Raw genomic sequence first — 144,179 nt, 5'->3', positions numbered from 1 at the left:
TCGGGAAAACTGTAATAATATTACCATTTTCAGACGGGTAATGCCTTACACTACTAATTACTGAAAAAAGTAATATTATTACAGTAACTAGTTACTTTGTAACTAGTTACACCCAACACTGTGCATAATACAATGGCTGATAAACAAAGCAGAAGTATCACAGCAACCAAAGCGCTCAGCTGAAGAAAGCTTGCAGTCGGCTGAATTAAAGCTGTCTGCTGGGCCTTTTTTAGGCACATAAAAAAGCTTTGGTGTGCACGCCCATTTACTCATGCCCTATACGACAAAAAAATATAATATATTTTTTATTGTATTTTAAAATATACTAAAAATGGCCGAAAAAATATGTACAAAAATATATATTTTTTCACAAATTAATTTTTTGGCATTTTTTGTATATTTTGAAATATATTTTAAAGCATTTCTATTCATGTCACATTGGAAGAAAAACTTGTGTGTAAACCTGTAAACATACAGTAACAGGTTTGAAAATATTAAAATTAAATACATTTTCAAAAATATACTTATCATTTTTTATATTTTATACATACAAACTTTTATTATGGCCAGGAAAATATGGGGGGGCACCTCGTTCATTTTATTATTTTATTATTATTAGTAGTATATTATTATTATTATTATTATTATTATTACTACTACTACTACTACATGGCACTCTAAAATGCTTGGTACTGATTGGCCAGTCACAACATTCAACGGTATTTTATTCCTTGAACAACCGCCTGAAACACAGCCTCACCCAGGTGCTGCGTGCGAGTCACGTTAACAGGGAGTTTAACACCTTCAAATTATACAGAATAAATATTCATAATTAATAACGTATATGAGATTGTATTTACATTGATTAAACCGAATGTTTGTCTTTTGACTTTTAACGCGTCTGGCTTTCACCCATTATGAAACGTACGTGTTCCCAGAAGGTTTGTATTTCTTAAAAATAGGTTAATAAAAGACATAAAATCTAAATGTTATGTCTACATATTTACTCGTATAGCAACTAGCCGTGAAATAAGCGGGATTATTACAGCCGGCCAATTTGTTTTCGCAAATAAATCCCTCACTATAGTAAAACCATAACTTATCATGACGCTAAAGTGCAAGACTGAAAAACTCACGCAAATCATAAAGACCAGTACATAACCAAATAACAGCAAAAGAAAACAATGTCACTGACATATCTAACACCAGAATGAACTATGCATGTTACCTTTAGAAGAGCTGCAGACGACGAGAGGACTTTTAAAAACTTTTTAAGAGGGTCCTTTTAAAATTTCTTCGTCTTGCTCAAATGCCGAGACTTAGCCTACAAGTGTACATTATTTAGATGGAGAATGAGTTCTCACGCATGGCGATTGAGACCCCGAACGTGACGTTAACTTTCAGTGTAGACAAAACACTGGGGATAGCTTTAAGAATTTGTGTTGTTCAAATGTAGTGGCTGCGTGTATGTAACTGGCTGACTATGTTAGCATTGCATTGTGGGTTAGTATTTTAATTATTATTTTTTTATTATACTCCTAATTTTAATCAGTATCCACCCAGCAAGCAAAAACCAAGACGTTGAAATGACGGCTAACTATAGACCCAATATAGACCGGCTATGAGTAATTCACTTCTACCCTAAATAGCCTTGAATTTGGTTACATGCCATTTTTGCCAAAATAACTTGAAGATGAATGATATTCCAACATGTAGGCAAATTCAACTGGTATTCAAGGTGTTTGCTTTCATTTGTTTTAAACTTATACGTATCGTCTATTCTTGGGCTATGGTAGTCGTCTATTAGATTTTCACTGACAGCCCAAATTTTGCCTGGTTTTAGCCCAAATGGCTTGCTGGGGCATTGTATAACCAAATTTATTTGCAGCACATTTTTTAAATTATTAAGTTCATTATTATTTTGAGAAGTAAGGGGGCACAGTGACTCAAGTGGCCGGGACATGCCCCCTAGGGCCCGCTCAAAAGTAAAGATAACATCCGCGAGTTCTTAGGCATTTGTTATAATACATAATGCTGATTTTTATTATATAGGCTTCATATTTATGTTTTGTTTAATAAAACTATGTGTTTACTTGGTTTTTGATGCTTTATTTGTACCAGTTACTATGCGCAACGGATCCAGACAGGAGCTCCTGACTTCGGAGCCGACCCGGTTTACGGATCTTCCCCAAAGCCTATTGCTATCAGTTGCATCATCATTATTGTGTAATTTGAAAGCTTGTTGCTCACTTTATTACCAAAAAATATTAAATTACTTCATTATCAATAAAAATGTTTTTGTTAGGGACAGTATTAGTTCAAAGGTCAATTTTAAATTTCGTTTTCGTGAACCCCAATAATCGTTTTCGTGAACCCCAATCTCGTGTCTCGTGGAGTAAGTGTCTCATCAAACCCCTATAGTGCATTGTAAGTTGATGTTCCTCGAGCGCTGCTTGAACAAAGCTATCTACAGGGTTCCGACTGGTCCTTGAAATCCTTGAAAGTTTGTGAATCTGTGGGAAAAAATTCAAGGTCCTGGAAAGTTTATGAAAATATACACGGATAGGTACAGGTCATTGAAAGTGCTTGAATCTATTTTATGCAAGAAGTTTTCTGGAAAAAAAATATGTATTATTCCCTGTGTAGTGTAGGATGATATCATAAAAATTCTAGACTTAACTTAAGTAACTTAAGTGCTAAACTGTTCACTTTAAATGCTTATATCTTCTGTATGCCAATGTTGATTCATACCACAATTTTTTTGCATAGTTGTGTTTGACACATGAAGACATCTCGGGTTACGTATGTAGCTCTTGTTCCCTGAGAAGGGAACGAGACGCTGCATCTCCCTTGCCATACTTCCTGCGTCCTTGGCAACATTTCAGATAGCGATATACTTCCTGACTCCCACATCACACTGTCTTTGTTGTTAAGCCTCACCATTGGTTGAATTTGATATACACATTCAGAAGCACTTACCCTTGGGGGCGTCCCCAAAGTGTCACCCCAGCGACGCAGCGCTAGTTCCCTCGAAAGGGAACTGTAACAATGTATCTTAAAAGGTAACACAATGTAACCTTGCTCTCACTTGAAATGTGTCCCCACGTTTAGGCTATGTCCACACGAAGCTGGTGCATTCCCTATCCAATAATTTTTTCCCTTGCTCTAAAAAAATAATCCGTAAACACGAAACCACTGAAACCGACTGAAAGCGGTGTAGTATATATGCCGGACCAGTATGGGGCGCTGTAATTCTGCCACAGATATACACTATACACGGAGAAGAAGACTTTGAGCATGCGCATAACCAACGTATGGTGTTGTCCATTATCGCTTGTTGGTCACCACAATTGCATAGAAGCAATATATTTTGCTGTAATAAAGCTAGTAGGCTTTAGTAGCTTCTGTAGCACGAACACAATCACGTAGTCCGCCGTTATTGTTGTTGCTGTTACATGTGATGCTTCCGACACGTGATGTGATGACGTTTTCGGTTCACAAAATATACGGATTGGCTGTACAGACGAAACCACAAGGATGTCGGTTTCAGATTTATCCACTTTAGGACCCGGTTTCAAAAAATAGCGGATTCAGTCTCCCAAAACGCCGGATCCGTGTGGATGAAACGCCAATACGATAACAAATTTATACGTATACAGTGATTCGCGTCTCCGTGTGGACAGCCCCTTAGTCCATGAATTTAAGGGGAATTAGACCTTGAAAAAGTCCTTGAATTTGAAATTAACTAAGGTGTGGGAACCCTGTATCTACCCTGCAACACATTTGAATATAACACTGAGAACATGAGTAAGTTTTTTCATTATAAAACATTAAAGCTGTACTTTTAATGAATGTGCTATGGCTTGCTCACATCGGGTATATGACTTTTTTTGCGTTTAATTGAAGTTATCAGATTAATTCACAAATGCTTTGCAATTGATTAAGTGTTGTTTCTTTTTTATCACTCGTAAAGCAAACCATCAAGATATGCAAATATTGTCATGCGGTGATTGTTGTGTATAGCGACAGAACGCTTGAGGCAAAATCTTACTGCGTGTTATCAGCGAAAAGCTGCGATAGCAGCACACAAACGTCAACCGCTTGCCAGAGAAAACAGAAGATTTAATACAAAGTGTTAAACTGCTGCATCCAATTAATGTGACAGAGATCCAATCCTTTACAGATACTTTACAGTTTATTTTATTAGGATGCTATGCATATCAGATGCTCACAATTGTTAAGAACAACATTCTGGTTTTTATGGTTTAAATTGATTGAAAATTTAGTTATAATATAAATTAACCAAATTCAGAGTTACTTACATGTAAATGTTAACCTAACAAAAGCTTAAATTATCTTTTCGATCACGACAGAGTAACTCAGCCCGACACGAATCTGCAGAACAGATGGGAGAACATCGAGGAGATGTGAAACCAGCGTCTGATAACAGCCGTCTCACGGCGGCCGTTCTGCGTCTTACCTAACCTTGATCTATTATCCAGACCAGCACAAAACTGTGTTCACATCAGAAAGGTGAGTGTTAGTTTCACCCTCAATCGATTTCTTTTGTCTTTAATGGATGGCTTTATTTAGCCGCGAGAAAGAGCGCTACTCTCTCATACACGACCAGCGAGCTGTTTAATAAACCCAAATCTATATTTCATTAAAATGATGACATTCAGCACCCCCCGCTTGCTCTTAACTCCTGTCCAATCGATCGCCGGCAGTTTAACTCTTGTTGTTCTGTGATAAATGAGCTGCTCGTAGGTGGCGCTCTCATCCGAACCCCCCACTCTTTATTATGTTAGAAACACTGTTTGTGTCAAATGGGGGACAACTTTGGAGGTTCGAAGGTGGTCGGTTCCCATTCTTGGGCTTGGTTAGCATAGAGATTGAGTAATATATTTTATTGCTTTGCTCCTATCGTATATGTGAATAGTATTTTGACATTCGTTTTCTCGTTTTTGTGAGAGTTTATAAAGATTATGGTGGGTGAGTGATTTATCATATTTATCACCCACCCCTAGTTGCACAAAACCTGCCATAGATGGTATGGGCCCATGTCATAATTCACCCGAAGATTTATAGATAACCATCAGGAAAACTTTCTTTGACAAACATATAAAACATGATCACATGCTCTTTATTGCTCTTCACATGGCTTACAACTAAGTCTTAAACAAGCTTATATTTTTTATTTTTTTGTGTATGCGCTGGTTAGCTGAACAAAAATTATTTCGCCGTGCCATTTTACATAAATTCATTTTGATGAAGCTTCAGTTAGGTTATAAGCCAGACATCATTTAATATGTTGAGGAAAGCTGTGGTGCTTATGATAAACTGGCAGATATCTGACGGTCTGTTGAGGGTAAACACATTTGACATTTTACTGTTGACCTTATATCTGATCTTCTGCTACTGGTGTCTGACAGATTCCTCTCTCCTCATCCTATAGAATCAGACTGGTTAACAATCTCAGGTCCTGCACTGTCAGAAAAAAAGGTATAAAGCTGTTCCTTTTCTGTTGCTGGGGTGGTACCCTAAGGGTCCGTTTTGTACCTTTACAGGTGTACTAATCATCAGTGGCGGTCGGTGACTTCTCTTCCGAGGGGCGCAAATTAAAAAAATGTGTTTGGAGTGTTGTGTGTAGCTCGTCACGTCAAAATATGTGTTCCTTGCGTCATGTAAACCATGTGCATCATGTGTCATTTCAAAATATGTGTATGCTGCACACGCATCGAAAAGGTTTATAATAAAAAAGTTCACGTTTACGAAATACTCGTGATACCATTTACGTGTTGATGTGATTAAGGAACTCCTCGACAGTGTGTGTAAAAAAGACATGATTTACGTTAACAGCCTCATACAGAGTCGAAACAACAGGTGTAGCACGAGAGATCACCCTGCATAAATACATGTTAATTATGAGCAAATATTGCCCTCCTCTGGCACCTCTCTCTATCTCTATCTCTATCTCTATCTGTATCTCTATCTCTATCTCTATCTCTCTCTATCTCTCTCTATCGCTCTCTATCTCTCTCTATCTCTCTCTCTCTCTCTCGCTCTCGCTCTCGCTCTCTCTCTCTCTCTCTCTCTCTCTCTCTCTCGCTCTCTCGCTCGCTCTCTCGCGCTCTCGCTCTCTCGCTCTCTCTCTCGCTCTCTATCGCTCTCGCTCTCGCTCTCGCTCTCTCTACAAGACTACAAGACCCTTTCAGAACCTGCCCCAGCTGTTTCCATCTCGTGGAAAAGCAGTAAAGTTACCCATGTTAAATGGATAGTTCGGCCAAAAATGATATTTAACCCATGATTTACTCACCCCCAAGCTGTCCGAGTTGCATATGTCCATCGTTTTTCAGACATGCACATTTTCGGATATTTTAGAAAATGTTTTAGATCTTTCAGTTGATTAAATGTAATGTTACGGGGTCCACCCATAGTCCACGACCTTCAAGTCCAAAAAAAGTGCGTCCATCCTTCACAAATTAAATCCAAACGGCTCCAGGATGATAAACAAAGGTCTTCTGAGGGTAATCCGTGCAGTGTTATTGTAGAAATATCCATATTTAAAACTTTATTAATGTAAATAAATACCTTCCGGTAGCGCCGCCATCTTAGACTCCTCTGTATTCAAGAGAGAGTATTAGCGTAGTGTACGCACTTTTCTTAGTGACTTATGACAAATTTGGAGGGCGGGGGCACAGAGCAGCAGCAGAGTAGCCTCCGTACGCTGCATAAGCTCTCATCCTGAATGCGGACGCGACTAAGATGGCGGCGCTACCGGAAGTTAGTTATTTACGTTAATAAAGTTTTAAATATGGATATTTCTACAACAACACCGCGCGGATTACCCTCAGAAGACCTTTGTTTATCATCCTGGAGCCGTTTGGATTTAATTTGTGAAGGATGGACGCACTTTTTTTGGACTTGAAGGTCGTGGACCCCGTAACATTACATTTAATCAACTGAAAGATCTAAAACATTTTCTAAAATATTCGAAAATGTGTTTGTCTGAAAAACGATGGACATATGCAACTCGGACAGCTTGGGGGTGAGTTAATCATGGGTTTAATATCATTTTTGGCCGAACTATCCCTTTACATCAAGTTTTTGCTCTTTGCTGATCCAGCAGTTTTTGTCGTTTTGTGGCTCCTGTGCAGGTTGTCAATTCAGTAGGAACGTTTTTTTGCCTGTTTACTGAGCGCACATGAACACGATGATAATGTATGATGTCTGCGTGAACAGGGTGCGCAGTGGCATGCAAAATTCAATTCAAGAGTTCAATGATTCGCTGAACATTTTTTGGTCCTACGCCTTTCACAGATGACATATATATAAATACAAATACATTTAAACAACTTAATATAGTGATTGCTTTCAGGATGTGAGGAGACGTGTTTCTGGATCAAATGAGATACCCTGCCTTTAAGGCAACCAGGTTACTTACTCTTTACAGTGTAGGCAAAAACAATGAAATGCTGGTGTCCCACTAACACATTTTCAATTTGGTCACATTTTGTGAAACCCAATAATGGGTCAAAGCTGGACAAACCCAACTATGGGTTATTTTAAGCCAATGCCATGGGTTTTTGTTGGGTAATTTGTGGACAATTAAAATGCACAATATGGTATTAGTATGGTATTAATTACTAGACCACAAGCATGCTAAATGAAAACTGTATCATTAGACTAATATGGCATGTACGTCATAAAACATTGTGACGCTTTTGTGGTCATGCCTTACTTTATGCTGTGTTTTTATTTCAAAGACATTCCTCGTAAAGTGATTCTTATTTGTCTGGCACTCATACTGTATGCTGGTAATTAGGCACAAAGCTGCAGACAAAAGACAGACAAGGTGAAGAAGTAATTTCATACCAATCACAGCTCATTATCTAACCAACACTGATGACACTCAGTGCATGAGAGGACACACAAACCAGCCCTGATGACTTGTAATCACATCCTTATTTACCTCTTTTGAGATAATAACAAGGTTTTGGAACACAATTAAGCAGCAGCCGGGTTAAAGACAGGGTAATTTCAGTATTATTTCCTACCCATGAATAATTAACTTATGCATAATTGGTATTTATTTGCCTGCCGATGCTGGGCGTCAGAAAGGTTGCTTTAATTGTGTTTCCTGTGACTCGACTCTCAACAACTCTTTTGGTTTTAATAAATAGCTAATTAATTTTCCACTGCTCTGTTCTGGCGGGGTTAATTTACATATTGTCAGTATGAATGATGTCATGGTATTGATTAAAACTAGAAATATTGAGGAAATGCTAACTTTAAATTTTTTAATTTTAATTAATTTTACTTCTGTTCTCACAAATTGACTAAAAGGGCCACTTTTTTTTAATATTCTCATTTTCCATCTCCAGAGTAAAATATTTGATTTTGCCGTTTTGGAATCCATCCAGCTGATCTCCGGGTCTGGCGCTAGCACTTTTAGCATAGCTTAGCACAATCCATTGAATCTGATTAGTCCATTAGCATTTCGCTTAAAACTAACCAAAGAGTTTCGATATTTTTCCTATTTAAAACTTGACTCTTCTGTAGTTACATCGTGTATTAAGACTGACAGAAAATTAAAAGTTGCGATTTTTTTTGTCAATATGTCTAGGCATACTCTCATTCTGGCGTAATAATCAAGGACTTTGCTACCGTAAAATGGCTGCAGGAGGCGCAATGATATTACGCATTCCCCGCAAATAGTCTCCTTTGGTAACTTTCAATAGCAAATGACAATTTTCGGGCATAATATCATTGCGAATTGGAACCAACAACTCAGTCCACAGCTCACCCCTGTCTTTTGATATGCATAGTGAAGCTACGGTAGGCGACACAAGACAAATGTCATCATCTGACACAACGTAGTAACAAAACTTGCAGTTTGTCCGTTTAGGGCTACTGTAGAAACATGACGGCAACTTCCATGTAAGGGGACCCGCAGTGTACGTAAATAAAAACTGCTCATTCTAAGGTAATAAAGACAATACAGTTCATTTTGTAAGGTTTTTATACAGCACTAATAATATGGTTATGTATATAATATTGCCTTTCTGGCAAGAGATCCTTCTAAAAGTTACACAATGCACCTTTAAATGGAACAAAGCATAAGCTAAGTGTATCTTTGCCTAATGCATGTATATGTCTCATCTCGTTGCAGAATGCATAGTGAGAAGTTTTTATTTATTTTGAAATCAGGCTAGCCGAGTAAACAATAGCCATTTAATGATTGGTATTTTTTGACCAAAGGCAGAATACAGCCACCCTTGTGACCACACAAGCAATTACACTACAAATATCCTTAATATTGAACAAAGCTTTGAATGCAATCGATCTACGTTTTGTCAGAAAATAAAACATGTATTAATTTATATTATGTGCTATCCATTGAATGGCTCTATTGAAACATGCCCACAGGCTGTTGATTGTTTGTTTTGTAAAGCCTCATATAATGCTGATCTTTTCCTGTTTGGGTTCCCTATGAATATTCCTCATGCTGTTTTTTACAGTCTCTTCATGTCCTGTGGATCATTTAATGCTGGGGTCAAATTTTCATTCTGTTTTTCAAGCTATAATAAAATCATATTTCTGACAAAGATATAAAAAGCAAAAGATTTTACCTCGAGAAAAGCCTTTAATCATTTTTCTTTTCTATAGAGATTTTTCTGGATGCCACAGAAAGTCGTGTTGCATTGTACTGTGAGATTCACTCACAATTATGTATCAAGGTAGAAGTTCACATGACAGTATTACCCACAATGCATTCCGTCCCAGTATCCCTTTTATCTACTGATATCCATTCTTTATTGACAAAGTTGTCATTGTAGCTTTAAAGTGAAATGTTGCATACCTGACTTTTGTTTTAACAAGCACATTTTCTTTGTACATCCTGAAGGGTAAGGCAGATTTATCTTCAACTTACTACCCTTTAACACAGCCTGTTGATCCCAGAAAATTGGTGCGGCTCAGTGGGTAGCTCTGTTGCCTCGGTGGCCTTTCTGTGCGGAGTTTGCGTGTTTTCCCTGTATCAGGATAAGTTTACTCCGTGTACTCCAGTTTCCTCCCACAGGCTAAAAACGTGCAAGTTAGGTGAACTGGAGATACCATATTGCCTCTATCCCAACCTGTGTATGGATTAACTTGTGTGGATCAACTTGTAACCAGTTCTCGCAATGAATGTGGGTGATTCTCACGAAATCCAGATTTAGGTGTCCAGCATTAGAATTTTTAAAAATCCCTTGAAGCCAATTATTTTTTTTTTGCACATATAAGGTCTGAACTTACTATAAGCATTATTTTTAGAGGATTTAAAAAATATATTTCCTATAGAATTATTTACATTTTTTTAGATTATCATTATTACAAATTATCTTTACCACAACATGGTGTTACATTAAATATATGCATTTACAAACTCATGTTTCGGTAATGAGAACTAAAAAGTTGTCTAGGTACTATGACAAACAACATTTCAACTTTTATCTGGAGAGAAAAAATAAGAACTGCTTACCTGGTAGCCATCTTGAGTGTCACAGTCAATTATGTCCCTTACAACAATTTTATTTTATTTTTTTGTAATGTTAGTTCCTTGAGGGCTTAAACAATGATTGAAAATTGTTGCGGAGGATGAGAAAATTGGTCTTGGACACATTTATATTCCTTATTATTGTCTCTACATTTACCAATGATCACCAAATACCACATGTTTCTTTACTGTAAATGTTTATAGTATTACATGCACTGAAGCTTTTTATTTTTTAGATTTTTTAATTATAAATATTTCCATGTCAAAGAACCCAAATCCAGTCATGGACACGTTGCGGTAATGAAAATGTTCCCCTTAAATGTGGAAAAAACAACAAAATTTGCTTGTATGATGTCATTTGAAATCATGTGCAAAATAGTACATGAAGAGATGTTTGTAACTGTATGCTTTTATTTTGATACTCTTACTTTGCATTTACTTTTTTAATCAAAATGTTTTATGACACCTCATAAGTCTAATTTCGCGAGAATCACCCAAACAGAAAGGTTCTTCAGATGATAAAGGTTCACTTATGGATCTATTTACCCAAAAAATTGTTAATTGTTAATCATCTTTATTTTTAAGATTGTTGTATCTCCTGGCTGTTTTTCAAGAGGTAATTTGCGAGCCATAAAAAGCCACCCAGAAGTCCCAGTGATATTGTGGTGCATAGCTGTGGTGTGGGTCTCTCTGTCAGCATTTAATTGCTAGTTCTATCATCCGCCGGGTGAAAATTGTAAGTTCAATCACGTGTAATAACCACATGATTAAAGGGTATCATTTATGTCCATTGCACACACGTTGATGAATAGGTTTCTATTCTCTTCCGACTTGATTTTTAAAATTCATTTAAAATAGCTTCATAAATCCATCCAGTCTGCTATATTCTGAAGAGGACAACGGAAAGAAATGAAACCTTATGCTGGCATATTAGTCTTGGTGTCAGGATCATTCAAGAAGAGAGAAAAGCGAATGACATGTGTCGTGTAGGCGTGTACCGTGCGCTCGTATATAAGCTACATCTGTTTTCTCCCCGTTTCAAAAAACAAACATATGCTTGAGAAATCTTCTCCATATGTTTTAGGTTGTGTTCCCTCGCAAACACTAATTAAACCCACCGTCACCGTCAAAACTGCTGTTCACGGCAAACATCAAACAGGTGTTAGATGCTAGGGAAGCTTTCCATCAGGTCCTTTCTCTCTCCGTCTCCGTAAATCCTAAAGGGCACAGTGTGAATTGTTTTTTATCATGTTTTTCTTTGAATTATGATCTTTAACTTGAAGAGGTCTTCTATCGTTTTAGCTGCCATCACAATAGGTATGCTCTTAAAGTGATAGTTCACCCAAAATTGAAAATTACCCCATGGTTTACTTACCCTCAAGTTGTACGGCAAGCGAAAGAGAAAAGCCGCTTGTAGAGGCAACGCCAGCTTCATTTAAGAAAACGTGGACAAAACTGTAAAATGTGCAGTGCCGTATGCTCAAGGCAATACATCCAATATGACGAATCGCTTGCGCCGTCATCAACAGGGTGGTGTTGTTGATAGCACACGATCGCAGGTGAGACTGAAACAGCACACATGCCTTATGTGTTTAAATGTTAACAAACTGATCTTTTTGTAAAAAATTGAAGATGGCACAGTATATAAAAAGGAACCCAGTGTTCTAAGCTATTTTATGTTCATTTTGAAGTGCACTGTATGTTTGGTAACTTACATGTAGTAAGTGCTCTTAAGTGAAAATGTTGATTTTGGCAGAGGTTAAAAAGAAGCCTGTTGTTACCAAAGTGTTTGTAACCCAATAAATAATTTAATTTTCTTTGAATTTGACAATAGCGTTTTTGTCCCCCTAAACATACACACACGACACACCGAAACAAACCAAAACCTTGACCCTAGAACCGCGATATGCACCGAACCGTGAGTAATTTGAACCGTTACACCCCTAGTTTGGAGTGTCGTGTGTGGCTCGTCATGTCAAAATATGTGTTCGGTGCGTCATGTGAACATACACTGAAAATAATCTCTGGTTGCACATGATTGAATCAAGTGTTCCTAAACTGAAATTAATTTGAATTAATGTTAATTTCATTTTAAGAAAACCTAATTTAATTATGTGCAACCAATGTGCAGAAGTTTTTTTCAGTGTATATGCAAAAATACGTTCCTGTGGCGCATGCGTCGAAAAGACTTATCTCGTCAATTAAGAGTAAACATTTGCATGAAAAAATATGTTCCTGATGAGTTTTTAAGGATATCTGTAATACGTGATTATTATGGAGCGAATTTTGTGCCAAAATTTAACAAACAAATCCAGCATTTTGCAAACAAACTCAATCTGCTTTGCAAAGGGAAAACTTGACTCGCAAACAAACAGAAAACGCTTTGCAAATAATAAAGGCAATTTGAGAGAAAATGCAGAGATGTTACAAATATGTACTGTGTTTTGTAAATGTGACCATGATTTTCTCACAAATGTGACCATGATTTTCTCACAAATGTGACCATGATTTTTTCACAAATGTGACCATGATTTTCTCACAAATGTGACCATGATTTTCTCACAAATGTGACTATGATTTTCTCACAAATGTGACCATGATTTTTTCACAAATGTGACCATGCAATCCAAAACAGCAGATGGCGCTGTTTCAACGTTTTTAGGCATTGGAAAAAAGCCCAGGGGAAAAGCCCTGAATTTTAACGTACAAATCACCCCTGACAGTGGCAGCAACTGAATAAAGACATTTCATTTGTCGGGCTTCATTCTGTTAATCTCACTGAATTTATTGTAAGTGTTAATAATAATAAATGTTTGTTAATAGTTAACAAATTCTGTGTGTCAAGACATTGAATTCAACTTACAATGCTTATCAAAAGATGCAGGATAATAAGATGCGTTTTCTGTTTGTTTGCGAGTCAAGTTTTCCCTTTGCAAAGCAGATTGAGTTTGTTTGCAAAATGCTGGATTTGTTTGTTAAATTTTGGCACAAAATTCGCTCCATAGATTATCCACTAGATCAGAAGTGTATTACGCGAGCTGCCACCAGGGGGTGCGCGAGAGGCAAAATGTAATGGCGGGCTGTTTCTTTAAGTGGGATTTCCATACAATAAATGAATAAAAAAACATGAACAGTAAACATTTCCTTTGTAATCGCTTTTATTTTAAATAAAAAACTATCATTTATTAGTTTTTGATAGAAACGTAGAAGACAGCTACTGAGCTGAGCGTGGCTGCGTCTGGTCGTAGTTTCACAATGTCGGAAGTAGCTAAGCCAGATGTAGGAATTAAACCTAACTTTTTTACATCCCTGGTTATTTGCGCATGATTAAGAGTCTTTATGGCAAGAAAACAAAGCTTTGTGGGGTTTTTTTTAATTGGGGATTGGGGGTGCGCCAAGTTGGAACATAGAAGGGGTGCGCAGGAAAAAGTTTGGGAACCGCTGCACTAGATGGCGCACTTTCCCAATTTATAAAAAAACTGAAGCAAAAATTTTTTTATTAATTTTATACTCAGTGTATGTTTTGATAATCGTTCTTAATCTGATCTCTAACAAAATTCTTTCACAAAAATGCAAATTTTTTAAGAAAATGCCAATATTTAAGAGTTTTTAAGCAGAGAAAAAAATATAGATAGGATGAAAGTTTTTTTGCCATTTTGATTTGTTTATTGTTTGTTTGAAAGCAGGTGGTCTGTTCTTTAATTTGATATATTTGTATGTTTAGATATTTTTTTTATAATTTTTTCCTGGAAAGCATTTTCTGAAACTTTTGTGAAAATCACCAAAAATGTAACTTTTCAAAAAAAAGGCTGACGGGAAAGAGATTTTGTGTTCACAAAATACTCGCAAGACACTCACTTAACACTAAACTCTAACACTTAAAGATCAAGCGAGTATCTGGGAATGCAAGCCAATAGGAAAAATGCTGGTGCTCATTAACGATTTGGTTTCAAACATTGCTCAAAATATCTTCCTTTGTGTTCAGAAGAACAAAGAAATGTATACAGATTTGTAACAACTTGTGGATGAGTAATGATGAATTTTCATTTTCAACTATCCCTTTAAGAAATTAGCAAGAATTATGCATGAGCGTCATTCGCATTGCATTAAAAAAATAATTGCAATAACAGTGCATTACTGACATAAATATCTATATTTGCTAGCTATAAATAAATTCTGATTCTTTAACGTTCAGGGATCTTAAAATTTCACCATTTTACCCCGAGGTTGATGCTGCAGGCAGTTCCTCTATAGTTTTTCTTTAATAATCTACTGCACACTGCAGATACGGCTAAATGAACTCTCTTACTGCCAGAATTAATCATTGCTTTAAACATGTTGATTCGCTTTTGTCTTTCTGTTCTCTTTATTCCAAACATCTGTTCTGCTTAATCTCACTTTAATCAAACCTTTTGTTTGTCCCGCAGGAATCGGCACCTGTCTGGGACTTTGCCACTTTCAATTATGACATTTTGACATAATGTCCGCATCAAAGTCGCTGTGTGGAATAAACACATCAGGATTGTTATTTGTGAGTCTTAATGGGACATTAAAGATCCATCCCCAGCAAATTCAAAGTGAAGATGAATCTCTGGACACAGCAGAGTCTTTTAAGTCATGTCCGTGTTGCGCAACGAAAGTACGTCTTTGTTTTATTCATAGTCACCTGAGTTTCCCCGTCAATGAATGTCATAGCATCTCTAGCGTCCACTCATCGAGCATTCCTCTGTAATCAAACAGGACCGTCGTCTGCTTTCCTCCTATGCTGTTTTGCATTATCCCAAACAAGCTGAAACCTTTTCATGCGATAACTCTTTTCATTTTGATCTTCATCAGTTCTCATCGTGGGAATTCTGGGATGAAGTAAACGGAACGTCAGTGCTTTGCTGCTTCTTCTCCGTCTTTTTTTTCTTAGCCTTGATAGGTTTCAGCATATTGGTGGTGAATAATGTGCTAAATCTTTCATAGATGTGATGGAGGAAAGACGAAGCCGCTCTGTAGGTGGTGTTTTCCTTCATGAAGTAAGATGTGACAGCTGCAGTTGATGTACAAGATGCCGATCCAAAAACCCTGCTGCTTTTTCGACACCTATCATCATGCAGGTTTTTTCCCTTTATCTTTTATTTAGTTCATTGTTCCTCAGACTTCCTGTCTTCCATACGCTAGTGCATTGTGGGAGGCCTTCCAGCACAACAAGCATTCTTGCACCCTCTGTCTTTGAATTTTTTGTTGTTTTTATAGTTCATTGTCTTGGAAAGCAAGGATAAAGTACAGCTAGACTTCCATGTTTTCTGAAAAAAATGTATGTGATGCATGTACAGTACGTGCAAAACTCACCTACAGAACTTATTGCTACAGGTGCTGAGGCTGAGTGTTGCTACGCTATATGGTTGCTAGGGGGTTCTGGGTACAGTAGATTGGTACTTGTTGCTAGGCAGTTGCTGGGGTGTTGTAAGTGGGTGCTGGGGTGTTGTAAGTGGGTGCTAGGGTGTTGTTTGTAGACACAGGTCAAAAGTGGTTTTGGCTAGATGGGATACAGCTATGGCCTAAATCTCAAGATATGTTGGGTTTAGGGTTAGGTTTGGGGGTAGGATTCTGATGAAAACTGCAGTTCTGGCTAGATGGGATACAGCTACGGCTTAAATATTGAGATATGTTGGGTTTTGGGTCAGGTTTGGGGGTTTGATTTGGATGAAAACAACAGTTGTGGTTAGATGGGATACAGCTACGTCCTAAACCATGTTGTGTTTGGGGTCAGGTTTGGGGGTAGGTTTTTTGATGAAAACTGCGGTTCTGGCTAGATGGGATACAGCTACGGCTTAAATATCGAGATATGTTGGGTTTTGGGTCAGGTTTGGGGGTATGATTTGGATGAAATCTGCGGTTCTGGCTAGATGGGATACAGCTACGGCCTAAATCTTGTGATAGTTGGGTTTAGGGTCAGGTTTGGCGATAGGCTTTGGATGAAAACCGCAGTTCTGGCTAGATGGGATACAGCTATGGCCTAAATCTCAAGATATGTTGGGTTAAGAGTCAGGTTTGGCGATAGGCTTTGGATAAAAACTGTGGTTCTGGTTAGATGGGATACAGCTATGGCTTAAATCTCAAGATATGTTGGGTTTAGGGTCAGGTTTGGCGATAGGATTCAGATGAAAACTGCGGTTCTGGCTAGATGGTATACAACTACAGCCTTAATCTCGATATGTTGTGTTTAGGGGCAGGTACGGGGGTAGGCTTTGGATGAAAACTGCGGTTCTGGCTAGATGAGATATAGACACGGCCTTAATCTTGAGATATGTTGGGTTTAGGGTCAGGTTTGGGGATAGGATTTGGATGAAAGCTGTAGCTACGGCCTAAATCTTATGATATGTTGGTTTTAGAGTTAGGTTTTGGGAATAGGATTTGGATGAAAACTGCGGTTCTGACTAGATGGGATACAGCTACAGCCTAAATCTTGAGATATGTTGGGTTTAGGGTCAGGTTTGGGGATAGGATTTGGATGAAAGCTGTGGTTTTAGCTAGATGGGATACAGCTACGGCCTAAATCTTATGATATGTTGGGTTTAGAGTTAGGTTTTGGTAATAGGTTTTGGATGAAAACTGTGGTTCTGGCTGGATGGTATACAGCTACGGCCTAAATCTCGAGATATGTTGGGTTTAGGGTAAGGTTGAGTATTTGAATAAAAAAAGCACTCATCTGGAGAGATTAAACACGATTTGGCCGTTGCTGTATCCCTTCCAGCCACAATCGTCATAAGAGCCTATCATCACGTCTCTAGAAATGGCTTTCTTTAATTTTATCTTATGGGATTTCTTTGCTCATTTTATCATCCACAATAGGTGATGATTGTTATTCCCATCACTTTAAAAAGCAATAGTATACCCCTCTTCAACATGCCATATTTGAGCGATCATCAAAGTCCCTTTAGGGAAGTAGTGTCACTAGGCATGCAACGCCTCTGGGCAGTTATTTCAGTCATGCAAGACTAACGTCCTATCGAATTGATGATAAGTTCTTTTAACAGGAAGGTGGGATTTCCATTGCCAGTGAGACCATTTTAAGCATTGCATTGTCCCCTAGTAGCTGTGCTCAATCTTGTGAAATCCAAAATCTTTGGCGATCATTCATGTCTGTAGCACAGATAATGTAAACGATTACTAAATTTTAATACCATGGGTTAAATGGGTTTGTTAGATCTTTAAATATGGTAATAGTAACGTTTGGTTTTTATAAGCATCCCATTAGGTGCCATGGGCCCAAGAAAGCCCTTTCAACCCAAGATTCACATTTGACTGCACTGAAAGTCGAAATCAACCATAAATTATCTTTGTAATAATAGTTATAATTATACGACTCCATCAATTTAAAGACGCCAAAAGGAGGTCATGAACGGATGACTGTCTAATTCAGCTCTAACTCTAAAGTTAGTGACACATGCAAATCACTTATTTTATGGATTTTTTCACAGTCAATTGAAAGTTAAATCTGTCCCTTTGCAGAATGAATAACCAGTTTCTTATAAATCACTATATTTAATTCACTGAAATTCGTTTAATTAACAGGGTCGGTCAGGGAGTTTCACATATATACCGAATAATGCCGCCCTCTTTGTCGTTCATTAACAAGCGAATTGGATGAGAACAGTACTGTATGGAATACAAGGTTTTTAAAAAAATCTTTAAACCTGTTAATTAACTTTGAAGTGTGTACAGTGAAAATTTATGAGAAGATACAGAACACTAACACTATATAAGAGACCCAGTTACTGTATGTAGTTCGCTCTATAAAAATCCTGCATTGGGTCAAATATGGACAGTTTCAAAGTGGTTGGGTTTGTCCATAATTTACCCAACCATGGGTTGAAACAACTCAGCATTTTTTTAAAAGTGAAGCAAAAGCATGCAGCCACATTCAGCACATTGGGGCTTATAGAAAGGTACAAAAGCTGTCACTGGGGCAGCATTTTTACCTCATGCATAATAATACCTCACAGGCACATACAATATGTGTACCTAAATGTGACCCTGGACCACAAACAAGTCATAAGTTGCACAGGTATATTTGTAGCAATAGCCAACAATACATTGTACAGGTCAAAATTATGCTAAAAATCATTAGGATATTAAGATCATGTTGCATGAAGATATTTATTACATTAGTACATAAATATATAACAAATGCATCTAGTATTAAATGTAAATTAAATAATAAAAATAAAAAAAATCTGCCAATGGGGTACACTGAAAGAAATGAATTTCAAGAAAAAAAATCTTAGTATTTTTGTCTTTTCTTCAGTAAAAAATATCTAAAAAAAAATTCTTAAATTAAGATGCTTTTTTCTTGATGAGCAAAACGACCCAAGCAAATAAGTCTAGTTTATAGACCAAAAATATCAAATTTAAGTGATTTTGTGCATAAAACAAGCAAAAATATCTGCCAATAGGGTAATCTTCAAAATTTTTCTTAAACACTTAAAAATTCAAGAAAAATTTTTTTGTCTATAAACTAGGCTTATTTTCTTGAGTCGTTTTGCTCATCAAGAAAAAGCATCTTAATTTAAGAATTTTAAGAAATTATTTTTGAAAATAAGACAAAAATAATTAGACATTTTTTAATTTTCTTCAATTTATTGTTTAAGAAATTTTTTAAAGATTTTTTTTTGTTTTTTGCTTACCCCATTGCCAGATTTTTTTGCTTGTTTTGTGCACATAATCACTTAAATTTTATATTTTTGGTCTAAAAACTAGACTTATTTTCTTCACTGCAAAAAATGACTACAAGTGAATTTGTGCTTAATACAATCAAAAATAACTGCCAATGGGGTGAGAAATATTTTCTTGAATTAAGCGTTTAAGAAAAACATTTTTTTACCCCATTGGCAGATATTTTGGTTTTAAGCACAAGTTCACTTAAATTTTATATTTTGTGTCTAAAAACTAAACTTATTTTCTTAGGTCATTTTGCTCATCAAGAAAATACATCTTAATTTAAGAATATTTAGATATTTTTTATATATTTTTAGGTACTGAAAACAAGAAATAAATACTAAGTAAGAAAGTCAGTTTTTGCAGTGAAAGCAGTCATACACTGCAAAAAATGACTTTCTTACTTAGTATTTTTGTCTTGTTTTCATAGAAATATGTAAAAATTCTTAAATCAAGATGTATTTTCTTGATGAGCAAAATGACCTAAGAAAATAAGTCTAGTTTTTAGACACAAAATATACAATTTAAGTGAATTTGTGCTCAAAACAAGCAAAAATATCTGCCAATGGAGTGAGAAAATTTTACTTGAATTAAGTGTTTAAGAAAAAGAAATCTTATTTCACAATTTTTTTCTCACCCCATTGGCAGATAATTTTGCTTGTTTTAAGGACAATTTCACTTAAATTGTATATTATTTGTCTTAAAACTAGACTTATTTACTTAGGTCATTTTGCTCATCAAGAATTTTTAGATATTTCTACTGAAAACAAGACAAAAATACTAAGTAAGAAAGTTATTTTTTGCAGTGTAATGGTGATTTTTTATTTATTTATTGAGACACACATTATCTGTATAAATACATCAAGCTGTATAAACCATCTTTCCATTAATATGGTTTGTTAGGATAGGACAATATTTGATCGAGAATCTGCGGGTGCAAAAAATCTAAATATTGAGAATTGCCTTTAAAGTTGTCCAAATGAGGTCCTTTTTGTGGTCCAGATTGCATTAGGACCCTTTTAAAGGGCACCTTCCCAGTGACAACTTTTATACAATTTTTTTTTAAGAAATTAAAATTTTTAGATTGTCTTAAACAAATGGTAGTCATACTTGCCTATTTTGTTGTCTACAAAATCCATCTGATTAAAAAGCATTGATTTAAAGAACCCAAGAACAATTAAAAGCTAAAGTTTAATACGTGTGGGCTATATGGTTGCACGTGAATAAATTAAGTTTTCTTAAAATGATTTTTCTTAAAAAAGAAATTGTTGGATCTATGTAATTTTATTAAGTATGTACACCAGTTCCACATTATTGAATCAAGTTTTCTCAAAATGAAATTAATTTTAATTAATGTTAATTTCATTTTACGAAAATATAATTGAATCATGTGCAACCGATGTACAGAAGTTTTTTTTTCAGTGTACTCTCGACCTAAAATATGAGCCCAGCAGTATTGATGCTTTCTTTCTATTTCTAATAAAATGCAACACATTAAAAGATGAAAACAAATCACTGCCAAAACTACAGACATTTTACAGTTGTCCATCACGGTCAAGCACATCCTTAGTTAGGCCTTACAGCGGACACTGACAGAGGCCTTGGGGACGCCTCGGGGGCTCGGGGGCGGTAGATGGCTCAAATTCAGGTACAGATGTATCAGCAAGACATGCTTCAGCTGGTTTATACCTCAGTCAGCATATCAGGATTCATATGACTTCAGACAAGACAGGGAAACACCTGTGAAGGACAATGCTGAGCGACGAGTGCTGCAGTTATGGGGCGACCTGTCACTCCTGGTAAGATTAGAAGAGTGTGAAAGTGAATCATGGAGGACTGGAAAAGTATCCGGGGGAGTTCAAACAGACGAGCTTACAAAACATCGTCCCCAAGTTTAACTCAGGATACCAGTGACAGACGTTTCTGGCTTTGCCGCTGGTCGAAAGAACTCAAAATATGACAGATGAGAAACACAAATCCACCATATGCACCGGTCACTGGGCAGATAATCTCAAATGATACTGGATCAAGGTTAATCTGTAATAAAACACAATCCTATGAAGAAGAAAAAAGTATTTCTCAACATACTTGGTGTGCTAGTACAGATGCACGTTGGCCGTTAAAGTAAAGATTTAACCCTGCATGTGTTTTCGGTATAGTTGCTAATGCAGCACTAAGAGAAGAGATAGTGTTAAGTCTAAGATGTATGTGGTACATTTGCCTAATGTATGTTTTATGTTACGGTGTAGACCGTGGTAAGGATTAGACATCATTATACTGGATTAAATCATCTTCCTTTGCTCTGATCTCTGGATTATCTGAGATTATGGGATTTCATATTTAAAATCACTGCTGAACTTTGAGATTCCTAAGAATTAAAGACACCAACAGACGTTTATGACTTGCTAAGCGACTTGAATTTTATACATTATGAAATCGTGTGCATCACCTTTAACGATCACAACATGTTGGTATGTGACACATGCGAATGACAGGACCAAGTTAAAGCATTATCATGACATACATATTCATGCACTGTAAAAAATGACTTTCTAACTTAGTATTTTTGTCTTGTTTTCAGTAAAAAAAATTAAAAATTCCTAAATTAAGATGATTTTTCTTGATGAGCAAAATGACCCAAGAAAATAAGTCTGCACTGCAAAAAAATGACATTCTTACTCAGTATTTTTTGTGTTGTTTTCAGTATAAATATCTAAAAGTTCTTAAATTAAAGGTTTAGCGGAAGATTTTCCCGCATTATTTAAAAGAACCGCCCCTCCCGAGAGGGAACGCCTGTTAAACGCGTGCACGAGACAGAGAGAGAGCATGCAGGAGCTCAGTTCTTCTCTTCGCTCTGTTTGCAAGTTTCTGTCGGCATGTTTACCGTGTCTGTGCGGTTCGTGACTCATGCCAGGGCTAGCATCGCAAATCATAGCTTACATCAACTTTTACTAGCAGTGATTTTAAATGGATTTCTCCAAATAGCATGACAAAATGTACCTTTCCAGTAGAAACTTTGCGTGGGAAGCCCAACCTGTCCTTTTAACTCACGCCAGCGTGTGAAATAGTCTCCCATAAACATCCTGGTCTTGTTTCTTTCTTTATAGTCCTTTCTCTTCTTGTCATACAATTCGTAGACACTTTTTCTCTTGCGACCCTCAGACATTTTGAAAAAAAAAAACACAGCGAGAACGCGAGCTTCAATGAATGGTTGAAACCGTAGCACAACACACATACACGTGAAAGTGCGCATGTGCAGCAAGGCGAGCACGTACGACGGTTATACGTCAACATATAATCAGAATGATTGACATCTGGGATGACCAATAGTCTTGATGATCCACCCGGAAAACGGAAATCTTCCGCTATACCTTTAAGATGTATTTTCTTGATGAGCAAAATGACCTAGGAAAATAAGTCTAGTTTTTAGATAAAAAATATTCAATTTAAGTGAATTTGCTTTAAACAAGCAAAAATATCTGCCAATAAGGGGTGAGACATTTTTGCTTGAGTTAGGTGTTTAAGAAAAAAGAAAACTTATTTTAAGATTTTTTTCTCACCCCAAGAGAAAGCACAAATTCACTTAAATTGTATATTTTTAGTCTAAAAACTAGACTTATTTTCTTAGGTAATTTTGCCCATTAAGAAAAAGCATCTTAATTTAAGAATGTTTAAATATTTCTACTGAAAACAAGACAAAAATACTAAGTAAGAAAGTATTTTAGTATTTTTGTCTTGTTTTCAGTAAAAATATCAAAAAATTCTTAAATTAGGATGCTTTTTCTTGATGAGCAAAACGACCCAAGAAAATACCGAACCCGAACTCGAACCCGAACTCGAAAGGTGAACAAATCATTTCTCTTTCCGGTACTGGTAGTGTAGCCTCTATGGGACTGACAGGAAGAACAAAAGACTCGAACCTGTCCCGAACTCGAGACTCAAGAGAACGATGAACTTATCATTTCTGTTTCAGATTCAGAGCCCATATGTTGCGCAATGCGCATGCGCGGTCAACACAAAATGAACGAATCACTCTCTGAGACAACTCGGTAGTCCCGAGTCATATTAAAGATTCGTTCAAAATGAACGAATCGTTCATGAACGACACACCACTAGTGTGCAGTAATATTGACAGAAGTTTGAGCAAGAGGGGTCAGGAGTGATGATGTTACTATACTGTTAGTTAATTATTTAACAAATGTTTCATGCAATATCAAGTATATTTTATTTGATTTTAGTAGGCAAGTTGTACATTAATAAAAAGGCAGAAAATTTCACTTAAAAAAAATGTGTGCAAATTGTTATGAGGATTTTTTTTCAGTGTACAATTTTTGTATTAAATGGGTTTAGGGTAGGGTGGTAACATTGATAAAATGGTTAAAGGAAAATTATACAGCAATATTTATAATATAAAAGATTTGTAAATGTTTTTGTTTTGTTGCTGTAAAAATGTAATAATACTATGATTAAATGTTGCAAATATGTCTGCATTGTACATTTCAGCATCTATTTAAACATACAAAAAGTAAGTTTTTTTATTATTATTATTATTACTACATATTAACAATGATACCTGACCAATGACCCCTTTAAAAAGTTAATGTAAATTAGAGGATAGAGTTACATTCCCCGTTTCATTTCCATACACAGCCCACATACACCCAAACCTTTACAGGACGTCACTAATAAAATCACAGTTACGTTCGAAAATCTTTATTTGGATCAAGATTTAAGAGCAACCGTCTTTCACACTCCATTTCATCTTTCTGTTTTACTTTCCCCTTCATTCCTCCCTGACCGCATGTGGACGGGTTAACCTCTACAGTATTGCCCCCCTCAGTGGAATATTATGGGTCATCTGCAACGTGTTTAGTGTTGATTGATAGGTGTTAAAGCATCAGTGGCAGTGAGCTGGTCTCTTCTGTAAGCTGCCTGCTGGACGGCCGATTCACCTTGATAAAATGACTAAGGTGAGCAGACCTGGCCGTGAAAGAGGATTTTCATAATCAGCACCTGCAGCCCCGAAGGGTGTAGTTTTGAGCGGGCGATTATCCTGGACACTACAGTACATTGACATACTGGAAAACCATAGGAAACACATCTGTTGGCATACACCTCATGGTTTTGAACACACTTGCAATGCAAAAATTTTTATTGTAGGTTTTATTTTTATTATTATTATTACTGTATATATATATTAATGTTATATATATATACAAAGTATAATCACCAGACTTATAAACACTTTCATTTCCAACATTTTTATACCCACAGTATTTATAGAAAAGAAAAGGCATGCTGGGTTCTGTGAGCCGGTTATAACTAGCAAACCTTTTTAATATACGTGAAAAATATTACCATGGTTACCAAAGTTTCCCCCGTCTGAGTATTTCTACATTGCGAGGAAGGGATTGGTCAGAGGAACATCCTTCGCCTTTCTACAAAAGAGTCAGCTACGGTAAATTGTTAAATGTCTAAAGATCGATATTGCTTGTCCGCTTGCCTTCTCGCTGATGGGTAGAAATGCTCTCAGCTTTCATTAGGAATGTCAGCGAATCACAAATCTGACCTATACAGCTGCCAGAGGGCAAAACGGCACCCGTTCATACTGCACAATCAGGACTATGATGAGCTATGAGAGAAATTAAATGTAATAAGAAATAAGAGACTTTGACTATATGGCACATGTAATCTTTCAGAGTTATGATGGTGACTTAAAACTTTCATAGAGTTTATTTTTTCATCTCTTCATTGTGATCTGTGTGTGTGTGTGTGTGTGTGTGTGTGTGTGTGTGTGTGTGTGTGTGTGTGTGTGTGTGTGTGTGTGTGTGTCCATCTATATTTTCTAGATTGCCAGTGCCCTTTGTCTGGACTACAGCCTGCACTTATTCACATATAGATCAATGGAGCGCCATCTTATGGCATCTTGTTACATCGCTAAAAAATGAACAGAGGTTGAGTATTTCTTTTATGGCAACACTGTGAAGAACTTTATTTCATCTACCTGTATCTCATTTGGTACGTCATTGCATTATTTAGTGCAAAGGTTGTGAGTTTGAATCCCACACTGCAAAAAAAAGATTTTCAAGAAAAAATGTTCTTAGTATTTTTGTCTTGTTTTCAGTAAAAATATCAAAAAATTCTTGAATTAAGATGTATTTTCTTGATGAGCAAAATGACCCAAAAAATAAGTCTAGTTTTTAGACCAAAAAAATTTAAGTGATTTTGTGCATAAAACAAGCAAAAAAATGTGCCAATGGGTAAGCAAATTTTTCTTGATGATTTTTCTTGAAGATTTTTTTGCTTACCCCATTGGCAGATTATTATTATTATTATTATTATTTTGCTTGTTTCATGCACAGAATCACTTACATTTGATATTTTTAGTTTTTTTACTTATTTTTTTGGTTCGTTTTGCATCAAGAAAAAGCATCTTAATTTAAGAATTTTTAGATATTTTTACTGAAAAAAGACAAAAATACTAAGAATTTTTTCTTAAAATTTTTTTTTTTTGCAGTGCAGAAAGCATAAATGCAAAAACAAATGCGTAAGTGTTCAAAAAGCTCTGCTAAACCTTTTTTTGGGAGTATCTTGCAACACAAACTGAGGCTGTAAAGGAACTTGACAGTATAAGACCCATACTGGTATTACTGGTTCAGTCTATAATCCAGCAATCAGACACCATCATGGCCATAAAAATATATTTTAAAGGGATAGTTCACCCAAAAATGAAAATTGTGACATAATTTTCTCACTCTCATGTTCTTATAATGTATACATTTCTGTATAAATAACCAAACCGATCAAAGCCCCATTGACTTCCATTATTTTTATTTCTATGGAAGTCAATGGTGCTTCTGATCAGTTTGGTTACAAACATTCCTCAAAATCAGAACAAAAAATGTATACAGGTTTGTAACAACATGAGGGTGGGTAAATGATGACAGAATTTTCATTTTTGTGTGAACTATCCCTTTAAGTGGCTCATATCATGAAAATCTAACTTTTTTCATGTTTAAGTGCTATAATTGGGTCCCCAGTGCTTCTATCAACCTAGAAAATGTAAAAAAGATCAACCCAGTAACTAAGTTTTGGTAAACCATTCTATGCAAACATGTGAAAAAAATAGGTAATTGAAATTTGTCTCCCCTTGTGATGTCAGAAGGGGATAATACTGCCCCTTAATCTGCACTATCCAACCACGGCACTGACATTTAGTGCAGACATCAGCTCATTTGCATTTAAAGGACACACCAAAAAACAGCTAATTTTAACATGCTATAATAAATGATCTATATGATATTTTGAGCTAAAACTTTACATCTGTACTCTGGAGACACCAAAGATTTATCTTAAAAAAGTCCCCTTTAAAGTAAAATCACAAGAATGAGTATATCAACTTGTTTACATTTATTAAATAAGCAAAATGAAAAAATATAAAAATAAAGTACATTTTTTAGATATTTATACTGGAAAACAAGACAAATATACTAAGTTTGCAGTGAATACGTATGGAAAAATCTTGTGTTTAAATCGACTGTGACATGTAAATTGATAACTTTATCCATAGATTGCTGCTGTTCCTTTACGTAAGTATTTGTGTCTGAGATAACATGAATCCGGCACACAGTGATCGATAACAGCTAAACTCTGATCCTGTAAAAGGTGGACCTGTGGTTTGTTTCAGGATGGCTGAAATGGAAGCTCCGGCGTGTCTGTGTCCTCCCGCGGGATCTGCCTTTCAGTCTGGGATGCACTTTTACATCCATCATACATGATGAGTCCAGACGGTCAAATGTGTGTCGAAGTGCGCCTTACAGATGCTGCTCATGAGACTGCAGGGAGGTAGACTAATGTGACGTGTACTAAATATCTAAGATGTCATTAAACCTTTACAACCCTGTGGAAATAGACCTTAGAGGAAAAATGAAGTGGAAAACAAAAGTGAGTTTAGATATAATATAGCCTATTGTAAAATATACAGTTAAGTCAATGTCTGTGCAGATCTCCGGCACAATTTGTAGAGTTTTGCGCTACAGTGTCGCAAAAGGTCACATAAAATTGTTTATCTTGTAAGTCACTTTGGATAAAAGCATCTGCCAAATGCATAAATGTATGTCTGTTCAAATTCCAGGGCAAAACTTTGCACAGTCTTGGAGATTTCCAATGTAAATGCATTTTTGTAAATATGTTGTTTTTATCACTGATGAATGAGTCATTTTACACGATGACAATAGTGCTTAACTTGTAATGAACTCTGAAGAGTATAAATAACGTGAGTTGTGATATGATTTCACTGGAAGGCAGACCGCAGATCTCCAGTAACGTCTGCAGGGGAGCAGCTCTCACGCTTCATTGCAGTACGTTTAATGCCTTTCACCAGGTAATGAGGCAGATGACTCAACTTCCTGTTAACACAATGAATAATTATCTGTCTGAGACAAAGACAAACAGACAGAGAGAGAGAGAGATGGTGAGTGAGTTAGTGATGGAGAACAAGCAATAGAGACATGGTCTTAGGGGTCAGCTGCCAATAGCTTGTAATCCCATACGAAATAAGAAACAGTGATGAGATCTCTTTATTATCTCAATTTTTTCACATAGTTTTTGTCACAAATGGTCTTAATTTCTTCTAAGTAATTTTTGTTATTACTTAAATGGAACATGAGAACTCAAATCTCCTAAGCTATGCCAAAACAACATTTTCTGAGCGAGCAACAAGATTTTCCTCTGAGTTGCTTTGTAATTTAATGTGTTTTCACAGTGTATTATACATGTACATCTGGAAAGCACAGTTGGCCACATTTATAATTGAGAAGTGCACATCTTCGCTTGACTGTTGACTGGCACAAAGCAATGCAACTTTGATGCGTATGCATGCTATGATGGACACTTTACTGGCTTTAGTTTCTTGTCAAACCAACCTTATAGTCTTAGATTGTTGTACTTTAGGTATTTAAAGGGTCACGCACATATTGAACGGTAGCTTTTGTTTTGTGTAATAGAGCAGATGGTGTTTACACTGCAAAAAATGACTTTCTTACTTAGTATTTTTGTCTTGTTTTCAGTAGAAATATCTAAAAATTCTTAAATCAAGATGTAAGCAAATGACCTAAGAAAATAATACTAGTTTTAAGACAAAAAATATACAATTTAAGTGAATTTGTGCTTAAAACAAGCAAAAATATCTGCCAATGGGGTGAGAAAATTTTACTTGAATCTTTCATGAATTAAGTGTTTAAGAAAAACGTTCAAGATTTCTTACCCCATTGGCAGATTTTTTTTGCTTGTTTTATGCAGAAAACCACTTAAATGTGATATTTTTGGTCTAAAAAATAGGCTTCATTATTTTTTGCAGTTTAACACTCCAACTATGACCTCTGGTGCCAGTTTTAAGTATGCAACTGTGTTGCTGACTGCATGTTTTTTTGCTTGTTTTATGCACAAAATCACTAAAATTTGATATTTTTGATCTAAAAACTAGACTTATTTTCTTGGGTCGTTTGTCTCATCAAGAAAAAACATCTTAATTTAAGAATTTTTAGATATTTTTACTGAAAACAAGACAAAATACTAAGATTTTTTTTCTTGAAAACATTCTTACTTTGTATTTTTGTATTGTTTTCAGTAAAAATATCAAAAAATTCTTAAATGAAGATGTATTTTCTTCATGAGCAAAATGACCTAGTAATATAAGTCTAGTTTTTAGACAAAAAATATACAATTAAAGTAAATTAGTGCTTAAAACAAGCAACAAAAAATCTGCCAATGGAATAAGAAAAATTTTCTTGAATTTGTTTACTTTTTTCATAAACACTTAAAGAAAAATATTCTTATTCAATTGGCAGATTTTTTTAGGGCCTGAGCACCGAAAAGTGTGAAGCCCTATTGTTTTTGCTCAAATTAATATTTTTATTTATTTATTCAACACTTTTGGGCATTTTGGGTGCCTTAAAATGCTCAAAAACTCTTGAAATTTGGCACAGATGTCAGAGTCGTCCATCATTGGGACCGGGCAAAGGGTGGAATACGGGTTTTGCCGCTCAGTGGAATAAGACATTTTCTCTTGAATATACTTAATACAAGAAAAATTCAGCAAAAAATGTCTTATTCCATTGACAGATTTGTTTCTTGTTTTAAGCACAAATTTGCTTAAATTTGATATGTTTTGTCTAAAAACTAGACTTATTTTCTTAGGTCATTTGCTCATCAAGAAAATACATCTTGAGATAAGAATATTTAAATATATCTACTTAAAACAAGATAAAAATACTTAGTTAAAAAGTCATTTTTGCAGTGCATATCATGAAAATTCTATAATTGGGTCCCCAGTGCTTCGATCATCCTACAAAATGTGTAAAAGATCAACCCAGTAACTTAGTTTTGGTAAACCATTCTTTTCAAGCATGTGAAAAAACCGGTCATTGACATTTGGCTCCCCTTGTGATGTCAGAAGGAGATAATATGATACCGCCCCTTAATCTGCACTATCCAACCACGGCATTGCCATTTAGTACAGAGATCAGCTCATTTGCATTTATATTTTTATATTTTTTGATTGTCTCTTTTTCATTAAACTGCCCACTGATCTTTATAAAAATCCTTCAGGTCCGGCACATTCTGTGCTTTCCAGCATCTTCTGCATGTTTGACACTGAGAGACAAATCAAGACACAAACATTCACAGATGCTCAAAAAGGCGACACAATACATTAATCGCCGGGGTATGTAAACTTTTGAAAAAGATTTTGTGATTCTTTTTATTTCTCTGTACTATTACCTTAATCTGTTTTAATAACATTTGGACAATGTATATTTCTTCTTCTATAGGAAGTGACTGGCCGTATTTGTCTAAATAAACTCACAATGCTACAGGCTACGACTTCACTTGCACAAACACAAATGGTAAGAATGATATTTACTGCAAAAACCTTTGTCTTTTTTAATCAGCTATCTCTTTTCCATCGGTGTCATGTGTTTTAATGAGGTCTTATGAGGCCTCTGCTGTCCACACAGTGCAATTTATAGGCAGCTAATTATTCCTGCCGGAGTTCGTGTTTATTGACAAAAGCTTCTGCGAAAAACATCACCGAGGGACTAATAATGACCAGCTGGTTCCCACACTGCACCGTAAATGAACCAATACTCTTTCAATAAGGGCGTGTGATGGATTTAATGACAAAATTCATTTCCACCCACAAGGGGGAACGGGAAACTGAACAGCCTAAACCGAACCGAACGACTCTCAGTAATCCTGTGATATACGCCTGTGATAAATAGGGTTTGCTCTCTTTGTTTCATCTAATTTTTGGTTGATAAGTGATGAAGCGAAAGCTTTATTGTATCAGAGCATCTCTCAGTAGCCTCCATCTGTCTAAGGCCCTGTGCGTCTGTAGTCGTGGGAAGAAGAAGCGGCTTTATTGATTTGATTCTAAGCCGAATTTCCCGCAAGTCTTCTTGCAGACGGCGTAAATCTCTGGGTTAAATAACAAACAAGCAAACTAAAATGAAAAATGACTCGTCAAATTGTTTGCCGGAACGTGAATGTGTTTCTGAGGATGTCTCTTGTAGCCAGGGGAGTCGTGTTGTGGTAGCGTTTAATTGGTTTGATGGCTTGAGGATTTTTACATGAGAGGTTTTTCTTTACATGCAAGACCTTTAAAGGATTGGTCAATTTTCTTAAAAAAAAAAATCCAGATAATTTACTCACCACCATGTCATCCAAAATATTGATGTCTTTCTTTGTTCAGTCGAGAAGAAATTATGTTTTTTGAGGAAAACATTCCAGGATTTTTCTCATTTTAATGGACTTCAATGGACCCCAACACTTAACAGTTTTAATGCAGTTTAAAATTGCAGTTTCAAAGGACTCTAAACGATCTCAAAGGAGGCATAAGGGTCTTATCTAGCGAAACGAATGTCATTTTTGGCAAGAAAAATAAAACATTTGCACTTCTCTTCTTCCTCCGGTTTTCTGATGTGCCAGCGTGACCTCAAGTAATACGTCATATGCGAAAATACGCCCTAGTGTTTATAAGTGTGGAGAAAGAGGACCTCTTCAACATTGTTGTATGTCGAATGATACTAATTAATGTCTTTGTGTCAGTTTATTGTTTAAAATGCTGCACAAATGTGCGTTTCATATATGTAACACGTGACCTTTCCACGTCACTACAAAATTACGTGAGGTCGCGCTGGCGCATCACAGGACCACAGATAGACAAGAAGTTGTGGTTTAAAAGTGCATATTTTTTATTTTTCTTGCCAAACATGACAATCGTTTCGCTAGATAAGACCCTTAAGCCTCTTTTGGGATTGTTAAGAGTCCTTTAAAACTGCAATTTTAAACTGCATTAAAACTGTTAAGTGTTGGGGTCCATTAAAGTCCATTAAAATGAGAAAAATCCTGGAATGTTTTCCTCAAAAAACATAATTTCTTCTCGACTGAACAAAGAAAGACATCAACATTTTGGATGACATGGGGGTGAGTAAATTATCTAGATTTTTTAAAGAAAATTGACTAATCCTTTAAGAGGATTATTCTGGAATTATTATAATGGAAATTAATGTTACATTGTTTCAGATGTCCTTTGAACTGTAATCCCTCATCTCTCCCAGTTTGAGTCATTACTTTAATCTTTAAGTGTTGTAGGCCTGGTTTCACAGACAAGGATTAGCTAAAGCCACAACTAGGCTAGATGTTAAAGCATCTTTTATAAATGTGCCTTAGAAAAGATGTTATTTGTGTGTATTTTAAGACAAATCATTCATATATTTTAAGACAATTCAAGTTATTTTTAGGACACCTCAAACGTGTGTTTTAATCTAGGACTAACCCGAAAAATGAAAATAATGTCATTAATGAATCGCCCTCATGTCGTTCCAAACTTGAAAGACCTCAGTTCATCTTCGAAACACAGTTTCAGATGTTTTATATTTTGTCCGAGAGCTTCATTGAAAATCTACATACTGTACTGTCATTGAAAATACATTTTGGTCTAAATATTACAAAAATTACAACTTTATTCAGCATTGATCGCAAACCACACATCAATGGAAAGCTTATTTCTCAGATGAAATAGTGGTCACATATGAGGTTATGATAGAATTTAAAAATAAACAAATAAACATACACACAAGGTCCACTCTTAAAAGAAGAAGAATATTTATTGTAATACTTCATTTATTTAATCATAATATATTATTTCTTAATGTACACAGAATATATACTTATTTAGGTATTTGGGCGTAAGCTACTACACGAAACATGTAATTAAAGCAAAACATACAAAAACATCAGTATATCATTGGCACAGATGTGAACATACTTTACTGATGAAAAAAACATGTTTCATAAACAATAAAAAACAGTGAACAGATTTTCAACATTGATCTGAATGAAAACACACATGATGTATGCTGGAAACAAAGTGCTCGAAATTAGGAAACAGTTACCCCCCCCCCCCCAAAAAAAAAAAACAATAAAACCTTTTCAACATTTACAAAGACGAGCTGCCACTTGATAGACATACAAACAAACAAACTCACGCACACTTACAGCTGTTAAACATGACTGTTCCCTTTCAGTCGGTCACTACGACGTCACGTCGTGACCGACGAATTGGGAACCGCTCCGCGGGTGACCTATCTACTTCGAGAAACTATAAAAACGCCAATGAACTTGGCATGCAGGTATTTGCATAATGCCGGCGCCGCCCCGCCAGGTGCGTATATAAGCCGCAGGTGCACAATACCAAATTAGCTTTATTGCTTCGAAGCCGGCAGACATCTGCTCTCGAGAAGCTGTTTAAACTGATCTTCGTAGATCCTGTCTCTAAAGAGGGAAAAGAAAAATCTCAGCTTGCTGAAGCTGGTTGGGCAAAGACACCTCAGCGGAGGCTCGCAGTGTTTTCTCCACCCTTCTCTCTCTCTCTGTCTCTTTAATTTAGGACTTGAGTTCGAGTGAGTGCGTTTGCCTCTCCCTGTGTGTTTCACCAGCTCGCACAAAAGAGTGATTTCCCTAAAAGAGCAGCACGTTTGAGCTTTGTGTCTTTTTAAAGACAGCCACTCATTCGTGTCACGGTTGGGTGCGTCTTTTTAAAGATGGCATTCCGCCCGTGCTCCGTTTCTGGATGCGGTGTGTTCATCGCTCCCCGGGATGGCCACGAGCGCTGTGTTTCGTGTCTGGGGCTCCAGCACGCTGAGGCAGCGTTGCGTGATAGTTCATGCTCCATCTGCGAGGGCATGACTATGGCGGATTTGCGGAGACGGGTGTCGTTTCTCCGGGAACGGCCCCCGCCTTCCAAGCCTGGTACTGCTAAGAGCGCAGTTGCTAGGCTTGCGAAGGATGATCTCCGTATAACGGTGCTGGGTCGGTCTGCTGGTTCGTCCAGTGGCTCCCAGCGCCCTGATCCGTTGCCAGCGGAGGTCCCGATGGAGACGAGTGGCCCGTGTTCTACGGTGTCCTCGCGCTCTGTCGAGCCTCCACCGGAGACTTTGTCCACCGTAGCATCGGAGGGGGGGCTGTCAATCTCGGACGCCGATCCAGACCCACTCCCTCCTTCGGGAAGGGTTGCGGGCCCTGCGTTCGACCCCGAGATGGCAGCCATGCTCGCTCGGGCGGCGGCGGCGGTCGGCTTGGAGTGGACTGAACCTCCCCCACCCGAACCGTCCCGCCTCGACGATTGGTACTTCGGGGGTGCCAGGGCTTCCCAGCCCTCGCCCCCGGTGCCTTTCTTCCCCGAGGTCCATGAAGAGCTGACGCGGTCGTGGAAAACCCCGTTTTCCTCCCGGAACCGGCCGTTTCAGCCTTCACCTCTCACCTCCCTCGAGGGTGGAGATGCCAGGGGGTACACTGGTATCCCGTCAGTGGAGCGGCCGGTCGCGATGCAGTTGTGTCCGGCCGGTGTCGCTTCCTCCTGGCGGGACCAGCCTACTCTCCCCTCACGGGCCTGTAAGCATTCGTCCGCTCTAACCGGCGCTGCTTACAAAGCCTGTGGGGAGGCAGCTTCAGCCCTGCATGCCATGGCATTGCTGCAGGTTCACCAGGCTAAGGCTCTGAGGGACCTGCACGCGGGGGGTCACGATTCGGCGGAGTTCTCCGAGCTCCGTGCGGCTACTGACCTGGCGCTTCGTGCGACCAAGGTCACCGCACGTGCCGTCGGTCGTGCGATGTCCACCCTGGTGGTCCAGGAACGCCATCTCTGGCTGTGCCTGGCGGACATGAAGGATGCTGACAAAACCCGGCTCCTGAATGCTCCGGTTTCCCAGGCCGGCCTGTTCGGCGAGACGGTCGAGGAGTTTGCCCAGCAATTCTCCGCGGCCAAGAAGCAGACTGAGGCCATCGCTCAGATCATGCCACGTCGGAAGCGTCCTGCGCCTGCCCCGTCCACGTCGGCACCTCAGCCTGCTCCTCGCCGAGGGCGTCCTGCGGCGGCCGCCTCCGTTCCTCCCCGGGGCTCTTCTAAGAAGCGAGGAACCGGTCGTCAGCAGCCCGCTCAGCCCGCTTCAAAGGGTGGAAAAAGAAATTCGAAGCGGCCCTGAGACGGGCGACCTAGAGATGGAGGGGATCGCTCTTCGGGAGATGGTGAAGGCACCACTCCCCCCACCGGAGGAGGGCCGGTTGGGGAATCTTTTGTTTCATTTTTCTGTTCCGCCGACTTTTCAGTCGGCACCCACAATTCCACAAAAAGAGCGAATTCCACTTCCATCTCTAGGTCTTCAGATGAGCGCCGGAGACACGAGCGGGCTCATAACCCCCCCTCGTTCTCCGACTCATCAGAGGAGTACGAGAGCAACGCACGGGCTCATAACCCCTCCGCGCTCTCTGTCTTCTCAGGGGAGAGAAGACAATCATGGGCTCATAACCCATCATCTTCCTCCCCCTTCGCCAGAGGGTGCATCGAGTGGCGTGAGGTGTCTTCAGCAGAGCCTCCCTTACTCACCCACCCAGCAGCGGACTCAGGTGAGTGTTATCATGCACAACACTGCTGTCGGTGCGGCCAATACGCACACACCGGCGATCACCTCCGTTGCGCCCGCCGCGGGTACACCGATCGTGCCTTTAGTCCCTCTCGCACGGTGTCTGGGGGCGTGGGAACAGCTTCCCAGCCCGTCGCGTTGGCTTTTACGCACGATTCGTCTCGGCTATGCGATCCAATTTGCCCGGCGTCCCCCCAAATTCTCCGGCGTTCGTTTCACTACGGTGAGAGCTGCCGATGCGCACGTCCTCCGTGCGGAGATCGCTGTCTTATTGGCGAAAGACGCGATCGAGCCGGTCCCTCCAGCCGAGATGAGGTCGGGGTTTTACAGCCCTTACTTTATTGTACCCAAGAAAAGCGGCGGCTTGCGACCGATCCTGGACCTGCGTTCGCTGAACCGTGCACTTCACAGAATGCCGTTCAAGATGCTGACGCCCAAGCGCATATTTCCATGCATTCGTCCAAACGATTGGTTCGCATCCATCGACCTGAAGGACGCGTACTTCCACGTATCGATTCTCCCCCGGCACAGGCCGTTTCTCCGCTTTGCGTTCGAGGGGCGAGCATACCAGTACAAAGTCCTCCCATTCGGGCTCTCTCTGTCTCCCCGTGTATTCACCAAAGTAGTGGAGGGGGCTTTAAAACCCCTGAGAGAGAAAGGTGTGCGCATTCTCGCGTATTTAGACGATTGGCTCATAATAGCTCAAACACGTCAGACGCTGTGCGATCACAGAGATTTAACTCTAAAACACCTCGCTCGTTTGGGTCTTCGGGTCAACTGGGAAAAGAGCAAGCTTTGCCCCGTGCAGAGAATCTCTTTTCTCGGGATGGAACTGGACTCGATCGATTTGACAGCTCGTCTAACAGAAGCGCGTGTACAGTCGATTCTGACTTGCCTGAATACATTCAAGAGCAAGAGCGCGGTCCCGCTGAAACAATTTCAGAAGCTCCTGGGGCATATGGCAGCAGCCGCAGCTGTAACTCCGCTCGGACTGCTTCATATGCGACCGCTTCAGCATTGGCTTCACGATCGAGTCCCGAGGAGAGCGTGGCTGCGCGGCATTCACCGTGTTATCATTACACCTGCGTGTCGTCGCACTTTCACTCCGTGGTCAGACCGTGCGTTTCTCCGAGCCGGTGTGCCTCTGAGACAGGTCTCCAGGCATGCAATAGTATGCACAGATGCTTCGGACACGGGGTGGGGGGCCACGTACGATGGGCTTACGGCTTCGGGGGTCTGGACGGCACCCCAGCTGCATTGGCACATAAATTGCCGAGAAATGTGGGCTGTATATCTTGCGCTCGTCCGTTTCAGCAACGAGTTACAGGGCAAAGATGTATTAGTTCGCACAGACAACACTGCGACCGTGGCGTACATCAATCGTCAAGGCGGTTTACGCTCGCGTCACCTGTCGCATCTCGCCCGTCATCTCCTCACTTGGAGTCAGAAGAATTTGAGGTCTCTTCGTGCCATTTACATCCCGGGCGCGCTCAATGTAGAGGCGGATGCGCTCTCTCGGGCTGCGCGTCCCGGCGAATGGCGACTCCACCCCATTGCGGTTCAGCAGATTTGGAGACGTTTCGGCAAAGCGCAGATAGATCTGTTTGCTTCCCCAGAGACGACCCATTGTCGCCTGTTCTATTAACTAGCCGACGACTCGCTCGGCGTGGATGCATTGGCACACAGCTGGCCGCGAAACATGCGCAAATATGCGTTCCCTCCGGTGAGCCTCATTGCGCAAACCCTATGCAAAATCCGGGAGGACGAGGAGAGCGTGCTGTTGGTGGCACCGTATTGGACAACCAGGAGTTGGTTTCCAGAACTCTCTCTCCTCGCGACAGCCCCTCCGTGGAAGATTCCCCTGAGGAAGGACCTTCTTTCTCAACAAGAGGGCACATTATGGCACCCGCGCCCCGACCTGTGGAACCTCCATGTGTGGTCTCTGGACGGGGCACGGAGGATTTGAGTGATTTACCGCAAGAGGTATCTAACACTATTGCTGCAGCGCGAGCGCCGTCTACGAGACAGGCTTACGCGCTTAAATGGAACCTGTTTGTCGACTGGTGTTCTTCCCAAAGTGAAAACCCCCGAGAATGCCCGATTAGTGTTGTGCTTTTATATCTCCAGCGTCGTTTGGAGAATAGGCTGTCACCATCCACTATTAAGGTCGATATCGCTGCGATATCAGCTCACCATTCACCCGTAAACGGTAGAACAGTGGGTCAGCACGACCTGGTCATTAGATTTCTCAGAGGCGCTCGAAGACTGAATCCTTCGCGTCCTCCCTCTATTCCTCCGTGGGACCTGTCCTTGGTGCTGAAATCACTCCAGGAAGCCCCATTTGAGCCTCTGCATAGTGTGAGTGTTAAATTTCTTACAATGAAAACATTAACTCTCCTTGCTTTGGCTTCTGTTAAGAGGATAGGGGATATTCATGCATTTTCGGTCGACGAATCGTGCCTTCAGTTCGGGCCGGCTGCATCCAGCGTAACACTGAGACCCCGGCCCGGCTTTGTGCCCAAAGTTCCCACCACTCCTTTCAGAGATCAAGTGGTGAACCTCCAAGCGCTGCCTTTGGAGGAGGCAGACCCAGCCACGGCTTTGTTATGCCCTGTTCGTGCACTACGTGTGTATATAGACAGGACGCAAAGCTTTAGGACCTCAGATCAGCTCTTTGTTTGTTACGGTGGTCAGCAGAAAGGAAAAGCTGTCACCAAGCAGAGGATGTCCCATTGGATTGTGGATACTATAGCCCTTGCATATCAAAAGCAGAATGTGCCTTGTCCGTTTAATTTACGTGCCCACTCTACACGCAGTGTGGCATCATCTTGGGCACTGGCTCGCGGTTCCTCGCTAACAGATATTTGTAGAGCTGCAGGCTGGGCGACACCTAATACGTTCACAAGATTCTATAGTGTTCGTGTCGAACCGGTTTCCACTCGGGTTCTTTCTACTAACTAGTTAAGAATGCCGAGGGTCGGCTCGTGTGTCGGCTTGGAGCCTCTATTTTGGTGCTGCACATCTGCACCAATATGGAAGGCCAATGGGGCAAAAACGTCAAAAAAACTGTTTTTGCCTCTCCTCCACCGCCCTGATAGCTGGTGTTGCGGAGCATCCGCTGTCAATCTATCACTGATGTATTCTCTGTAAACCTGTGTAGGCTAGGCGTCCACATTTGTCCCCTACGTGGGGTTCATTTGTGTGTATACTCCGTGGGGTACTAATCCTCCACGTTTTCCTTAGCAGAGCCTGCTCTGCATCTCTCTGCATACTATGTTTTGTTCAGAGACTTTTTATGAGCAACCTATCGGTTGTTTCATATTTTTATGTCATCCATTCAACCTTCTTAGGGGATGGCTTCCGCAGTGTTCTAGCTCCGCTCAGTTTAGACGCTTCCCCAGTTCGCTGCTTCACTATCGTGGGTTAAGGAACAGGTAGTGACCGGCCTTCTGCATTTCGCCTTAGGTTCCGCCCCCTATGTGGAGGGCGGAGGGCTTTTACAGACACTGGAAGGGTTCAGCTGCAGTGGCGTTTTGGTAGGGATTCCCAATTCGTCGGTCACGACGTGACGTCGTAGTGACCGACTGAAAGGGAACGTCTCGGTTACGTATGTAACCCTCGTTCCCTGAAGGAAGGGAACGGAGACGTCACGTCCCGTCGCCACAGTTTGCTGTTCCATTGCTGTTTTTCAGGCCGGGCACTGTTGCTCGGCTTCTCAGCAATAATATAGCTAATTTGGTATTGTGCACCTGCGGCTTATATACGCACCTGGCGGGGCGGCGCCGGCATTATGCAAATACCTGCATGCCAAGTTCATTGGCGTTTTTATAGTTTCTCGAAGTAGATAGGTCACCCGCGGAGCGGTTCCCAATTCGTCGGTCACGACGTGACGTCTCCGTTCCCTTCCTTCAGGGAACGAGGGTTACATACGTAACCGAGACGTTGTCTTGAATGAAAGAGATATGTTAGTTTTATTATAGAGTGAGAAAGGCTTCATTTTATCCATTGAGAATTAATTGGATGTTGATTTCTATGTGACATGAGTGGAGGCAAGTTTATACAGATCAGAGAGACAAACATTATTTGGCTGGCATGTGTTGATTGTTTACAATACAGTACAACCTTTATATAAGTCACTTTTGATATCATTTTGATTTCGAAGTTTTGTTCATGAAAATTCGTTATTTTTGAGGTCATCTATATGCTGTACTCCTTAAAGGTAACACAGTAACTGTGCGTTCACACCAGAAGCAGAAGAGCCGGAAAGAACGCGCTATTTGCGCTTAGTTGGACGCATGAAAATGTTTAGTTTATTTGCTTCATTCGCGCGTAAAATTCTAGTCATTCCAGACATTCACGCGTAAATTTGCATCATGGGATGCAAGCTCCCTGATTGGTTCACACGGCGCAAAAAAACGGAAAAGTTCAGATTTTTCACCTCAAAAGTAATTTGCACGGAACCCTCCATCTATGCCGTGCCATCCACGCCGCGCCATCCACGCTGCGCCATCCACGCTGCGCCATCCACGCTGCAGGATGCCTATTCGCGTCTTTGCATTGACTTAATATGTAAATCACTTGCGCTTCCGTGTCTGGTGTGAACGCACCATAAGGGCCCAAGCACAGACTCGCACAGTCCAACGCACAGCCTAGTATTCTTAATTTGACTTGTACGCAACGCATGTGGATTGCGTCAAATCGCAATACCTCTCCTGACCTACATACTACTTCTGTACGAGCATGCAGTATTGTTTGCATACAATACGCAAGTACTGTTTTGATGACGACATTTGCGTCATGCGCGCTGTACGCTGACCCCCCCTATGCATAAAAGTGAAGTGCACCAAAGTCTTAAAGGTATAGTTCACCCAAAAATGAAAATAATGTCATTAATGACTCACCCTTATGTCGGTCCAAACCCGTAATGCTGAGTTTACACCAACCGCGATTCGGACGTCAAAATCGCGTCTACCGTGCGTGGTTTGCCGCTTGATTTGGATGCATTCGCGCGTGTAGAGCGGAGTAGAAGCGCTGAAAAAGCAAGCATTTGACATGCGTCAGAGGCAAACTCCGCTTCTTGTGGAAGGGGCAAGTGCTATGCGGTTGTCTGTTTGCAAAATGACTGATGTTGATTGTGCATTTATCGAGAGAATTACCAGTTTGTATTTGGTAACCTTACTATAGAGGGAAAATAAAGGACGCGGGTCGATAAACGTCACGTGACTCAAAAGTGAAGTGTTACAATTACCAGGTTGCCCAATGTCCTCACTGACACTCTTCCAAGCGAGGTCCTTTTTATTCCTGTCTCTATAGAAATAAGAACTTGTGTCGTATAGCTCCGGGTGACTGCTTATGGACAATATCAAGCGTTGGTTGAGTGAGTGACTCCGGGTGGGCCTGCCACCACAGCAGCAAGCAGGGTCCTGATTGGTTAACACGGCGCGAAATTCCGCCAAAGTTCAAATTTTTCAACTCGGGCGTCAGCCGCAAAATCGCGTGAACCGCAAAAAGCACCATTCGCGCGTACCGCGCACAACGCCCAATGAGCGCGAAAGAGGCAGAAACGAGTCTTCTGTGCCGTGCCGAACGCCTCTTCCGCGCCGCGGGACCTCTTGACGCGCGTCAACGCGTCTTCAAATTGACTTAACATTGAAATCACTCGCGCTTCACGCCTCTACCGCGATTGGTGTAAACGCAGTATAAGACCTCCGTTCATCTTCGGTTTTGATGTTTATAGTTTCTGACCCTCCATTGAAAATCTATGTACGGTATACTGTCCATGTCCAGAAAGGTAATAAAAACATCATCAAAGTAGTCCATGTGACATCAGTGGGTCAGTTAGAATTTGTTGAAGCATGGAAGATACAATTTGGTCCAAAAATTATGACTTTATTCAGCATTATCTTCGCTTTCAGGTCTGTATACCGTACATAGATTTTCAATGGAGGGTCAGAAAGCTCTCGTACTAAATATAAAACATCTTAAACTGTGTTCTGAAGATGAACGGAGGATATACGGGTTTGGAACGACATGAGTGTGAGTCATTAATGACATTATTTTTATTTTTGCGTGAACTATTCCTTTAAGCCAGGACAATGGCCAAAAGTATTAAAGAATCATCTTTGAACCTACCCATTGGGTTATAATTGAACCTACGTGCGGGTCTCGAAAAATGGACCTGTGCAGGACTCTGGGTTAAAGGGCCTCAAAGTATTTTTTTTTATTAAATGTTTAACTGCATGTATGTACTATAAAGATGGGACCTTCTGTTTTTATATTTCTAGCCAAATTTTTAACACCAAACTTTCTTATTCGTTACACACACTTGCAGAATTAATATGCTTGACTTGTGTGTGCAAACACAGCCATCGGCCAGCATTAGCAAGCAAGCAAACAAACAAACACACATTGGGCCCCATGCACATGCAGCAGAGCATGATGGGTAATGGAGCGTTATGTGACACAGTCATATGACCTGTGAATTAGAGAGGTGGGGTTAAATTAGCATCAATCATAATGACATCTTGTTTATCGACCAATCAAGCGTCAGTTAGTGTGTACATAAGACTCAATGGGGACAGAAGGGGCATCTTTGAACTGCTGACATAAACCCAATCACACGATGCTGACAGCAGCTGAAACTCAAGAGGTAAAGATGCTGAAGGAAGTGAAACGCTGAGGTGCAGGAGTTTAAAAGTGTTACCCTTGAGAAGCAGACAGTCCAATAAAAACCACTGAGCAAAAACGCCCGTGACACATGATGGAAAGAAGATTTTTTCTTGCTCTGGTGAAGAAAAGTGTTTCATGTACTTTGTTGACAAACTAACATTCTCACTGCAAATTCTTACTACAGTCCTACCAGAACATTTATAAGCCATAAGTTATCCTGTTCAGAAATCATCAACTTTATGAGTTCATAACTTGACCGTTTTACATCTTACAGAACAGTAGTGTGGCACGGTGAGGTCAGCCAATCGTAACCTAATCGAACAAATTTGCATATTGAAGGTACAACAGAGAAAATGCACGGCAAAAAAATATAAAAAAAAAAAAACTTAGTATTTTCTTGATTTCAGTAAAAAAAATCTTGAGAAAAATGACCCAAGACAATAAGTCTAAGTTTTTAGACCAAAAAATATGAAATTTAAGTGATTAGTGCATAAAACAAGCAAAAAAATCTGCCAATGGGGTAAGCTAAATTTTCTTGAATTTTTCTTGAATTTAAGAAAAATGTTCAAGATTTTTTGCTTGTTTTATGCACAAAATCACTTAAATTTTATGTTTTTGGTCTAAAAACTAGACTTATTTTCTTGGGTCGTTTTGCTCATCAAGTTAAATCATCTTAATTTAAGTATTTTTACATATTTTTACTGAAAACAAAGACAAAAATACTAAGATTTTTTTTTCTTGAAAATATTTTTTGCAGTGTACTTAGTATATTTGTCTTCTTAAAATTCTTACATTAAGCAAAATGACTTAGAAAAAATATAAAATTTTATTGATTTTGTGCATAAAACAAGCAAAAAAATCTGCCAATGGGGTAAGCAAAAAAATCTTGAAAATTTTTCTTTAACACTAAATTCAAGAAAAATTTGCTTACCCCATTGGCAGATTTTTTTGCTTGTTTTATGCACAAAATCACTTAAATTTGATATTTTTGGTCTAAACACTAGACTTATTTTCTTGGGTCATTTTTCTCATCAAGAAAAAGTATCTTAATTTAAGAATTTTTATATATTTTTACTGAAAACAAGACACAAATACTAAGAACATTTTTTCTTGAAAATATTTTTTTTGCAGTGTACTTAGTATTTTTGTCTTCTTAAACTTCTTAAATAAATCAAAATTGCTTAAAAAAAATATCAAATGTAAGTAAATTTGTGCTTAAAACAAGCAAAAAATCTGCCAATGGAATAAGAAAAATTTTCTTGAAATTTCTGTTTCATAAATTTTTAATTCAAAGAACTTTTTTCTTATTTCATTGGCAGATTTTTGTTGCTTGTTTTAAGCACAAACTCGCTTAATTTTTTTTTATTTTTTTTTTGTCTAAAAACTACACTTATTTTCCTAAGTAATTTTGATTATCAAGAAAAAGCATCTTAATTTAAGAATTTTAAGATATTTTACTGAAATCAAGACAACAATACTAAGTAAGAAAGTCGTTTTTTGCAGTGTTGAGGTAACAAACCCTGACTTTTATAAGTGGAGTTCATGAATAAAGAGTTATGCTCAGTTATGTCTACCACAAAATTGTTGAAATGTAAACCAGTGCTAACCCGACAACATGAAAATAAAGCATTTTAACCAAAACAGTGTACATAACAAGCAAAACAACACTCGAAATAAAACAAAATATATTGAAGCTGTAACCAGACATGTACATAACCAAACTAAAATAAAGATTTGACCAATATGGTTTCATGATAAAAATTATAAATGTGGACATTTTTTGACTGGTGTTGGTTTTTATGCCATTGCTATGGTGTTTTGGGTCATTGCCATGTGGCTGCTTACTGACCCATGTCAAAAAGCCGGCCATCAGTCTAAAGATCATCCATTAATGTTGTATATCTGATCACCTATAACAGCAACAACACAACTCTCCTCAACAAACTACACTCAGAGATATCGTCATGTGTGTAGCAGAAAATAATGTGGGATGAGTTACACACTGGAGTTTAAAACTAGTGGTTGACTGGGGTTTTTTTCATGGCCAATACCGATATTAAAAAAGCTGTATGGGCGATATGAGGCCAATATTACACAAATGTAATTACAGTAAATGAGAGACAAACAGAAAATTGGTTAAAATAAATAAATAAATATTTGTTATTCATAATATTTATAAATATACCCCTTTAAAGATTTTAAAACATATTTACAAGACAAAATTAATGTGGACATCTCACGGTAGTGATGAATAAGACTTTGATGCACACCACAACATAATGTTGTGTTAAAAATGAATAATGATTTTCTGTCTGTCAGACTTTGGCTTAACATCTGAGTGTCTTTTCATTACAAACAACAAATTTAAGTAACACAAAAATTTGCAGAAGCAGATAAAAAAAATCCAAATATCAACCACTGCAATATATCGGTCTATCACTATTTAAAACCTATAGGTTGGGGTTTTGTTCAACAATAGTTATAGTAACACCTGCCTTAGCAAACCACAAATAATTTTTTGTTATTGCTCAACATTTTTTAAGAAAAAGCAAAAAAAAAAAACATGAGATAAAAACTTTTTCTAGAGATGATAGTGGCATAACCACACCCTTTTACTATTCATTTTGCCCCAACCAATTGTGAATGTGATTATCACTTTAAAAACAATGTTTTGTTGTGTTGTTTAACTCTTTCCCTGCCAGCATTTATTTTTTAAGTTGAATGCCTTCTTTAAATTTTTAAAGGTTAAATGTTCTTCTTTAAATATGTAAGCATACAACATATAAAATAAAAAGAACAGACCCTCTGCTTTCAAACAACTAAATGAAAAAATCATCCTATCTTCATTTGTTCTTTTCATAACCTCTCAAATATGGGTAGGTTTTTTCAAAAATACCAAAAAGCTAAGATAATTCTATTTTTGTAAAGGACTTTTGTTAAAGATCAGATTCAGAATGATGATCAAAACATACAGAGAGTTTTTATTGGTTTTAGATCAGTGGATGCTTTAGTGTTTTATAAGTCGGGTAAGAGCGCCAACTAGTGGATAATAGCGCAAATATTGATTGCAGTAAAAACTCGTCATTAGCAGGGAAGCGTTTTCTCTTAATTGAGGGGATAACTTGTCAATGGCAGGGAAAGAGTTAATACAAGAATTGGATATGAAAATTGGCATGACATTATTGAAATGATCCAACTGAATGTGTCTGAATGTGTCTTATTTTTGAAGACACAACTGAATGTGTGTTATATTGAACTACACTTTGAGAATTAAGGCTGCATATGGTAAACATTCATATCATTCATGTGCACCTAATGAACACTGTCACGAGGAAAGCGTACAGAATATATTTTACATCACTACATTAAACACTATGGATTTGGCTTGTTTCACAGTAACATTCTCACTTTGCAACATGACGCTGTGGAAATACACAGAAAAAAAAAAAAAAAGATTTTGTAGAAAAAAATACTTGTCAAAACATTTTTTTGTGGGGGGGGTTCTCGTAATGGCAAACTTGTACAGTATTGTGCAAAAATTGTAGGTCACTGCAAGCTTTGTAGTTTAAGCAAAGTTTTAATGAATATCAGGTCTCTTTATTTAAATACAAACACACAATACAGGAAATATGAAATTGTTTGCCCTGATGTTTTTATTAAAAACAATCCAAATAAGCAGGCAATGAAACGTAGTCGAAGAGCAGGCAGATCAATCCAGTAATGCTGAGTTTACACCAAACGCGGTTTGGGCGTCAAAATCGCGTCTACCGCGCGTGGTTTGCCGCTTGAACAATTTGGATGCATTCGCGCGTGTAGAGCGGAGTAGACGCGCGGAAAAAGCAAGCATTTGACGCGCGTCCGAAGCAAAATCCGCTTCTTGTGGGAGGGGCAATTGCTGTGCCAGTGTCTGTTTGCAAGATGACTGATTTTACTTGTGCATTTATCAAGAGAGTTACCAGTTTTGTATTGGGTAACCTTACTATGGGGAAAGGCAGGCTCCTGATTGGTTAACGCGGTGCGAAATTCCGCCAAAGTTCAAATTTTTCAACTCGGGCGTCAGCCGTAAATTCGCGTGATCCGAAAATGCACAAAAGCACCATTCGCGCGTACCGCGCACAACGCTAAATTTGCGCGAGCTTCACGCGCGAATGAGGCGGAAACGCATCTTCCGCTCTGCGCCGAACGCCTCTTCCGCGCCGCGGGACCTCCTGACGCGCGTTAACGCGTCTTCACATTGACTGAACATTGAAATCACTCGCGCTTCACGCCCTTACCGCGGTTGGTGTAAATGCAGCATAAGACTGTCCAACTTGGCAACAAGGGTAATCCAAAACACTAATCCAATACAACAGGCACAATAGTTATTACAAGGGACATGGACAATAAACAGTGAACAATGCTACGCCTTTAAAATGACAATACTTCGCAATGTGATTTTGAAAAGGCATGGCTTAAATACGCAACAAACAGGATGTAAGTGTCCATACTCCAGCCTTGGAGTGGGTCCCACCTGGTGGCAGGCTGAATGAGCATGCACCCATTCAAACAAACAAAATGTTTTCTTCAGGTAAAACAAGTTAATATTTAGTCTGACCTCTTTTGGCACTAAACACATCTTGAACTCTTTTGAGGAGACTGAAGTCATTTAATTTAGGTTTAAGAGAGCCTGCATGTTCCTGCTTTTGTTTAAATGTAATGCTGCGTTCACACCAGCCGTTGAGGCGTCAAGTGTGAGTGATTTTAATGTTGAGTCAATGGAAAGACGCGTTAACGTGCTTCTGGAGGTCACGCGCGCAAATGAGGCGTTAAGCACGGCGCGGTAGACGCTAATCCGCCTCATTCGCGTCTAGTTCGCAGGAATTACGTGAGTTGTGCGTTGTCGCAAGAAATGCGCAAGTTGAAAAATCTGAACTTTGGCGGAAAAACACGCTGCTTTAACCAATCAGGAGCTTGCTCTAGTAGTCACCGAGCAGAGTCGCAGAAGCCCCTCCCATGACGCGAATATCCGCGTGAATGTCCCGAATGACTATAATTTCATGCGCGTCTTTCACACGTTAATGAAGCGAGAAAACTCAAAATGTTCAAGTGTCCAACTACGCGCAAATAACGTGTTTTTGTCACTCCTAATGCGTCTGGTGGGAATGCACGGTAAGAGGAGATCACAATAATTACAATTTAGCTTATAATTGTATTTTGTTTCTGAAAAATCCAGTATTTTCTGGTTGTATTCTAATAAGGAGACTGGGAAATAATTAAATATGATCACCATACCATTGCAAAAACCACAAATCGAATGGTTGCATGGTGGCCTAAGACTTTTGCACAATACTGTATGTCTAGAGAACAGTTGGATTTTTTCTTTTCAAGTATTACAGTCCAGTGATATCTACCTCTTCAAGTAATGAATGCAACAGCAAATACACCGCATATAGTGTAGGATTACTGATAATGACTCAAAGCTCTTCTTACAATATCTGCTACACACTTACATTCAAATGACATTTACATTCATCTGACGATTTACCCTTCAGATATAATATTTAACATTGAGTTACTACATCATTTTATGCGTCTATAGGCCTCCTGCTGTTCATTATCACTCTTTACTATGTATTCGATGTTTATTTCTGTACAGATTTTACAGATATACGTTCAGATTCGTGATCTGAATCTTTAATTTCTATTTCTTGCGTTCACAGATTGAACTTATTGAAAAATTCCAGAGCCGAGGATAGCGTATCTCTGAAATGAACTCTTATTCTGCCTGTGAAGTGTAATCTGATTGGCTAGAACTCAAGACATGACGTTACCTCTAAATTATGTCTTGATTGGTTATTTAAAGTAGTTGAGTCCCGTGACCAGAAGAAACTTCTCCAGAAAAAGTTCAGAATCTAGCACTGCGATGTGAGCCGCGCGTCCGATCAGTGTGTTAGCCGTGTTGGGTAAGGCGTGAAACACGTTTTGTCTGATCAGACGACAGTTTGGAGCGTTCAGCAATGGCTGGAGTAAGTTATCGATCATCTCTCGGTATACTGGACCTGGAAGAAAAAAGAAATATCCATTTATTTTCTTGTTAATTGCTTTTTTTAGACTCTTAATGGATTCTGTATAAAAACAGATACTTCTGTATGGCCTGAGGGCGGGATTAAGCGAATTTAACGCCAAAGTATTTGATAAGCGTACGGCTTTTGCATCTGAACTTTTCATATGAACATTCACAAACATGCATTTATGTTATACAAAAGGTTTATTGTAGGTTTTTCAGACTATAAAATGATAAGAAAAACATGGTTGTTTAAGACAGTGGTTCTCAAACTGGGCGCCACGAGATGGTGCCAGGGTGGCCCCAGTTTTATGTCATTTTATAAAATACATTAATTTATCATGAATTCTGTGTAATTAAACAAAAAAAATAAGGCTACTAACCAACACTACTTTGTATAACTTAATATGTTTTTTTTTATTAAAATGTAAAATTTTAGAACAGTTTTTTGTCATAAATTTTCTTTGGGGGGCCGCGAAGGAACGTACTGTACACAAGGGGGGCCACACGTGGAAAAAGTTTGAGAACCACTGGTTTAAGAAACATTATTACTTTAGAGAAACAAAAATGGTTATTTTGCATCACTGCAAAGAACCCTAGTACCTTTAATTTTAAGTACGTAAATATGCAGTGCATAATTTTTATATCCACGCAGAATCTGTAAGACAGTCATAAGGGTCATTTTTATTGAGAATAGAGGTCTTCACGGCTTCACTTAGATTTGAAAACCCGAGGTCCGACCCAAGACTCGATCAGGTTCAGGTCTAAAAGTTTCAGGTGTGCCTCGGACACGGGTCGAGTACAATAATAGCGGCTTCGGGTCTAGGGTAATTTAAAATAAATGTTTGCCAAACAGACCCTAGAAGACCCAAACTATCTTGCGTGTATGCATCAATGTCATTTTCAAACTTCTCTGTTTGCCAAGAGCACTTGCGACATTGTGTGGCTGGCGCTAGGTTAATTTTCGTTGAGACAGCTACAGTATGTCAGTCATTTTAAAATGTACATTTTAAAATTGGTGTCGTCATCAGATAACAAATAAAAACAAATGCAGCAGCTTGCAAAAATTGGTTGCGAGGCCAGTGGGGTTCTTTCTGTTTTCTAGTGCGTGCAAGGCTGCTGACTGTACACATTTACATTGGGTCCAGCCGGGTAAAAAAAAAAAAATTGCCACTGATTTGGGTCTGACTCGGGTCAAATTTTTTCGGGCTTGTCTCGGGTCAGGTCTTTCTTTTAAAAAATATAATTCATGCATGATTGGGGTCCGGTAAAAAGTGATTCAGGTCATTTTGGGTCGGGTACATTTCTTTGGACCCGCGAAGACCTCTAGTCCAGAGTCACAGCGGACTGTCACCGTCAAACGCCGCCAGTGTGGGAACATGCATAGAAAATAATGTGTTTGATTTTTAGATACATGGCCCATGCGATGTGCAACCCCCTTTAAAGATGCATATTGAAAAAAGTTGTCTAAAATAAAGTCCTTAGCAACTGCATCCACTCACAAAAAAAGTTTTGATATATTTATGGTAAGAAATTTATGTAAAGATCAGTGTTACATAAGGATATTTTGTAATGTCCAAATGATCTTTGGCATAAAAGAAAAATCTATCATTTTGACCTCAAATTATTGCCTCAAATATACCCCTGCTACTTAAGACCTTGATTTTTGATCAGTGTTGTGTCCACGTAGTAAACATTTTAAGGGCCTTAACCAGGGCATGAAATTAACACCCGACCACGCGCCAAATGCGGTTGGATTTTGCAATTGGCGTGTAACACTGTCAATCTACCAGCCATTTTGGCGGGTAGCCAATGCGAATCAGTGATTCGCGGGTCATTGTGTAAACAACCCACTCCCGACCGACATTTTCAACTAACCCGCCCGAAATTGTTCAAAGTAGTTTTTAAACTCGACCGACTGCCTGAATTTCGTTAAAATATTTTTGGATGACTCGTAACCGGCACCCGCTCATTTCTTATCAACCTGCGCATATCACTGATGCAAATTGAGTGATTCATTGAGAGGATGCGACTGCTGTTTCGCAACGTTCATGCGATTGGAAAGAAGATGAGGCACTTCTCTGACCACGTTTGGATGTGTGAGTGAGTTAAGTATTAAACTGTTGGTGAGATGGGATGAGAATGCAATGCTGACATAGACTACAGTATAATCACAGTTGCACAGATGTGTAGTGCTGCTGTGACGGATCAGAACTCTTGATGTGTAAACTTTAGAGAGAGTTGCGCTACTATGCCTTATACTGTAGTACATTAACATACATTTTGCGAAAATATAGTAATGAAAAACAACGTATGTGCGGCGTTTATGTGCGCAGTTTGTGCCCCCTCTGTCTCTGTGTGCGTGCGCGGGTTTAAGGGGAGTCAATAGGGCACATCGGAGAGACGCGTTCCTAAAAGCATGCGTACATAAAATCTTTCTGCTCTTGACAGGGCACATATAAACAAAATGATCTCAACAGTATTCATTTTCTAATAAAACATTTCTTTATGTCTTAAGTGTATGTATAGAGAGTCAAAAACCAGTCTGTGCTGGTCTTAAAGAGACAGTAACCTCAATTAACCTACTTAAGTCTGTGTCATTAATGTTAATCAAACAACCTAAGACAAAGAGAATTTCACTTTTGTAGCTCTGAAATTTTTTTATATTTAATTCATACAATAAAGACAGTGTTATAATTCACTATTCGGGCAAAAAAAAAACTGGCTGGTAAAAAGTCTCTGTGGCAGGTGGATTTCTAAATCCACCTGCCACAGTGGCTGGTGGTCAAAAAAGTTAACTTCAGGCCCTGGCCTTAACAATAGATTGTTAATTAAAGTAGTAAATTAACACAAATAAACAAAAGTTAAGAAAGTTTCATATTACAGGTGTTTTTATTGAAGGGATAGTTCACCCAAAAATTTTAATTCTGTCCTCATTTTCTCATCCTTATGTAAGTTCTTATAATGTACAAAAAAGCAGATATTTTAATAAATGATGGTAATCACACAGCTTATAGTAATCATTGACTTCCATAGTAGGAAAAACAAATAAAATGAGATTCAATGAATGACGTCAACCGTGTGTTTGCCATCATTAATCAAATATCTTCTTCATCATTTATCACAATATTTTCATAATATTTGTTTTCTTACTATGGACGTCAAAGGCTATGGCAGCTGTGTGCTTTTCATTATTTATCAAAATATAACAATTTTGTGTTCATTAAAATAAAAAGAAACTTGCATCAGGATGAGAAAATGATGACAGAAATTTCATTTTGAGTGAACTATCCCTTTCATAGTAGAATAAAAATAGAGTGAAAGTGAGGAGGTGCCATTAACTGTATCGTTCTATCATTTATCAAAATATCTTCTTTTGTATTAAACAGAAGAAACTTGTACAGGTTTAGAACCACATGAGGAATGATGGCAATTTTGATTCATTTTTGCCTGAAAGATCTAAGTAAAAAAAAAAAATACAACTTTATTTGCCTGCATGCTGATAGAAACCTGTACATCTCACTTGTGGAAACTGAATAAAGACATCAGATTGTAGCTTGGCATTTTAAGAAATCTCTTGCCATTTCATTGCAGTGGCATCAGTGGGTGGTCGGTACGAGACTTGTTAAGATCTAGAAACATATTCTAACAACCTCTCTATTTCTAGACAGCAGTCATTGTTTTATGTGATCATTTGTTGTGTGTGTGTGAAGATGTGTATGTGTGTGTGTGTGTGTAGTGTGCAACTTTATCTGTGTCTGTCAAACTGACACCATCACAGAAACTAAATTCTCTCATCTGTCTCTCAAACTACCTGTCAAAGAGTCACACAGCATTTTAAAAAACTCTGAAGTCTCTCTATTTTTTTGTGCTTTCTATCACGGTTACATTTTTATTTCGTTGTATTCACATTTAGCATTCATTTGTAATGAGGTATACATGCAGAAAAACTTTTGTTTTATTTGTGTTTTAAAGGTAAAATGATCAGTGTAGCAACAAAGACATAGAGAACAGTTTCTGATGTAAAATGGGTGTTTACCTGTTACTAGGGTGTTGCTATGCAGTCGCAAAGGTGTTCTTTACACATTGTGTGGTTTCTTGGGTGTATGGGAGGGTTGCTAGGACAATGCTACAGTATGTGGTCACCCGTCTGTTCTAGTTGGTTACTAGGTGCTTTGTGGTTGCTAGGGTGTACGTGTTGATTGCTAGGACATTGATGTTTGGTCTTCGGGTGTTCTGGGTGGTTGCTTGGGGGTCTGCTGTGTGATTGCAAAGGTGTTCTTATTGGTTGCTAGGGCATTACTATGGGGTTACTAGAGTGTTGTGGTTGGTTGTCAGGGTTTTGCTATAGAGTTACTATGGTGTTCTGATTTGCTGCAAGGGCTTTACTATGTGGTTACTAGAGTGTTGTGGTTGGTTGGTTGGTTGGTTGGTTGGTTGGCTGCTAGGGTTGATTGCTAGGGCATTGCTACAGTGTGTGGTCACCTGTCTGTTCTAGTTGGTTGCTAGGGCATTGCTGTGTGGTTACTATGGTGTTCTAGTTGGTTGCTAGGGCTCCTCTTTGTAATTACAAATGTGTTATGGTCACTGATCTATATAAATGACTGGATTGCGCATGACGTCACACTTGTGAAGCCACCGCGCCGCCATGTTGGTATACCCAAACGTTCTATTAAATCAATGGACGTTATCAGATTTTAATGATAAAACATCCCTTTACTCGTCTTCGTTTTTATATGTGAACTTACCCTGTACATTATTACAACACAAACGTCCAAAGCATGTAAATAGTTATTTACTGAAAGTTGTACATTTTGCGTTTTAATCAGTTATTATACATTCATCTTTATTACAGTATCAGATCAGCAGACAGACCGCAGCATATTTAGTATTAATGACAATAAACGTGCTCATTCTGAAATCTATATAAATAATCATGCTTTGTACCGTATGTGCATGCAATAATTTGCTAGTTTTGTAATTATGTTGTAAACTTACAAGTTACCTAAAACTTATTTAGAGAAATAACGCTGACCGTCACAGTGTAGCTGAATGTCAAAAAAAACTTTATTTATACCCGTGTCATTAACAAATGCAGCAGACACACTCACCTTAACGTAAAATCCATTATCCTGCCCGATTAAAACATAAACACTGCAAATAACACCAGAATTAACAAATAATTAACGTACACATCCTAAAAATTAACCTTGTGTAACTGATACGCTGTAAAGGGGGTACATTTTGATCATGATTTTGAATGGAAGTCAATGACGCTTTCTGCCGGTTGGGTATACCAAGATGGCGGCTCAAACTCTGCGCTGGCTTCACCTCACGCAGTTACGTCAAGCGTTCTATGTGCAATCCAGTCATTTATATAGATCAGTGGTTATGGTTGGTTGCTAGTGCATTATGGGTTTACTAGAGTGTTGTGGTTGGTTTTCAGGGTTTTGCTATAGAGTTACTATGGTGGTCTGGTTTGTTGCTAGGGCTTTACTATGTGGTTATTAGGGTGTTTTGGTTGGTTGGCTGCTAGGGTCGATTGCTAGGGCATTGCTACAATATGTGGTCACCCTGTCTGTTCTAGTTGGTCGCCAGGACATTGCTGTGTGGTTACTAGGGTGTTCTGGTTGGTTGCTAGAGCATTTCTTTGTGGTTACTATGTTGTTTTGGTTGGTTCCTAGGGATTGTCTGTGTGGTTACTAGGGTGTTCTGGTTGGTTGCTAGAGCATTTCTTTGTGGTTACTATGTTGTTTTGGTTGGTTGCTAGGGATTGTCTGTGTGGTTACTATGGTGTTCTAGTTGGTTTCTAGGGCATTACTGTGTGGTTACTAGGGTGTTCTGGTTGGTTGCTAGAGCATTTCTTTGTGGTTACTACAGTGTTTTGGTTGGTTGCTAGGGCATTATTACGAGGTTAATCCAGTGTTGTGTTTGGTTGCTAGGGGGTTACTGTGGTGGTCTGATTTGTTGCTAGGGCTTTACCATGTGGTTATTAGAGTGTTGTGGTTGGTTGGCTGCTACGGCTTAGCTATAGGGTTACTAAGGTGTTATGCTTGATTGCTAGGGCATTGCTACATTATGTTGACATCTGTCTGTTCTAGTTGGTTACTAAGACATTGGTGTGTGGTTACTAGGGTGTTCTGGATGGTTTCTATATCATTCTTAGTGGTTACTAGAGTGTTCTGGTTGGTTGCTAGGGCGTTGCTATGGGGTTACTAGATGGTTGTGGTTGTTTGCTAGGGTGTTGCTGTAGGGTCACAATGGTGGTCTGATTTGTTGCTAGGGCTTTACCATGTGGTAATTAGAGTGTTGTGGTTGGTTGGCTGCTACGGCTTAGCTATAGGGTTACTAAGGTGTTATGCTTGATTTCTAGGGCATTGCTACATTATGTTGACATCTGTCTGTTCTAGTTGGTTACTAAGACATTGGTGTGTGGTTACTAGGGTGTTCTGGATGGTTTCTATATCATTCTTAGTGGTTACTAGAGTGTTCTGGTTGGTTGCTAGGGCGTTGCTATGGGGTTACTAGATGGTTGTGGTTGTTTGCTAGGGTGTTGCTGTAGGGTCACAATGGTGGTCTGATTTATTGCTAGGGCTTTACTATGTGGTTACTAGAGTGTTGTAGTTGGTTGGTTGCTAGGTTTTTGCTGTAGGGTTACTAGGGTGTTAGGGTTGGTTGCTAGAGCATTGCTACAGTATATGTTGATTGCTAGGACATTGCTGTGTGGTTACTAGGGTGTTCTGGTTGGTTGCTAGAGCATTTCTTTGTGGTTACTATGTTGTTTTGGTTGGTTGCTAGGGATCCTCTGTGTGATTACAAAGGTGTTCTGGTTGGTTGCTAGGGCATTACTGTGTGGTTACTAGATTGCTGTAGTTGTAGTAGCTATTGTACTAGGGTGTTCTGGTTTGTTGCTAAGATTCTGTTGCAAGGGGATTACTATGTGTTTAGAAAAGAAAGCTTTTGAGCTGACAGACCTGTGGTTCTGTCTTTAAGGGCGGTCCGACACATTTCAATGCGGGCCGAGTGGAAAGGAACATATCGGTCTTGTGGGGAAGCCACCAACACCACGTTCTTAAAGTACTGGAGACCTGCACATTTAAAAAGAGAAAGAAAATGGGCATTTGTGCGCACTTGTACATACTGATTGGCTGTTTAAAGCAAATCTGTACCTGGTTTCTTGCTGAGCGTGTAGAGGAAGGTCTGCCTTGGGTCGATGTGATCTCTGAACGTGAGCTGCAGGAGAGAGCCGGACTTCTTCAACTTCTGCATCAGCCACAAACCTTAAGAATAGCGTTACAGACAGCATTAAAAAAACTTGCATGCTTTATTCTCAGTCCTCGGAAGCCATACTATATGATGAGAAATAATATTTAAGTCCATGCACATATGCAATGTTAACAGTTTTGTTTGGATGAGCCGCGCTCAAAGCCGTTGTGAATTGATGATAATGCACACCTGTGATCATAGATTTTATATTCATATGCAAAACTGATACTTTGCTTGGCAACTGCAAACAGTCTGTAGTTAGGAATTTAGTTGGCATAAGAATGGTTTTTCAATACAATAATTTTTATTAATAACAGTAACTGGGTATTAAAGGATTAAATGAAGAGTTTGGTTCTAAAACGTGATAAACATCATTAAAAAAAAATAAAAAATGAGTGCCCACAAAAATCAGTATTGTATCAGGTCAGTATTTAATTTTATGCAAAATATAATATCCGCCGTGTTATTCTGTCATCTTTTCTCCCTTTTTTTCCCAAAAATGCTATCTACTTTGTACTTCATGATCAACAAACAAACAAAATAAAATAATACTTTTGTTGGCATTGATAAACCTGTGGTGGTTTTCTGTGACGGGGAAGAAACATTTATTTTTTAATCTGTGTATATCGCTAGTCAACTAAATGAATATAACATGACAAAGATGAATGCACATTTATATTGATTTGATTCAATAGATTTTTTGCATTTTGTGGGGAAATGATTGTGTCTTCAAATATTGATCAAATTGCTTTAGGAAGAAAAACACCCCTTACCGTGGTAAAAATCACTCACATCCGATTATGGCTTATTGTATAATCGACTGTAGATGCTAAATGATGACTTTTTTTTTAAATGTGTGTCTTTTACCGTTCTCATAATTTTGCTTTTACAATGCACATTGTGAAAAAGCACTATAGAAATGTAAAAGGTAAATGATGTATGCGAATTCATGTGTACCTGTGCTGACCAGCGTGCTGTTGTTGTACAGTGTACCCAGATGAGGTCCAGACAATGAGAGGAAGGTGTGAAGTTTACACAGGTAACAGCGAAATCTGGGTTTGGTCAGCACAGATCGAATGATGACGTTCCCCAGAGAATGTCCAATAAAACTACAGCAAAGAAAAAATAATTAAACATCACACTTGTTTAAAATGAAGTTCCACAGAGTTTTGATGAGTTTCGGGGTTTCTTTATCCACTTTAAAGTTCTTCTCTCTCTGAGATTTTTCATCTGACTGAAGAACTTTAATTAAATCTCATCCAGAAACCTCTCAGCATTAGTTTTTAAAAAGAACACGACTGAATAATTCACACAGAAAATATTTGATAGACGAACCAGCCGGCATGAACATGTGAGAAAGAATAAAGTTATAATTAAAAGTTCACTAAGAAAATGTTTTTCATTTACCGGTGTATTGTGTGGATGTCTCACATGATATCATTTATTCTAAACCTGTCTTATAGGGAATAGTTTGCCTTTACACTACTGCCATCTTGTGGTAGGAAAAAGTACAAAGTCATTCCTGATGGTGATGCAGTCACCCTATACTGTATGATCAGACATTACTGTTTCCTACAAAGAACATTATGTGAAAAATAACATTGATATCTTAAACATTTATTTCTATTTTATAGTAAGATCATGTCAAAGATTAAATTCAATGATTAAAATCAAACTTTGATGCTCCTAAAATTAGATTACAAGAATTAAGCCTGTTTTTTACAGACACACATCTGTTATGTGATCTAATAATGTGTTTTGTGCAAAGCTGTTATTTTCTATAAAGGTTTTAATATTAATATTCTGTATATAATATAAATATTAAATATTTATTAACTTATTATTACTATTTATATGTAACACTGCAGTCTGTGTGTAAATCTAGAAACGGGGTTGACAGACGTATCTATTGCATTGTAAAATATTTGGGAACGTTTTACCCATCAATGAAAATCAGTATGTTATTATTTTATATTATAAATTAATTTGTAAGATACGTCATATATTTAAAGGATTACTCCATTTTCCAGATGATTTACTCACCACCATGTCATCCAAAATGTTGACGTCCTTCTTTGTTCAGTCAAAAAGAAATTATGTTTTTTAAGAAAACATTCCAGTTTTTTTTTTTCATTTTAATGGATTTTAATGGACCCCAACATTTAACAGTTTTAATGCAGTATAAAATTGCAGTTTCAACGGAGTTTCAAAGGTCTATAAACGATCCCAAAAGAGGCATAAGGGTCTTATCTAGCGAAATGACAAGAAAAATAAAAAATATGCAGTTTTAAACCACAACTTCTTATCTATCTCTGGTCCTGTGATGTGCCAGCGCGACCTCACGTAATTGCGTAATGCCGTGGAAAGGTCACGTGTTTTATATATGAAACCCACATTTGTGGACCATTTTAAACAATTAACTGACACAAAGACATTATTTAGTATCATTCGACATACAACAACATCGAACGGTCCTCTTTCTTCACACTTGTAAACACTGGGGCGGAGTTTTCGATACGTCATCCGTGACCTCTTGACATGATTTTTTAATTTTTCTTGCCAAAAATGACAATTGTTTCGCTAGATGAGACCCTTATGCCCCTTTGAGATCGTTTAGAGTTCTTTGAAACTGCAATTTTAAACTGCATTAAAACTGTTTAGTGTTGGGGTCCATTAAAGTCCATTAAAATGAGAAAATTCTGGAATGTTTTCCTCAAAAAAACATAATTTCTTCTCGACTGAACAAAGAAAGACATCAACATTTTGGATGACATGGTGGTGAGTAAATTATCTGGATTTTTTTTTAAGAAAATTGACTAATCCTTTAAAGTTTGTCATATGTGACCCTGGACCACAAAACTAGTCAAGTTTTGAAATTAAGATTTATACATTGTCTGAAAGCTGAATTAATAAGTTTTTTAGGATAGGACAATATTTGGTCGAGATACAACTTTTTGAAAATCTGGAATCTGAGGGTGAAAAAACAAAAAAAAATAGAAACATCGCCTTTAAAGTTGTCCAAATTAAGTCCTTAGCACTGCACCCACTCACAAAACTAAAAGTTTTGATATATTCATGGTAGGAAATTTACAAATCATCTTCATGAAACATCTTTACATAATACCCGAATTATTTTTGGCCTAAAAAATTGATAATTTTAACCCATACAATGCATTTTGGCTATTGCTAAAATATACCTTTGCTACTGACTTATGACCTTTCTACCCCATCTTTCCCAAGAGGAATAAAGAAAATAATCATTTCATTGTACCAAATACAGATAAAAATAAATATCTTGAATCTTGGAAATCCCAATGTAAAAACAGAAAATGAGATTTATTAAATGTAATGTTAATGTCCTACCACAAGGGGGCAAATATAATGAGATCCTATGGGCTTTATAAACATTTGCTGTCTCAAACACAGCTATCTTACATTGCAGAGATCTTTTATCACGGTTTTAATTAAATCTTCCTCACTGGAGCCCTTACACTGCCCTGATATTGACCATATTAAATAATGTTTTACTGTGTTAAATGAGATATTGTGATTGTAAACCTGATTCGGTGGATTGTGAGGTTATACAGCTGAATGTGTTGAATGATCTCATCCATCAGTCTGTCAGTCATGGTGTCAAAATCAGCAAACGTGTCCGTCTGGAGAAAGAAGTGTCAACAGAGATCAGCTGTAAATGGTCGATGCAAATGATTTAAAAAAATAATACATGCAAAACCTCATTGGTTGATGTGCAGCTGCAGTGGTGTTAACAAATTAATCATTGGTTATGTTCATAATAACATATAATACAATATAATATCTTACTGCAAAATAATATTCAGCTTTTTGTTTTTACAGAAGAAAGACAATCATGGATTTGAAACAAAATGATTGCAAGTAAATGATGACAGAATTTTTATTTAAATTTATTTGCATTAAGAGGTCTGTGTTCATTGACAGTATTCCTGTCATTACTTTAGTAGCTGAAAAATCTGTCACTCATACCTGGTTGCGTTCAGACATGAGAAAGTCAAGTCTGGATCCCGGCAGGCCGAGCTCAATAAATGTTTTGACGAGCCTCAGGTCTGCGCTGTTACCTATGAACAACATCAAACAAAAACCATAACAGTATAACCAGCTGGACACAACTTAACAGGATAAAGTATTATTTCACAGTCATGTTCAGCAAACATCCACAAAAACATTAGAATAAAAAAATAAAAAACATTCCAAGTTTGGCGAGTTTCATCATTTGCTTCAGGAGCTGCACCTGGCTGACGGCCGCTTTCAGTGCCTGTCTCTCGCCCAATTTGAAGACATGTTGTCCCGTGTTGGAGCGAGGATCACCCTCCAGAACACCAACTACAGGTGCTCTATCCCGGCTCCTGATTGGTTACTGCGGCACGAATTTCGAATTTTTTAACTTGGACGCAAATTCGCGTCAAAACAGTAAATGCACAAAAAGCACCATTTGCGCGTAACACGCCTATCACGCCAGATGCTTAATTTGCGTCATTCGCGCAAACTAGACGCGCGGATAAGGCGAATTCGCATCTGCCGCGCTAAACGCCTCATTTGTGCTGTGACACCTCCAATGTGAACGCGTCTTTGCATTGACTTAACATTGAAATCTACGGAGCCCCTAAGGGGACATGGAGCAAAAATTTTATAAAGTTTAGTTTCATGTGCTCAAGTTAAACTTTCATGTGCAGAATTTTTTTTAAGTTTAGTTGCGCCTGCAGCTATCGTGCGAGCACGTGAAACTATCACATGCTTACCTGAAACTATCGCGCGCGCACGTGAAATCGAAAGTTTCACGCGCGCGCGTGCAATAGTTTCACGCGAGCAAGCGAAACTAAACTTAAGAAAAAATTTTGCACATGAAGGTTTTGCGTGAGCACATGAAAGTTTCGCATGGGCACATGAAACTAAACTTTAGATTTTTTTACTCCAATGTCACCTTAGGGGTTCGTTAGAAATCCTACGCGCCAGACGCTTTATTTGCGGTTTGTGTGATTGAGCATTAGTGTCCCTTCACATAGTAATAAATTCCTTGTTGCACTTAAATATTTTAAGTTTAATCAACTTTAATTTACAATTCATTTCAACTTTTTTGACTAGTAAACAGTTGCTTTAAATTATACAAATGAAACTGAATTAGCTTAAATTATTTCAACTTTATTTTTTATAATTTATAGCAACTCCTCACTAGTCAAGTAAGTTTAAATCAATTGTAATTTCAGGTTGATAAAACTTTAACATTTAGGTGCTACTTGTTTGTCAGTTGAACCCCCTTGACCCAAATAAATTACTGTAAGTACCCCCTAACATTTAACTCATTCACCATCACCTTTTTTTTTTTTTTTTTTTTTTTTGAAAAGTTTTCACAAAAGTTTCACAAAATGCCTTCCAGGAAAATTTTCTTCAAAAAATATAGAAACATATAAATATATCAAAGGAAAGAACAGACCCTCTGCTTTCAAACAAATAATAAAGAAACAAACAAAACAGGAAAAAAACATTTCATCCTATCTATTGACGGTTTAATCGGACGCACGTGCGCTGTAGTGATACACGTCTGGATCCGAACCATACTTCCGGTTTCGTTTTTTTAATGGTCTGACTAGTTGCTTAACTGATCTCTTGAACAAATGCCTCGTCGAAAATAACAAATGTTTTGGTTTCCTAGGTAATCTATGTGTTGTTTTTTTGCTTGTTATATAAATAAACTACGTTTAAAGAACTTTGTTGTTATTTATTCTTAGCGGAGTTTACCGGAAGTTACGTGCGGACCGCGACAGGTGCTTGTTTATGTTGTTACTGCTGAAACGGTCTATATTTTTTCTGCTTGTAAACTCTTAAATATGGGTATTTTTCTTCACAAATATTTTTTTAGCATTTTTGTGAAGGATTTTGTTAGAGATCAGATTCAGAAAGATTATGAAAACATACACAGAGTATAAAATTAATAAATAGTTTTTTGCTTCAGGTTTTTTATAAATTGGGCAAATGTGCCATCTAGTGGATAATCAAGGTATTACAAATAACCATAAAACCTCATAGGGAACACGTTTTTTTTATGCAAATGTTTTCTCTTAATGGCGGGGAAAGAGTTAAGTTAATATTTAGATAATTTCATAGCACATTCTAGCTTCAAAAACATTATTTTTCACTTTCTTTTAAAATTTTTATCAGTAGTGTTTTACATTTATTGTTATTATTGGACCTTTATCTAGTAGGGATGTGCATCGATGCATCGCGTTCCCATTGAAAAGACCTGTCTAAAATCGATTCTGAATCGTAAGGCTCCGATTCAGTGTTTCATGCACAGCTTGTGCATGAAACACTGTTTACTCTGTGATCAGTAGGAAGTCCTTATCAATCTAAAATCACTTTGAGTTTGAGTCGTTTATAACGTGCATTTAAAAAAGCAACACTCGTCAAACACAATCATTCAAAATATTCTCTTTTTTCATGAAAATACCTGAAACAATCTGAAGAACCGTCATATAAATACGCCTCTAGATATTTCCTGGAATAGTGTTTGTAATGATACTTCTTCTGTGGCACAAATGGAGTTTCTACACCAGAGCGCCCTCTGGCTTTTGAATGTGGCGGCATTTCACCGTAATTCATTCAAATTCATTCATTGAGAAAACGCACATTTGACCGATTAATTGTCACAACCCTATTATCTAGTAATTTTATTTTACTGATACATAACTGTTTACATTAGTTTGCATGCACTTTATGTAGCTAAGTTAACTCTTTCACCGGCAGCATTTAAAAAAAAAAGTTGCCAGCCAGCGCCAACGTTTTTCATGATTTTCACCAAAGTTTAATGCCTTCCAGAAAATGTTCTTCTTTAAATAAATAAACATACAATATACCAAATGAAAGAACAGACCCTCTGCTTTCAAACAAAAAAAACCTACCTTTCATCCTACCTTTAGTGGTTCTTTTGTAATCAGCTTTTGAATATGGGTAGGTTTTTGCAAAAACACCATATTTTGAGATAATTCCATTTTTATGACGGACTTTTCATAGAAATCATATTCAGAGCGATCTTTAAAACAGACACGGACATGCAGCAGCTTGCCATAGGGCAATACTTCCGGGTTTTAAAAAGTTGCGGAAGGGCGCCACCTGGTGGATAATAGCGGTATTGCGGAAAGACGAAAAATCTCGTCATTGGCGGGGAAGCGTTTTCTCTTAATTGACAAGATATCTCGTCAATGGCGGGGAAAGAGTTAAAATCCTTAGCTCTGTGATGTTTTATAAAGTTCAGTGTCTGTATGTAGCACCATGGTTCTGGAAAAATGGCTCATTTCACTATGTACTGCATCACTATATAACAATAAAGCTTCTTGACTTTAGTGTAAGTAAAATAAGAAGGTTTACCATCGAGTCCATGGACACACACCACAAGATGTATCCCGTCCTCAAACTCTGTGTCGTCCTCTTCTGGTGGGAAGTATGGATGGTCAGAGGCGAGGAAGGGTTGATCACTATAGAGACATCCTCTGAACATCAGCTCCATCAGCAGGGCTTCTTTTGCTTTATAAAAGCTGCAAAATAGTAATGGCACATTTAAACCATTGCACATAGAATAAATAATACAATAATCCTTAATATCAAATCTCTTACAGTACATATGTCACTAATCATATCCAATAGTGGACACATTATAATTTTTAATAAAAAAAGACATTTACATTTATGCATTTGGCAGATACTCTCATGCAATGCGACTTACGGTGCATTCACGCTGTACATTGTATGTGTGATCTCTCAGATTGAACCCATGACCTTTGCTTTGCTAGCACAATGCTTCACCAACTGCAGTGAGCTACAGGAGCTATACTTAAAAACCTTTATTAATTGATGTCACAGGTGTTATGCGTCAAAAAAAGTTTGCTTAAAAAAATTATCTTACATAAAACAACACACACAATAATATGTTGTTATACTCCATATAACTCCATGTACAAGTCAGAAACTAAGCTTTGTTTGTGCACAGGCATATCTAAAGGGTTAATGGTGCCACCTGGTGATCAGCAGTAAAAATGACAAATTTTACCTCTTTGCAACAGGGAAAACCACTAACAATCAAGAATGCATGATTATAAGGTGTAAAAATGTCGTTATAATGGAATTTAATGGGGCAAAAACAGCCACGAACAATAAATGAGGGAGAAAAAAATTAAATCTGATGATGCACAAAAACTAACAATGCATGAAAGCCAATGTTTTACTAATCATTCACATGCCCAAAACTGTGATAAAAGGTTAAAAAAAAATCCAGTCTACAATCCCTTTTTATATTAAAAATTTATAAAATTGTGTTTATATATTAGGGCTGTCAATAGATTAAAATATTTAATCTCTTATTTTTATTAAAACCTCCGAATCATCTAGACAGCGCAGGTCACTTGCTGCGTCTCAATTCATCCAGCTGTGGGCTAGACCAGTGGTTTTCAAACTGGGGGCCACGAGATGGTGCCAGGGGGGCCCCAGTTTTATGACATTTTATAAAATACATTCATTTATCATGAATTCTGTGTAATTGAACCTAAAAAATAATTAGCCAACTAACTAACAGCACTACTAGGTATAATTTTATATGTTTTGTTTAATTAAAATATTACATTTTAGAACTGTTTTTGTCATAAATTTTCTTTCGGGGGGCCGCGAAAAAATGCACTGTACACAAAGGGGGCCGCACGCTGAAAAAGTTTGAGAACCACTGGGCTAGACCAAGGGTCAAACAGAAATTGGGTGTTGCGTTAATCGCGCGTTAATAAAATTAGTGCCGTTAAAATGACTTTGCGTTAACAGGTTATTAACACATTAATATATATGATGCATTTTACAGCCACTTAATTTAGTTGAGTTTTTTTTTAAATTCAAAGCTTTTTTTCAAAACGTGTCGATATAAGATTTGTCACCAAAAATCATTCCATTTGCTGAAACACAGAGAAAGTTGTGGCCTAATTAAGACTCAAAAGCACCCTATAGTGGATGAAAACATCCCCAACAGTACATAAGGGTTAAAGGGGACATGACACAATACATTTTTAAGATGTCAAATAAATCTTTGGTGTCCCCAGAACACATATATAAAGTTTCAGCTCAAAATACCATATAGATAATTTATTATAACATGTTAAAATTGCCACTTTGTAGGTGTGTGCAAAAATGTGTCGTTTTGGGTGTGTCCTTTAAAATGCAAATGAGCTGATGAAGTGCAAACACTAATCACAATGATGGTGGTTTGTTGGAATTCAAACTCAATTGTGCTGTCACTATTTTTTTCTCTCTCTTTCTCTCTGAACTAAATGGCAGTGCTGTGGTTGGATAGTGCAGATTAAGGGGCGGTATTATTATAATAAAATCCCCTTATGACATCATAACGAGAGCCAGATTTCAATGACCTAATTTTTCACATTGTTGCAGAGAATGGTTTACCAAAACTAAGTTACTGGGTTGATTTTTTTCACATTTTCTAGGTTGATAGAAGCACTGGGAACCCAATTATAGCACTTAAACATGGAAAAAGTCAGATTTTCATGCCATGGGCCCTTTAAATGTCACAGAGTAAACATTACATTTAAAACCAAAAACATTTACAAAACAAAGCCAAATTTTTTTTTCTAAAAACGAATGCATTTGAATGTAAAAATGTTGGTATTGTTAAATAACAGCAAGCCTTACTTAAGCATCCTCTCATTTATTTCCAATTCAGCATCCGAGGAGGAGGAAGAGGAGATAATCCCAAAGGATCCCAGGGGTTGATGGGTAATGGGTGAGGTGGCCTGGCGTGAGGACAACCCACCGACCGATGGCGAATCGCGGAGTACCGATGAGAAGGGCAGACACGTGGGAGCGCACGAAACCGACAGGTTCACGACCTCCACCACCTTTTTATTCACAAATGCCAGACCTAAACTGGACGTTTTATCGACTCTGCTTTGTCCCTCTACTGCCAGCTGCTCTCTCTCATTGGCTGGAAGTTCAATGAGGTCACTGGGCCTTTCTTTCTCATTGGTTGTCTCACCATCAATCGTTAAATCCGAGAAATTATCTGTACTTGCATTGTTCAATTGAATCTGATGAACGCTGATTTCATCGTTGTCTTTTTCGTATGTATTCAACTCTAGCACCACCTTGTGTTCATCATCACAGGTGCAAAGCTCTGGGTTTTCACGCACAAGACATTCATCCGAAACCTTTTCAACACCGCCGTCTGTCACAAATTGCTGGTATAGGAATGTTGCTGGCAGGAAATTTGTATCAGATTCCTGATCGGATGTTTGATCCTGCGTTCCCTCCGTGTCATCGCGGCTGCTGATCTGCGGTGCCGAAGCAGATTTTGTCAAAGTGTTAAGCTGCCTTTCCTCATCCTCCTCATACGGCAAGGAGCTTATGGAGGTCAGAGACGCCTGCGTGACACTCGGTATGCTGCCGTGACTTTCCGTCTGTAGGCCCTCCAAGGAGCTCTGGTGTGCCGTCCGGCACCGTGCCAAGACATCCCGGCCCACTGTGACCCCACCTCGACCCTCCAGAGTCCAGGCCACGGAGCTTGGCTCGCTTTCGATGCCAGAATCTGAGATCACAGAGGAGGAACGGTTCATCAGCTTAGACCCGCTCGTGAACACGCCCCTGGGCGGAGTCTCGGACAGGCGGCGGATCTGTTGTAAAGTGTTTCGAGAAGGGGGAGTGGCTAGATTCGCTGGTGCTGTGTATATAATCCCAGAATCCTTTGCGGGCGCTTCGATATATCTGTCATTTAATACTGATTGTAGGTCGTCGTTCCCAGTATTGCTTGGTGTTTCTAGTTGGTTATGAGCGGGCAGGAACTCAAAGCTGTCAGGGCTGGTGAGGTCAGCATCCGTTGGTATGATTTGCACGTCGGCATTACTGTGTACAATAGTTTGTTTCAAGTCAGATTTAGCGAATGCATTTTCATAGTTTGTTTCAGTTTTTTCTTCGATAACTATTGCATCAATGCCATCCACAGACATCGAGTCTATTTCCTCATTTTCATAATAGCACGTGACTTCATCGATAGCCTCAATTCTTGAACCAGACCGAGTCATGACATGTTTGTTTCTGTCAATATCACAGCCAATCACAGCCTCTTCTTCAGCTCCGGTCTCCTTACGGTCCATGTAATCTCCACTAAGGGGTTTTGCTGGTGTATAATTGTCTTTTGTCCCCTCGACCACACACGTGGTCTGGTTTTCTATCCTGTTCATCTCAGGTGATGTCTGAAATACCTGATTCTGCACATGAGTAGTATAGTCTGGAATAAAGAAAGGAAACTGTTTAAACGCTTTATTTTAATTGATTATAAAAATACACTAATAATTGGTTGTCACCTAAACAGGGCGTGTCCACGTATCGGTCCTCGAAGATGATCGGCAAGCTGCTCCAGTCTCCATCAATGTCCAGACATTCCACGGGCAAGGGAGGCATTCGGAGCAGATAATCCGAGTTACGCATGTCTGCGGCCACCTGCGCATGCCTGTTGATCCTGCACACAGATGTAGGTCATGAATATATAACACGCAGATTTATTTTTAGTATCAGTCATTAGAGAATGATTTGCAATAGACTTTGTAAGTCTTGAACAAGGGCACAGTGATCTCCACAGTGTGTTCAAATCGGCAGTGTTAAACTGATATATCGCCAATAATCGGTATCGGTCGATAAAAGTAACTTTCAACACTACCGGCGTATAGTTTAAAAACAGCCGATAGTCATGGCCGATATATCTTGTCAGTCAAAAGAGAACAGAGAAAAGCAATACATTTGAGCTCTATGTATAGAAAATGTACATGGGGTGGGGATTAGCTAGGGGACTAGTTTATAATTCATAAAGAATGGTGTTTTTTTAAGGGTTGGATTAGGGCAGGGGTCTGCAACCTTTAACATCAAAAGAGCCATTTTTGTATGGAAAGTATTTGTGGTCTTTTTTAAATTAATTAATTAAATAATTAAAAAAAAATTAAATCACAAAATATGTCCCAAATTTGAAAATTAAATGCTTTAATAAAAAAATTGAAAAACAAAAATGAAAACAATAAGAGAGAACATAAAATTTAAACTTTACATTTTAATTTTGTCCCTATTATTGCTTGGGCATGAATAAAAAGCCTTTTAAAAAATTTTTTTACAGATTCCTTTTCAAGTTTGCATTTTTATTTTTATATTTTAGTCTTGCCTCAAGATTATATGGAAAATGAAATGTCAAATCATCAATTTAATTTTATTTTTCAATTTGGCCAGAATGATGCTTCATCACCTTAAAAATGTTTTAATTTTTATTCTAGCATTTAATTCTCAAATTTTTATTTTATCATTTAATTAATTAATTTTAAAAAGTCCAAAAATACCTTCCATATTTTGGCCCCGGTTTGACCAAAAAAAAATTCTTAAGAGCCACAAAACTTATTTCATCCCTAATTTAAAGATAACATGGCATATAAGTTTTATATCCATATGAACATTAGAAAAAACAAACACTGGCATGTGTAAAATTATTTTCAAACAAAATACATATTTCAGGGTGGTTTGAGTCATTCCCTTTTTCTGTGGAAAATAAAAGAGACAGCAGCCCACTAAAAATTATAAAACATAGCTGCTGCTGTTATTTAAAATTTATGTTTAATTATAACTGTTCATAACTGTTCAAAAAAAAGTTCATTTCATTGTGCGGTCGTCATGTTTTTTTCTCAGTTATCACAGCAATCAATCGAGCCTGAACATAAAACACAGTTACATCAGTAAAGGATCCAATATACAAATATGTATATGTAAAATAATAGCGTATAAAATCAATTTCTCACATGATTAATGTGATTTCTGTTGTTAAACATCACTGCAGAGCTTATCTATATCAGGGCTATAAGACGTGACTTATCTTCACGCAGGACTGTCATTCATGAGACCAGAGTGATGTTTGCTTTTTATGTAATTCATGCTTAAAAAAAGAAAATATTTTCGCCAAATATCAAGCAGACAGATAAGTCCACAAAGATATTCTATATTCTTCCGAAACTTTCATGAAATATTCATGGATATCCACGACATGCGGCAACATGCGATGGATGAATGTGACGCATTTTTTGATTGAAAAAATATTAAAACACTTTTAATGTAAACACTTTTTTAATGTAACAACACCAATTCGATCTGGGAAATAAAATTGTATTCCAAAGAAAAAAATAAAATACAATAAAAAATAGCATTTATTTGAAGTTTTAAAGCTTCAGGGAGGGAACCAGCGGGTTATAGACCCTTGAATTAGGGGAAGGGGCAGAATATACAGTCATGTGTCTATGAGAGAGAGAGAGAGAGAGAGAGAGAGAGAGAGAGAGAGAGAGAGAGAGAGAGAGAGAGAGAGAGAGAGAGAGATAGTAAAACACTTACAATTCCTCCTGAAATGTGAGTGAAGTCTCTTTCAGATGTTCAGTGAAAAAGTAACCTTCAGAAAACCTCCGGACCTGCACAACACACAAATCAGTGCCTATACATCTCCATAACACAACATGCTAAGTATTTTCATAATTGACAAATTCTGCAATATGAGTCGTTGTACATTTCACTAAATTGTGTGTCATCCTCTCAGATTTTAAATAATCTGTCTCATTTTTGTTCTTTCTATTGCTTTTCCTCAAATGAGCATTTTAAATGGATCACAATCTTGTTTTTAAGATTCTGCTCCGTCACACATTCCTCACATTCCTCTTCAGTGAGCAGAAATACTTCATAACGTAAGCCTGGATAGAAATTAAACTACTCCAGTAATACTAGTAAAATTGGATGTATCTTTTCATCTTATGTTTTTTATAATAACTTGCTATTCTAGAATTAAAAGCTGAGGTATCCTATGGTTAAAATAAGATGTTCTGTGGGATATGTGTGTATATCAGGGACTATTTATGACTGCTGAATTGACCCAAGACACTCTGTGTATCATTAAATCAGATTTAATGCTTGGAGTAAAAGTGATCGATTGTATTTGGTGAAGCAAACAAATATCCACATATATTTCTTTGTCATATTGTCTATTGCACAATAACAAAAACTGGCATGATACACTTTGTAAATAGCATAAATGGTAACAATAAATTGCATTTAACCCTATGTTAGCTTTTTTATTGTTAACCATTAAACCTAGGTTTTTCATTTACACATAATACCTTAAGCACTGCAATCCAGCATACATTCAACAGCATATTTATATAATAGCATTAAAATCAGTCATTTGGATGGTAGACATGCTCATAATAGCTTAAAGCCATTTTTCATTCTCTAAGTTGAAGTTTTCCTTTAATTGAACTCTTAACATTTAAAATCTCTGTCTCACCCTGAGCGTGTGGTGTTCCTGGGCCAGATAGGAGCGGATATGTGGATTAGGAACCGTAGCTTCCAAAAACCGAGTCCAAACAGCAGACAGCTGAGCACAGAGCTGGTTCAGATCTTTACTGATCTCTTCTGCTACTTTCTCATGACCACCCTGTAACTACAGAGAGTCAGATCTGTTATGGTGAATATGTGAAAAATGTGTTTATTAACCTCAATAATTCAGTTTATAAAGTGTTTCGCAGACCTGCAGTTTAGCTGTGAGCTGGTTTAAAGTTTCTTCAACGTGAAGGTCCTCTAGATGTGAGAATTTAAGAGAAGCATTAGATAAATTATGCCAAAAATACAGTAAGGAAGTAAAAAGTACAATGTTTTAAAATGTTCAATGCTATTTTTAGAGGAACATTTAACTATTGTATTATATTAAAATGATCATTCAGTACTATAAGCATTGCCAAGTGGTGGTACTGTAGGTTACCATCTGATATTATCGCTTTACTCACAGTGTAAGAGCAACAATTCCTGAGATATTGATATTAGCTTTAGGCCATTAAAAAGTCATATCTACATATATTTTAATTTTAATTAAGTTAAACAATTTCAACAAGTAATTTTAACTTCATGCTGCATTTTTTTTTACAGTATTTGAAATGCTTAAATATAATTATTGTTCTTATCCATGAATTTTCAAATTTACTGTTTTACAAGTAAGTCAGAACATTTTTATATTTTTTTATTAAGATGCCCAAATCCAGTTAAGTATTGCAGTCCTTAACTCTTTCACCGTCAGCGTTTTTAAAAAAAGTTGCCAGCCAGCGCCAGCGTTTTTCATGATTTTCACCAAAGTTTAATGCCTTCCAGAAAATGTTCTTCTTCAAATATATAAACATACAATATATCAAATGAAAGAACAGACCCTCTGCTTTCAAACAAAACAAACCGTTTCATCCTACCTTCAGTAGTTCTTTTGTAATCAGCTTTTGAATATGGGAAGGTTTCTGCAAAAACACCACATTTTGAGCAAAAAGCAGAGATAATTCCATTTTTGTGACAGACTTTTCATAGAGTTCCCATTCAGAGCGATCTTTAAAACAGACACGGACATGCAGCAGCTTGCCATAGGGCAATACTTCCGGGTTTAAAAAGTTGCGGAAGGGCGGTATTGCGGAAAGACGGAAAAACTCGTCATTGGCGGGGAAGCGTTTTCTCTTGATTGACGAGATATCTCATCAATGGCGGGGAAAGAGTTAAAAGAAAAATAAGTTTTAGGGTGTTTTCACATATAGTTCATTTAAACCCAGTTCACTTAAAGTGAACCAGAAAAGGAACTAGCCGAATGTGACCTCAGTCCTTTTGGTGTTCACAATATAGTGGACTCAAAAGAGGACCCAGTTCTTTTTTTGGTCCTCTTCAGAACTGAAGTGATCTCAGACACTTTCTTGTTCACATCACTACTTCATAAGAACTCAGACCCCAGCTTTCTGTGCAGCAGTTTATTTTGATACAATGTCGAAACGACACTCGAAGCGAACTGGGACCTCATTGATTTCACATCTCAAAAATAAATCGAACCACAAAAGAACCCAAAAGCGAACCGTACTCGGACCACCTCCAGACGTGGTCTGAGTTCGGTTCACTTTTGTGTCCTTTTAGGGGGTTCTGAGATCACTTGGTTTGTTCACATATACACCCTGAACTGCTCCGAGAGCGTTTGGAGGGCTTAAATGAACTAGGTGTGAAAACACCCTTAATGGTTAAATGTTAGGCTCAATTCATTTCTGACTTCTGATGGAAGTTAAATGTGCCGACTGAAAATTTGGGTATAAAAATGTGAATTAAATTTGAAAAATACATGGAGTGTAAAATTAATTAAAAAAAATTTGCTTCAGTTTTTTTTTATAATTTGGGTAAGTGGTGTAGTTGATAATGGCGGTATTACAGATAACCACAAAAACTCATCAGTGTTTTTTTCATGCAAATGTTTTCTCTTAATTTCTCTTAAGTTATTTAAACAAATAACTTGTCAAAGGCGGGGAAAGGGTTAATATAACTCAGGCATTTTCTGGTCTAGAAGCCTAATCTTGGTCTTGTTTTAAAGAAGACACTTTAAAGTTTTTCACGGAAGTGTCTGAAGGTATAAATATAAAATAAACAATTGTTAAAGCAGTTTACATTTATTGTAATAAATAAAAATAATGCAATATTTTTTACCAACAACGCCTAGGTGTCAACAGTTTGCTGCATACTCTTGTCACAAATTAATAAATTACTGTCACTGCATTATTATTACTGCAAAAATGTTTTAAAATATGAAAACTTCATTCTTATGCTACATACACACCAAATGTGGGGCATCGGGTTACTCGCTCTAGATTACTCACAGGATTTAACTTCGTTTCATGTGAATTTTTCGCTCTAGTTCAATATTTTCAACTTGGGCGAAGACATGTTTGAGGCAAATAGCGTGTGTTTTCGCAGCAATCACGCCGCCCATATTATTATTATTATTATTATTATTATTATTATGAACTCGCATCTGGTGTGTATGCCCAATTAGACCTTTCGAACGACATATAGGGCCCTATCTTGCACCCAGCGCAATTGACTTTGTCAGTGACGCATGTATCATTTCGTATTTTGCACCGGCGCACAGCGGGTTTTTCCCTCCACAGACGCACGTCGGCAAACTAGGGAATGAACTTGCGCTCCCTGGGAGGTTCAGCGCAAAAAAAGAGGCGTGTTCCGGCGCAAACCATCCCTGATGCTATTTTGCAGTTTCAAAAAACAATTGCGCCACTGACCAGAAAAAAAAAGTTTAAAGTCAGTGGCGCGTTGCGCGTTGTTCATTATGCTATTTTAAGGGCGCATGTTTGACCATAATGTATAGCGTGCACAATGCGCATACACTTTGCTTATCTAATCTACACAGATGCAACAGTTATTTTTGCAAATCATAAATTGTTACACTTAAAAATATTAATACACGAGATAAGGGGAATCATAGTGGTGAGCATTGTGGTGATAGTTTTTATTTATTGTGTGGCTGCGTTAAAAAATTCTCATGCAAATAACGATTAAATATTTTCATAACTTTGTTGTGTGGCTGTATTACGTTTTATTTTATGTAAATAATAATTAAAATGTTTTCATAAGAAACCTTAATGTATATGAACTTGATTTGTAAGTGTACTTTGGGGTTGGACCTTGCTTGCGTTTCTTGGGTCCGATTTCAAAGCCCCCAAACCCTTTCAGCGATGAGGGTGGACGCAGCGATGTCCTCTGCTGGCGTCAAGTCCTGAGGCAGATCCACCTCCCGTTATACGGCATGCCCGATTTATCCTGGCAAGCTTGGGATTCCCCCGTAAAAGGACGTCGGTCTCCTCGGCTGTGAACCGCTCCTGGCGTACGCCTGGTAAATCCGTCATAATAATAGCAACCCGCCATGGAACTTGCGCCCTTGCGTTTAAAGGGAATGTTGGATAGCGTTCTGATTGGTTTATTTGACGTTACGCCCAAACCACACCTATGAATAATGAACCTACTTCAGACCAACCCCTTATTGATTTGCGCCCGGTGCAAGAGTTATTTCTCACGCCAGGAAAATAGCAACAGCGCCCAAGATCCGCCCACAAACTCACTTGCGCGTTGCGCTTCGCACTTGCGTTTCAGATCGTTAAAATAGGGGCCATACAGATGTGGCCTTTAAAAATGCGCGTTTCTGAGAGCAGAATGCCGCGGAGACTTCCGAAATTCTGCGAGATCCCGCAGAAGGGGAGTTCGGTGGGGGACGCAGGAAATATAAAAACCTGTAGAGGGCAGGCGTGTTTCATGTAGGCCATACTGACGACAATGTGTGTGCTCGACTTCATGCTTAGCGTATACTGTATGATATTGAAGTAACATGACACGGATTATCAATGTTTAGGCGATAGACTTTGATGTCATACAAATGCATGCTTTTTGGCAAACATTTTGTTGGCGAAGTTTTCTTTTGCCAGTTACATAAACAGTCACATATTCTTCATAAAAATCCGACTCAAACGCGCATCATTTGTCTTATTTTTTCCGTGTACTTACAGTAGAAGCGACGTGATGTATGATAATCGAGTCTTATAACAAAATAATTCGCGAAGACCTTTGAAGAGACCGAGCGCATTTACGCAATATCATTAACTAGTTTATCTAATTTTACATTTAGTTCATTTTTGCATCTGAACGTTTTAATAGCTTTAACATGGTTCTGTTGCGCTTTTCTGCATTACTGAACAGTAGGCTACTTTTTATATTATCATGTTTCCCTTTACATGGTATGAAACACGATAAAAAGTAGCAATGGTGTTTAATACATTTCACTGAGAATTTGTATAATATGTTATACTTTTGTACTAAGGAAATAAAATCATATTGTGAGTGTAAATATTCATAAATTGGAGGAGTTTCTGAGGTGTTTGTCATCGGCAAAATGTGCAGTTTCTTTGTTGCTGATTAAAAACCGTTGGCTATGTGATTGTTTAAAATTGACATTTTTTCTACTTATTATTAATTTATTTTTTGCCTACATTTACTCAAATAATATCAATGTAAAAATATAAGTAAATCATACTTCAAGTTAGGCGTAAAACTTACACATTTTTGATGTCAAATAGAAATAATAATAATTTGAAATATGCAATTATTACAGTTTAAAAAACTTAAATATATTACTCTGACCTTTTTAAATATATTGACTAAAATAATCTGTAAATGTAATACTTATATTATTAAGGCGTATACATCAAATAATATATGTACATTTTAAACAAAATATCTGTTCTATTTTAAGTAATTTATTTTCCAACTAAAAAAATCGCATAACTGCATTAAGAGATTTTATTAAGTTACTTTAATCATTTATTTTAGAGATATTTACAAAGCCACTGAATCATTTTTAACAGTGTGTACATTATGACCTTACGGTAGACTATTAGTAAATGCATATAAATAAAAATATGTAAAACTAAATAAAAAATATATCATACACGGACTGTATGTAAGCATACGTTTTCTTGTTCGGTGCACGTGGGTTTAAATGCCGTTTTTCTAGAAGAATTTTAAAACTTTATTGGTGGTAGTTGAGAAGAATTCCTTTTTCCATTTCTAAATAATTTTGAGCGCAATATAAATATATCATATTGTTATTCTTATTATATAAGAATACGCAATTTTTACAACATTTTTAACATATGGAAAATATACGTTAAGCATGTTGTGTGTATTTCCTAATTACAAGCTTTTGAGGAAATTTCACCAAAACTAAACGTGCATAAAAACATAAAAAAGTAATTTAAATAAGCGAAAAATCTTTTTTATGAGCTCAAAATGTTGAATATAATGTGCTATTGCTGAAAATTGCCCATCTCTAAAGGAGAATATTCATCTTTAAAGTTGAAGAAACAAAAAAGTACTGATAAGCATTCTCAAATATATTCTGCAAGCACTCAGTTGAGAAGAATTCCTTTTTCCATTTCTAAATCATTTTGAGCGCAATATAAATGTATCATATTGTTATTCTTATTATATAAGAATACGCAATTTTTACAACATTTTTAACATATAGAAAATATACGTTAAGCGTGTTGTGTGTATTTCCTAATTATAAGCTTTTGATGAAATTGCACCAAAACTAAACGTGCATAAAAACATAAAATCATTTAAATAAGCGAAAAATCTTTTTTATGAGCTCAAAATGTTGAATATAATGTGATATTGCTGAAAATTGCCCATCTCTAAAGGAGAATATTCATCTTTAAAGTTAAAGAAACAAAAAAGTACTGATAAGCATTCTCAAATACATATATTCTGCAAGCACTCATTTATCCATAATGATGTAATTTATTTTTTAATAACATATTGTCGCTGTCGGGCAAAGATACTCTCTGGACACCAAGACCATGTCTATGGGTTCAAGAATAACAAAATATTGGCCATTTGAAACTCGAAAATCATCACTTTATATTGTCCCATTGTTTTCCATTTTGCGGGTGATAAAACTCCTGTGCGCGTCGTTCAAATTAATTTAAATTTCGTTCACTTGTAGTTTAGCAAGTATGTCTAATACAATTTCAATAATGTTTTTACACTGCACATCGTCTGAGGAAATCCGAAGTTGCGTCGAGGGGAACCAAGCTGACAGCCGCGACAGCAGAGATTGTCACGTACCTACAAAAGGGTACCTGCAGCGATATCATTCTGGCTTGGTGGGATGTCAGCCAGCGAGAGTCCTTTGATTCTGACCTTGGTCTTTTACTCCTCAGAGTCTAAAACCAGGAGGGCATATTAAGTATTCATTGTATTTTCATTTTAACAGAGCAGCTATGGTTGCGCGTTTCACACACCTCTCCAAACCAAGTTGTTAACACTATGCTTGTTCGACTTCATGCGGCGCCGCAAGAACCGACAGCCGGATGACGTCAGAGTACCGCGAGAATGATTCAAGAAATCATATTTCGCCTCGCTCTCGCGATACTGTGATGTCTTCCGGCTGTCGATTTTCGGGGCGCCGCATGAAGTCGAACAAGCCTATTGACAGCAGCAAAAGCTACGCATGCGCTTTTAACTTGTAAAACTCAAAGGTGTATGGGTAATGTAGTCTCTGCTCTCGGTGGGAGGAATTACGCGGACGTCCCTAGTATACTTTCGGCTTTAGGTAGCTTGCATTGTGAAGGGCGCTTTGAAAAGCGGCAGCGCAGCCAAAGGATTAAATTAAGCCTCTGATTTAAACAGATGTGCAAATGAGCGTTCTGGTACGCTAGAAGTACGTTCTGGGCGCAGGGAGAGGTGGTGGTACGCAAGAGCTATATTTGGAAGTGGCGGTACTGAGTACTGGCGCCTACCGGCCCACATTAAAGCACTGGCTGTAGCAAAGGTAGACGGCCCTTTGAAAAGCAAAAGAAAGCTGATAAAAATGAGAAACCCACACTGAAATAAATTGGAGTAGGATTTAGGCTACTTAACAAAATCTAAACATTTTTCACTCAGAAAAGGCTAGTAAATATAAACAAAATTATCAGCAGCTTTAACTTTATTACTTTTTTAATTTTAATTCACTCTTTGTTTCAGCGATGTTTATAAATATACTATATTTTTGCATTTTGATTACAAACTGTTCTACACTGAAAAGAAACTAATGTAATCTTCATGATTTAATCACGTAAAACACAAGTCTAAACACAAGCACCACTTTTCTGAATGATGATAATCACAAACATCCCAGAGTTTGTAAACCAATTGTTTGTAAACATATTTAATGCTAACTACTTAAAAATTCAGAAAATATTTTTTACAGTGTATAAATAAAAAGACATGAAGGAAGTTAATTCCAAAATGTAATTAATTGTACATGGTTTAGCTGCTTGTTTTAGCAGCTACCAGTGACACAGAGTCAAGAAATTAAAAACCACCCACCCCTAGGTCTGCCAATTCTTTGCCAACCCCCAATGCTAATCAATCACCTCATCATCAGTGAATCAAAAGAAAACCGGTTTATCCAGTTTTCACCAGCGTGTTGGGTTTTAATTTCAACCCTTGCAGTTTCTTTGTTAAAATGCAATTTAAGCAAATAGGCCTAATACATACGCTGTATGTTATTTTAAATGAATGTTTATAACTTATAAAATTAAGTGGATATCAGGTAACTTAATTTGACATATGTTGATATAACCTAGGCTCTCGATCAAGTCCCACGCATTCACCATGAGACAGACGCATTTCTGTCAGTTCACACGCTCACACACCAAACCTTGTAAGCTATTTATCACGCTGAGAAGTAAAATAGAACTTTTCCTGCTATACAATTAATAAAGGAGGTGCTGGTATACAGAGCATTTCTGTCGAGTTTAGCAGTACATTTTTTAGGTGTGGTCAACTTTACGCAGCGCCACAAGAACCAACAAGCAGATGACATCAGAGTACCGCGAGAAATAAAGCGGAGGAGGTTGGTTTTAAATCGCCCTCACGGTACTCTGATGTCATCCACTCATGTTTGAGTCTGTATCAGATGAAAATACAGATTTTGAGGAACAACTTATTGTTTGGAGATTGTCAATGGACGTTTCTGAGTGTTATGTTTGTTTTTTCAGTGTGGACCTGCAAAACGCCAAATGCATAAAAATTAATTAATATTGTAATGTCTTAGCATGATATGTTTTCTAAAATGTTTAAAAATGAACAAATCAGTTGTGCGAAACTACACAGAATTTTTTTTGTTATGAAACATGTTCAATGGTTACAGTGCCTCATGGTGGGGTTGAACCCCTGGTTCAGTTTACCCCATCTGGTTCACTTTGCCCCACAGCCACCGTTTTGGGAAACTGCCTAGCTTAGTAATTCAGGCTAATCTTTAGCTAAATCATTCACATGGTTTTATACATTAGCCTATCACCAATATTTATGGTATGAATATTTAGACCTGGATAAATCTACTTTAACATAACAGCCTTTATACCTGGTATGTATAAATTTTACTTTGATAGGATAAAAATATTTTTGTTAAAAAAATCATACTTTAATCATAACTCTTTAATTTGTCCTTCTCTTTAACATAGCCAAATATAAATTATGGTTGCTACCTGTATTTGTGGTCACACGGCTACAAATCTGTATGGTTGCCTAGATAAAGGGGGTGGGTCAACTTACCCACTGGCTCACTTTGCCCCACTCTCCCCTACTTGGTATTGAGAAACGGGCATTGTTTATCGAAGCCGGAGCGCGAGCTACAAACTACAGAGCGAGTGCGCGGGTGCACAATGGTGAAAGAGCAACACACGATGTAAATAACTATACCAGTGCTCGCAGTACAGACACTTTATATTTTAGCGTACTGCGTACCTTCACTTTCTTTTGCGTGCCACCACTTCTCATGTTGCTGGTACTTTGCCTTAAAGAGTCAAAGGGCGTTTCTATGTGGCGCTGCGCAGACAGTTCGGCAACGAAGACATCAAAGTACCGCGAGAGCAAGTCGAAATGTTACAAATGGTCCGACTTTACCTTTGCTCTCGCGGTACTCTGATGTCATACGCCGACCAGTCAGCGCCGCACCATTTAAAGTCGAACACACAAAGCGTCAAGGCAGGGCCGCTGGAAGTCATTTTGAACAGGGGGTGCTGTGAATTTTTTTAACCAAAAAACCTATGAGCCTATAGGCCTATTTAAAATACATTTTAAAAATAAATACATTGAGATTTACTACTTTATTGTCATATACACTTCAGGGCACACAGCCAGGGTCTGAAACACACAGACATCATCAGTTCTCAGATGAATATGCGCTATTAACCAGAAGCAAAAATACTTATCCCAGGGGGAATTACTTTCGTTACAATTTACATACAACATATAATATTATAACAACATATAATATTAATTAAACTTCACAGTTTTCAATGTCCATGCGGACGAACATATTTTACTTTCGTTTTTAAGTTAAGATCACACGTCGATTAACAGATGTAAAATATTCTCACATTAACATACCTAGTATATTTTTATATAGATCTTTTTTTACTAAATAGTACTATTACTGTCTTTTTTAAAAATATAAATAATTCATAATTTGAACAAAAATAATAATGGGTTTAGTTCTGATATTGTATACTTTTATAAAGAAAAACATGGTGTATAATTACATTTTTAGAATAGGCTTTATAAGGTTTGTACTGTAAAAATACTTTATTTGTTACAAACAAAAGATAAAGAATTTACAAACGTGTGGAGAGCCATTTCAGCACTTGGACAGCGAAATGTTTTTTTTAAAAGCATTACTTAAAATGTTTTCTCATCTCACCATATCTACAGGTGCAGAGTCATTATATACAATAAATCCGTTGGGTAGCATTTAAAAAAAAAACATTTAAAAGTAGATGCATTTGTTTAAAGCAAAGCATTTATTTACTTAGCTACAGATGAAGCAGCTCTTTGCGCCTTCTAACGTCTCATAATTGGTCATCATTTATGTCCAAGAGACTCAATAATAATCTGTTACATTTTAATCCTTTAATTTTTCATATTAAAAAGCGTTTTTGTGCTGCTGCGCATCCATGTAATAAACAAACCCGCGATGTCATTCCGTTAATACGCATATTATCAACGCGCTCTTTACTCGAGCAGAAAAGAACTTGCCTCGCGAATTGCGCCGGTTGTATAATAGAGATTCCAAAGACTCTCATGAGCTAGAGGACGAATGTCCAGGGAGTTCAGTATTTCTGTGTGGGCATGCATCAGGGAAAGGTGTGTGAGTCTTTTCTGGGTCATGGTGCTGCATACCAATGTCTTCAAAAGATGCAAGGCGGAGAAAGTGCGCTCGGATGAGGCCACGGATAGGCACAGTAATGAAATTAAAATCCAAAATACACGTAATAACCTACGTGTGTCAAAAATAATTTCCTAAAATATTCATAAGTAATATATCAATTGTGCAAAATATTTTAACTTAAAAAAAATATATTTCTCGCCTTCCCGCGACCATGCGTCAAGGTCTGGAGGAAAATGATACCTGCCCGGATCCCACGCACGCATCTGCAGTTATATACATTTTACAAAACCGGTATTCATTAGATTTTAAGAACTTTTTTGCCACTTTTAAAACTAAATAAAAAAGATATCATATGCCGAATAAGCATGTAAGCATATGTTTTCTTGTTCGCTCCACGCAACACGGGTTTAAACGCCGTTTTTTTTCTAAAGAATAATGTTTAAACTTTATTGGTGGTGGTTGAGAATAATTTATATTGCAGAATAATGTATATTGCATTTTAGCGCAATATAAATGTATCATATTGTTATTCTTAAATAAAAGAATACTAATATATTTTTTACAACATTTTTAACTTTAAAACATACATATAAAGATGCTTTGTACAATAGCTTTGCTTCTGACAACAATTTTCTGTAATAAATCAGTAAATGAATCACAAAATGTGTTGAAAGTGGCGAATAAAATGCTTGTCAATTCAAACAAAGGTGAATAAAACCGCTTTAATTAACAATAACTGTGCTCTTTTGCATACCTCTACTTTTCTCATGTCTTTCTTTATACCACCTTTATCTTTTTAAAATCTTGCCACTTTTAGAAATAATTTGTTTGCATTTTTTGTATACTGCACACTTTATTTGCATCAACTATACCCATAATAACATTTTCTACGTTTTTCTTTCAATAAAAATAAACATATTTATTATTGTCTTAACTTAAAACTTTGTTTTTTAATTTATAAATTATATTTTATATAAAAAAGTTTTAAAAGTGTTGACTGCGAACGTCTGAGATAAGATATCTGGAAGGACCTATAATATACGCCTATAATATATGTACATTTTTAATTAAAATGTCTGTTCTATTTCTAGCCATTTATTTTGTTTTGACCAACTAAAAAATACATAAGTGACATTAAGAGATTTTATAAAGTTACTTTAATCCATTATTTTAGTAATATATTTACAAAGCCACTGAAAAATATTTTTTTTGTTATGAATAACGGCTGAAAGGATTAAAAAAAATCATAACACTGACTGCCTATATGCGCAAGAAAGGTATTATTAAAGTTTTAAATATGTAAAACTAAATAAAGATATCATATGCCCACTGTACAGTATGTAAGCATAGGCCCATGTTTTCTTGTTCGCTCTGCATGGGTTTAAACGCCGTTTTTAAAGAATATTTTTTAAACTTTATTGGTGGTGGTTGAGAATAATTCCTCTTTCCATATGTATAGCATTTTAGCGCAATATACATGTGTCATATTATTGTTCTTAATATATTAAGAACAATAATACTACTATATTTTTACAACATTTTTAACTTTAAAACATGTATTTTTATACCACATGAATCTCTTTAAAATATTAATACTTTTAGAAAAACGGACATAATTATTAATATTATGAACAAACAATGAAACGGTGTCAAAATTCGACAACACAAATAATTAAGATATTCATTGTAAATAGAGTTAAGTGTATTAGGCTCACACTAAATTCTTTGTTGCACTTAGTATAAATGCCCATTGCACGTACAGTCATCTTAATATATGTATGCGCTGTTATGCTGGCAAGAAGGGGTTGACGTCACTTTGCTGTTTTAATAGAAATATTAAATATTCAGCAATGCCCTTATTAACTTCTGGAAACAACCGCAATGACAACGCATATAAAAATGTAGTTTTTTATGCGCCACCTGGTGGATTTTCTGTGAAGCGAAACACATTAAGGGAAAAGGGAAAGTAGCCCCCCCGAAAAGACTTGCAGAATTCTGCGTGACTCCGCGAGACGATTTGGCGAATGCCGCGGGAGAAAACGCGCGTTTTTAAAGGCCACATCTGTATAGTTTTGTCATAATAGATTCATATTTACATGCAAAATATTGAAGTAAACTCAGGTGTCCATGTTCCATACATTTTTTTTGAATGTCCTACCTTTAATATAAAAAAAATTATAATTAGTAATATGTGTTGCTAAGGACTTCATTTGGACAAGATGTTAATATTTTGATTTTTTTGCAAATCTTTTTTGAAATAGTTATATCTCAACCAAATATCATCCCTATCCTAACTAACCATAAATCAATATAAAGCTTTTTTAAGCTTCAGGTGATGTAAAATCTTTATTAAAATAAATTAACCATTATAACTATATATAATTATATAATTTGTTGTCCATGGTCACAATTACAAATAAATTTTAATAAAATATAGTGTCAGATTACTGTAAAACATGTGAACTAAGTGTATGATCATGTTTTTGGATTACTGTATTTTTGTCCTTCAAAGCATGCTTTGACTTTGTATAAATAAAGTTATATTGTGTATAATTTTGTCTTCATTGTTGTCTCCTTGTTCCACAGAAGAAACTGAAAGGATTATTTGCTGAATTAATGATGACAGGACTTTTATTTTTGAGTGAACTTTCCTGACCGCTGTACAAAAGGATACACAAGTGAGTGAGTATAAAGTCATTACATAAGAGGTTGTGTTCTTACCCGTTTCTATGCGTTGGAGTTGAGGAATCTCCTTCATTAGTGCCGTGTAATACGAGCGCAGACCTCTGTGAGCGGCCAGCAACAGTTTACAGATGTGTCTGTGCCACGTGTAAGCTCTCTGAAGACAGTTCTCCGATGGGACATAAAAACTGCCCTACAAACACACACACACACACACACACACAGGACATGGAAGTCAGAGGTCAGACTTTACAGTGTGTCACATTTCTCCCCTGTTATTTTGGCTCAGACATAACCGGCTGTCATAAACACAGAACAAAGCCTTTCTCAGATGCAGGAACCTACAACTTCAATTCGCGAGCTGCTTTTGAGTTCTCATAAACACTCATTACATGAAAACACACACATGCGTTTAGAGGAACCTAGTTTTGCTATTTCATAACTCACTTTAGCATCGACATGAAATTTTGAATTGTGGGCTGGAAATCTTTAATCTGGTTTTTGATCGCAAAACTCAAAAGGCACAACTGAGATGCACATGTAAGCAAACTTTTACTTTTGCAATTCATTTAATTTCCTTCCTGTAAATAACAGCCAATGTACAGTATGAAGTTTTCTTATTATGTTTTTTATATCATTTATACGTGTTGTGTAAAGTGATCTGGTTGTGGAAATTATGAGCAGCTGTAAATGTATTTTGGCCCGAAGCTCAATAATTAAATGAAGATCAAAAGCAGGGTAAAGCTTAAGCACAGTCAGTTTCCCTGCTGTAAAACATTGACGTTTGTATACGTGGCGCTCGCTTATAGAGGAACACATGCTTTAAAGAGTACAGTACATACAAAGTCGATTTAGGGAAGTTGCACCACTAGGCGGCCATGTTTTCAATGCAGTTATTTCAGTCATGCAAGACTAAACTCCTACTCTACTTGAATGGGGAAACACTATAAAATTATGTGCTAAAATTAAACATATTTCTGACCTAAAATTACATCAACTGAACCATAACTAATGTTTCTTAAGCTAAAATGCATTTATTTGCAGTCGTTTCAGGTGCTACGCACGCACACAGGTTGAAAGGCACCCCTCGTCCAGACAATCGTCAGTCTTTATTGATTGCTGATTGGTTCTTTTAACTGGAAGGTGGGACTTCTGTCACCAGAGTGGCCATATTAAGCATTGTATTGTCCCGCGTTGCATAGCAAAATCAATTAAGCATCTGTTACTTTGTTTCATTGGCAAAATATGATCAGTTCTTCACTGTTTTAATTGCATGCTTTATTCTGGATGCAATTAATTAATAATGAAATTAAAGGGGGCATATTACGAAACAAAAATCTGAAAATCTTTTTTCATGTTTAAGTGCTATAATTGGGTCACCAGTGCTTCTATCAACCTAGAAAATGTGAAAAAGATCAACACAATAACCCAGGGGTTCTCAAAGTTTACATTCAAAGGTCCAAATCTGAATTCTCATCATTTTCATAGGTCCGGAAAAACTTTATGTAAATCATTTCTTTATATAACAAATCAACACAAATAGTTTGGGAAAAACATAAGTGTATTTTGCATTTAAAGTAAAACATTTTTTTAAACATAAACACAAGAAATATGCCAAAAGTAACAGAGCAACCTAATTAGAGAAATGGCACAGTTTGTTCTCCATCAGATGCATAAACCATGGCAAAAAAAGTGTGGTTGGTATGCAGAGACACTGACCAAAATTAGGGTTGCACCTATAAATTGGCTGATGATGCTTGCTATGCTTCTCAAGATATTACTGTGAAATGCCGCTACATCCAAAAGCCAGGGGGCGCTCTCGGGCAGAAACTTAATATGCACGGCAGACGAAGAACCAGACACATGCAGCTCCAGGAAATGTCTTAAAGCGTAACTAAACCCCTGGTCATAGCCTGACTCCACCCACTGGCAATATTTGAAAAATGCAAGAAAAGTGGAGATAGAGGGGACGAAGTGTGTGGTGAGATCGTAATAAGGGCGTGGTGATCTTGAATCTGCTTACGTCACGAGTCATTTTTTGGACCCACCATCCAATAGGAAAATTCAACTGCAGTAGCCACCGTTCAACCTGAAGAGGGCAGCACTCAGACATTTTTACACCATGTGTTGTAGTATTGAAACACTTTATATCCAAATGTCAAAAAACTTACTAAAATCAATGAACAGCACTAATAAAGCCCCATTCTTACAGATCATTAACTAAAAAAAGTTGGTTTAGGGTTTAGTTACGCTTTAAGGATATATTTATATTGCTGTTCTTCAAACCTCTTCAGGTATTTTCATGATAATAAAGAATATGTATAAAGATTATGTTTGACGAGTGTTGCTTTTTCAAATGCATGTTTTAAACGACTCAAACCAACAGTGATTTTAGATTGATAAGGACTGATCAAAAGCCGCAGTAAATGAAGTAGCTGTGCATCTGGGTTTAATGGCTACAGCGTCACACAGGAAATTTTTAAATAACTCGTTTTATTTCCGGACCAGGAATACTCTTAAATCTAAAAAGAAAAAAAACTAAACGAATGGTTTACAAGTTTAATATGCATTTGTAAAATAGCAAATGCACACATTTAATCAATCACATAGAAATGAATGCACTTGTAATATGAAGTGGACGCGGGTCCGGATCAAGTTCCTGTCGGGTCCTGATCCGGACCGGAGTCCGGACTTTGAGAACCCCTGCAATAACCCATTCTCTGCAAGCATGTAAAAAAATAAGTAATTGAAATCTGGCTACCCTTGTGATGTCAGAAGGGGATAATCTGCACTATCCAACTACGGCACTGCCATTTAGTGCAGAGATCAACTTATTTGCATTTAAAAGGACACACCTAAAAACGGCACATTTTTGCTCACACCTACAAAGTGGCATTTGCTGTAAATCAAATCAAATGGATTATTACATTTTGTAAACATGTTATACTAAATTATCTATATGTTATTTATAGCTAAAACTTTACATACACATATGTACACTGTGGTCTTACAACTAGACTTATTTTCTTGGGCCGTTTTGCTCAACAAGAATAAGTCTCTTAATTTAAGAATTTTTAGATATGTTTACTGAAAACAAGACAAAAATAATAAGAAAATATTTTCTTGAAAAAATATAAAAAAATACTTTCTTACTTAGTATTTTCGTCTTGTTTTCAGTAAACATATCTAAAAATTCTTAAATTAAAAATGTTTTTGCTAAACACTAAATTCAAGAAAAATTCAAGAAAAATTCTCATAATGAAAAAGCATATTAATTTTACTGAAAACAAGACAAAAATACTAAGAACATATTTTCTTAAAAATTATTTTTTGCCGTGTAAGAAAGTATGATCCAAGCGACAATGGTAAGAAAATAGGAAAAAACAATGAGAAAACAATACATAAAATGAAACGAAAAAGAACAACGGGCACAACAAACTATATAAATTCGTGGGAGTGACACGAAAAAATACATTTGTGCTCAAGGCATGAAAAAAGCTGAATTTTGTCCTATGTACAAAAATAAATTAATCAAATTTTGCATGACTATAACTTTCCGTGAGATCAGTCTGCTTATATTGAATTTCTCATTTAAATAAGATGGTGAAATGACACATATGTACACATGTAAGATTTATGTATCATCTATTTCTTTTTATTCAAGTGTTAATTATTACAGGCAATCACAGACATCACGTGACTGTTAAGCGAGTTTTTCATTGATGTGTAAAATAGCAATAAAATAATTTATAAACACTTCTCTTTGTGTCTGTAGTCTATACGACTATGGTGTAGAAGGTTTTGATGTTTAATTGACAGTATCACTATGATTACTGTATGAAGGTTAGCTGTGCACACTGTGCCCCTTTAAAAAATGGTGCATGATTGGTCCCTGTTCATAGTAATATGAGAGCTCAATCTTGTTTGATTCAGTTTATTTGATACATATTCACCTCTGAATCCATCCACTGAATTGGACACGATAGGGATTGTTGTCAAAATGTAATAATCAATTTTATTTGATTTATAGCAACTGATCATTCTAAATGTTATTATGTCTAATAGATAAATCTCTGTATAAGCATCAGTAAGCTGTGAAATTATGATTGCAATGGGAAAATCGTCATTATTTCGTCTCCAAACCAGCAGGACTGTTAGTTTCACATTGCAGTACTATCACAAGGTCATGGTTTAACTGCAACTTTCCACTGCTGTCCTGAAACTGTTTTAACCGTTAGGTGGCACAGTCCAGTCTGAACCTACATGTATGTTGTACCTTATATGACATATTAGCATTTTGCAATAACCCGTTTATGAGCTTTAGTAACACTCCACAATAAGGTTGTAATTGTTAACATTGGTGAATGCTTTAGCTAACATCATTTAACAATGAATACAATATTTTTTAAGCTTAGTTCATGATCATTTCAGCATTTACTAATACATTTATAAAATCAAAAGTTGTAACTGTTAACATTAGTACATGCACAATAAACTAACATGAACAATTGCATTGGCATTAACAAAGATTAATAAGTGCTCATGCTTGCTTATGCATTTACTAATGTTAACAAATACAACCTTGTAAAGTGTTACCAAAACTATTTCTGAATGTAAAATTGTATAACTAATAGAAATAAAGTGGCAGGTAAAATCTAATAAATCAATCTAACACTTGGTAGTGTTGTGATGATTGAGCACTGTCATATTAAACACAGTGGGTCTCTATATATAAACTGCATACCTACAGTAAGTGCATGTGTTTTTTAAAGTGTAAAGCGTGTGTCTGAAGTCTTTCATTATATGTTTAAAGCTTTGTAATCTACCATCCCTTTGACACACACTTAAACAGATGCATACCTCTCGGTCTCCCTCTCTTACTCTCATATATACGCCCTAACATCTGTTCTGTGCTTTCTATTGAAATTTCTGAAATGTTAGTTTTACCTGTGACACGGCTTAACAATACATGCAGTCAGCAACATAGTTGCATACTTAAAACTGGCACCAGAGGTCATAGTTGGAGTTTTAAACAGCAAAAAATAATGAAGTCTTGTTTTTAGACCAAAAATATCACATTTAAGTGGTTTTGTGCATAAAACAAGCAATCTGCCAATGGGGTAAGCAAAAAAATCTTGAAGAAGAAAAATTTGCTTACCCCATTGGCAGATTTTTTTGCTTGTTTTATGCACAAAATCACTTAAATTTGATATTTTTGGTCTTAAAACTAGACTTATTTTCTTGGGCCGTTTTGCTCAACAAGAATAAGCATCTTAATTTAATAATTTTTTGATATTTTTACTAGGGGTGTGACGAGATCTCGTGCGACGAGACCTCGCGAGATTAAATTTGTTTCGCAAGATTACATGTGTCTCGCGAGATTTCTTGTGCAGGTGCTGGCCGTTTCTCAAATAAAAGACTGCATCCTTCGAGGGTCGCATTTTTAAACTGCATTAACTTCATCACTGTCTTATTAGAGACTAATAACAATTATAAAGTTTACTAATTATTTAGTTAATCGCAACTTGTTGTAATATGCTCACAACTTGCGAATGTAATGCTCAGTTAATGATCTGAAATAAACCTTGATGACGTATGCAGCCTGCATATGCGACCTCCGGAGGATGCAGAGTTACATGATTTAATGTCTGCATGACAGTGTCTGTATCATTTCTAGTGTAAAGAAATGGACATATACTAAATATTAATATGGATTTAAACATTGTTTGACTAAAAATAAGCGTTTCTCTCCGTCTAAAGTGAAAGTGAAAGTGAAGACAGCGTCTGCGAGACGAGTCCTCTATCGCCCCCTGCAGGCATTTGTTATAATACATACATAGGCCACAAAATGTTGTTTAATGTAACTTGGTTTTAATACTTTATTTAAACCAATTATTATTGCATCTTCGTTATTATGTAATTTTAAATGCTATTGCTGACTTGGGTCTATTTTTGTTACCCCAAAATAACAAATTACTTCATTATCAATTAGCAAAATAATTGTTAGGGCCAGTCCTTGATTAGTTAAAACATTTAAAAATAATGTGATTTCAGTTTCTTATTCATTTATTTTATCATTGAGGGTTTCTTAAAAAGTGTAAAAATATCGTCTCGTCTCGTGAACCCAATCTCGTGTTTCGTCTCGTCTCGTGGATTAAGTGTCTCGTCACACCCCTAATTTTTACTGAAAACAAGACAAAAATAATAAGAAAATATTTTCTTGACAATTTTTTTTTGCAGTGTGGCACGAAATAAAAAAAGACTTTCTTACTTAGTATTTTCGTCTTGTTTTCAGTAAACATATCTAAAAATTCTTAAATTAAAAATGTTTTTGCTAAACACTAAATTCAAGAAATATTCAAGAAAAATTCTCAAAACGAAAAAGCATCTTAATTTAAGAATTAATTTTGGATATTTTTACTGAAAACAAGACAAAAATAATAAATTTTTTTCTTAAAATTTTTTTTTTGCAGTGTAAGAAAGTATAGCCCAAGCGCAATGGTAAGAAAATAGGAAAAAAACAATTAGGAAAAAAAAAAACATAAAATGAAACAAAAAAGAACAACGGACACAACAAACTATATAAATTCGTGGGAGTGACACGAAAAATACATTCGTGCCTAAGGCATGAAAAAAGCTGAATTTTGTCCTATGTACACGAATAAATTAATCAAATTTTGCGTGACTATAACTTTCCGTGAGATCAGTCTGCTTATATTGAATTTCTCATTTAAATAAGATGGTGAAATGAAGATGGACAAGTATCAGAACTTTTAAACGTTATTAAAAACATGTCCATAGTTATTGTGATAGGACATCTTTGTGAATTTGTGTTTTTTTTATTTTTTTTATGCACATTTGTCACTGCAAGAACTCAGTGCTGTACAACAGGCAAGTAAACAGTACAAAATAAAATAAAAAAATGTATACCACTTCATTGGGGATTTTTATATCTACTTGTTATTTCAATAAGTAAGTTATTAAAAAAAGTCAAGCATCTTTTGTTTACAAATGCCAAGTGGTGTAATATTATATTTAATGCAATGACTTGTTTGCCTTGCGTGTCTAAATTGCTCTGTTTTCTGCATCTCTTTATTTTTCGTATTTTCTTTATTCCATCTAAAGCTGCTTTGTAACAATGCAAATTGTATACAAATAAATTTTTATCGAATTTTAGTGACCACTGTATGCATTTTGTTAATCAAAGCTACTTAAAGACAGAAATTGAAAGCTAATTCCTTAAAGATCTAAAAGGTTAAGAATGTGGATTTAAAAAGCATCATATTACAACACTATCATTAAAAAGTGCTGAGTCTGGTGAGCTCTTAAACTCTTATAGGACTGAGAAAGCGAGAGGGAGAGACGCTTGCTCTACATGTCTGAGGCAGTTAAATCTGAGCTTGTTACCTATGATCAAACACAGCCTCCCTTCCAGCAACACACTGTACTTAATAAAATCCCCTGCAGGTGGGGTGTTAACACAGGAACCCTACAGCGAGACGAGACCGGCTTACAGTTTCCTGCTTTAATGGATTTCTCCACAGGCCAATGGGGAAGAAAGGTCTTTGTGTAGTAGACAGACAGATTGTCTATATAGGTGACAGTATTCACACTATGTATGCCTAAATTGGTTTTAGAGATAAATTTCTGCATTACATTTAGAGCGAAGTAAGGCACCCATGGTTAAAAATACTTTAATACAAATATTGGGCAGAACACAGTGTATATATACACTGCAAAAAAAGATTTTCAAGAAAAAAATTAATAGTTTTTGTCCTGTTTGCAGTAAAAATATCTAACAATTCTTAAATGAAGATGCTTTATCTTGATTAGCCAAACGACCCAAGAAAATAAATCTAGTTTTTAGACCCAAAATATCAAATTTGAGTGATTTTGTGCATAAACAAGCAAAAAAAATCTGCCAATGGAATAAGCTAATTTTTCTTGATTTTTTTCTTGAATTTAGTGTTTAAGAAAAATGTTCAAGATTTTTTTGCTTAACCTATTGGCAGATTTTTTTTTGCTTGTTTATGCACAAAATCACTCAAATTTGATATTTTGGGTCTAAAAACTAGATTTATTTTCTTGGGTCGTTTGGCTAATCAAGATAAAGCATCTTCATTTAAGAATTGTTAGATATTTTTACTGCAAACAGGACAAAAAACTATTAATTTTTTTCTTGAAAATCTTTTTTTGCAAACTAGACTTATTTTCTTGGGTCCTTTTGCTCATGAAGAAAAAGCATCTTAATTTAACATTATTATTTATGGCCCTTTCAAATAAGGTAATACTATTTCATTTCATAATACCATTTCATTCTAGGGACAAATCCTAGGGTTGTAAATGGGCATGAAAAACCGTCTATGGATATTTTTTGCACGTAATAAAGTCACATACCTTCTACGAAAATATCAGAGAACAAATTAACATATTCTTTCAATGTATTGGCACCTTTAAATGTATTAACAAACAGTTATTTTGATCAGATTCAATGTATAAAGTTACCTCTGTTGGAACAGGTTTGCAATATCCTGCCCCAAACATCAGATTCTCCACTGACATCATAGAAGGCGGGGCCTCTGTCTCCGGAGAGCCTTTACCTAGCCACGCCCCCTTACCGCTCCGTGCAAAACTAAGGGAAAAAAAAACTAATGTTATTTTCTCTGGGTAGAGCAATGTTTGACCTCTTAATCTGCAGGAAAATTCATCAACAAAAGCAATTATACAGCATGTTTATCTAAAACGAGGCGAACTGTGGCACACGACCATCCTGTGCTCGCCAAAGACGCCCTCAATGTCAGATTTGTCAGATAAAGCTGTTTGTAAATGTCTTGATGCTTTCCACTAATGAGGCTTTTGTTCTTTAAAATCCATTTTACAGCTGACAAAGACACACACAGACTGGGTTTGACCGCTATCTTACAGAATATGTTTTCGAAAGACTTAATTTACCTCCAAGACGCTGTGATAGTAAAAGTGCATGTTGGCATGACCACAAGAGATGTCCAACTGGTATAGTTTGGAGTGAATATTTCTATCCAAACCAGAACAGTTGGGCAACTTTTGCCTTTCCATTTTACGGCATGTTTGATGTCTATGTGGCTTGTTGACATTGTTGGAATATAATTTTAATGTTTTCTATTTTCTTTACATGCTTTAAAAACATGGCCGACAGCAAAACTCCAAACTCCAGTGATTGTGGCAGAAACAGGAACCCAATTCAGATTGCTGGTAAAACAGGCCAACAGACCCAAATGTGCAGATAAGATTTCCCTGTTTGTGGTAAGAATAATTTTGAATTGTCTAATCCCTATTAATAAAATATGTTAAATTAATAATGTTTAATGTTTAGTGAATAAGGGCAGCATCAGTAAGGATTCACCTGATCAACGGCTGGTGCAGCGCCACCAGGGCGGCGTGAATGGAGACGGAGATCACAGACAGGTGGAAGTAATCGAACATGACGGGCAGATGATGGTGAAGGCCGTGGTGTGGATGAAAGTGAAGACCCAACGTCCTGCTGCTAATCAGAGGAACAGAGGAGATATCTGCCAACCTAAAGCAAACAACATTTACATAAGAAACATTTAGTCAAGCGTGTCCAAACGTTAAACTCTTATCACTGCAAAAAAAAAAATGTTTGTCTTGTTTTAAGTACAAATATCTTAAAAGTCTTAACTTAACACGCTTTTTTCTTGATGAGCAAAACGACCCAAAAAAAATAAGTCAAGATTTTAGACCAACAAGCAAAAAAAATCTTCCAATGCACTGCAAATGATTTTCAAGAAAAAAAAATTCTTAGTATTTTTGTCTTGTTTTTAGTAAAAATATCTAAAAATTCTTAAATGAAGATGCTTTTTCTTCATGAGCAAAACGACCCAAGAAAATAAGTCTAGTTTTGAGACCAACAATATCAAATTAAAACAATTTTGTGCATAAAACAAGCAAAGAAATCTGCCAATGGGGTAAGCTAATTTTCCTTGAATTTAGTGTTTAAGAAAAAATTTTAAGATTTTTTTTTTTGCTTACCCCATTGGCAGATTGTTTGCTTGTTTTATGCACAAAATCACTTAAATTTGATATTTTTTGTCTAAAAACTAGACTTATTTTCTTTGGTTGTTTTGCTCACCGAAAAAAATCATCTTAATTTAAGAATTTTTAGATATTTTTACTGTAAACAAGACAAAAATACTAAGATTTTTTTCCTTGAAAATCATTTTTTGCAGTGTGGGGGTAAGCAAAAAAATCTTGAACATTTTTCATAAACCCTAAATTCAAGAAAAAATTGCTTACCACATAGGTAGATTTTTTTGCTTGTTTTATGCACAAAATTACTTAAATTTTATACTTTTGGTCTAAAAACTAGACTTATTTTCTTGGGTTGTTTTGCTCATCAAGAAAAAGCATCTTAATTTAAGAATTTTTAGATATTTTTACTGAAAACAAGACAAAAATACTAAGATTTTTTTTTTTGCAGTGTGAGCAAAAGACCTTACAAATTAGTCTAGTTTTTAGACAAAAAATATTAAATTTAAGGGAATTAAGACATAAAACAAGGAAAAAATCTGCCAATGGTGTTAGGAAAAAAATCTTGACATTTTTCCTTAAACACTTTATTCAAGAAAAAAATTCTTACCCCATTTCCAGATTTTTTTTTTTTTTTGCTTGTTTTAAGCACAAATTCACTTAAATGTGATATGTTTTGTTTAAAAACTAAATTCTTGGGTCATTTTGCTCATCAATAAAATGCATCTCGATTTAAGAATGTTTTGATATTTCTACTAAAAAGAAGACAAACTTTTAAGTAAGAAAGTCATTTTTGCAGTATATATTATTATTATATTTACAGCTTTAGCATAAATGTTTACAGTGCATGCTTTTTTAATGGTACACCATCAGAAAACATGGTAAAAAAAGGTGGTACAGTCCCCTTTCAAAAAGTACACCTTTTGCACCTATAGTTTATATTACTACCTCAAATGTACACATTGGTACCAAATGTATACATATCTTTATCTAAATGATACATATTAGGGCTTTTTTAAGGATACTGGACCATTTTTAGTATAAAGAATAATTTGCTAAATGTTTTTTGGAGGCCTGGATGCAAGAGAAGAGAGATACTCACTGCTGTTCATTGTCTGTGAAGTGCAGATCTAATTTGAGCTGGACGTCCACCTCGCTCATGGCCTCCTCTACCTAAGATAGACGATACGACACCTGTCAATCACGGCTGACGGCGATCTTTAAAAACTGCTAACCAAACTAAGAGCTCTTAGTGGAGTAATGGATAAGATTAAGAGTCATCAGTTCGCTTAACGGTAAGAAAATCTTCACTATCAATCTTGCACAGATTCTAGCGTGTAGTCAGTAAACTAATCGATAGCAGTTAATGAAACTGTCTGTGAAAAATCAAATGCAATTAACCGAAACCTACAAAATTCATGTCTTCATCACAAATGGTGTGGCATGCGTCAGGTTTTAATTGCTTTAATGCCTAACCCTACATATGAGCAATGCTTGTCCTAGCAAACACTGCAAATTATTTTCATGGCAATGTGCTTATGGAAAAACCACATCAATTTCACCTGCTGTGGTTTGGGAACATATGCTCCAAATGTTTGACATGTGCACATTTTAAATGCAAGTAAACAAAAGCAGATGAATTTACAAGCATGCTGTGTAGATTAACGTAAAAATCCTACTATATTTGTCCATAAGGTTCCTTAAAGAAAAACACCACTGTTTTTCAGTATTTTACTATGTTTTTACCTTAACTTAGATGAACTAATACACACCTATCTTTTTTTAATGCGCGCAATCTTTGTACACCGTGTCATGAATGTGTTAGCATTTAGCTTAGCCCCATTCATTCCTTAGGATCCAAACAGGAATGAATTTAGAAGCTGTCAGACACTTCCATGTTTTCCCTATTTAACTCTTTCGCCGCCATTGACGAGATATCTCGTCAATCAAGAAAAAACGCTTCCCTGCCAATGACGAGTATTTCTGGCTTTCCGCAATACCGCTATTATCCACCAGGTTCCGGCTTTCCGCAACTTTTTAAACCCGTAAGTATTACCCTATGGCAAGCGGCTGCATGTCCGTGTCTGTTTTAAAGATCGCTCTGAATGGGATCTCTATGAAAAGTCCGTCACAAAAATGGAATTATCTCAGCTTTTTGCTCAAAATGTGGTGTTTTTGCAGAAACCTACCCATATTCAAAAGCTGATTACAAAAGAACCACTAAAGGTAGGATGAAAGTTTTTTTTTTTTTTTTTTGAAAGCAGAGGGTTTGTTCTTTCATTTGGTAAATTGTATGTTTATATATTTAAAGAAAATTTTCAGGAAGGCATTAAAGGACAAGTTCGGTATTTTAGACTTAAAGCCCTGTTTTCAGATTGTTTATGGTGAAATAGAATGGTTTTGACTGAATTTTCGACATATGCGGCTGCCCTGAGAATTTTCACTTGTTTGCGTTTCACCTCACACCTCTACAATGGGTTTAATGGTGCACTGGAACAATCCTTCCTAAAATGCATTAAACTTTCGTTTACAAAGACGTGAAACTCACCGAGTGGTCAGGGGTGTTCACTGATATGCTCACACAAAAATCGCTGCAAAAGATGCTTTCCTACAGCTGTTTTAGCATTCGTTGTTAACTTGTGGACCTATTTTTCCAAACGCCTCACACCCGTACATTCTTCCACTGAGAGCTTGAAATATAAACACTCCAGCCCAAGTGGTGGCGCTAATCCGCCTTTGCCAATTGCAAGAATAGAAACAAAGTTCCCGGCGCGGAGTAATACCGTACCTCACAGGACATCTAATACAAGTCAATGGAGTTGGCAAAAACTATGATAAAACCTGTTGGAATGCGTATTTTGCAGCGATTTTTGTGTGAGCATACCAGTGAACACCCCTGACCACTCGGTGAGTTTCACGTCTTTGTAAACGAAAGTTTAATGCATTTTAGGAAGGATTGTTCCAGTGCACCATTAAACCCATTGTAAAGGTGGGAGGTGAAACACAAACACGCGAAAATTCGTCAAAATTTCAGTCAAAACCGTTCTATTTCATCATAAACAATCTGAAAACAGGGCTTTAAGTGTAAAATACCGAACTTGTCCTTTAAACTTTTGTGAAAATCTTGAAAAACGCTGGCACTAGCTGGCAACTTTAAAAAAAAAAAACGCTGGCGGAGAAAGAGTTAAAGACTTTTACATGAGTAGTTACACGAGTAAGTATGGTGGCACAAAATAAAACGTGGTTATTTTTTAAGCGGAAAAAAATGAGAACTATATTGTATGGCGGAAGTATCTGCTTAAAAAATTGTCACGTTTTATTTTGTGCCAGCATACTTACTCGTGTAACTACTCATGTAACAGTCTTTAAATAGGGAAAACATGGAAATGTTTAGTGGCTTCTAAATTCATCCTTGTTTGGATCCTAAGGAATGTATGGGGCTAAGCTAAATGCTAACACATTCATGACGCGCTGTACAAAGATTAAGTGCACGCATTGAAAAAAAATGGGTATGTATTAATTCGTCTTAGTTAAAGTAAGAGCATAGTCAGATATTGAAAAAGTGTGATGTTTTCCTTTAAATGTAAATGATGTATGTGAAGAAATCTCACTGCACACCAATCTTTAAAAGCAAACAGTGTTGCTCCAAATATTGATACACGCATTGATTCATCTTGCACTTTGGGGAAATGGAAAGCTATTTTTAGAAGTCTTTTCTCAAAGAGAGAGAGAGTTGGATTGAGACCAGAATGAGAAGAGACAGAGATAACTGTTTCAAGGTTAATAAGAAAGATGGCCGCAGAAATCGGCAAAGACACTTTCCCCTCCCACAACTCTAATGTATACGGTATCATAATGTCTGATATGAGTTGGCCTATCAGACCCAAAGTGATGAATAGTTTGATTATTCTGTCCTTGCAAAGAGCTGGGAAATTTGTAGCTGTCCCTGCGTTTCTCCTGATTTTGCCAAGTGGTTGATGTCCTCAGGGCAACATTATATTCCCATACTGACCTTCTCTCCATCCAGCAGCAGATGAACTCTAAAGTTCATGCGGTCTTCCAGGGTCACCTCTTCATTCCTGTAGAGGATTTGAAATATCCGACTAAAGACCGCTCCATCGTGAACCCCGGCGGTGATGAAACTGCACTCGCCTGCCGACAGACAAAAAGCAGAGATGAACACATCAAAGCTTAACAGACGGTAAGAGATGTGTGTACAGCTTTTGTTTCCCTCCTGACACTGTTTTGCAGAACTATGATTTTGTGTGTTTGTAACTATGAAAGCTTTCAGAAACTGTTCAGATTTATCCACTCTGGGATATTTCAGGCTCCCAATACGCCAGATCTGTCTTGATGAAACGCCGATATAGCACAAAATGTTTACGTATACAGCTAAACATGTCTCTGTGTGGATGCCCCCTTAATTTACAGATTTTTATCTTTTTATTTTTTTAAGGAACTTAGAGGAAAAGTTTTCCCTGACCAGCATCCAAATTCTCATGCATGGCTTGGAAATCCAGTGTTATTTTATCTGTCTGGCACCGTGTCACTAACCCGACCTTAAAAAAGCCACGTCAAGAACATAAAAACCCACATCCATTCAGTGTGGGACAGAGATGTTCGCTGTGATGTGAATATCACAGTGGGGTTTCTCCTCAGCTGAGAAGATGATAGTGAATGTCAAAGTGGTAAACAGCGAGGGTCTCGATTAAAGACGGACCCCCATTGACGCTGTCTCTCACTGTGTGTCTGTCTCGCTCGCCCTCTCTCTGTGTGTCGTCAAAAACTGTTTCACATTCGGCTGATACCCAGAGAGAGTTTTACAGTCGAGTCTGATCCTACTAGAGGAATCGTGTGAACTGTGTGTTTGACAAACTACAAAGAGATAGAACAGAATTAAGGCTTTTACATTTACATAAATCAGTTTGTCTTTCTTAAGCCCTATTCGAATGAAACACTGGCAAAGGCATCAGAAACTTTTTCTTTTTATATAAATGTTCTGCGATGTAACTATTGCAGATGCACACATTGGAATGTCAATGTTGAAAGTTATATTGTGCAGTCCTAGTCTTAATCCACATCTCTGAGTTTATAAAAAGAGATCAATGCAACCGTCATTTTGTACACCACTGAAAAGCACCATATGGTAACTGTCATACCTTTCATTAATCTGCATCAGTGAAGCGTCTTTCTTTGCATGCATTTTAAAGTTTGACACTTTTACATGAAGGTGATGAAAAGTATTTATAGCAACAACTGTTAAGAACAAAAGAAAATCACAAAAACCTTTGAAATGGCCCGTTTCTAGTTGACTCTTTATGTGATTTTTAACTGTTTACTACAGTACTGTATGTCTTGTCCAAAGAAGTGGATTTGCCAAAAAGCATGCTGCACTCAGAGGGGTTTTGCAGCAAAAGACATTGAAATTTGTTGAAAAGCAATACAATTAATACATTTTAAAAATAATGCAGATACTGACTATTAATCTTTCTTTTGGCATTAAAGTGAAACTAGAAAATGCATTTCCGGAGGAACTGCGAAAGTGTGCTTGCTCTGGTGCCATCGATATAGTTTTTTTATCTTGTGCATCCTCACATTGGAGTCCCAGCTTCACATTTTCAATACGTGAATGCGTTCCTGAGATATGAACGACTTCCTGTTTAGCGGCATAACATTTTAGAATGTTTTTTTTTTATGTTGTGCATCCTCGACTTGGAGTCCCAAGTTCATGTACAAAGTTTGGTTTCAGTACGCGAAAAGCGATCCTGAGATATGAATGACTTCCTGTTTTGGCGGCTACGCAGCAGATTTCGTTTGGGCTCTGACAGACAAATGCTTCTAAAAATCATAAATGTTTCTAGTAACTTTTGTGAAACTTGGTCCAAGGATTATGCACTGCAAAAAATTATTTTCAAGAAAAAAAATTGTATGTTTTCTTGTTTTCAGTAAAAATATTAAAAAAATTCTTAAATGAAGATGCTTTTTCTTGATGAGCAAAACGACCCAAGAAAATAAGTCTTTTAGACCAAAAATATTAAATTTAAGTGATTTTGAGCATAAAACAAGCAAAAAAATCTGCCAATGGGGTAAGAAAATTTTTCTAACATTTTTCTTGAATTTAGTGTTTCAAGATTTTTTGCTTACCCCATTGGCAGATTTTTTTACTTGTTTTATGCACAAAATCACTTAAATTTGATCTTTTTGGTCTAAAAAATAGACTTATTTTCTTAAGTCGTTTTGCTCATCAAGAAAAAGCATCTTCATTTAAGAATTTTAAGATATTTTTACTGAAAACAAGACAAAAATACTAAGAATTTTTTTTCTTGAAAATCAAGAACCTCTTGTGACCTCTTTTTGGTTTTCTGTTCAATTCAAAATGGCGGAAGAACGACATGGATCCGTGACGTCATGTCCTTAAGTAACTTAGAAAGGCACTGGCCGAACGTTTTAAAGTTTGAACGGGGTCTCTGTGTCAAACGGCCTAGTCACATGAGCTGGCCAAAAATTACAAAGCAAAAAATGACTTTCTTAGTATTTTTCTCTTGTTTTCAGTAGAAATATCATAAAATCTAAAATTAAGATGCTTTTACTTGTTGAGCAAAATGACCTAAGAAAATAAGTCTAGTTTTTAGACAAAAATATAGAATTCAAGTCAATTTAAACTTAAAACTGAAATTGTTTTAGAGCCGGAATGGCTGACGAATCCAGAATGGCCACGGATGCAAGCGGGTGTCTGATTTAAATCACTCCTGGCGTTCAGTCAAGTGAACAGCGCCAAGATTCAATGTCAGACTGAGGCCATGGATCTACAGCCGAACATACATACAATGTTCGTCAAAGAGCTCAGTTTTATCTCTTATGACAAGAACTGAGGCTGTGATTTTTCTTTTAGCGTGTGCACACTCATGTCCTCACTAAGATGCATGTCTATTGGATGTGCGTTTTAATCTGGATGATAAAATCTTTAATCTGGATGTTTGCTCATCGTGCAAACATTCCCTGTTAAATGTTAAACAAATGTCTGCACAGCGTTCATGATTACAGTGTTTTTTGATTTTAAATAAGCAGGTCAGGTCTTTTTGAAAATATTTATTACACATAGCCTACTGTATGTTGACATAGCAAATGGATATGGACATACATACACTCTTAAAAATAAAGCTGCTTCACAATGCCAATTATGGCGTATTTCAGAGTCAAACATAATAGGAAGGAAAAGTAGTGGGCGTGGCTTGTGTGAATTGATTGTATATTGAAAATTAGGCATTTCATTCATAAACAGAACTAGCAGTAGACTGACATTTGGAGGGGGCGGGGTTAACGGATGTGCCCGCCCAAGCCTCTGATGTCATCAGGGAAGAATCACCACATCGGAAGTGCATTTTTTAGATTTAGATTTATTAAAGTTTATGAATAAAGAATAATCACCCACATGGATAAATTGTTAATAATGAACACTGCAATATTTCATTAAAAAACCTTTGGGGTTCATGGGGACTTTAAGCACCACTATTTTTAAGAGTGCATGTGTAAAGTTAAGCAGGTTGGTTTTTAGATTTGTCTGTGCACTATCCGCTGTTTAATATACAAATAGCCTATGTGGAGCAGGATTTTATACCAATGAGCTTTAACAGTGGGCTGGGCTAACAAACCGTAAGTGTTTATAGTGGAAATAAAAATGCATTCAGGTCGAAGAAATGATATCACACAGCAGAATTTAAATTATAGTTTAAAGCTGAACATATTAGGTTTTCTCTGTATCAAAAGTCTGATAATAAAATTGTAATTGTTGCATAGAAAGTCTAAGAAATGTGTTAGGAAAAGAAAAAAATCCTGCAGATTTTATTGGGGGCGTTTTAGCTTTTAGCCGACGTGTGTCTTTCAAAAATACTTATTTTGAAACAGCCTTAAACAGGTGTCAACACCAATGTGTACACTGATAATTTTGTGTGTGTGCTGCGTGTGCATGTGTGTGTTGGTACGGAAATCTGTACGTGAGTGAACTGTATGTGTGATATAATGAACAGAAATTCCTGAATGTTGTGAAAACAGGTCGTATTTTTACCTGACACACAACCAAGCGAAAAAAATCTGTGGAATCATGAGATCTGTGACCTTGACTGCAGTCAGATGATCATTAAACCGAAACAGTCTGTAGATGACTGTTTTAAACACAAAACTATGCACGCTTGCACTAAAAACAGGACATGGTTAAATTATACAGTGTGCATTAATGTGTAGTCAGGCGTCATATTAGTTTCTGAGCTTGTACCATGAGTGTTCACAATCATTCATGAAGAAATCATGACCCCTTACAAAAAGATATTAAAGGTACATGACCAAAAAAATTATAGCGTCCTATCAAATCATGAGCACATCAATTCTTACCTGTATATCCAGGTGTTGTGGCTATGACTCTGTGAGGGACTCGAGGTGACACCCACAAACTCGCTCTCACCTGATAGAAGCTGCAAAAGACGGTAAGTTATTGACAGTGAAATATCATTAATTTTCTAAAACACATAATTATTTCTCTCTCTCTCTCTCTCTCTCTCTCTCTCTCCCTGTCTCTCAAAGAGGATTATATCATAGGAAGGGTTTAGTTTTCTAGTTTATTTGGGGGAGGTCAAATCTCTGCAAATCTGATGTTTCGCCATTGATTTAATCTCATATCGACCCAGTGAGCTGAGCATCATCCAACGTGCACTATATAGTATGTACTAGGGCTGTCACTTTTTATTCGATATTCGAATATGCATTCGAACATGATGTGAAATATCCGTATTCGAACTATAAATAAACCATCCGGTTTTTAAAATGCCATGTGTGCACTGTAAAAAAAATCCGTAGAAATTACAATGTTATTGCAGCTGGGTTGCCGGTAATTTACCGTAGATTTACATTTATGTTATTTACTGACAAGAGTTTGTTCAAAGTTAAATAAATTTGAAATATTAACAAGTCTTTATCTTTACAGAATAAAACTATACAATAACAGCCTCATGCAAAGCATTCTGGGAACCAGAAATCATCATCAACCTTTTTCTGTTTTTTGCTTAGATTTTGTTTCCCAGAATGTTTTGCTTGATGCTGTTTTTTTGTTTTACTCTGTAAAGACAAAGACTTGTAAATGTTTAATTTTCATTTAACTTTGAACAAAATGTTGCCAGTAAAAAACATAAATTTAAATCTACGGTAAGTTACCGGCAACCCAGCTGCAATTTCTACGGAATTTTTTACAGTGTGGCGCATTTTTTACAGTAACACCTCGTAATAGGAAGGAGGCTGAGAGTGAGACCGACGACAATTATAGTTTGTATATAAAATGGCATATTGTTTATAGTGTTCAATATTATAGCAGAATAAAAATACGTGTTAATACGTTCGCATTATGAAATTAGCATGTATGAAGATAATTTCATCATTTTTACAATGCAATGTAAACTCTATATTAAACAACAACAGCATTCGTCTCGTAAACGGATTTGAAATGATGATGTGTTGACTGTCGCGCGTCACACAGACGACAGAGTCAAGTGAGATCTGATTAACTCATCTATAAGTTTAATTTCATCTCAAGTATCAAAGGGTTTGTGCTCTCTATCATTAAAAACGGTCAAGCAAACAGCACGCGCAGAGATAATGCACTTGTCAATGACGGGTCACAAACGCGCGGGTTTAAAGGCTGTATGTGTGCTTGTTGTCAATGAGATTACTTCTCACAAACACGCTCAAGCGCGGGATATGTGTGCTTGTCAATGACGGACATTAAATCCGTCGAATTCCGCGGAGTTTTCTGCCGAAATCTGCGGGCGCGAATTCCGTTTGCGTCTGCCTATATACTCCTGCGGCTATTTAAGTTGTCACGTTATTGTTTGTAACTGTTCTGATTCGTTTTTTCTATATATATAAGTTTTTTATTCATAAGTTGATAACCTGCTGTTTCAAACATTAAGTAAAAAAGTAATCCAGACAACCCTGTTTATGACTGTCACTGTTAATAATTTTGTGATTGAATATCCATTACGGTGGTTTTTTTTTATGCGCACGGGTGGGGGGGGGTTGCTAGATATTCGAATATATTCGGATACATTGCATGATATTCGAAATCCATTCGAATTTGATTTTTCTCAAAAGTGACAGCCCTAGTATGTACAGTATGTATAAATACATATTATGTATTCATACACTGTAAATTCAACTTTCTTGACCACACTGTAAAAAGTGAAAAGTTGGATAAAAAAAAAATGACTTCAATTGGTAAGTTTTCAATTTTTCACTTTGGTTTGACTTTTAGTGAACATTTTAAGTTGAATAAACTTACTTTTTTAAGTGTTACCAATTGTTGATCCAACTTTTTATTTTTTTTAAGTGTAGTGAGGAGTTGCTATAAATTATAAAAAAAATAGTTGAATTAGCTTATTTCAACTTTATTTTTATAATTTATAGAAACTACTTCAAGAAAGTTGAAATTACGACAGCAGACAAGGCAAGCTCTTTCAGAGGCAGTGAAAGTTACATTTTAATAAATGGTTATGAAAGCAGACATTTCATTAGAATAGCATTTCTATAGGGACACTGATTATAAAAGTAAATAAGGTCATATTTGATTAATTTCTTCTTTATAGGGACACTCCACTTTTTTGAAAATATGCTCAGATCTCCGGGTCTGGTGGTAGCACTTTTAGCATAGCTTATTAGCATAATTCTTTGAATCTGATTAGACCATTAGCATCGCGCTGAAAAATAAGAGTTTCAATATTTTTTCTATTTAAAACTTGACTCTTCTGTAGTTACATCGTGTACGGAGACTGACAGAAAATGAAAACTTGCAGCAGGCGCAAAGCTATTACAAAGTGCCCGAAAATAGTCCCCTGCTATTGAAAGTTACCAAGGGGACTATTTTCGGGTGCGGTGTAATATTACTTTGCCTCCTACAGTCATTGTACCGCAGCAAAGTCCTTGATTATTACGGCGGAATGAGAGTATAGTTCCTAGCCATAGAAAATCGCAACATTTAATTTTCCGTCGGTCTTAGTACCCGATGTAACTACAGAGGAGTCAAGTTTAAAAATAGGAAAAAATATCGAAACTCTTTGGTCATTTTTGAGTGCAATGCTAATGGTCTAATCAGATTCTGTGGATTGCACTAAGCTATGCTAAAAGTGGTACCGCCAGACCCGAAAATCAGCTGAATGGATTCCAAAACGGAAAAAATCAAATGTTTAACTCTAGGGGAGCTAGAAAATGAGCATATTTTCAAAAAAAGTGGAGTGTCCTTTTAAAGCACCACATTGATTGTCATGAAACTTTCCAATAAAAAAGAATAAGAAAGGTCACGTCAACACAGCCCGGATTACAGATATTTTTACATCCCTGAAAATGCATAGTTCAAAATCATTGACCTGAACAGTCATATGAGTTCTCTCCACCAGCTGCTCACAGCATGACAACAATTGATTTGTCTGAAACCTGTGACAGCAACATAATGTATGGAACCAAAGACATCAGTCATTAATATAATAAACCAGCCACCTTCACATAATAACTCATGCTCTTGGTAGAGGAGAAAAGTCTGCAATATTGAATCGGCACCATAAGTGCAATGCAATGCGACAAAACTACACTGTTAAAATCACTGGAGCTGTATATACTGTACTGCATGTTGCTAGATGTCAGTGTAGACAGTTTGTTTGGGTTATGGTGGAAGCAATGTAGTTTTGGGATTGTAGCGTAGATAATGGCGTAAAAAAGTGTGCTGAACTAGTGTTACAATACGTGAAATAATTGCGTAAATAATATTACTTTGATAGTTTTGTTAGCAAGAAAAATCTGTTGACCATTAAAGGCACAATATGTAATTTTTGCTAAAAGGTCGCTAAACAGCAACGATTTTTCGATTAATCGTTTTTTTTTTATGTGGTCGATTCAGAATCGATTCTCAAAGAGCAGAATCTATTTTTTTCTTTCATATTTATTTCTGCAAACATTAAAACGAAAGATTAACATTAATCGAATTACTAGTCTTCTTCACTAGATGTCACCCTATTTTTTGCTTTGCGCGAGGTTACCAAGGAGCGAGAGGCAAGCCTGTCATGTGCTTCATCGATTTTAATAATTAATTACCCACTTGAAACCTGCTGTTCACTGTTCTTTTTATTAGTATAGTATTTGTATTTAATCTATATTTATTGAGTTGAATCGAGAATCGAGTATAAAAACTGCCCCGAGAACCGGAATCGAAAATTTAATCGAGAATCGAAATCGAATCGATTTGACAGCTTGTGAATCGAAATTGAATCGATCTGGAAAATCTGAATCGATACCCAGCCCTATAGTTAAAGCATTTAAAGCGCGTGGAATGATGGGAGTTGTATTCTTTACCTTCATTGTTGATAGGAATCGATCTGACACGACTCACAAATTGTGTTAGCGATTAGCGAATTTCATTTTCTATCGTTTCATATTCAGTGGCGGCTGGTGACTGCTCATCCAAGGGGCGCAAATTCAAAATATGTGTTCGGGGGGGTCATATGTTTTGCTTGTGTTTTCAAAATATGTGTTTGTTGTGTCATGTAAACCATGTGCATCACGTGTTTTGTCAAAATAAGTGCCTGCTGTAAACGCATCAAAACCGTTTATGATAAAAGAGATGCTCACGTTCACAAAATACACGCAAGACACTCCCTTAACACTAAACCCTGATTACGCATGAGATTATGCGAGTATCTTTTATCATAAACCCTTTAGACGCGTCTGCACTACTTACATGTTGTGACAAACTTCACATCGAGCGCCCTCGAAAAAAGAAGTCACTGTTCATATCTCCTTTATGTCATTTACGTTATTGTGTTATTGTGAAATAGCGACCTCTAATGGGATAAATTCTACATATTGTGCCTTTAACAGCACTCTTACTGAACAAATGCTTAGGAAAGCATTTAATTAAAGCTTCAGACCTGCAGAGGAAGCGACCCACTTACCCTCTCTGGAAGAGATCCACATTGTGAAACTTGTGTAACTCCACCGAGAACTCCACAGTACCCTGAACTTCTGACATCATCTATTCCATCACCTGCGAGAGAACGAGAGAGAGGAATTAATTTACTGCCAAACACGTCAAGACTTTCATTTTTCATGCATATAACACGCCTCGCATTTCTCCATCGCAACTGCATTGCCGTCCGGTCGTCATGCTCAGCCGGCTCATTGTGAATAACCGTGGTTACAGTGTTTACCTCTGTTAGCACAATGAAATGAATCCAGTAATAAAAGCTCAGGCTACCGCCAGCCCATGACTCAGGAAATCACCTTCTCTAATTACTCAAACACTGAGTCACCGTTCACAATATTTGCTCCGAGCTCCTGATATCCTGCTCTGCGGCAACCCAACGTACGACACGCAGCTCCAAGACAAATGTCAGCAATGGCATTTCTGGACGTGGTCCCAAATCATAAATATATCAACATCCGTCTATGAAACACTGCAGCTTTGGTTTGTCTGAACCTGTATGAGTCTGAACAGCTGATCGTATTTTAATGTTTTTTCTTGCACATTAGTCTGTGTAGTCATTGTGATGTGACCAAAGGGATGCATGGAATTTGAGAAAAAAAAATTATTTTTTAATTTTACATTTATTTATACAGTGCTTTGTACAATGTTACATTGTTTCATTGTAAAAAGAAACTCTTTAGTACTGTAAATACATGATACAGAATAAATAAGCAAAATGAATTGACATGTGTGCAGAAGATTTATAAAATCAGCCATTAGATTTGTTACACCGATCAGCCATAACATTACTGTATGACCACCTGCCTATTACTGCGTTGTTCCCACTTTTGCCACCAAAATAGCCCTAGCCCCTTCGAGCTGGAGTTTTAGAGATGCTCTGACCCAGTCGTCTAGCCATCACAAAGGCCCTTGTCAAAGTCGCTCAGATCCTAACGCTTGCCCATTTTCCCTGCTTCTAACACATCAACTTTGAGGACAAACACTTGATGTGTTAGAAGCAGGAAAATGGGCAAGCGTAAGGATCTGAGCGACTTTGACAAGGATCTCCAAAACTGCAGCTCTTGTGGGGTGGTCCTGGTCTGCAGTGGTCAGTTCCTATCAAAAATGGTCAGAGCAAGGAAAAGTTATGAACCGGCGACAGGGTCAAGGGTGGCCAGGGCTTGTTGATGCACGTGAGAAGTGAAGGCTGGCCCGTGTGGTCTGATCTGAAATTGCTGTAAATGTTAGTTCTGATAGAAAGGTCTAGTGGAGTCCATGCCTCGACGGGTCAGGGCTGTTTTGGTGGCAAAAGGGGGACCTATTAGGTCTAATATTAGGCAGGTGGTCATAATGTTATTGCTCATATGTGTATATAAAAGCTTAAATATTAATTGCATACAGTATATGATAATGTGCTGATGTGGGTAACAGAAAAGCATATTTTTAAATCTACAGTATGGTTCTGAAAAACAACAGTGAAATTTGCCAGTGAGTCTGTGCTTTATCAGTGAATGGGAACAATGAAGAATGGTCTGGACCAAACTCAGCAGGCGAAGCAGAAAAATAGTTTTCTTTACAAAACTGCACTAACTAATATCAGGTCATAACTACAGTAGTAATGTGACCTGAAAAAGTTGTATAGTTAAAGGATTACTCCATTTTCTTAAAAAATAAATCCTGATAATTTTCCCCCACATTTTTTTATATAGCGCTTTTCTCAGTACTCAAAGCGTTTTACATATGAACGTGGGAATCTCCTCAACCACCACCAATGTGCAGCATCCACCTGGATGATGCAACGGCAGCCATATTGTGCCAGAACGCCCACCACACACCAGCTTATTAGTGGAGAGGAGACAGAGTGATATAGACAATTAGTATGAGGGATGATTAGTAGGCCAATGGGCAAGTTTGGCCAGGATGCCGGGGCACACCCCAACTCTTTTTCGAAGGACATCCTGGGATTTTTAATGACCACAGAGAGTCAGGACCTCTTTGCTTTTTTTGACAGTATAGTGTCCCCATCACTATATTGGGGTGTTAGGACCCACACAGACCACAGGGTGAGCACCCCCTGCTGGTCTCACTAACACCACTACCAGCGGCAACCTGGTTTTTCCCAAGTGGTCTCCCATCCAAGCACTGACCAGGCTCCGCCCTGCTTAGCTTCGGTGGGCAAGCTGTCTTGGGCTACAGGGTGATATGGCTGCTGCACGAACAAAACAAAAAAACTAAACAACGTATTCATGACGAATTATGGTGATTTTATTTCCGTTACACCTTTGCCTACATTGACGCTGATGCATTATGGAGGGGGGGCTCCCCTGTTTCAAGATGGCGGCTCTATTTGACGCGTTCGTTCCAATGAACTGCCGTAGCCAAGGTGACATCTGGTGTACATATCTATGGGTTTAGGCAGCCTGACAACGCTAGTCAAGCTGGACTTCCAGTCTAAAACGTGGCCAAAACCCCTCTTAAACCAACCAGGATGGGAGACCAGCTATAATCAGTCAACCAGCTTGGCCGGCTTTAGCTGGTTTTCAGTAGGGTTACTTTTCATAAAAATTTCGTTTTTGATTTGTTGTTTTGATACATACTTTGGTAAATTTTTTGTTAATCCATTGTTTAAAAGAATCTGAAGGCAAACACCTGCATCCTGTTGTACTCTTGTTAGTTTGATGAATGTTGTTGCTGTTGTGTTATTTACAGAGTAAACTATTACGGCGCGCGTCCCTATTTAGTCCTGGGAAAGTGAGTGAATGTGTTATTTTGATGCATTTTGCTGAAACCGTGTGTTTGTGTCCTACTAATAAACAAAGGTGATAAAAATATTTCAAAAGCATTTCACAGTGGGGAAATCTACATTGTTGACGTACCGTGACTGTAAAATGGCAAAGATTTCTCTTTTAACAGTGATGAAATATTGATAAAAACTCAGAGTTCCAACAATGCAAGCTTAAAAAATGGGGAGTTTGTCGATGTAATGTTTGATGGCTAATATTAGTCATTTAATGCCACATCACAGTTTATCTGTTAAAGCTTAACAGCTCTAAAGTGACGTTGCAGTCTCCTTGTTCTGACAGCTGATATTGTTCAATTTAAAATGTGTTTCCTTTGGAAAGCTGCCCTTGCGTTAACCGACCCTTTTGGCATCACTGCCCGTTCAATATCCTGAAAACCGCTCTGAGATTAGGCTGACAAACACTGATCTGTGTTACACAAGCACAAAGCTTTATGGACACCAATGTTTATACATATGAGAAGAATGATAGGTATTTAAACTGCATGGTTTAATACACATTGATTTGTAGATACATTGTTCTGCCCAAATAGTGCTTTGAAACGCACAGCATTATTTTTTGTGGTGACGTCATTTTAACTGAAACAGAGAAACTATCGAGAAGACCCTTCCCATTTTTTAAATCATCAATAGCATTTAATTTATGCCACAGTCCAGCAAAGCCATATTTATTTCACAGGTTTGTGAGCGCTACCCATAGACTATATAAAAGATGGACGACGCAACGCTGCTTCCTTCCATTGTAATGAACTGAAAGTAAAATGTCCGATGATGGGCGCTGACGTGTTACACAAAAACATACGTTTGGAGCCAGGGCATACCAATGTATTAAAATAAATTTTAATAAGTGTCCGATATAGATATATTATAAAACTGTTATTACAGAATATCCATCCATCCATCTTTCCACATTGGCACTCCCCTCCAAACAATAGGCATCTTTCTATGTAGCCTGTGTCTCTTTCGACTCGCACACATAAATGTATTTCATTTTGTATATTGCATTTAGTATATTAATATTAAACCATGAAGTGTTTTCTACACACAGCTTATGTCTGTAATTCATCTTCATTACAGTGTAGTGAGCCCACTTTCACAATGGTGCAGTAATGTCTTATTAAACTAGTCATCTGTTAAATCATATGTAATGGTTATACTGTAGTTTGTCAAGTTACTGCACTCAACTTTCAGAGAGCCGCTTATAGGCATTAGAGTATTTTGAGCAAGTGTTAATTTCTAAGTTTCTATGCAAGCCAACCATCTTGCTCTCGAAGTGGATTGTGGGATTGATGGTTGCACAGAGGTAAAACTTTCTTGGAAGTTGAAACTTGCAAAAAGTGATGTTTATTGGCACAGTAACATCGGATCAGTCAATGGTGTGGGTTCGAGATGCAGCTACCGCATCTGTCTGTATCAGCTGCAGATGAGGATGATGTTCAACAAACCTGGTAAAAATATAACACACTTAGGCTGTCACTGATATTTGCTGTTTGTTTTTCAAATCTAATGCTAATTTTATAATACATTATTTTAATACACAATGACCTTTTAGTCCTCTGAGAGTTACAACATAATTCCAGTTTGTGTTTAGTAAGACCATTACTCATTTATAACATGAAAGTTCAATAAAAAAAGACAACTAATTTAATAAGGCTGCTGATTTTGCTTAGAAAACATTTTAGGTTGCAAACATCAGCAGCCAGGCACCCGAGCGATTTATTCGATTTTTGAAATGGCAGTGAATTAAGTTATTAAACTGTACTGTTAGGTCTTACAGTGAACCAAAATGACTTTCTCCATTAAAGTATGAGTCATTTTCGACTGCGGCATGATCTGGACTTGCGTCTTTGAAGACAATCTCGAGTAAGCCTGCATTTTGTGTCCAAAGGTTTCTGGTATGATTACATTGAGGCGGGGCTGAAGGTTCAGGATCGTCCATGAGAACTTAGAAATAACATTTAGGGGTCCACATTTACGTTTATAGTGGTATTAAAGAGCACCTATGGTCCGATTCACGATTTCACATTTCCTTTGGTGTGTAAGTTTATATTAGTAGCCTACATGTAAACGATATGCAAAAGGTACAAATCCCAAAGTAAACGATGAAGCAAGTTATCGTTTTAACGTAAATCTCTTTTCTTGGACTCACGGATCGTGAACACACGGATTGTAGGGAACAGATTACTTCCTGCGATTGGTGATGTAGACAAGGCCGACATTAACATAATTCATCCCGCTTTGACTCACAGCTTGTAAGTTAACTTCTGTTAGCATTACATTGTGAGCAAATCTTTCAAACATGGTAAAGAGCATCACATTTCCGGCTGACGTCAGAGGTATTCAAGCCAATCACAACGTACAGATAAGCTGGCCAATCAGGGACACAGCGCTTTTCAAATCGATGAGTTTTGTACAAAATCAGTGCGTTTCAGGAAGACAGGGATATCTGGAGCTACAAAAAATGTACGGTATGTGGAAATTTTTTTTCCAAAAGTGTTTTTTTAACCATAAACCACGCAAACACATTGCATTATACCAAATACACAAAATAATGTTTTTAGCAATGAAATTTGTGATCGGATGGTTACCATAGATACCTTTGCATTCGGCCCCCAATTTGCTAAATCCTCAACTGTGGGTAACATACTTATGCCGCAATAGTTAGCCTGTCTGGAACCAAGCTGATTTAAACCGCATCACTGTGCGACACTTGCATTACATGTGAACGGCCCCTACGCTAATAGGATTTTGTTTCTCTCTCCCTGTCTCGTCCTCGACCCCGAGGACAATGAGACAAACAGACCCAGTTCCGGTAAATGTGAAAGTTTGCACACCTCTGATCTGCTGACCGTCCTTCAACGTGATGCCCAGCTGATGCCTGACCAACGACCACCGGCAGAACCAGCTTAATCTCCGCTTAATCTCCTTAATCCGTTTACATTTATATATATATATATCTCCCAAGGGTTTTTCCCTCCTAGGACTTTTTTATTTCCCCGGCTAAAAAGTCAGGGGGTTTTTTCTCCTAGGGGGTTTTCAACCCAGGTAGGCAGCCTTCTTGGACTTAACTTAGCATCCTTTTCTATTCGTTACATTAGTAATACGCCTGCTTATAATGTTGTTTCATAGCTGCAGCAAATTTAGCTGCCTATGCTATCGTGTATTTTGTTGTGCTATCTGTCGATTTTCTGTGCTTTTCACTGCTTCTATTAATGTAAAGCTGCTTTGAAACAATTACCAATTGTGAAAACCGCTATCTAAATAAAATTGAAAAAAAATGAAATTCTTAGAGATAATAATGACAAGATCAATTTGCATTGAGCAACAAGATGTTTAAAATAACTAATTATGAGTACAAAATAGTAAAAAAAGATAAAATCTTAACTTATACCTCTGAATTTTAGTATGATGTTTATTACCGTATATAGTGTTTATAATATCATCATCATGATGGCTATACGTATGTAATAACAAACATTTCAAATAAAGTACATGCGGTGTATGTAGTTTGGTTGATAAATAATCTTAGTAAATAAATAATCAGTGGAATTGCTTTCGTTTCATTCGTTACACTGGACCCATTGCATTGATGGGCAACAATTAATTGCAATTAATTGAAAATAAAAGTGAGTTTTTGCATAATATATGGGTGTGTGCTGTGTGTAATTATTATGTATATATAAACACACACATTCATGTATGTATTTAAGAAACATTTACATGTGTATATATATTTATTTACATTTTTATATTTTCTATATTATATATTGATAAACATTTATATAAAAATAAAACATTTCTGAAATGTATACATGTGTTTCTGTTTAAATATACATAATAATTACACACAAAACACACAAATATTATGCAAAACCTCACTTTTATTTTGTATGCAATTAATCCTGCATTGCTTTTTTATATACTTTACATTTTGGCAGACCATGCATAATATTTGCATACTATATGCATACTGTACATAGCAGATACTAAAGTACTTTCTTAACCTGCAATTCAGAATGCACATCATGTTCTTTAGATGTCCCTAAGCTGACTGTGACAGACCTAAGGTACAGCAATGACTCCGCTCCAAATATAGAAATTGAGATACAAAAATAGTGTAAAGATACCGAGATTTGTGGTTAACTCAGACTATAATCAGTTGCACACAGACAGACAGATTGTTTAGGCTTCCTGTTCAATCTACATGTTGCTGACAGCAACCTGCAGCTCTGTGTAATGAAAGCCCTGCAGTAGGACAACAGCACTCTTTAAAGATTCATACATCATGTGCCTGACCCTGCGGGAACAATGTGATAGTGTGTAGAGATTATGGAGACCACATGAGAGTCACAAGACCTCATGAGACCGGCCGTACCTAAACTGTAACAAATCCACACAGGGAGACCTGAGAAAACCTGACATCAGATACGCAGGCTATCTAAAAGAGTTTAAATGTCCTGAACTATCACTGATAGCTGCAAAAAAATGACAGCGACCTTGCCATATTCACAGTTTGCACACAAAGGCATGCAAATATGTGGCCCTGTCTGTGAAATCCAGACTAAATATTTGGAGCATCAAAGTTTGATTTCACACTGCAAAAAATGACTTTCTTACTTAGTATTTTTGTCTTGTTTTTTAGTAGAAATATCTAAAAAGTCTTAAATCAAGCTGGATTTTCTTGATGAGCAAATGACCTAAGAAAATAACTCAAATTTGATATGTTTTGTCAAAAAACTTAAAGCGAATTTGTGCTTAAAACAAGCTATTTAGGCTGAAAACATGGGGCAAATTTTTTTTGGAGCTTTAAAAAATGGGGCACTATCCAGCGCCATTATAAAGCTCAAAAGCCAGGATATTATTAATTATAACTCCCACTGGGTTTGGCTGAAAAAAGAAGAAAGTCATATGCACCTAGATTGGATTGAGGGTGAGTAAAACATGTGCTAATTTTCATTTTGGGGTGAACTATTCCTTTAAAATGTATTTTTATAGAAGCCTTATTTGGTCTTCATAGCCCCATAGAAACATTCACAGAAGCTGAATAATTCATTCATGAAAACCCGACAATGAAATCAATCAGAATTCAGAAGAAAAAATGCATGAATGGATTTGAGGAGAGCAGGCGGTCTGAGCTTTCCTGAACGGTCTAGATTTGTCCAGATCTTCTATGACAGTTAAGATAAGCGTTAGTGCATTTGTCCAACATTCCCAGAAGGTCATCCAACACATTTCCCCTAAAGCACTGTAGACAGAACCGGCCAATCGGAAGTCTGCTGGAAAACCTGCTGGTTTATCACATCAATAACAGTGTGCTGGTGTATTTCTCGTCCTCTGACAAGCCCAGGCTGGGGTCGGAAAGCGTAGGCCCTCGTGGGATTTGCAAGTTTTTATTATAATGACACAAGCCCTCTGTCATCAGTTTACAGATTATTCCAGATTTTACAGCAGCCTGTGAATGCCAGCATGAGCAGAATTTTTAAGTTTCCTTGTACATGAATAAATCCGCAGCCTGGCTCACACAGCGACTACTGTTAATGTCAGATTTATTGACCTTCACGGAGAGACGTCATTACACGACAAGAGAAATGAGTTGACAGCTACTGGAATTTACTGTTACAACATGTAAAATTGTCCTTCATTGACTAATGCACAACAGCACACTGAAACTATTTTGTGGGGTGAAACCAAAGCCAAATTCCAGTGGTTTTGTTCTGTTCGGAGAGATACTTTAATTTTATTTTTTTATTTTAATCATCTCATCTCACAAAATCTCTTATCCTATAAAAAGAGATGCTCCCTTTTTAAAGTTTAACAAAAATGATTAATGTAAGATGAAATAAATCACAAACATCAGATTCAAAGACGGATGTTTCCAGTTGTGTTGTCACCTAACAGGTGCCTGCATATTCCTATGACTTACATGTACCTGGCTGTCAGGTTGACACAATCCAGTGTCCGACACTACAAACTACACATTACCTCTCTGACGGTGAGTATCTCACTTTCCTATTTGATAACAGAAACCAAACGAGTGTCCCTGCAGTTAAATCAGTTGCAAGCACACAGTGTACTGCTCAAATCCCCAACATCAATGTCAACCAGACGCATCTGTGGTCTTTTTTCTGTTTATAATATGACCTGATGTGTTGTTTTATACAAATGCATTGCTGTGCCATTCTGGTCTAAACTGCACATGGGAGCCAGATGGCTGGTGTGTTGCATTGGCAGAATACGCATCGAGTATGTTCATAACATGGATTTAGCCTATGCTAGAATAATGTTCCCGTTTTAGGGCAGCTTAAAGCCAAGCAATGATTAAATCAGACGAGACAGTCTCCACGGTCGATCTGAGGCAAACACGAACTGTATCAACAATACAAGAAAGACGATAAATGCCAATAAGCTTACCTGCCTGTGCGACGACGCTGCTGCGCGACCCCGGAGACGTGATCCGCGCACCCGCTTAGATCCTATGTCATTAAGTTGAGAGGGAGTGTGTGTTTGTGAATATACGACAGGTCTCAGTGTTGATACGGGCATGAGCGGCTTCTGCTGGTGCTGATGAGGCTGCTGTTGGTGTTGCCATGGTGATCATTCAGCTCCTGCGCGCTCTGTGTTGGCGCGCTTGCGCTATCCCACCTACAAAGATAATGTCCAATCCGCCTAAGTGCTGCTGCGACACTCGTTTGCCCTCTCTCTCTCTCTCTCTCTCTCTCTCACACACACACTCTGTCCTTTGAGGTTTGTTGGATAAATGATAATGTTGGCCGATAGATCTGTCTCTGTGTAGACGCACCGTGCGTACGCGCTTACGTCAGTGTCTATAGAAGTGAAATAATTCAGCTTGACCTACGACCTGCAACGCCAAATGTGTCAGTGTACATTCACCTATTAAAACTGATTTAAAATATCACGTGACAGTTTTCGCAAAAAGAGCTGTATTACATTAGGCTTGTTCGACTTCATGCGCCGCCGATAGAGCTGACAGGCGGATGACGTCAAAGTGCCGCGAGAGCCAGACGAAGTTACACTTCGTATGATTTCTCGAATCGTTCTCGCGGTACTTCGACGTATCCGGCTGTCGGTTCTTGCGGCGCTGCATGAAGTCGAACAAGCCTATTATAACATAACGTTAGACCTAATGATATCGTAAAAAAATTATGTTGAGTGTCTACAAAACTTTTGAGATAAAAGTAAAACAACTAGTATATTTAAAAACAAAGTTTAACATTTTAAGTTTAAAGTTAGACCTTGTCACAGTGCAAAATTTCCCATTTTTTTAAACCCTAGTTAGTGTGTAATGTTGCTGTTAGAGCATAAATAATACCTTAAAAATGGTTAAGCTCAAAAGTTCACTGCCAGGCGATATATTTTCTTTAACAGAATTCCTCTTTCAAAGCCTTCAGCGAACGGTCGGTGTGGACTACAGCCCTCTACTTCCCGGTTGAATGACGTCAATAAAAGAGTTTTCGACTAAACTCCGCCCACAGGAATACGTCAGTCGCCAGCTTTGGCTCAAACGGCTCTGCTAAGCTAAGCTGCTGTCGAATTACAACACACTAAACAAACTACACAATCAGAACTCGTTACATATTTCTGAAGGAGGGACTTTTTTAGGACAATGAAAACAACAGTAAGTTTTACAAGATACATAAATTGTGTGGGAAAATATCGCGTTTTTTACTCGTGAAACATGAACATGTTATATTGCGCACTGTAAACACAATCAAAGCTTTAAAAGCAGGGACGTGCACAGGAGTTTTTAGGGGCAGTTGCTCTGACCTAAATAAAGGGCACCCCCCCCCCCTAAATTTTTTTTTTAAACTCAATGCCTAACAGGGTCTTTATTAAAATCAGCAAACATGTTTGCCTAATGCCTACCAAAAAAAGTGTAGCCTAGGCTGTTTGTCTGCAAGCTGTAGCTAGCTGCTACCTGTCTGATTATTTAGGCTTAAACGTGACAAACTCAGCCTAGATTCATGAAGATTTTAACAGAGGTGGAAAAAGTAGCCAAAAACTTTACTCAAGTAAAAGTACAAGTAACTTAATAAATAATTACTCAAGTAGAAGTAAAAAAGTATGCAATGAAAATAATACTCAAGTAGCGAGTTATTAGTTACTCATGAAAAAATAAATCTAGATATACACGCGCAAACACACACACACACGCGCGCGCAAACACACACACACACAATACAGTGCCCTCCATAAGTATCACAACTGTAAAGACAAGATTTTTCTGTTTGCTGTGGAGACCAGAAATTGGTAAGATAAATATCAGTATGTCAGAAGTTTAGAATGTCACATTTTATTAACCTTTGTTTATGTTTCAACACATACATGCTTTAACAACAAAGAACAACAGCATTAAATGCTGACTTATGTGTGTTGTACACAAATGCACATAAGTGAATCAAACTGATCCTACACATTTTATGCTTTTCATGTGTAAACAATCAGGACACAGCTCAGTGACCATTAAAAAAATAATAATATGACAGATTCTGTACTTTTGTCTCATGTTCATCTTTTAATGTTTAAACATTTCGTGACTCCACAACAAACAGAAGAATACTTATGAAGGGCACTTCTACAGTATGTGTAAAACTGCAACGTACACAAAAAGTACAGAAAAAAGAATACAAACACAGAATAGACAAGCATTTCAAATTAACAAATTAACTCTAGTGTCAATGTTGATGTAGCTTATAGTTGAAATATCAGACAAGTAAACTGACAACAGTTTTGCATATGTATAAAGTTGGAATCTCCTAAGATGGTCTGAGGACATTGACAGTTTACACTTACATAAAAATGATTTTAGACAAAACTCATGTTTTCTTACGTTGTCATGTCACGTGTGTTTTGTGAGAATCACTTACATCATATACAGTACAGTATACAGCGAATCAGACGTCAATCATCGATGGATTTTCTTCAATCTGTGCTACAATGCTTCTGGAGGTTGCACGCGTGTCTGACGACGAACGATCGCGTGTATGTAATGGCGGGTACATGTGTGAAGTTTTGCTTTTAGTTAAAAGATTGGTAAATTCATTTCCACGTCACCCAACACTGGTTATATTCTTCGTGTTTCTACATAGGTTACGAGTAAAACAGCTTCGGACGATTCCGTTTTTGCAGCGATCTGAACAATTCTTTCAAACTGATTCGCAAACCCATTTAAAACGTTTGGCCCATTCGCTTTCTAAAGATTCGACTCAAAAGACTCATTTATTTTCAACACTTTGTAAGGAATCGACTCAAACGAGTCATTAATTCGCAAATGCGCCAGAAACACAAGATAGCAATTTAAAAATAAAATACAAATTTTCCGAATTAATTAAAATACAGTAACGAAGGAACGCTGCATAGTGTAAACAAAGTAAAAGTACAATTTATTTTTTTCCACCTCGGAAGGGCAACTTGAGTCGAGAAGGGCATATGGGCAGTTGCCCGGGCAACCTGAGCAACCCCCCTGTGCACGTCCCTGTTTAAAAGTGTTGAATGTCTGCAGGCATGTTGCTTATCTCCATTAACCCTCATTAAGTGCATCAACACGTGAGGCATGCTTAAACACAATGTTTACTGTGCATAAAATGTATGCAGGTGTGTTTCTGAAAGTGAAGGCAGAGGTCACCTAATTACAATGTGTGTCACTGTGATGGACAGAGTAATATAAACACATGGGTGTCTATGTGGGTGGGACAAGATCCACCCACTTTTTAAGACCAATGATATTGGATCCACTCACTTTTCCTCTAATTTAGCGCATTTGATTCTCCATTTGTCAGAGCGCCATCAGTCAAATCCATTTCCACTAGAGCATTCACCCTCATAAATTAAACTCTGTTTTGCGTTTTAGCTACAGCCTTCACTTCCACGCTGCTTCCTCAAATCCATTCCACTTGGCTCATTTAAGGGGGTCGCACACCGGATGCGCAGCTCAGTGCTGCGCAGCCCCATGTCGAGTCGCATCTAGGACAAATCGGAGGTATCGTACACCAGAAGTGCACATTAAATAACGCGAGCTTAGTTAGATAGCGTTTACTTCAAAATGCAAACTATACGTTAGCGGCCAATGTTAATTGTTAATGATTTGGGACAGATATGATAGTATTTAATGTTTAACTATGTGAGTGGCGCTCTGTGGCGCGACAGGGATTTTAGCAACTTCCTGAGTCGTAGCTGGGGCCGCGGATAGGCGCCACCTGTCGGCGCCGGTGTGCATACACTCATAGAAAACAATGTTTTCTTTTTTTACGAACGGTGTGGCGCTGAGCTGCGTCCGATGTGCGACCCCCTTTAGAGTCCATATAAGTTAAACTCCATTTCTCCACTACTTTTGCCTGCTGCACTCCTGTGACACTACAATGTAAACAAACCTTTTAGGCTATTAAAACTATTAAGAAAATGGCATCTACTTCAGTAAATGTTTTAAACCCACCCACATGTTTTTTGAGCCTCCGATGCCCATGTATAAACATACTGTACTTTGAAAGCATGGTTGTATCTGTGTATATTGTGTCCGTGTTTCTTTAAAAGCTTATGGGTGGTTGCCCAATAACACAGCATGTTTCCGACTGCTAGCTGACTCTGCAGGTGTGCAGAACCTGTTATGGGCTTATCTATACTCTGGACCATCTGGTCGTAGACGAGTAACTTCCTGATTTTATCTGAACACAGGAAACATCAAGTCCTAGACTGAGAAGGTCAGAGGCGCTGTGTATCCTGTATGTGTGCTTCTTATTCCCTTTGTCTTAAATTCTCCAAGGCTAAGCATTGAAAAGCATATAGGTACTGCAGTGTGCAGTGTGCGTGGCATCATATACATGGATACATTCTACCGCTCCATGTATCAGTTTAGAATGGTCCTGATGCAGACGTGACTCACAGCTTTTTAGGATACATCGTACACAGCCTCTGGTTGTAAATACTGCAGAGATTTATCTTTTTCGGAAAAAAAAATAGGATAACTTTTCACAGGTTAGAATGTTGTTTTGTTGTATGTATTAAAGGAATATTCCACTTTCTTAAAAAAATCCAGATAATTTACTCTAAACCATATGTCATTAAAAATGTTGATGTCTTTCTTTGTTCAGTCAAGACGAAATTAAGTTTTTTGAGGAAAACATTCCATGATTTTTTTCAATTATTGGACCTTAACAGTTTGCAGTTTAAAATTGCAGTTTTAACGCAGCTACAAAGGGCTCTAAATAATCCCAAAACGAGGCATAAGGGTCTTATCTAGAGAAACGATTGTCAGTTTTGGCAAGAAAAATATGCACTAAACCACAACTTCTCATCTTGCACCAGCTGTGTGACGTGCCAATGCGACTTTACGTAATGCATAAGCAAGTAGAAAGGTCATGCATGCAAAACTACCACCCGAGGGTTTACAAGTGTGGAGAAAGAGGAGCGTACTGACGTTTTTGTATGTGGAACGATATTAATTAATGTTTATTGTTTAAAATGGTCCGCAAATGTGCGTTTCACGTACAGTATGTAACGCGTGACCTTTCAACGTGATTACACATTACTTAAGATGCACTGGTGCATGACATGGCTGGTGCAAGATGAAAAGTTGTGGTTTAAAAGTGCATATTTTTTGTCTTGCTAATAAATTGACGATCATTTCGGTAGATAAGACCCATGTCTCGTTTAAGATCATTTAGAGCCCTTTGAAGCTCAGTTGAAATTGCAATTTTAAACTGCATTTAAACTGTAAACTGTTGGGGTCCACTATATGAAGAAAAATCCTAGAAAGTTTTTTTAGTAGGTTAACGTTGAAAGAAAAAAACATCTTGGATGACATGGGGGTAAGTAAATTATCAGTTTTTTTTAAGAAAGTGGAATATTCCTTTAACTCAGTGTTACAGATTGATAAGTTACTTTTTTAATGTTATGTTACGTAAAGCGTTCGTCTTGCGTAAACGGTTATAATGTTTAGATCTACACAACAGCACGTAACATTTGAGAATTACATACAGTACTACGGTTGTGAGCACACAGTCAACTTGCTCTTGAGTAGCCTACTTACGCAACGGCTTGGCAGGGTTGCCAGATTTGCGTAACAATCAAACCTATCCCAAAACTGTGTGTTAACTGTTAACTTTCATAAATAAAATTGTATTATCTTAATATTACTAATATCTTAATAAAACAATATGAGTCAAAAATGTTAAAGTAATTCGATTCCGCAGGAAACCACAGACTTGGCAACGCCTTGGATCATTCCAATATGGCGGATAACTTACATATAACAGCCCATAGAAACAGCTGCTAATGACATATATACACTGTATACTTGGCACAGCAGCCCGACCAGAGAACACCATCTTGTTGTATAACGTATCCCACAATGCAATGTGTGACCTTAAGTTTTCAGTGTGACGTATGAACCAGAAATGTGACTTTTAATGTCTTTTTAAATAATAATTTAATTAAATTGTTTCAATGGATTGCCAAAAATCAAGCAAGTGTTTCATTTCTGCACCATTAGCACCACCAAAAAAAAAACGAATAGCAAAAATAATGATAATGTATGTAAATGAAAATGAAAATAATAATAAAATATTGCTTTTAAACAGATTTCTAGAACAAACGCACCACAAGTCATCATCATTAGTTTTGTTCAGGCCAACAAAATATTTTAACACCAAATTCATGCAATTGGTTAAACTAGTGTTGCTGTGTTATTACCCTTTTACAAAATGCTAGATGTTACATTGACATCATGTTTCAGTCTTTTTTGTCATTGCATAACACACCAGTGTTTCAAACTTGCTCTTGGTTATCTACAATAAATACCTAAATGTTAACTGTTAGTAGCTTTTGATTGGTTTCCAGATGCCTCATGATATCCATGCTTTGGCATTAAGTATTTTCTAAATGCACCTTGAAAGCACATCTCCTTTTATAGGCCTTATAGCGGACAAAACTCGTGTTTAATCTTTAATCCTGTGAAGAGTGAATGAAGATGCTGTTTAATTATATATCATGTAAGATGAAATGTAGATTTTGTCTGGGCCCTTTGGCGACACTTGTAAGGTATAAATTACATCACATTTGATGTGAAAGGAGCCATTATGGCCAACGTGCCTGCCTGTGAGCGAGGTACTTTTATAGTCCTGTTTTGATGTCATTAATATTTTTTCCCAGAATTCTCCTCTGATGAGAATAAAGCTGGGAACTTTTTAAAAGGTACCGTCCCAGTGATATGAATTTCATATATATTGAACCTTGAATGCAAGTGCATTAGTGATAGAGTATTAGTGTTAGCAGCGCCAAAGTCTTGGGTTCAAACCCAGGGAACATACACATAGTGATATTTTTTTAACTTTGGATAAAAGCGTCTACCAAGTGCATAAATGTAAATCTAAATGTTAATATGCAATGTGCAAAAAAAAAAACTTAATTTTGAATTTTGCAGCTTTTAAATCTTTTTAACATATTTGTTCCCAAAATCAGCACAGAAAATATGGACAAAAATTTATTGAAGAAACATACAGTAACAGCAGGGGAAATCTACCTGGTGAAATTCAACACTGTTGAAAGACACAATGGCCTACCCTTCACAATTTTTCCTTAACTTCCATCATGTAACCAATGGGTAAGTAACCCATTTCTAGTTACGCTTAACAATATATTTAATAATGATGCTTATTAACCAGCTGGGATGTTTATTTCAGGTTTACTGTCCATGCATTCTTTTATAACTTTGTGAATGATACGACTCCCTGCAGTAGGAGACCCCATTAGCAGAATAATCGCCGCTCGACGTGTGTTATTAGCCCCTGTGCAAAAAATGAAAAAAAGGTGCTTGCAATGCCTGCGGCTTTTAAACATCAGTCGTAAAAACCCTGGCACCGCCCCTCAGAGCTCTCCAAACCAATAGGGTGCCAGGAACAAAGCCAGGTCGCCCTTGCAAAAAACCCTTAATGTGTCCTAAAAAGTTTGGCATCTTCTGCACAGGTCGTCTTCAGGCAGAGAGGTCGGTGGGCATCGCTGAAGACGAACTGGAGGGTGACGACACATCTCTGGGCAAAGGGACCGAACTTCTCCATCCATTCAGACTCTCACATCCCCTATGAGGGACAGAAACATGGCTTCTCATCTCAGTCTGAGCAGGTAAGATCTTAGCTACAGAAACCAATTTCCTAATCTTTTCCCTATAATAAGCTCATTTCATCCTCTGTTTAGTCCCTTAAGTGTTTAGGACATAAATTGAGTCTTATTTTGTGTTTTTCTGCTGTTTTTGCATCAATACAGACTTATGCAGTTAAAGATTCAGATCATCACTTATATTCCAATATTACCATAGTTCAATACAGTACAAGCAAGCAGTATATATGCATTCTTATAGTGCATATTAATAAAATTGTTCCTCATGCATGAATTTCTGTGTAGTTGTGTGTATGCAAACCATTTTATGCATTTTTCTAGAAGATGGGCCCTCTTAAAAAGGCAATTGTTGGATAATATGCAAACTTTGCACATGCTATGGTTAATTTATCAGTGAAGTTTTTATATGAAATTTTAGTTATAATAACAATAATTGTAGCCACATGAAATTTGTGCATGCCAAAAAATATTTTTTGTATGTCACAAGAAAATATTGTAATACCAGGGTACTTTTAGGAGATTGTCCTGTAGTTTAAAATCAGCTGTTGTCAGACTATTTGAAGGTATCTTTGTGAAGTTGTATGCTGGAGTTATTATAACTGGAGTTTTGATAAAGCACCTTTGTAATTATAGTTTACATAACCATTGGTTAGGAACTTCCCTCAAACATCTGGATGAAAAACAGCAGTCTGTTTCTTCAGAGAAACAGCAGCTGCTTAGTAAGAGATTGTCCTGCTCTGACATAAATGTGATATTTGTCTAGATATTTATAATTATATAGCTCTATTGGTAGGACATTGCATTAGCAGCACAAACGGTCATAGGTTTGAAAAACATGTCTGTAGAAATGACAGTATTACTGGCAACTGTTTAGCAGTAACTTACTGTAGATTTAAATTTATGCTATTTACTGGCAACAGTTTGTTTGAAGTGAAATGAACATTAAACATTAACAAGTCTTTATATTTAATTTAAATATTTAATTTAATAAATTTATATTAAATCTTTATATTAAACTAAAATAACAGCCTTATGCAAAAAAATCTGGGAACCAAAATCTGAAGAAAAGGCTGATGAGGACTTTTGGTTCCCAGAATGCTTTGCATGATTCTGTTATTTTATAGTTGTATTCTGTAAAGATCAAGACTTGTTAATATTTAATGTTCATTTAACTTTAAACAAAAACTGTTGCAAGTAAATGTATATCTACAGCAGGGGTTCCCAAACTTTTTTTCCTGCGCACCCCCTTCTATGTCCCAACCGGGTTGGCGCACCCCCAATCCCCATTTAAAAAAAATCCAAAAAAGCTTTATTTTCTCACCATAAATACTCATGTTTAATCATGCGCAAATAACCAAGGGCCGGTTGCACTAGCCGGACGTTAAGAAGTTGGGTGTAATAGTCCTACGTCGGGCTTAGCTACGTCCAACATTGTGAAAAATATTTACGCCTATTGCACCATGTCTCTTTACCATGCATGAAAACACATTGCTCGCGTATCCTGTGCCCATGTCTCGTCACATTTCATTATTTCTATTTTTGCCATAAAAAAGTCTCTCTCTCTTGGTCCCTCTCCTCCTTCATGACTAACAACTTTATCATAAGACGTCCCACATGACAGTTTCCCTGATTTCAGTCAGTTAAGCATATTTATAATATATATGGAATGAATGAAACGAGTTGGCACGCATATAGCGGCTGCAGTGCATAACAGAAGAGCAGTGCGTAGAAAAAGACAGCAGCTGTCTTCTACGTTTCTATCAAAAACTAATAAATTATAGTTTTTTATTTAAAATAAAAGCGATTACAAAGGAAATGTTTACTGTTCATTTTTTTATTTATTTATTGTATGGAAAATCCCACTTAAAGAAACAGACCGCAATTACATTTTTCCTCTCGCGCACCCCCTGGTGGCAGCTCGCGTACCCCTGGGGGTGCGCGTACCACACTTTGGGAATCCCTGATCTACAGTAAGTTACTGTCAACCAGCTGCATAACTACAGCACATTTTTTAACAATGTAAGCTAAGAAAGCTTCACATGAATATTGATACTTTAAAAATTGTGTTACCTTAGTGAAATAATGATGGTATCACATGATAATACCATAGTTAGGATTTGTAGGATAATACAAATCCGGGAGGCCTGGAAGAGTTATGGATATCTTTGTATTGAAATAATTTTTTAGTGATGATAAGCTAACATTTTATTTTCTTTAGGGGTCTAATACTAATCATTATTTTTGGTAGTTTTTGGTCAAAAGTGTAGGAATTCTGTGTGATAGACATATAGATATTCAATTCTATTCAATTTATTTATAAAGCGCTTTTCACAATTGTTAATTGTTGCAAAGCAGCTTTCCATGAGTAGATGTAGAGGAGAACACAGAAAATCAATGGATAGTATAAGAAGTAGAATATAGCGGCTAAGGATAAACCGTAAAAGCGAGCGTATTAATAATGTAACGTATACAGCAAAGTGCTAAGTTAAGCCAAAGTTGGCTGACTCTCCCTGGGACTAAAAAACCCCCTAGGAGAAAATTCGGTGGGAAAAACTCCTAGAAGAACAAAAACCCTTGGGAGAAATTAATATATATTTACATATATAGACACGGTAGGGATAGGAAGCGGGTAAGCGGATTAAACTGGTTTAGCCGGTGGTCGTTGGTCGCGCATCGGCTGGGCATCACGTTGAAGGACAGCCAGTAGATCAGGGGTGCGATGACCTTCACAGCAACAGGAACTGGGTCTGTTTGTCTCATTGTCCTCGGGGTCGAGGACGAGACAGGGAGACAAAAACAGAATTCTATTAGCGTAGGGGCCGTTCGCATGTAATGCAAGTGTCATACATTGTAGTGGTTTAATTCAGCTCGGTTCCAGACAGGCTAACTATTGCGGCAAGAGTAAATTACCCATATGAGGTATGTGAGTGCTTTGTTCTAGACAAAATAACTACTGCGGGAAAAGTACATTTACTGGACAGTCTATGTGAATGCTTTGTTAAAGAAGAATGTCTTAAGTTTAGATTAAATTGCTCGATTGTGTCTGATACTCGAAAAAATTTTTGGTAAATCATTCCAGAGCTTAGGGGCCAAGTAGGAAAAGGATCTACCACCTTTAGACACTTTTGATATTCTAGGGATAATTAAGTAACCAGAATTTTGTGATCGCAGTTTACGTGGTGGATTGTATTAAGATAGTAGTTCTTTAATATACTTGCTGCAGGTATGCATGCGACTGTACTGCGAACATAACATGGTAATATCATGGTTAATAGTTATTTGTAGTTAGTTATTCTCTGCTTTAGAGCTCATGATCATTGTTTGTCCCCCTCTCATTTTATTTATTTATTTAGTCATTTTGACTGTTTTTGCTCTGGTGCCACTAAAATCTCTCTATTACAATTAATCATCAGTCTGTGAATCATGAGGACTGTGAGTGGGTGGAGATTTTGTCTCTATGCATGGATTATCTGTGATGTCATTAAGAGGAAATCCAAGACTTAGATAACCCCGCCTCCTAGTCCGAGGTAGAGAGGGAGAGAGAGAGAGAGAGAGAGATTCAAAATTCCTGTATGAAAGTTAACTGTGGCATACTGTACAAGATTAAAATTCAGTGATTGTATCTTATGTAATAAAGAACTGTATAGCATGGTACTAAACAATTACCCTAACCCATGATATTTTCATCATATTTACTGCCATAATTCACCCTGAAATTGAAGAAATTAAGACAGGTCTTTTGTGATGTGGTACCAATTCCAAACATCTTAATACCGCTAAAGATTAGCTTCATTTTCTTTAATAGAATGAGTTAAAATATGATTAGGATGGCACATGTACTATAAACCTATGAAAGCATGCACTACCCATGGTACCTTGTGCAAATTATGGTAATACCTTCAAATCGTCTTTTGGAAAGAAAAGGAAACTTGAATATATGAAGTTGCATCATTAACTAAAGTTTTAAAGGAGACATATCATGAAAATCTGACTTTTCCATGTTGAAGTCCTATAATTGGGTCCCCAGTGCTTCTATCAACCTAGAAAATGTGATAAAGATCAACCCAGTAGCTTTGTTTTGGTAAACCATTCTTAGCAAGCATGTGAAAAAATAGGTCATTGAAATTTGTCTCCCCTTGTGATGAAGAAACGGGGCGTTTAGTTATGATTGGCGTGATTGAATTGGTCGTGCGAGCATTTGGGCGGAGGTTTGATTCCACGGCTCCGCCTCTGGCTCCACGGATGATTCCTTCTGCGCATGCCTTGGCTCCAAACTGACGTTTTTACGTAACATGGCGGCGACCATTGTCGGATATTTTTGGGAGGCGACATCGCGTCATCCATCTTTTTCTTCAGTCTATGGTTTGAACATGCTTCAGTTTTTGACGCCTTGGGGAGTGAGAATGTGTACCAACCACTAACCATGGTTTTACTATGGTTTTTGAAAACGTCTCGGTTACGTATGTAACCCTCGTTCCCTGAAGGAGGGAACGGAGACGTCACGTCGTGACCGACGAATTGGGAACTCGCTTAGAGAGACCAATCTGCTTCGAATACTACTAAAACGCCAATGAACTTGGCATTGAGATATTTGCATAATGCTGGCGCCGCCCCGCCAGGTGCGTATATAAGCCACAGGTGCAAATATGGAAATTAGCTTCTTTTTCGCTGAGAAAGCCGGAAAGTGTGACCGGCCAATAAACAGCAGGGAGCAGCCCTGTGGCGACGGGACGTGACGTCTCCGTTCCCTCCTTCAGGGAACGAGGGTTACATACGTAACCGAGACGTTCCCTTTCAGTCGGTCACTACGACGTCACGTCGTGACCGACGAATTGGGAATCCCTACCAAAACGCCACTGAGGGCTGACCTCTTCCAGTGTCTGCGTAAAGCCCTCCGGTTCCACTTAAGGATAAGGAGAATTAGGTTTTAAGGCAGAAGGCCGGGCACTAGATGTTCCTTTAACCCCACAGTAGTGCCAGCGACTGGGAAGCGCCCTATCTGAGCGGTATAGGGACGCTGCGGAAGCCACCGCCCCGTTAAGGGCTATTGGTGGGCGAAAGTCAACCGTAGTTGAGGTATAAATGACAGCCGTGGCTGTGTAAGCAAAGCAGTTCTCTGCTGAGGGAAACGTGGGCTAGTAGGATTAACCCCACGGAAAAATACTCACAAAGGAACCCGGTGGGACGCAATGTGGATGCCCGAGCCAAACACAGGTTCGCGAGGATGCAGCTAGTGAGAGGCTGGCAGCGGATACTCCGCAACATCAGGCTGCCAAGGCAGCGGAGGAAGGCAAAACAATTTATTACGCGTTTTTGCCTCGAAGGCCTTCCATACTGAGCTCAGTTTGGAGCAGCAGTCGGAGGCTGCAAGCCGACCTGCGAGCCTGTTCTCTGTGCTTCCCCTAACGAGGAAAGAACACGAGAGGAGACAGGCTCGACACGAACACTGTAAAATCTAATGAACGTATTAGGTGTCGCCCAACCAGCAGCTCTGCAGATGTCTGTTAGCGAGGAACCACGAGCGAATGCCCAAAATGAGGCTACACTTCTAGTAGAGTGAGCTCTCAAATTAAATGGACAAGGAATGCCCTGCAGATTATAAGCAAGGGCGATAGTATCAACTATCCAATGAGACATCCTCTGCTTAGTGACAGCTTACCCTCTCTGCTGGCCACCATAACAAACAAGAGCTGGTCTGAGGTCCTGAGGCTTTGTGTGCGATCCACGTAGCTGCGTAACGCTCGTACGGGGCATAATAAAGCCATGGTTGGGTCTGCCCTCCTCCGGGGAGCAGCGCTTGCAAGCTCACCACCTTATCTCTGAAGGGAGTGGTGGGAACTTTGGGCACGTAGCCTGGTCTGGGTCTCAGTGAGACAGCAGGACCAAACTGAAGGCACGAATCGTCAACAGAGAATGCATGTAAATTCCTTACTCTCTTACGGAGACCAATGCTAGCAGGGTCAGAGTTTTCATTGACAAAAACTTCAGACTCGCAGACTGCAAAGGCTCGAACGCGGAACCTGTAGTAGGGCTTCAGCACCATGGACAGGTCTCAGGAGGAATAGAGGGAGGGCGCGAGGGGTTTAGCCTGCGAGCGCCTCTTAAAATCTAATAACCAAATCATGCTGCCAACTGATCTGCCGTTAATAAGCGAGTGATGAGCAGAAATAGCGGCGATATCAACTTTAATGGTGGAGGGTGACAGCCTACCATCTAACCTGTGTTGAAGATATATAAAAGCACAATGTTAAGCATTCTCTGGGGTCCTCGCGTTGCGAAGAGCACCAGGTGACGAAAAAGGGTTTCATTTAAGCGCGTAAGCCCGTCTTGTGGACGGTGCTCGTACCGCGTCGATGGTGTTAGATACCGCTTGCGATAAATCACCTAAACCTTGCGCGCGCTCAACGACCATACATGGAAATCGCACAGGTCGGGGCGCGGGTGCCAAAATGTGCCCCTTCCTTGAGAAAGAAAGTCCTTCCTCAGGGGAATTCGCCAGGGAGGGGCTGTCGCGAGGAGCATTAACTCTGAAAACCAATTCCTGGTCGTCCAGTACGGGGCGACTACTAAAAGGCTCTCCTCGTCCTGCCTGACTTTGCACAGTGTCTGTGCGATTAAGCTCACTGGAGTGAATGCGTATTTGCGCATCCCCCGCGGCCAGCAGTGTGTCAGCACATCCACGCCGAGGCTGTCCTCGGTTAGTTAATAAAACAGGCGACAGTGGGTATCGTCCGGTGACGCAAATAGATCTATCTGCGCACGACCGAACTTATTCCAAATTAGCTGGACCGTCTGGGGGTGGAGTCGCCATTCTCCGGGGCGCGCAGCTCGGGAAAGCGCGTCCGCCGCTGTATTTGAGCGTCCCCGGAAAGTGAATGGCACGAAGGGACCTCAGATGCTTCTGACTCCAAAGGAGGAGATGACGAGCGAGATGCGACAGGTGACGAGAGCGCAAAAACCGCCTTAACGGTAAATAACGCAACAGTCGCAATGTTGTCGGTGTCGGCTAATACATCCTTCCCTCGCATCTCCATAGCGGAGCGTACAAGTCCCAGATATACAGCGCACCGCTCGCGGCAGTTGGGGTGCTATGCACACCCCTGAGACTGCAAGCCCGTCATACGTGGCTGCTCATCCCGTGCTGGGGGCATCGCATGCTACAGAATGCCAGGAGACCCGACTCAGAGGCATATATTGCTATCAGAAATGCTGGGTCTGACCACGGGGTAAAATAGAAATGACACGCAGGTGTAATGGTACACGGTGTATGCCATTGCGCCACGCTCTCCTCGAGACTCGATCGTAGAACCAATGCTGAAGCGGTCTCATATGAAGCAGCTCGAGCAGATGTCACGCCGCAGCTGCTGCCATATGTCCAGGAGCTTCTGAAATTGTTTCAGAGGGACCGCGTACTTCCTCGAATTAAACCGAGGCAAGTCAGAACTGACTGGTTGCGCGCTCTTGTAAAACACGCCAATAAATCGATCGAGTCTATTTCCATACTGAGAAAAGGATCCTCTGCACGGGGCAAAGTTGCTCTTTTCCCAGCTGACCTGATGACTTAAACGAGCGAGATGCTGAAGCATTAAATCTCTGTGTTCGCGCACGTTTGCCAAGAACGAGCCATTATAGTTGACGTAAATATAAGCAGAATGCGAACAACGCTCTCTCTCTCGGAGATTTAAATGCCGTGACTAGCACATGGAGACACGGGGAGAGAGAGACAGCTCGAATGGTGTACTTAGTATTAGTATGTCCACTCCATGAACGCAGAGCGAAAAACGGTCTAAGGCGAGGGGAGATGGACACATGAAGTACACGTCTACAGGTCTATGCTGCAACCCGATCTGAATATTGAAATACGAGCCTCGGCGTATCATCCTAAAGGATCAGATTTGTAGAGCCGGTGCGTAAATAAATCGGTCGTAACCCACCGCGTATTTTTGGGTACTATGAGATAAAGGCTGGAAAAACCCTATCATCATTCTCGGTAAGAGGGACCGGCTCGAAACGTCCTTCGCCAGCAGGACATCGACTTTTGCACGCAGTACATGTGCATCGGACGCTTCACAATAGTGAAACGAATGCCCGAGAATTTGGGGGAGTGCCGGTAATTGTATTACGTAACCGAGGCGGATAGTGCGTAAAACCCAACGAGACGGGCTGGGAACTGAAGCGAAGCATCCCGGGACCGTACGAGGAGAATTAACGACACTACCGAAGTACCCGCGGTGGGGCAGCGAAGCGAGACAGGTGATACTGCCGGTGCGTCTGCTGTGACAGCATAAACATCTACAGTATGTGTGTGTGAGACACTGACCTGAGCCCGCTGAGGGTGACGGTCGTCTGGTCTCCTCTGCGGAGAGCGCAGACTCCGATGAGGGTGCTGGTGGTCCGGTCTGCTCAGTGGAGAGCTCGGACTCCTCAGGACACCCGCTGGCGATAGAGGAGAGGTAGGGTGAGCAGGTGTACGCTCACGGCTCTCTCGATCCTCCGGAGACCTGGAGAGGAAAGAGGAATGCACTCTTATGTGTGGTTAAGTGGGTACCGGCTGGACAGCCGGTGGAACATATGCAAACCAAGGATTTTCCACCCGACCCTCTACCGGGGGAAGGAGCGAATCACTGTCTCCTGAAGAGTGATCCTCTGCCACTCCGGGTCGCCCGTCTCTGGCCACTTAAACTCCCGATTTTCACGGGAAGCGGCTAAGCGGGCGGGGCGAGCTGCTGACGACCGGTTCCCCTGCGCTGCCGAGATGGGGTCCGAGGAGGGGAACGGAGGTGGCCGCCGCAGGACGCGGACGGCGAGAGGCAGACTGAGGAGCCGGCGTTGGTGGACCAGGGCAGCTCTCATCCGCCGGGGCACGACCTAGGAGATCGCCTCAGTCTGCGCAGCGGAGCTGTACGACTCCCCGGGCTCGCCGAAGAGGCCGGTCTGTGAGACAGGAGCATTCATGAAGTTGTTCCGTCATATAAGTCAGACATAGCCAAGGGTGGCGATCTTGAACACTGTGGTGGACATCGCACGACTGAAGGTCGCGGCTTCCCTCGTATATCTCTAAAGCCTCGTTTGGTGAACCTGCAGTACGTTAATGCGTGCAGGGCTGAAGCCGCGTCTCCGCATGCCTGATGGGCAGCGCCCGTAACCGGACGACTGTCTATACAAACACGGGAGGGAAGGGTTGGGAGGTCCCTCCAGGAACGCAGCTGCATCGCAACCCCCCGCTCAACTGAAGGGATCCCCCCCTTAGCGGCTCCGTTAGTGAGGGAGATGAGGGGTGAAGCTGAACGGCCGAGACGGCCGCAAATCACGTCAGCTCTTCGTGCCGTCGGGAAAGGCAGGCACAGGAGGTGAGGACCGTAGAGGCCCGGGCAGCTCCGAAGTACCAATCATGTGGGCGGGACGGTTCGGGCGGAGAGGGATTAACCCCTCCAACTCTACCGTTTCCGCCGCTCGAGCGGGCACGGCCGCCATCTCCGGGAAGACTCCGCCTCGGAGGGAAAAAGTGGGCACCCCTCTGATGCTGTAGAAGTGACGGGACCAGAAGGAGGTCCAGTGGATTCGGCAGAAATCGCAGAACACGACTCTGCAGTCTCCACCGGAGCCTCAACCGGCTGAGGATGAGAAGGCCGGTAGGTGAAGGACGCATCCTCCGTCCTACTCAGCGTAGTGATGCGAAGAGCGTCCTGCGAGCGCTTGACAGCCGCACCATGGCGGCGTTCAGCACTGCAAAGGCGCGGACGCCGTTCCCGTAGAAACGACAGTCGTCTCCGCAATCCAAGAGGGTTATGCTCTCACAGAGAGAGCAAAAGCTCTCCACGAACGCAGCCTCGGAGTGCTCGATGCCATAGCACGAAGACAGCGCTCGTGACCGTCACTGGAATCCCTGTACTTCTCGCATCCAAGATCGCACGGAGGAAAAGCTATCCTGAAAAGGACGCTGATCTCCGAATATACGAGAGAGTGGCTGTCTTTAAAAAGACACAGAGCTCTCACGTATCACTCTTTAGGGAAATCACTCTTAGGTGCTCAGCTGATGATGCGCACAGGGAGAGGCAACGCACACACTAAACTCAAAACAAAAAAGATGCAGAGCAGTGGAATACTGCGAGCGTCCCCTGTGTCAGTACTGCTTGTCAATCAACTTCAGCAACCGTTCCCAGAAGAGCAGAGAGTAGCTTCTCAGTAGCAGATAATGCCGGCTTTCGAAGCGAAAAAAGCTAATTTCCATATTTGCACCTGTGGCTTATATACGCACCTGGCGGGGCGGCGCCAGCATTATGCAAATATCTCAATGCCAAGTTCATTGGCGTTTTAGTAGTATTCGAAGCAGATTGGTCTCTCTAAGCGAGTTCCCAATTCGTCGGTCACGACGTGACGTCGTAGTGACCGACTGAAAGGGAACCATGGTTCTCAACATAGATATATACACTAGATGTCGCCTTGGGGTTCAAAGTATGCGTCAAAACCGCCGCCATCTTGGAACAGGGGTCTTGTCATAGGGAGTATCTAGGTAAAATTGCTATCTCCGCCTGTACTACCAATTCATAGATGATGCCGGACTTTTGTGCTGCGTATGGATGTTAGGCCTACTAGAACTATGCATTATAGTTAGAAAAATAAGATTTTCATAATATCCAAATTTAATTTTTTTTCTGGACTCAATGCTAAAACATGTCTGACTGTTAAAACAAACCAAAAGAAAACCAAGAAAATTGCGTTCATGACGATTTTTGGTGATTTTATTTACGTTACACCATTGCCTACAATGATGTGATGCGGGGTTCACCTGTTGCAAGATGGCGGCTCTATTTGACTCATTCATTCCAATGAACTGCCCTAGCCAAGGCGACATCTAGTGTACATATCTATGAGTTCTCAAACCCATGTGGTTACCATGGTATTACTACTGTAACCATGTTTTTTAGTCGTATTAGAGAAATTATAAACACAATTCAACTGCTGTGTGGTTGCATAAAATGTGTTTATGAACCATTTTAATTTAAAGCTTTTTTTGAGAGGGCTGGGACTGATTTAAATCAGGAGAGAATCTGATTCGCACCCCAAACCACACCAGATGTGTTAGGAGACATGTTTGCCCATGCATTTGCATATTTTCTGTCTGAAATGTTTTTGAAACCATGAAATGCCACAGTTCTGTTGTTGCAAAACTTGCTAAAAATGTAATCTACATCTTTGTCATCATCAGTGGTTCATTGTGGTGCAGTTTTGTTCATAATATGACATCCAATGTGAAATCTAATTTCTAAAGCCAAATTGTCTGCGAGCCGCTGCTCTGATTCACAACACAGTCTGCCAACGAAAAACACAAGCTGTTATTTGTTGTATAATAGAACAATTGCTTACAAAACAAAGCCGTTTATCAATGTAGTGAGACGAAGACTTGAGAGAAAAATGAAGACAGAAAGGATGTACAGTACGTTAGGACAATGGTTCTCAAACTTTTTGTAAGGTGCATCCCTTTGTGGGCTTCCCAAAAATTTATTTAAAAAAAAACATATTAACTTATACAACATATTGATGTTGGTTAGCCTTATTTTTCTTGGGTTTACTTACACAGAATTTATGATAAGTGAATGCATTTTATAAAATGTCCAGTTTGAGAACCACTGTGTTAGGAGTCTCATGGAAATGATTTCAAATGCATATACAGTTCAAACATTAAGCTGTGAAAAAGTGACTTCTTATCCCATCTGCCACATTTTTGCAACTTCATCTGTCCAAGAAAACCTACCACACCAAATTTAGATTGGTCATATGAGTATATGTATAGGGTTAGAACAAAAATTCCATTATCAAATCATCATGCAATCTCCACGCATAATGATTGACAGGCAGAGATGTGTGGGCCACATTTATATTCAAGTCTTAAATCCTCACAGAAACAAGTGGGATTTACCATAGCACATATTGTATTGACTTGTCCTGAGACGTTTTGTGACATTTGTTTAGCTCATAGCTCAGCTGCCCACCGTCACTCCTTAAAATAAAGATGCTGCTGAAGATTCTTCACAGTGATGCTATAGAAGAACCATTTTTGAACCATACAGCCAAAAACGATTCTTCTGTGACAGGATGATGTGTGTGTGTGTGTGTGTGTGTGTGTGTGTGTGTGTGTGTGTGTGTGTGTGTGTGTGTGTGTGTGTGTGTGTGTGTGTGTGTGTGTGTGTGTGTGTGTGTGTGTGTGTGTGTGCGTGTGTGTGTGCGTGTGTGTGTGTGCGTGTGTGTGTGTGTGTGTAGTGCTGTGTATTCAGGGCATACTGTGTGAAGAATGAGACATCCATCATTTCTGTAGCAGAATATCTTCCTGTCACCTTCCAGTGGCTCCCTACAAAACACACACACTCACATAAGGATGTTGGACATTAGATAGGTGGCTTAAAGGCTGACTAATTAATATCACCTTTCATTAACATTTCTCTCTCTCTCTTTCTCTTTCTCTTTCTCTTTCTCTTTCTCTCTCTCTCTCTCTCTCTCTCTCTCTCTCTCTCTCTCTCTCTCTCTCTCTCTCTCTCTCTCTCTCTCTCTCTCTCTCTCTCTCTCTCTCTCTCTCTCTCTCTCTCAGGAGTCGGGTGTGGCTGCGGACATCGTTTGAAGGATGCTTCACCCACATGCTTCTCTTTACGCTGCTGTGTGTACCAGCCATTGCCCGTGAGTATCTCTTCAGGAAAGGGTTCAAGTATCTTTAAATGTTGCAGGAGATGTATGTTCATTCACAGAAACATTTTCTGTCAGCCAGTAATGTATTTCTGATAATTATGATGTGGTAAATAGAGATACCCCATACGGCACAAAATATATATTTTCAAATATTATTATAAATATTTTTTCAAAATATAATATATCAAATATGTAATATATTTTGAAATATGGGTAACACTTTACTTGAAGGGGTGTTCATAAAGCTGACACGACAACTTCATAATAATGACATGACACATGTAATGAACATGAAGGAGATTTTATGCACATTTATGAATTAAGTGTCATTTGTTTAATTATGTCATTTTTAATGCAAAGATGACATTGTTTGAATTGTCTTTATGACAACAACTATTGACATTAACCAATACATCATAACTTGTCATAAATGTGTCATAAACATGACATAGCAGAATGATTATCAAATTTAAGAAACTACCTTTCTAGCTTTATGGGATAAGATTACATTAAACTGGCATTTTAATATTAAGTGTTAATACTGTCAAATAATTTTAAATACCTTAACAAAATGCAACAGACACGTCAAAAGATTATACTTAACTTTGTGTATGTGCACAATACATAAAAAACTGACAACTAACAGAACTTTTGAAATTTTTCTGAAAATCTCTGACAGAAAAACGAACAAAACATTTAATACATTTAATTGAATATAATTAACTGTGCACCAATATGGACCCAACGCTGCATGGCTTAATGCATTATTGTACTGTTTTCATTTAATTTTAGGTGAATCGGTCTCCAAATGCAATAAAATATAATTTTATCAATTTGAATTATGATTATTATTATTATTGAATGATTGGTCTTATTTGTTAAACACATGGAGAAAATAAAAAAAACATTATGAACTGAAGAATATTCATGATGTTGTTTTAAAACTATTTGACAGAATATTAACACTTAATGACATTTTAATGACAAATTTAATTTGTACCACTGTAGTTGAGGTCAAGAAAAATATTTATGTTGCTATTATAAAACTATATGACAGTGTGGTCAGTGGTCAGTTATGATGTATTGGTAATGTCAAGCTGTCATAACAAAAACTTCTCAAACAATGTCATCTTTGCATTAAAAATGACATATGGTAATTGAACGAATGACACTTAATGACAGTTGTCATAAACGTGCAAAAAAATCTCCTTCATGTTCACAACACGTGTCATGTCATGATTATGAAGGTGTCATGTCAGTCTTATGAACACCTCTTCAAGTAAAGTGTTACCGAAATGTGTTTTAAAAAATGCATTTTTAACCAATAGATTTTTGGCCATCTTTTGTATATTTTTAAATATAATTTAAGTAAGGAATAATTGACGACGGGCCATTGAATTATAAGAAAATAATGCACACCCAAGGTGCTTCGCGTTGTGCCGTTACACCGCGGGTGTGCCTATTTTTAAGACATTTGACAAGTTAGGTGTGCGGTTATCAGAAATTAATGCATACCCACGGAACATTTCTCAGCCAATCAGAATACAGCATTCAACAGACCCGTGGTATAATATATACTAAAGCATTTATATTCAAGTCAAATTGAAAGAAAAACATTGTATCCTACAAACCTTTAAACATAACAGCTTTAAAAAGGTTCAAATTAAATATATTTTCAACTGCAAAACACGTACTTATAATTTTATATTTTATACACACTTGTAATTGTATTCTTACGCTTTATTCATTATATACAAACCTTTATATTTTGGCCAAGAAAAATATATTTTTTTGCTATATAGGTTGCAGTGGCGGCAGGTGACTTCTTTTCTAAGAGGGTGGGAATTCAAAATATGTGTTGGTGCGTTGTGTGTTGCTCGTCATGTCAAAATATGTGTGGTGCGTCATGTGAACCTATGTGCATCATGTCAAAATATGTGCCTGCTGCACACGCGCCGAAAGAGACGCTAACATTCACAAAATACTCTGGCAAACGTGAATGTCTCTTTTATCATAAACCCCTTCGAAGTGTCTGCAGCAGGCACTTATTTTGAAATGACGCGTGATGCACACAGGTTCACATGACGCGCCGAACACCTATTTTGACATGACGAGCCACACGTATGATGGGGTAAATACATGTTGTGAAAAGCTTCGCATCTTGCGCCCTTGAAAAAGAAGTCACTGGCCACCACTGATAGGTTGTAAAATTATACATATATTTGTTGCCCCTGAAATACATTTTGAAATATACGATAATATATGAAGGTTAAAACAAAGTATATTTAAGCTTTACTTTCTACATAATGTATTTAGTATACATTTAAAACATATTTTTGTCCAGAGACATGTATTTTTTGCCATATGTGTTACTTTGGAAAACACACAATTCCTTTCTCATTACAAAATTGCTTTCTTGTTAGGAAATTGACTTCAAAGTGACTTCTGGTGCACTTATTAAACGACAGTCACCTTGGGGTAACAGATTAAATTAGTCTCTCACGGATCAAACTTACTTGCTGTTAATAAGCCAGATCTTTAACAACCGGCACACATGGCCCCTGCTTTAAGTCAATGGATATATTAAAACACAGACTGAATATTCATATATGGATCAAGAGTCAATGTTTGGCCATTTTCAAATGGTAAAGAGTTTGGGCCTTTGTCCTTGATGGAGGGACTCGACTCAAGCTCCTCCAGATATAGAATTGGATAAACTGAGGTAAATTAAAATAGGGGAATTGGGACAGAGAAGGAATTACAAAAAAATCTTCATTTGCAAATAGGTACGGTCCCTTCTGATCATTTGGTTTTGTCAATCATCTCACAAGTGTACAAAGTAAAACTCTTACCACTCGGCAGTCATATCTCCAACGCCTCTGGGCAGCTATTTCAGTCATATGAGACCAAATGCTGTCTATTTAAATTGAGAATGACAAATACCCTCAAAATCGCTTGCTGAGATCAAAAAGATTGATGATTGGCTCTTTTTATAAGAAGGCGGGACTTCCTTTGCTAGATTGACCATATAAGGCATTTCACTTTGTCCGATTCATAATATAAATGCATAATCTTGTTAATATCTGTTATCTTGGTCAGACTAGCACACAACCTATACATTATGCAAATGAGTGTCAACACAGTGCACCAAGCCCCGCCTCCTGATAAAGCCTAAAAGTATGTAGTTAAATAAGAAGCACACATTGACCGACTAAAGCGCTGTCATCAGTTGTGTACGTCTTTGAGTTGTTGGTTAGACATCAGTGTGTGGTCCTTTCACACTTCACTATCACAGTGTAGTAATTTCTGCAGGCACGTATAAACAAACACGTGTTACTGCACGTATGCGCATTCACCAACACTGCGGCTTTAGTCCCAGCTTAGTCCCTCATTTGCGCTAATGGGTGGTTTTGAAATGACACAGGAGGATATGAGGGTTTAAAACATAACTGTAAAACACAAGGAATGTCTTTTTTACCACGGTACAGTACGTCTCTCCTGGCTGTTAATTTCAGGCTTTCCAGATGTCTGTTCATACTGTACCTGTGTAAATCGCTGTGTCAGCTTCCTCCATCGCTTCCCTCGGGCTGTCATTTCACAATTCCTCGCTCTTTTATTCGGAGTGCTGCAGTTTGGTCTCCTTTAACTTACAATGCAAAATCCTTACAGTACATAATGTAATGTGTTGTTAACAGAAGGTAATAACATTCCACTGTGATATATACTGTGCAGTGTATCTATCATACCATGGTAATTACTATAGTACTGTCCAAAAACATAACACAACAAAACATGACACTTGTTACATGGTTATACTATGGAATGCTCTGTAAGGTTTATTTACCTTTACAGTTTAGTCATTAAACATATAAATGTTTTTTTTTATTGACTAATTCTTGCAGCGCTGCATAAGGCGAACTCACCTTAAAACTTTGTCTATTGCTGTCAGTAGTGATTGGTGGACTAGCGCACATAAATTTAGCGGTTTTGGAATCCCCCCGCCAAGCTTGAGGCCCTAGGCATTTGTCTACTCTGCTTATAGTAGTGATGTAGTACAGATGTGGCCTTTAAAAATGCGCGTTTCTGAGAGCAGAATGCCGCGGAGACTTCCGAAATTCTGCGAGATCCCGCAGAAGGGGAGTTCGGTGGGGGACGCAGGAAATATAAAAACCTGTAGAGGGCAGGCGTGTTTCATGTAGGCCATACTGACGACAATGTGTGTGCTCGACTTCATGCTTAGCGTATACTGTATGATATTGAAGTAACATGACACGGATTATCAATGTTTAGGCGATAGACTTTGATGTCATACAAATGCATGCTTTTTGGCAAACATTTTGTTGGCGAAGTTTTCTTTTGCCAGTTACATAAACAGTCACATATTCTTCATAAAAATCGGACTCAAACGCGCATCATTTGTCTTATTTTTTCCGTGTACTTACAGTAGAAGAGACGTGATGTATGATAATCGAGTCTAATAACAAAATAATTCGCGAAGACCTTTGAAGAGACCGAGCGCATTTACGCAATATCATTAACTAGTTTATCTAATTTTACATTTAGTTCATTTTTGCATCTGAACGTTTTAATAGCTTTAACATGTACGGTGCGCTTTTCTGCATTACTGAACAGTAGGCTACTTTTTATATTATCATGTTTCCCTTTACATGGTATGAAACACGATAAAAAGTATGCATTGGTGTTTAATACATTTCACTGAGAATTTGTATAATATGTTATACTTTTGTACTAAGGAAATAAAATCATATTGTGAGTGTAAATATTCATAAATTGGAGGAGTTTCTGAGGTGTTTGTCATCGGCAAAATGTGCAGTTTCTTTGTTGCTGATTAAAAACCGTTGGCTATGTGATTGTTTAAAATTGACATTTTTTCTACTTATTATTAATTTATTTTTTGCCTACATTTACTCAAATAATATCAATGTGAAAATATAAGTAATTCATACTTCAAGTTAGGCGTAAAACTTACACATTTTTGATGTCAAATAGAAATAATAATAATTTAAAATATGCAATTATTACAGTTTAAAAAACTTAAATATATTACTCTGACCTTTTTAAATATATTGACTAAAATAATCTGTAAATGTAATACTTATATTATTAAGGCGTATACATCAAATAATATATGTACATTTTACACAAAATATCTGTTCTATTTTAAGTAATTTATTTTCCAACTAAAAAAATCGCATAACTGCATTAAGAGATTTTATTAAGTTACTTTAATCATTTATTTTATGGATATTTACAAAGCCACTGAATCATTTTTAACAGTGTGTACATTATGACCTTACGGTAGACTATTATTAAATGCATATAAATAAAAATATGTAAAACTAAATAAAAAATATATCATACACGGACTGTATGTAAGCATACGTTTTCTTGTTCGGTGCACGTGGGTTTAAATGCCGTTTTTCTAAAGAAGAATTATAAAACTTTATTGGTGGTATTGAAAAAGAATTGGAAAAACAAATTCCAAGTCCAGGCACTCAGTAGGATGCAAAAGTTAAAAAGCCTTTATTGATATTCAAGGGCTAAAACATTAAAACACCAACGCGTATCGGCCCACTGGCCTTCATCAGGGTGTTGGTAACAAACAAACTTTATTGGTGGTAGTTGAGAAGAATTCCTTTTTCCATTTCTAAATCATTTTGAGCGCAATATAAATATATCATATTTTTATTCTTATTATATAAGAATACGCAATTTTTACAACATTTTTAACATATGGAAAATATACGTTATGTTGTGTGAATTTCCTAATTACAAGCTTTTGATGAAATTGCACCAAAACTAAACGTGCATAAAAACATAAAAAAGCAATTTAAATAAGCGAAAAATCTTTTTTATGAGCTCAAAATGTTGAATATAATGTGCTATTGCTGAAAATTGCCCATCTCTAAAGGAGAATATTCATCTTTAAAGTTGAAGAAACAAAAAAGTACTGACAAGCATTCTCAAATATAGCCTATATATTCTGCAAGCACTCAGTTGAGAACAATTCCATTTTCCATTTCTAAATCATTTTGAGCGCAATATAAATGTATCATATTGTTATTCTTATTATATAAGAATACGCAATTTTTACAACATTTTTAAGATATATAAAATATACGTTAAGCGTGTTGTGTGTATTTCCTAATTATAAGCTTTTGATGAAATTGCACCAAAACTAAACGTGCATAAAAACATAAAAAAAATCATTTAAATAAGCGAAAAATCTTTTTTATGAGCTCAAAATGTTGAATATAATGTGCTATTGCTGAAAATTGCCCATCTCTAAAGAAGAATATTCATCTTTAAAGTTAAAGAAACAAAAAAGTACTGATAAGCATTCTCAAATATGTATATTCTGCAAGCACTCATTTATCCATAATGATGTAATTTATTTTTTAATAACATATTGTCGCTGTCGGGCAAAGATACTCTCTGGACACCAAGACCATGTCTATGGGTTCAAGAATAACAAAATATTGGCCATTTGAAACTCGAAAGTCATCACTTTATTTTGTCCCATTGTTTTCCATTTTGCGGGTGATAAAACTCCTGTGCACGTCGTTCAAATTCATTGAAATTTTGTTCACTTGTAGTTTAGCAAGTATGTATAATACAATTTCAATAATGTTTTTACACTGCACATCGTCTGAGGAAATCCGAAGTTGCGTCGAGGGGAACCAAGCTGACAGCCGCGACAGCAGAGATTGTCACGTAGTACCTACAAAAGGGTACCTGCAGCGATATCATTCTGGCTTGGTGGGATGTCAGCCAGCGAGAGTCCTCTGATTCTGGCCTTGTTCTTTTACTCCTCAGAGTCTAAAACCAGGAGGGCATATTAAGTATTCATTGTATTTTCATTTTAACAGAGCAGCTATGGTTGCGCGTTTCACACACCTCTCCAAACCACGTTGTTAACACTATGCTTGTTCGACTTCATGCGGCGCCACAAGAACCGACAGCCGGATGACGTCAGAGTACCGCGAAAATGATTCAAGAAATCATATTTCGCCTCGCTCTCGCGATACTGTGACGTCTTCCGGCTGTCGATTCTCGGGGCGCCGCATGAAGTCGAACAAGCCTATTGACAGCAGCAAAAGCTACGCATGCGCTTTTAACTTGTAAAACTCAAAGGTGTATGGGTAATGTAGTCTCTGCTCTCGGTGGGACGAATTAGGTAGCTTGCATTGTGAAGGGCGCTTTGAAAAGCGGCAGCGCAGCCAAAGGATTAAATTAAGCCTCTGATTTAAACAGATGTGCAAATGAGCGTTCTGGTACGCTAGAAGTACGTTCTGGGCGCAGGGAGAGGTGGTGGTACGCAAGAGCTATATTTGGAAGTGGCGGTACTGAGTACTGGCGCCTACCGGCCCACATTAAAGCACTGGCGGTAGCAAAGGTAGACGGCCCTTTGAAAAGCAAAAGAAAGCTGATAAAAATGAGAAACCCACACTGAAATAAATTGGAGTAGGATTTAGGCTACTTAACAAAATCTAAACATTTTTCACTCAGAAAAGGCTAGTAAATATAAACAAAATTATCAGCAGCTTTAACTTTATTACTTTTTTAATTTTAATTCACTCTTTGTTTCAGCGATGTTTATAAATATACTATATTTTTGCATTTTGATTACAAACTGTTCTACACTGAAAAGAAACTAATGTAATCTTCATGATTTAATCACGTAAAACACAAGTCTAAACACAAGCACCACTTTTCTGAATGATGATAATCACAAACATCCCAGAGTTTGTAAACCAATTGTTTGTAAACATATTTAATGCTAACTACTTAAAAATTCAGAAAATATTTTTTACAGTGTATAAATAAAAAGACATGAAGGAAGTTAATTCCAAAATGTAATTAATTGTACATGGTTTAGCTGCTTGTTTTAGCAGCTACCAGTGACACAGAGTCAAGAAATTAAAAACCACCCACCCCTAGGTCTGCCAATTCTTTGCCAACCCCCAATGCTAATCGATCACCTCATCATCAGGGAATCAAAAGAAAACCGGTTTATCCAGTTTTCACCAGCGCGTTGGGTTTTAATTTCAACCCTTGCAGTTTCTTTGTTAAAATGCTATTTAAGCAAATAGGCCTAATACATACGCTGTATGTTATTTTAAATGAATGTTTATAACTTATAAAATTAAGTGGATATCAGGTAACTTAATTTGACATATGTTGATATAACCTAGGCTCTTTTTGTTATGAAACATGTTCAATGGTTACAGTGCCTCATGGTGGGGTTGAACCCCTGGTTCAGTTTACCCCATCTGGTTCACTTTGCCCCACAGCCACCGTTTTGGAAAACTGCCTAGCTTAGTAATTCAGGCTAATCTTTAGCTAAATCATTCACATGGTTTTATACATTAGCCTATCACCAATATGTATGGTATAAATATTTAGACCTGGATAAATCTACTTTGACATAACAGCCATTATACCTGGTATGTATACATTTTACTTTGATAGGATAAAAACTTTTTTTTTTTTTTTTTTAAATCATACTTTAATCATAACTCTTTAATTTGTCCTTCTCTTTAACATAGCCAAATATAAATTATGGTTGCTACCTGTATTTGTGGTCACACGGCTACAAATCTGTATGGTTGCCTAGATAAAGGGGGTGGGTCAACTTACCCACTGGCTCACTTTGCCCCACTCTCCCCTACTTGGTATTGAGAAACGGGCATTGTTTATCGAAGCCGGAGCGCGAGCTACAAACTACAGAGCGAGTGCGCGGGTGCACAATGGTGAAAGAGCAACACACGATGTAAATAACTAAACCAGTGCTCGCAGTACAGACACTTTATATTTTAGCGTACTGCGTACCTTCACTTTCTTTTGCGTGCCACCACTTCTCATGTTGCTGGTACTTTGCCTTAAAGAGTCAAAGGGCGTTTCTATGTGGCGCTGCGCAGACAGTTCGGCAACTAAGACATCAAAGTACCGCGAGAGCAAGTCGAAATGTTACAAATGGTCCGACTTTACC

General features: G+C 37.9%; 1 protein-coding gene and 2 long non-coding RNA genes across 3 annotated transcripts in view; 2 read left to right on the top strand and 1 right to left on the bottom strand.

Annotated features, from left to right (window-relative positions):
- Window positions 1-4,527, top strand: part of LOC135775465 (uncharacterized) — an 87,327-nt gene extending 82,800 nt beyond the window's left edge. Inside the window, exon 7 of the long non-coding RNA XR_012335437.1 lies at window positions 4,374-4,527. This is a non-coding gene — a long non-coding RNA (uncharacterized lncRNA). The remainder of the gene's footprint in view (window positions 1-4,373) is intronic.
- Window positions 4,528-29,624: 25,097 nt separating this feature from the next.
- Window positions 29,625-91,910, top strand: LOC141281049 (uncharacterized). The gene is made up of 6 exons (XR_012335439.1): window positions 29,625-29,966; window positions 30,073-30,147; window positions 64,944-65,100; window positions 66,588-66,746; window positions 82,443-82,534; window positions 91,714-91,910. It is a non-coding gene; the product is annotated as an uncharacterized lncRNA (long non-coding RNA).
- fam135b (family with sequence similarity 135 member B) lies at window positions 44,220-115,043 on the bottom strand. Its single transcript, XM_065282909.2, has 20 exons — window positions 114,770-115,043; window positions 105,548-105,639; window positions 100,953-101,032; window positions 96,577-96,716; window positions 93,667-93,737; window positions 91,921-92,094; window positions 91,044-91,170; window positions 82,578-82,731; window positions 69,816-69,865; window positions 69,573-69,728; window positions 68,633-68,706; window positions 66,580-66,734; window positions 64,913-66,503; window positions 62,600-62,766; window positions 59,204-59,295; window positions 58,760-58,857; window positions 56,159-56,310; window positions 55,105-55,215; window positions 54,910-55,023; window positions 44,220-47,930 (listed from the first exon to the last, which is right to left on the bottom strand). Exons 2-20 carry the CDS (start codon window positions 105,625-105,627, stop codon window positions 47,725-47,727), a joined length of 3,792 nt encoding a protein of 1,263 aa, XP_065138981.1. The 5' UTR covers window positions 105,628-105,639; window positions 114,770-115,043; the 3' UTR covers window positions 44,220-47,724.
- Window positions 115,044-144,179: the final 29,136 nt, after the last annotated feature.

Source organism: Paramisgurnus dabryanus, chromosome 19, assembly GCF_030506205.2.
Source record: "Paramisgurnus dabryanus chromosome 19, PD_genome_1.1, whole genome shotgun sequence".
Classification (NCBI taxonomy): domain Eukaryota; kingdom Metazoa; phylum Chordata; class Actinopteri; order Cypriniformes; family Cobitidae; genus Paramisgurnus; species Paramisgurnus dabryanus.
Note: the sequence above shows the minus strand (reverse complement) of the source record. Positions and strands in the feature narration are given on the sequence as shown.

What these genes read in the sequence shown, in the direction of transcription:
- fam135b (XM_065282909.2), bottom strand. Translation starts at nt 105,627, where the DNA reads ATGATGTCAGAAGTTCAGGGTACTGTGGAGTTCTCGGTGGAGTTACAC. An exon ending in ACTCCAACGCATAGAAACGG is followed by an intron (nt 69,866 to 82,577) that starts GTAAGAACACAA and finishes TCTCACATCTAG; the next exon opens with AGGACCTTCACGTTGAAGAA. An exon ending in CGTGGACACGCCCTGTTTAG is followed by an intron (nt 66,504 to 66,579) that starts GTGACAACCAAT and finishes TCTTTATTCCAG; the next exon opens with ACTATACTACTCATGTGCAG.